We start from the raw sequence: 140,621 nt of genomic DNA on the forward strand, positions 1-140,621 counted from the left end.
CCGAAATTTTACCACGCCATTTCTAACATAATTCCGGCCATGCCATTAAGAAATCTCCCAAAAATAATCTTTATAACATCATTTCTTAAGTTATTCCTGATTCGAGCTCAACGATAAAATGTTTATTTCTTTTTATTTATTGTGTGTTTGTTTGTGTGCGCCGTAGATCACAGAGTGATCGAGGAAGAACATGTCAACGAACAGTACCGCGAGCAGGTGTGCGAGGACCAGTACCGCGACCCCGAACCCGAAGGACAGTATTTCGATCAGGACCTCCCGGAAGGCTTTCGAGACCGCATGTTCAATCTCATCCTTTGATTGCATATTTCGACCCAGTTTTATAAACACAACCTATTGGCCTGTTTTACAAAATCGCATATGTTTTTACTGCTGAAAACATGGTTGGATAGCCACCTCTTGATTTGTTATAACCATTTCTTGACCACCTAGATTAATGTCTAAATATGATTTATTCTATTTGGATGTTGATCGCTGCTCGAGCGCCGCTTAGGACCCGGTACTCGTTTTATTATACTCTAAAATGGTTGCAACATGCTTTATTAAAAGGAAACTGTTTGAGTATTGAGAAAAGGGAAATTGGGTTATAAAGAATAAAATGTTAAGATGGGATGGATGAATGGCATTCCCTGGGTGGATTGTCATGCGTTGGAGGCTCGGACCATTGTGGTAGAGCAAGGAGGTTGGGAGATTTCATAATGGCATGGCCGGGGCAAAGTCAAAGGAGTTGGTACAATTCCTATCTCAAGTGATCATTCTTTTTCAAAAGTATTGTTGGTTGATTCTCTCAAGTTTAATCTCTTAGCGGTCACTCAACTTTGTGATTTTGGATATAAGTGTAGTTTCACTAAAGATGATGTTGTAGTGACTAGTTTGGATGGAAAAGATCACATCTTTACGGGATTTAGACATGAGGATGTATATCTTGTGGATTTTGCTACTAAAGAGGCAAACTTGTCCACTTGCTTATTCACTCAATCATCCTTGGGTTGGTTATGGCATAGAAGGCTTGGTCATGTTGGCATGAAGCAACTCAACCGACTTTTGAAGCATGAGTAGTTGGGTTGAAGAATGTGAAGTTTGAAAAAGATAAGTTATGTAGTGCATGTCAAGCCGGAAAGTAAGTTGCAAATACTCATCCCACTAAGAGTGTCATGTCAACCGAGAGACCATTGGAATTATTGCATATGGATTTATTTGGTCCTACAACATATAGAAGTATTGGTGGAAATTGCTATTGTCTTGTGGTAGTGGATGATTACTCAAGATATACATGGGTTTTCTTTCTTCATGACAAGGCCGATACATATGACACATTCAAGAAATTCTTTACAAGGGCCGAAAATGAATTTGAGCTCAAGGTGAAGAAAGTGAGGAGTGACAATGGAAGTGAGTTTAGAAACACAAGAGTTGAGGAATGGTGTGATGAGAAAGAAATCAAGCATGAATTCTCAACCAAGTACACTCCGGAACGAAATGGTCTTGTTGAGAGGAAAAATAGAACCTTGATTGATATGGCAAGATCAATGCTCTCCGAATACAATGTTTCGGATAGTTTTTGGGCCGAAGCAATCAACATGGCTTGTCATGCCTCTAATAGATTGTATTGCCATAGATTTCATAACAAGACTCCATATGAGTTGCTCATTGGAAGAAAGCCAAATATCTCATATTTTAGAGTGTTTGGTTGCAAATGCTATATTCTCGAGAAGGGAACTCGGTTATCAAGGTTTCAAAGCAAATGTGATGAGGGTTTTCTTCTTGATACTCATCTTGTAGCAAGGCTTATCGGGTCTACAACAAAACACATGGCATTGTTGAAGAAGCTTATGATGTTGAGTTTGATGAAATAAATGGTTCTCATAATGAACAAGAAAATCTTGATGATGTGAGAAGTGATGGGTTGAGAAATGCAATGAAGAATATGTCAATTGGTGATGTTAGACCAAGAGAAGAAGATGAAGATGAAGATGGTCCTTCTATCTCTATTAGAGTTAATCCTTCAACTTCTATCTCAAATGATCAAGCACAACAAATTGTACAAGATTCAAGTAATGATGATTCTCAAGTACAAGATCAAGTTGGTTCATCTAGTGCACCTTCTTCATCAACTCAAGAACCCATTGTTCCTTAAAGAATTCATCATATTCTTGCAAAGGATCACACGGTGGATCAAATCATGGGTGACATTAGTAAGGGTGTCCAGACTCGATCTCGTATTGCTTCATTTTGTGAACATTATTCTTTTGTATCTTTTCATGAACCTAACCGTGTAGATGAAGCTTTGAGAGATCTGGATTGGGTGAATGCTATGCATGAAGAATTAAATAATTTCACCCGGAATCAAGTTTGGGATCTAGTTGAGAGGCCCAAGACTTAAAATGTTATTGGCACTAAATGGGTCTTTAGAAGCAAGCAAAATGAAGATGGAATGGTTGTGAGAAACAAGGCAAGATTGGTAGCTCAAGGTTTCACTCAAGTCGAAGGTTTGGATTTCGGTGAAACTTTCGCTCCCGTTGCTAGATTAGAAGCTATTATAATTTTATTAGCTTATGCTTGCTCTCACAACATAAAACTTTTTTAAATGGATGTGAAAAGTGCTTTCTTGAACGGCAAGATTAGTGAACTTGTTTTTGTTGAGCAACCTCCCGGTTTTGAAGATCCCAAGAAGCCAAATCATATATACAAGCTCTCTAAAGCTCTTTATGGTCTTAAGCAAGCTCCACGAGCTTGGTATGAAAGATTGAGGGACTTTCTTATCTCTAAGGGCTTCAAAATTGGTAAGGTTGATACTACTTTGTTCACTAAAAAAATTGGTAAGGATTTGTTTGTTTGTCAAATTTATGTTGATGATATTATCTTTGGTTCAACTAACCCAAGTTTTTGTGAGGAATTTGGTGAAATAATGTCTAGGGAATTTGATATGTCCATGATTGGTGAATTGAGTTTCTTTCTTGGACTTCAAATCAAGCAACTCAAGGAAGGCACCTTTGTGTGTCAATCAAAATATGTGAAGGATATCTTGAAGAAATTTGGTATGGAAGATGCAAAACCAATCAAAACTCCTATGGCCACCAATGGGCATCTCGACCTAGATGAGGGAGGTAACCCGGTTGACCAAAAGCTTTATCGTTCTATGATTGGTAGTTTGCTTTATTTGACCGCATCTAGGCCCGACATCATGTTTAGTGTTTGCATGTGTGCACGATTTCAAGCCGCACCTAGAGAATGTCACTTGACCGCCGTCAAAAGGATCTTGAGATACTTGAAATATTCTCCTAATATTGGTTTATGGTATCCCAAGGGTGCTCATTTTGATTTGGTTGGATTCTCGAATTCGGATTATGCGGGGTGCAGGGTTGATAGGAAAAGCACCTCCGGTGGTTGTCAATTTCTTGGAAGATCTCTTGTATCTTGGTCATCAAAGAAGCAAAATTCCGTGGCTCTTTCAACCGCCGAAGCGGAATATATTTCAGCCGGAAGTTGTTGTGCACAATTGTTATGGATGAAGCAAACTCTTCTTGACTATGGTGTGAAATTTGATGAAATTCTCTTGTTGTGTGATAATGAAAGTGCCGTGAAGATTGCTACTAATCCGGTTCAACATTCAAGAACCAAGCATATTGATATCTACCATCATTTTCTTAGAGATCATGTGAACAAGGGTGATATCAAGATTGATGGTATTGGCACGGATGATCAATTAGCCGATATATTTACCAAGCCTTTGGATGGATCTCGGTTTTGCAAGTTAAGAAATGAGTTAAATATCATTGACTTCTCAAATGTGGCTTGAAAACTAGCACATGTGGCATATGGTTCTTTCATGCACTCTTTGTTTCATTTTTCTGATTTTTTGAGGTATTTTTGAGCTATTTATGAGTTTTCATGATTCTACTCGATTTATTTTTGAATTCTTGTTGTAACTTGCTAATATGAGTCTTTTGAAGGTTTTCATGCAAGATTTGAGATTTTTGGATTTTTATATGAGCAATGATCCCAAATTGAAGTTGGATTTGAGAAAGTTGGCAAAATTATGGGCTGTCTGAAATTTGGTGTTGCGGACAGTCCGCGGGTAAGAGGCGGACAGTCCGCCGTTCATGAGACTTGTTCACCAGAGGCTCTGCAGAGAAGTTCTCAACCAGAAAATTATACTGCGGACGGTCCGCCAAAGGACCGTGGACGATCCGCCTGTGTTGGGCAGAATTTGCCAGAGGCAGTCTCAGTAGGGTGTCAGTGAAAAAATTCACTGGCGGACGGTCCGCCAGGATATCGCGGACAGTCCGCGAATGGACAGAAAGGTGGGGGTCGGCCAGACTTGACTTATCAGGGGTGTCCCTCTCACAACCCCCCACCAAACCGCACACGTCATCCAAAAAGCTCTCTCTCTTTCTCTCTCAAGCACGTGGGGGAGACGACAATGTTAAGGGTTTTTGGCGTGGTTCCCGGACGGTCCGAGAACATCCCCGGACTCTTCTCAAGTTTGTGCATCATGACCTCCCGGTATTTTGACGAATCCCTAACTCTTGTTCTTGGATTTCTTATTGGAAAGAATTAGGGTTAGATGCTCCGATCTGTTTTTGGACCATGGATTCTTGAAAATACTTGGGGATCTTGTTCCTAGTGATGAGGAGATGCTATGGTTAAAATTTGGTTGGTGGATTTAAATCGAAACTCAAAATATGGATGAATCAAAGTTAAGGGTGATTTTGTGTTCCTGCGCAGAACAGATGGGTCGCGGACAGTCCACCTGCTGGACGCGGACGGTCCGCCGTGGTAGTTCATGAACCGCGGACGGTCCGCGTTCAGAAGTGCGGACGGTCCGCCAGTGTCAGATTTTTCAGATGAATGCTGAACTGACTTATATCATTATGGATTGGTTCTATTGCTTTAGTAATTATTCTTATGGTTAAATCTTGATCTCAGGCCACCCCGGAAGATCATCAAGGTCACTGCTTCTAAAATCAAGAAGTTTATGACTTCCAAAAGACAAAGAGACAGTGATGACTCCGATGATGTGGACTATGCTCCAAATCTCAGTGAGATGGCTGCAGCATCTTCAGTAGGAGATGCAGGTGATGAATCTTCAGAGGAAGAGACTGAGGGGGTTGAGGATGATGTTACAGATTTGATGGGGCTAGATCTACCTAGCCGACAGTGGACTGCAGAGAGCTATGTCAATGCAAGCGCAGTGGATCAGTTCAGTTTGCCTCGTGACACCAACATCCTCTTCTTCAAAACTGAGGTACAAAAAGATGCTTACTTTGGTCATCTAGTCAAGAAAAATGTATTCAAACATCAGACCATTGACCTAGGCTATATGAGACAACAACAAGTCATGTCTGATCTAGTAGATAGATTTCAGCAAATGGGGTTAGCAAATTTTCTGCAGCATAGGTGTGATTGGAATGAAACTGAGATACGTCAGTTCTATGCCACTCTAGAGATCAACATAGTTGAGGAAACATTTAGGTGGACAACTGGCAAGAGAAACTATTATGCTACATTTGCACAGTTTGCTGAGGCAAATCAGTTGGATTATAATTTCATCACCAGTGAGCAAAGTATGAATGTTGCGTTAGAAAACCCTCTAGATGAGAATGACTACCCCATGTTCTATGAGCCTGCACATCTTGGTATTCCTAGAAGCTTTGGGGGCACTCAGGGTCTGAGGCATCATCCTGCAGTGATTAATAAGATTGTCAGAGTCACATTCATGCCTAAGAGTGGCAACAAGAACAAGATTAGAGGGCACTATTGGAATGTGATATCTCATGTCATGAATGGAAATAGAATCAATGTCATAGCTCTTATCATGGATCAGCTTGCAGATTTAAGGCTTAACATGGAGATGAACCTATATTTTGCTCCATACATTATGTCTATCATCAAGGTCAAGTCTAGCTTCAGAGGGATATGTGAAAGCAAGCACACACCTTTCAGGTCATTCAAGAATGACAATGCTTTTCTTTTGAGGCCTCTAACTCCTTTCCCTGGAGATGATATGGATGCTGAAGCACAGGGGCAAGATGGTGCTGATGATAGTGATGATGATGCTCACATGGGAGCAGCTGCAGCTCAGCATGCCATGCCACCACCGCATCCTTCAGTACAGCAGCAGTGGGTTCCACCAGCTGGCTACTTTGACCCGTACTTTGCATCCATGCAGGAGAGCATGTCCTCTCAGATTGCGGGGTTGGCTAGTCAGATGCAGAATCAGATGAACCTCAACTTCCAGAACATGCAGCAGCAGATGTTCCAGCCCATGATGGCTCAGATGCAGGGGGTTCAAGAGAGCTTACACTCAGACATAGCAGCTCTTGACTCACGCTTTGAGGATTTGCCCTCTTCTGAGCAGCTTGAGCAGAGGCAGGAGCAGCTAGAGTAGCGCTTTGATACTTTCAGCACAGCCTTCACCGGTTTTTCTGACCACTTCTACTCAGTATTTCCGGCTCCAGTGCCGCCTCCAGAGTTCTACCCGCACCAGCCATTCTACCCACCACCACCTCCTCCACCGCCGATGGATTGACTTTCTTGGAAATTGATGCCAAAGGGGGAGAAGGAGCTTTGGAGTGCTTGGATCTAGGGGGAGCTCATGGATTTCTCATGGAGATCATTCGCTTTCGGCTTCCGCTTGCTACTCATGTTTATTTGTGCTGAACTATTGCTTTACATGTTTATGAGTTGTGTCTTGCATGAACTATGTTTGAGACTTGTGTTTGGATTTGAACATTTGGTTTGTAATGTGTGATGAACTATGTTGGTTTGTGTTACTCTTATCTATTTATGTTCATCTTTTGGTTGTGAGGTTGTGCTAACCAAGCTAAAATTCATATCATATATATCTTGTATCTTGTATGCCTCGATTTCCACTTGTAGGGAAAACTCCGTCAAAAGTTTCAAATATATAAATGTGTACTTGGTATTCATGCAAATTTATATGCACATATTAAGGGGGAGTTCTCTCTACTCATCGAACTTGGTGAATTTATTCATACCATATTCTGAAATTTTCAAGAAAATGAGTAAGTTTTTCCAAAGTTCAATTCCAAGTCCACCTTATGCCTAGTGTATAAAGTTGACTTGAACACTTTTATCACTCCAAAATTTAGTGTTGTCATCAATTACCAAAAAGGGGGAGATTGAAAGCATCTAGGCCCCTAATTTTAGTTTTGGTAATTAATGACAACGGTTTGTGGATTAACAATTTCATTTGAGATAATGAGTATAGGTTGATCCATGGATGAAAGAGATTTGGTTGTGAACGTATGGAGTTTTGGAGATGATGAGCAAAGCTCGGGCTCAAGGCAAAGGTATAAAATAGAGTTTTTGCATTTTACCGGTCACAAGGCGTTTAGTGGATGAAAAGTGACCAGATTTGTTAGATAGATAGCCGTACTATCAAGAGGGGTTGAGTACTCGTGCTTGACGGGTCCTTAGTGCCATTTTGCTCAAAATGTCTAGTTGCATGCATGAGGGCTAACGGCGTTTTGAAAAGATTTGAAAAAGACTAAGTTTGAGAGCTGACTGAGTAACGACGGACAGTCCGCACCCGAGGGGCAGACAGTCCGCGCCCATTCCAGAGAGCTTGCAGAGGCTCTGGTGGGCTGGCGGACAGTCCGGCCCAGGTGGGCAGACGGTCCGCCACTATATTTCAAAAATGTATCAGAAAGGGTGTCTCTCTGGTGGGCTTCAAAGTTGTACGGCGGACAGACCACCCATGGGCGCGGACGGTCCGCCGGGGTTTAACGGCTAGTTCTGACACGCATTAAATGCACTCTGACTCACTGGTTTATAACGGCGGACGGTCCGGTTTTTGAAATGCGGACGGTCCGCGACTTCGCAGAAAAGAGTGTAACGGCTAGTTTTTGGAGAGATGTCTATATATACCCATTGCCCGGCCTTTGGGTGCTCCTCTTGGCCATTTGGACTGCATACTTGACATCATAGAGCTAATGCATCCCTCTCTCACACACACTTGCTTAGAGATTACATTCTTGAGAGTGTGAGGGCATCCTAGTGCATTGCATCAAGAGTTTGAGCTTTGTGGCACTAGGGAAACTTCAAGCAAGCGTCATCGACTTGTTACTCTTGGAGGTTGCCGCTCCCTAGACGGCTTGGAGAAGAGGATTTCGTGGAGCTCCTCCAAGGAGATTGTTGAGGAGCCCCGATTTCGATTGTGAGAGGTCTTGTGCTCACCTCACCGGAGTGGTGAAGAGCAACTCTAGTGGAATCGAGGTGTGGAGCGGTTCCTTGATTCAAGCCGGCTCAAGATCAAGAGGTTCTTGATAGAGGAGCGGTTGATTCTTGGAATCCACCTCAACGTGGATTAGGGGTGACCGGCAAGTCATCGACACCACGGGATAAATTCTTGTGTCAAGCTTGGTTACTTCTCTTGCTCACTTTAATTCTTGTTTTTACTTTGAGCAATTTATTTTACTAGAGCTTGTTTTGTATCTTGTCACCCTAGGTTGCAAACCCATCTAGAGATAGCAAATAGCATGACATAGGGCTTTCCTTTATTACTAATTAAATTTCTCTAGTGTTGTTGGCTTTAGATTTTAAACCGCCTATTCACCCCCCTCTAGTCGGTGTTCTTGATCCTACAGCATGCAAGTCAAGATGCACCCTAATTAAACCATGCACTGGAACGATGCATGTTTCTAACTTGATCTAAATGCATGCGGGTCTATATAAGCCAATGCCCACCCCCCTTAAAAGAACCCAACACATCGCATTACCAAGTTCTCATTTGGATTTTTTCTTACATTCCCAAGCGCTACTCCACCTTTCTGCGGGTAAGCATTCTTGTATGTGGAACACCAATCCTAAATTGCTGAATATTTTGTATGTGTTTATGTGTCATAATAAGTTCCTAGTGTAACTAAATTATCTATTCCACATGCGTGTTCTCCTGATTAGCAATCATGGTTTTAATTTGTTTTATTTTATTTCATGTAGACTACAATGAGAGCGCTCCGTATGTCTGGTGACTCTTAATTAATTTACCATTTTCTTAATCATTATATTAAGTTGTTTCTTTTTTTCCACTTTTGAATTTCATTCACCACAAAATTCCTGCTTAATTTTTGTCAAGTTCTTCCATGCTATAGATTTGATTAAGTCTAACCATGCAAGATTAAGTCTAAGTGAATGCATGTGTTCTTATATAACAGCCGGCACTCCACTTCATTAGCAATATAAATTTATCAAACCTAACTCAACATCTGAATTAGTCCGCATGCATGCAAGATTAAGTCCAAGCGAATGGATGTGTTCTCGGATGACAGCTTACACTCCACTTTTTCAACAAAATAAATTTCATCAAGTCCAACTCACCACCTAAATTAGGCAAGATGCATGCAAGTTAAGATCCACCCTAATTAATCCATGCACTGGAACGATACATGTATGTAAGTTGATCTAAATGCATTCGGGTCTATATAAGGAATGCTTGCCCCCCCCCCCCCCCCCTCAAAAGAAAACAACACATCGCATTACCAAGTTATCATTTGGATTTTTCTTTTTTACATTCCCAAGAGCTACTCCACCTTTCTGCAGGTAAGCATTCTTGCATGTGGCACACCAATTATAAATTGCTCGATTGTTTGTATGTGTTTATGTGTCATAATAAGTTCCTAGTTTAACTGAGTTGTTGTTTATTCTACAGTATGACACCATGTCTATCTCAACAGCTACTTTGATATCATTGGATGATGCCTTGTGCCATCCAAATTATTCTTATGTTGACGTGATTGTTGTCGTTGCTAAAGTTCGGGCCATAGGCCATCACACATTCTTTCCAAATGGGATTAGGGAGCTCACATTGAAAGATGATATGTGTGCTTATTCTTTATTAATTATGTAGCAATGTTTAATTTGTTGCTATTTATTTAACTTTATATTTTTTTTCCAATTCAGGCGAATTGCATTCCTACATGTTTTTATGGAAAATTGATGATGTCAGGGATAAGCTAGTGATATCTGCCGTTATACAAAATGATTTTTTTATAGCCACAAACATATCGGTAGTCTTGAATGCATGTAAGTTTATTTTTATATATAATTTAGTAAGTATTTCTTGTAGACAGTACAACTTATTGACACTGATTGGCATTTCAGGTTGTTTGATAGCGAACAAGCACACCTCCATGTGTCGGTACTTTGAAACGACCTGAAATTGAAATGTTAGTCAGTGTCAATAAGTTGTACCGACAATAAAAAATTCTTACCAAATTATGTATAAAAATAACCTTACATGCATTCCAGTCTACTAATACATTGGTGGCGATGAGAAAATTGTTTTGTATACCGGCAGATATCAGTAGATCATCGTTGACATCATCATTTTCTGTGATAACACGTAGAAATGCAATACGACTAAATTGCAAAAAAATATTATAAATTGAAATAAATAGCAACTTATTAAACCTTGTTACATAATTAATAAAAAATTATGACACCTATAGGGCTGGACGAAAAACTCGTAACTCGCTAGCTCGCTCGACTCGCTCGTTAATGGCTCGGCTCGAGCTCGACTCGTTTTATAATGAGCCAGCTCGTTTTATAACAAGCCAGCTCGTTTTATAACGAGCCAGCTCGAGCTGGCTCGCGAGCCGCTCGCGAGCCATAACGAGCCAGTTAATTATGAAGCCAGCAAATTTAAATGGGTGCATTGTTAAAGACAAAAAATTCTAATGACTCATATTTGAAGAAAATGAGTGCTGCAATGTTAAACAAATTTGATAAATATTTGGAAGAGAAGAACAATGTCATGGTTATTGCTACAATCCTTGACCCTAAGTTCAAAATGATATATATTCAGTTCTATTTTAGTCAGCTTTATGACTCCTCAAGGTATGAACAAGAGGTTGCTTATATAAAAAATGAGTTAGAATAGTTGTATAAGAAGCAAGAATTGGAACAATGTTGGAAAATGGGTAAGAAGAGCAGCATAAGAAGCAAGAATTGGAACGAGCCAAAAGAGCTATAACGAGCCAAACGAGCCATACTCTGTGATGATGTGTGTTCATATTGTCTCTCTACATTGGCTCGCGAGCCAAACGAGCTAGCTCGAGCTCGCTAACGAGCCGAGCCGAGCTAGCCTGCTGGCTCGTTAGTATAACGAGCCGAGCCGAGCCAATATGTTAACGAGCCGAGCTATAACGAGCCGAGCCATAACGAGCCGAGCTGGCTTGATATCCAGCCCTAGACACCTATCATCTTTCAAAGTGAGCTCACTAATCCCATTAGGAAAGGTGTATGACTGTGTATGGCCCCAACTTCGGCAACGACGGCAATCACATCAACATAAGAATAATTTAGAGGGCTTAAGGCATCATCTATTGATATGAAAGTAGCTGTTGAGATAGGCGCACGCGAGCAGCAGTGGCGGGCGTGGCGGTAGAAAGCCGGCGGCGATGTAGCCCCGCATTGGGTGGCGGCGGGGGTAGGGAGGGAGCGCGTGAATGAGAGAGGTGTGAGGGTTAGGATTTGAGTGTGCTGACCTAACGGTGGTAGATGATTCTATGAATCTCAAACACTAGTAGGTGGGAAAAAAAATCTTTCAAAATATATATAGAATTAGCGGCGTTGATGCCTCTAAGCAACCTGGGCCGAATCGGCCACTCCCCTTGTTTCCGAGGGGGGGAAGTCATTTTTGCCTCCTCAACTTTGAGCCGAATCTGTTTTACCTCCCTAGATCACAAAACCGTCCGTCCAGCCTCCTCAAACTCACAAAACCGTTCGCATAACCTCCATGAGCGGTTTGAGAACTCACAAAACCGTTCGCATAACCTCCATGAGCGGTTTGAGAGTGAGGTGGCAGCGATTTTTCTATTTTTATTTTATTTTTTATTTTGACTAAATCTTTGAAAAATCACAAAAAATTATAAAATGGAAGATCCAATTTTTTTGAACTCCACGTAAGTAGATCTACGCATTGAACATATTATATGATATATTTTAGTACAAATTTTTTTCTGTAGTTTTAGATATATGCTTTTCTGCAATTAATTTATAGTTATAGTTTCCATTATCCAATTACGATGAAAATTTTATGATGGTATAATCATTATATGATTGAGATGTAGTAAAAATTTTATAATTATCGAATCTTGTATGACTGAGTTATTGATTTATCTAGGTTTATTTATAGATTGGTCTAGATTTATCTAGGTTTATATAGATAAATCTATAGCTCAGTCAAACATGATCCAATAATTATAAAATTTTTACTATAGATCAATCATATAATGATTAGCCCACCATAAAAACTTTACCATAATTGGACATCAGAAACTATAGATATAAATTAATTGCAGAAAAACATATATCTAAAACTACATAAAAAATTGTACTAAAGTATATCATATAATATATTCAATGTGTAGATCTACTTACGTGGAGTTCAACAAAATTAGATTTTCTATTTTCTGATTTTTTTGTGATTTACTATAATTTTTTAAAAATTCAGTCAAAATAAAAAATAAAAAAATAGAAAAACTGCTGACATCTTACCCTCAAACCGCTCAGGGAGGTTATGTGAACGGTTTTGTGAGTCTGAGGAGGCTGGACGGACGATTTTGTAGTACAGGAAGGAAAAGCAGATTCGGCTTAAAATTGAGGAGGCAAAAAAAATACTTTTTCCCTTAAAAAAACACGTGCTCCTCCTTCCGGTTCTATAACTATTTTTTTGAGAGGCCCAACTATTACCAAAACTGCGAACCCAGTATCACCTCGGTGGCTCGGCCCACTTACCATTGGATTCCCTACTGGGCCAACGCGTCATTAACGCAGGCGAAACCACGATTATTCTCCGATCGATCCCCGAAACCCCTTCCTTGCTCAGCTTGTTCTGTCGTCTCGGCCTTCGCCTCGCTCTCCATCCATCCCCTGCCCTGCCATCACCTCCGTCCCAAACTCCCAAATCCGCGGCGACCTCAACAGAAAAATAAAAGCCGCCTCCTTTACCAAACGGAGAAGCAAAATTCGCGGATTGCCCCACCCGATCGCCGGCGAATCGACCCGACGCGGCCCGACCGAACGGCCCATGGCCGGAACCGGGCGGCTCGACCGCCCGAGCGACTCGCCGGCGAGGTGGGACGACGACGGCGACCGCGTCGAAGGCCTGGCGGTGAGCTCCCCCCGCCTTCCCTCCCTCACCCGGTTTCGTCTCTGTGAAGTCTGGTTGCGTGTACGGTTCGTTTAGGTGAGATGAGATGAGTTGGTCCTGCTGAGGAGCTCGTAGGTTGTCCCGTGCTAAAGATAGGGGTATTTCGGGTGCATTGCTTGGCGCCAACTTAGGATGCTCCAATTGGTTATTAGGGTTATGCGAGAAGCGGAAAATTTCAAGTTTTTATGGCCGCGTGTGGCTTGTGATGTGGGGGAAAAGAAAAATCCAAAATTGCTTTGCTAGGTTTTTGTTTTTTAGCATGTCCTTCGCACGCTAGAGAGCCTTGCTCAGATGGAGTGGACTTGTTATGGTCTTTTTCTGGCTCAAGTTCATGTCTAAGTACGATCAATCAATCAGCTTTCCCAGGCTGAGTTTCTGTTATGGCTCAATTTTGCTTTCTTAATATAGGGATTCAACATATTTGACCAAGAGGAAGAAGAGTCACCAGCCAAAAATGGCACAGCCAACAGCCATGATACAACCGAAAATGTCATAGAGACAGAACCAGGAAAGTGTTTCTACGATGAACCGCTTCACGAGCATACAGGCATCTGGGTGCCTGTTTCCGTCCCTCCGATGACGGCACAGGACCGTGAGGAATGGCACAGGGGGTTTGGTTGCAATGGCGGTTACTTCCCGGAAGAAGAATTTAGCTGGGAGCTGGATGAGGAGAATAAAGAGATGACAATGTGGGATGTGTTTGCCGATATGGTTGTTGCAGCAAAAGATAAAGTGATATCTGCTGCAACATATGATTTTGGGAGGTGCGGGATGTCAGTGGTATCCAACTTCTTTCTCCAAGAAGCCTGGAAGGATATGGCGCAAACACTTGCCGATGCCAATGCTGGTATTGCAAACGAGCTACTTGAGACAGAGCCAACAAAGTGGTTGCCTGACAGTGCTGCTACCTCTTGCATGCTCTGTGGCGTGCGGTTTCATCCTATAATGTGCTCTCGCCATCATTGTCGTTTCTGTGGTGGAGTATTTTGCAATGGTTGTACAAAGGGTAGAAGCTTAATGCCTCCAAAATTTAGGACTTCAGAACCTCAGAGGGTTTGTGATGTCTGTGGAGTGCGGCTTGAGAGTATACAACCACAATTGATGAATCAGATCAGTCGTGCGTCTCAACTTCCAACTCAGGATGTGACAGACCTGAGTACCCTGAGGTCATGGCTGAACTTCCCTTGGGCACACACAATGGAATACGAGATATACAAAGCTGCGAATTCTTTACGCAGCTACTACAAGGTATGCCTTTTTCTTTTTCTTTTGGCTTAGTTTTGACTAATCAGTTCAATACGTTTTCTTGTGCTCCTCTTTGCCACTTGATTTATCATCTTTTCTTCTTATGAAATGTTAAACTTAAGTGTCTATGTTTCACACCCAATGCTGATATGATTTGTAATGCTACATCAATCTTTGTATTAGTATGTTGTTTTTGATAAACTGACATCAGGAAACCTTGTTGGATAGGATAGTGTCCATCACAAGTAATCAAATATGGTTATTTTCATTTCCTATAGTTACTAGTTGGATGAATGATTTGAATAATGCAGTTATTATGTGTACAAGTTGACATGTAATATCATGGTAATTTATTTGCCTTTAAGGTTTATACAATAATACACTCTGAATACGTAATCAAATAAGTGTGCTTAATATGCAGAACAACAAAAAAGCAAAGACATAGGTAGTAGTATCAATCTATTGGCTAAGTAAATAACTGCTTTTTCATATAATATGTTATTATCTCCTATTCTCCTACTCTCTAGTAGGAAATACTTAAGCTTTTTATATTTTATCCCCCCTGTATTTTAGTACCTATGCACTGTTTAAACTCCACTAACAGAGCAATTCGATTATTTGGAATGAACTAGCCATAGTATTTCTGTGAAGTGCTCGAAAAGTGGATTCGCATATTGCTCTGTTTGCAGAACTGCTGATTGTCCATTGCTCTGAACCTGTCATGGGTATTATCATCAAAATTATTTTCTTTCATGTACTTCAGGTGGGAAGACTGAAGCCAGAGAAGGCTATCCCTGATGCTATTCTTAGACAAGCAAAAGGTTTTGCTATAGTTACTGTGGTAAAGGTCGGAATGATGGTTACATATAAGCTTGGTACTGGGCTGGTGGTTGCTCGAAGGGCCGATGGCTCCTGGTCACCTCCTTCAGCAATCTCCACCTGTGGTGTTGGATATGGAGCTCAGGTGACAGCTTTTCAAGTGTTCCTTACTTCCTTTACATGGAAGGACTTATTGTATCAAACTAGCACTTTCTAACAAATCAGATGTTTCCTTAACTCTCCCAACAGGCTGGAGGTGAGATAGCTGACTTCATCATTGTTCTAAGGAATACGGATGCCATCAGAACATTCAGTGGGAAGGCACATCTATCTGTTGGTGCTGGTGTTAGTGCTTCTGCTGGTCATGTTGGACGAGTAGCTGAGGCTGACTTCCGTGCTGGTGATGGTGGTTATGCTGCATGTTACACATACAGTTGTAGCAAAGGTATGTTTCAAATTACTATTAGCTGTAAGCCTGTGACTACAATGCATGTAGTTAATATGGGAAACAGTTAACACATTCAATTTTGAAGGCATTGTCTACTGTTAGAGGTGAAGGGCGGGCCTAGTGCAGCGGTAGAGCCTACCGTCTGTAACCGGAAGGTCCCGGGTTCGAGCCCTAGCCTCTGCACATTTGTGTGGGTAAGGCTTGGGGCTTAAAAACAACCCTTCCCCAGACCCCGCACAGTGCGGGAAGCCTACGGCACTGGGTACGCCCTTTTTTTTTTGTCTACTGTTAGAGGCAGTATGGGATACTTAGTTTGCTGATGGTAATGATAGTTTAAGTTCATAGTTTCTTAATTGAAAGTTGAAAAGATGCAAGTTTTTTTCCATGCAAATTAGAGAAGTGCATGACATCTACAAAGTTTTAAGCCTGCTAATTCATAAAATAAAAGGTGCATTACACCCTGTTGGCTTCAAGGAAGATCCTATCTTTTTTTTATCTCTAAAACTTAGTCTTTTTATATATAATTCTGACTCTCAAATTCCACCGGAGAGGTGATCAAGTTTTGAGCTACTATGGACTTGTTCTTTGTGGACATTAGCAATGCTAAAGGCGTTATGATAAGCTTATGGAAGCTGGGAGCACTGTGCAATTTTCATTTACACGGCCAAGGCAGACAACTTGATGCTGGTGGTGTGTGAAATCAACCAAATAATTGGATAAAAATACTACCTCAAAACCAAATATATAGGCCCTGTTCGGCTGGAATTAAGAGGTTGGGCTGGTCCAGCCAGCCAAGAATCTGGAGTGGCGCCGCACGTCCAGTCACGCCGTGACGCTGCACGTCGCCAGCCAAGCAATAGCATACAACCAGCCCAGCCACGGCTTAAGCCAGCAAGCCGAACGGGCTGATACATTGACCACCGTTTGCTAGATATTTTTTTGGCGCTACTCGCTAGAAGTAATAAATATGCCATGTTGCATAGCAACTTTTTTTAAAAAAAAAATCATTTAGATATTGATTGTAGCTTGTTAGCCCCATTGTAGATGACAATGAGTTCATCATATGGATTTGGTGGTGCTTACAGTCGATGATAGAAATGAGTATTACTTTAAAAAAAGATAGAAATGGGTGACAAGTTACCTCATTGGTTCATTCATGCAATCTGCTTAGTGACATCTTTATTTTGATAACAATAATGCATTACTTAATTCATTACAAGTGCCTGTGGGTTAATAAGTTTGATCAAATAGACCTATTACAGATTTTTTTCTGAAACCACTTATTATGTATATCATGTCTTCTTTGTCAGGTGCCTTTGTGGGCTGTGCATTCAATGGCAGCATAGTATCAACTCGAGACACTGAGAATGCTCGATTTTACGGTGGCCCTGTCAAGGCCACTGACATCCTTCTGGGATCCATGGCCAGGCCACCTGCAGCCTCCCCTCTGTACAAAGCTATGTCGGAATTGATGGACAGGGTTGGGAAGTAACCCTCTCCTGCTTTAGGCATCTGGCATGCCATGGCCGACTGCTTGTAAATACATTCAGGGCTTCAGATTTGTGCTCATCAGACATTCATTGGAAGCAATTTCGCAACTGTACAGTACGCCATTCTTCAACACATCAAAGGCTCTCTGTTTTCATCAGTGTTTAGTGGGTTCCAACAACAAACCCACTCTGTAAATACTTGTACATTGGATTGACAATTGCAACATAACATTGATATGAAAGAGAAAAAAAAAAGCTTATTATCCTTGTTCATCTTGCCCTTGTTAGATAGAGCCTGTTTCTGATCAGTTGTGTGAAACTGCTGCCCGGATGACTTTTCCTCTAAGACTGGTTTTCGGTTGGCTGCTCAGCTTTTATTTATTCTCATCAGTGTGCATGTGAATGTCCTCCATCCCATTGTGCAGGTGCAGCTGCTCCTTGGGAACTAGAGCTATTCACCTCTTGAGTCCCTCTGACTTCCAGGGGCACTACCGTAATTATGTGATGATTCCCTGTTGACTGTTGTGCTCTGTGTAGTTGTAGTAGTATGCTATGGGCAACTTATCTTGCCCGTGTGTACAGCAATTGAACAAACATAAGAAGTTGCAGGGAAAATAACAGTTTGAGAAGCAAGATTCTGTCAGCACCAAGGTTTGAAGAACATAATCGTTCTGAAAACCCCACTATGAGTACACAATACTACGTACTGAACTTATGGTCGTCAGGCAGTGGGGTCAGGCGACGTGTCTGAATGTCTGACGCTGACACCACGGCGACGAAAATGGAGTGTGCCATTATCTCAGCGGCTTAGCGCTAATAACACATGATGTTAAGCATGTGCAGGGTAACTTGCCTACCACAGTCCACAGCCATGATCTACATGGCACATTGCAATCTTAGGAGGAAGGAACCTGACATGGCAAAGATGAGCCCAAATATTCCTCGTCTCCAGGCTCAGTCCTCTCCAGGGAATAGTAAGTTCTCTGCCAGTGTCTGGTATCTTTGCCACCTTAGCCACAGCGCCATCGAATGATTGGCACGAAATGGATGCCAACAATATAGCTAGTAAGAGCATCTTCAGTAGTCTCTAATAATCTTCTCCCAATAAAGTACTAACAATACATGTATTTTTTTCTGCATTTTCTATTGATTATATCCCACAAGTTTTATTGGACGAAGTGTGTGCCTTTTGAATTACAATGCAAAACTATGAAGATCTTTGATTTTGACTGATTTAGGATGTTTTAGTTGGCAGCAACAACGACATTTATGTCTTTTTCTTGGCAGGTGCTCGATTTGTCAGTACTCTTCTCAATGATATGAAATGTTCTGGTAAGGATTGTCGCTTCCGAGTGATTTCTATGTGCATAGGTACATAATTAATTAATTACTTATTTTGAACGAACAACTTATTTCATTTACCTGCATCAAATGGATGGTCTTCAGTGGAGATTATAACAGACCTTCATATGTTATGATGATGGATGTATGTGCAGGTTCTGGGATGGGTGCTGCTGCTGTATTCGAGTGGGGAGATGGTGTGGATGAGCTCACCAATGCCCGGGGAATCCCATCCCATAACCGGCTTTCTAGAGACGCCATGTAACTGTACCATCAAGTTTGCGGAAGGGAATGGTAGTATTATTTCCAAATCGCAACATAAGGCGAATTGGGGAATAAAGTGAATGTCATATTTTTAGTGTACTCAAGATAATGTGTTCTGTTTATCGTAAAAAATATTTTAATCTATTACCAAGTGATTTACATGTGGCTATATGAAAAAAAATTCAAAATGATCAAGAAGTCCATGATCATTAGATGTGCCGTTATAATATTATATATACCGTCTATGGTGTTATGAATGCTTTTATTATATATTTTTTATATTTAAAATATCACTTTAAATATGTAGTTTCTTTAAAATGCTTGTTGCAGCTAAAATTTAATGTGAGTATTTTTTTCACAACATTGTGTACCCTACTAGTCAACTTAAAAAAAAAAGAGAGATTTTTTTTGCCAAACCTAGAACAACATAAGAAATCATTATTAACCAAATTAAAGCACATACAGCACACCACATTAACTTAACATAAATGAAATTTCAAATTAGATAACCCAACAGTCTGACACAAGCTCCATGGTTACATGAAGACATCACTCTCCTTACCATGTCGGCTTACTTTTAACCGGAATGTAAATTTTGTTTTGAAATAAAAAAGGATAACTTTTTTGTTTTGGAAATAAAAGGATAACTGATGACGGTGAGGTAGGCTAAGCTATCAAGTTAACGCCGCCAGTCTTCCAAGACTAAACTACGCTGAGTCGTCCCTATAAAGGTAGCTTCCCTCAGCTCACGCGCATCATCTTGTTGCATACTGCAGCAGGTTGGCGAGCTCAGGCGCGGTCGGCGCGGGTCTTCGAGTTCCCCAGGGTCAGCTCCAGGGCGTCCTCGTCGTCGGCGTAGTCCTCGGTCACTGACTCCCCCTCCCACGCGAACGAGAACTCACGCGGCGTCATCTCCACGTCGCCTCCGCCGCCGGCACGGGCTGTCGGCGACGGCGCTGGCGCCGGCGCCGCCCACGGGCCGCCGCTGCCCTGCAGCACCGGCCCCGGTGCCCGCAGCATGAAGGAGGGTGCCCCGGGGCCGAACAAAGACGGGAGTGCCGGCGGCGTCCCGAGGGGGCTGTAGGCCCGCACCCTGTTGTTGTTGGCGGCGGCTGCGGCGGCGGTGGATATCTGGATCCCGGCCAGCAGCCTCACCGGGTCGACCGGGGCCCCGCCGCCGACGGGGCTCGGCGGCATGGTGATGGGCTGCTGCGGGAAAGCGCCGTAGCGGCTGAGGCCGGCGGCCCCGCGCGGCTGTAGGCTGAAGGCGCCGGCGGCGGCGTTGTTGTTTTCCGCGGCCCAGCGCTCGAACATGGTCTGCGGCGGGGAGCCGTTCTGCGGCGTCACCGGCGCGCTGGACGAGCTCGCGCCAGTGTCCGGCGCGCCGGGCAGCCTCCTGAACCAGTCGGCCAGGCCGTTGCTGCCGGCCGCGCCCCTGGCGGCGGCGCCGTAGAAGAGGCCGCCCCCGCGGCCGAGCGTGAGGTGGGAGGACCCCGAGCCCAGGCCGTAGGGGGCTGTCGGGGTGACGGGGTAGGACGAGCCGGGGCTCACCGGAGCAGACCCGCCAAAGCCACCATGCATATGAGGCGGCGGAGGCCTGCATCCCTGAAACACGTGCAAAATGAACACCTTCACAAATCTTGGCTTTGATTGGCTTTCGCACACCATAGATGAACAATCACGAACAAAAAAAATGCAAAATTATAGAGCATGCATGAATCAAAACTCGCCCACAATCTAAATGCAAGTTCAGTAAATTCTAAGTTTCTAACACTACTCGTCAGCCTTAAACGTGCATGGAACAAAGATGAATGATCTCGTCTAGAACAATAAATGCAAAGCCTTGGCTTTCTTTGATGGCCATAGATCGATCTGCCTATGAACACACCACTACCTTTTTGTCTGATGAATCTGCCCTTTTTTCTGCACATGAACAGATAAACTATACTACCCAATCATATATAGTAGGAAAAATCAGGAACCAGAAACTTAACAATACAGATACAGGAGATCGACACTGCAGAACTGTACTAGCAAATATGCAATTCCAGGATATTGCAAATGGATAGGGCGTCTAGGTGGCAAGCATTTGAAAAGATGACACTTTTGCATTCGTTTTGTCAGGGCAAACAAAATAAATCCAAAATGGAAAGAAAGTTTTGGAACTTTGTGGTGGCAAGACCACGCTATTTTCTCAGCCTTCATTCTACCAATAAGAAAAAAAATTGGCATAGCACCACCCGTTCACACTACAACTAATAACTGAAGCAGCGACAACGACACGAGAACACGCATGGACACACACAGATCGAGAGAGATCAAGAAGAACGATAACAAAGCTAGAGCTAGCCATTGTGGACTTGTGGTGTGCAGTAACGGGCATGTTGGCTTTTGCTAGAGCTGTGACCGACGTGATGCTAGCCAGCTCTGGCCGCCGCCATGTCGCACAGCCACACAAGAGGAGAGCCGAAGCTCCTCCATTCTCGGAAGAAAGGAGCACGCATCACAACACAACAAGCTCACAATAAAAACCCACTGGAATACAGCAGGCAGATGACGAGGAACGAACTGCAAGGGAAAAGAAATCTTGGATCTTCGCGGAAACAAAAAGGACGTTCGTACGTGGAAATGAATGCTGGCTTGCAACCGTTCACAGGTGCAAACAACAGTTCGATCTACAAAGGCGAAGCAATGCAGGACGAAAATGAAACGCAAAATCTCTCTACTAAAAGCGATCGCAAGCAAAGAAGGGAGGTAGAGCAGGGCGAGCGGCCGGAGCCGAGTGAGTGTACCCTGCGGTAGGTGGTGCCGTCGGGCTCGACGACCCAGCCGGCCTCGTCGCAGAGCGCCCTGAGCACCTCGTTGTTGTCGCACTGCCTGGGGAGGATGTAGTTGCCGTGGGCGCGCAGCCCGGAGAAGATCCTCGACGTCACCAGCCGGCGGCGGCGCTCCCGGCGCCGGTTGTTCTCCCGCTCCGTCGACGAGGGCACCCTCAACGGCGCCATCGCTCCCCTAGCCCCGCTCCCGTTCCCAGACCTCCCGCCCCCTTTCCCCTTATCGCCGCCTCCGCCTCTACTCCCTCCCGCTCCAGCACCCGCACCCGCTCCCACCATTCCTCCTCCGTGCATCGTCGCTCTTGCTAGCTAGCTCAGAGCTCGAGAAGCTTATGAGCAAGCTGCTGGTGGTGGTGGAGGTGATGAGAAGCTCGCCGGCTGCCCCTTCCGCTTTATAGCGCCGCACCTGTAACTGTCATCGACTCGGTTTTACCATCATGCCCTCGGGTGGGGTACCCACGCAAGCCCAGATGGGCGCCAGGGGCGGGAATGTAATTAAGTGGCCTGCTAGTCCATCACAGCCAATTTTTAGCAGTGCTGTATTACGCTCTTAATTACCTGCCAAGGATGGACCGCGAAGTAGTGATCTGGCTCTTGACTGCCAGTTTTAGAAGAGCTGCGCAATCATTAGGGGTTTAGCTTACCGTGGTGGCCGGCCGGCGGCACCTGGTGACGTTGGAACCGGTGGTCAGGCCGGTTCAATATCAGAATTGAACAAGCAATGGTTACAGTGTGAGGGGCTGAGGGCGTCGAGGGTTTAGTCCGAGCTATGGTTGCGCAACCGTGCGGAGTAACCGTAAGATAAGCGGAGTAACCGTAAGATACGTGCGGGTTTGATTCGATAAGAAGATGTTATCTTTTGCACGGTTGGATTATTCCTCGGTGGCGGTAGTAGCGCACATCTCGCCGAAATGCCAATAGTAACGGAGACCTAGGGGCAAATGCATCACAAACTTTACGCCGTGTGGCATATTTGGAAAGCATGTATTGGGAATAACCACCTGATCCGTGCGGGTTTGATTCACTAAAAAGATATTATCTTTTGCACGGTTGGATTCCTCGGCGGCGGTAGTAACGCACATCTCACCAAAATGGCAATAGTAACGGAGATATCGGGGCAAATGCGTCACAAACTTTACGTCGTGTGGCATATTTGGAAAGCATGTATTTGGAGTAACCTCCAGATACGTGCGGATTTGATTCAATAAGAAACTGAATCTTTTGCATGGTTGGATTCCTCAAAAGCGATAATAACGCACCTCTCGCAAATTTGCCAGTAGTAACGGAGACTTAGGGGCAAAAGTGTCAAAAAAAATTACATCATATGGTATTATTGGAAAGAATGCATTTGGATCGGAGTAATTGCCGGGGCGGGTTTGATCGAAAACTATATCTTTTGCATGTTGACATTCCTCAAAAGCGATAATAATGCACCTCTCGCCGATATGCCAGTAGTATCGGAGACTCGGGGGCAAAAGTGTCACAAACTTTACGTCGTATGGTATTGGAAAGAATGTACCTGGAGTGATTGCCAGAATGGGTTTGATCGGATAAAACACTGTATCTTTTGCATGGTTGGATTCCATGAGGCGACATTAACGTTCCTTCCACCGAAATCATGCATGTAGGACACGCGTGATTGTTTCTTTTACATTTTTGCGGCAGAGAATTATTGCAGGATGCGTATATATGCACGTGCGTGATACTACAAAAAGATCGCTTACTTGAATTAGACATTGGTCTAAACCACTTTTGGAAAATCGCATCGTTTGCGGCACATGGTCCTCAATATAATGGATATGCTGTAACAAAATGATATCCTCATGATCACAATGAAAATGAATATTAATGCAACCTGGAGCTACCACCGCACGTGCATAACGATAAGCTAGTACTAGTCGTGTATTGTCAAATATTTGTTCAGAATATTATGGTTACTTTAATCCATGTGAATCGACACGTTGACAAAAATACTGGTACCATTACCTCAAATGAGTCAGTGATGCATGGGCAACGCCCAAGGATTAAGCATCCACCATAATTCCTGTTTACATGGTAACTATAGCCACACCATCCTTGTGACATTAGCGTAACGATGAAAAAACCATATTGGTGTGCAAGACGATGCAGTTATAACCGTATCCGTGATTACATTATTCATGAAAAAATAGTGTATGTGTGTGATTATGTTATTTATGCACATATTGTCAAAATCATTTAGCTTATTACTTGCATAGTCCACAAATTCAAAAGATTTGTTACACTTTTTTTCACAAAGCATGTACAATAGCCCTCGTGATCAAAGCATAAATAAACATTGATACAACCATGAATCTACAACCACAAGTGTATTGCAATAGTGTACATGTAGATGCACACATGTTCATAGCAAATGCAACTACTCCCATCTTTGTAGTGGAGTAGATGTACGCTATAATACAATTACCATCATCTTTGTTGTGGAACAAATGTGTGCAACAATGCAATTACTACTATATGTATGTGAAGTTCGGAAGATGATGAACATTGTTATCTCTATATAATCTAATTCATTACTTGCATATCAGTGCATAATCCTAATAAGAAGGTAACTATAATTGTAATATCTTTGAGACACACCATGTAATGGAACATCAATAGAAGCAGGTAAAAGAGTCATAGCATTTGCATGAAAAAACACAACTACTACACATACGTAAACATGACTTTATTCAAGTAAACTACACACGTGTAATCCTATTTTTTCCAGGAGAACAATGTTGATTCTATGTACTTTATATATATATAACTATGGAGTCTCGGTCACACGTGTGCATGCCAAGGTGTGCAAATAAAAAGTCTCTCATTAGATGTTGACCACTTGATCTAACTATTTTGCAAAACTCAAATGGTTTAGAGCCAATGTTCTTCTATGGCTGTCCTTACAATTACAACAAAATAGTTCCTAGGATAACAATGTTATAATGGACACATGTTGTAACCATGTATACTTTCCGCTTGTGCACAATAGCATATTTAGTTGCTGGCGTATGCACAATTGAGATGTTGATATTATAATCTAGATTACTGGTCTCTTGTGGCAAATAACCAAAATGCATTGTAATTCATATTTACAATATCACTCCAAACAACCTCACGTCGCCTTATGTAACAAAGCACAGACGAAATTTTAGATTAACTATAATGTGTTCACAATAATGTAAATACTTGTCAAAATGTGAAAACAATGGTAGAAGTCTCAAATTTACATAATCAAATGGTTGTAACATATGCTTCTCGACTAGCTGTGTTTGGAGTTTGTAACATAACAAACTCTTGTTATCACACTGTAAATGGACAGCTAATGGTCCTTGTGTACAGTAACATTATGATGTCACACAACTTGACACTGTAACCTACTTAAATTGCAACGGAACCCATACAAAATTCAACATTTTGTCGATGGACCAAGAACACAAAAACTCAGAGAAAAAAAACTGGTGCCTGAATTCTTGACTTGAGCGTTAGATTGTGGGAGGCTGAGCTGACGTAGGGCGTGCAACGCATGCAACCAGCCCCACACAGTGTGCACGGCCGGTTTCCTTGGTTTTGAACCGATTTTCCTTGGTTCTAGCCAAACTGAACCCGGTTCCCTTGCTTTAGCCGTGGCCTTTTGCTTGTAGAGCAGTGCTAATTCTAGTGCATGCATGTGGTTCACTCCACTGGCCACTTCTTCTAGCACATAATTAATTCCTTCCTCTGATTTAGTAGATCACTACTACTCACATTCGATTAGTGCTACCGCTACCTCACTGCGACATTTAGCAGCCTTTCAATTCGAGAGAGAGAGAGAGAGAGAGAGAGAGAGAGCATCAGTTAATTAAAAGTCGCCAGAAATATACAGTAACGCAGTAACTGAGTACATTTAATATTAGTGGTTAGCCACTGAGGATGGATCTAGCCAGGAAATTAATTAAGCAAGGGTGCACTACACTATTAAGTATAGATTTCCCTTTGATTTTACTAAAGATGAGAATAATAAAAATTCAAACAAGCGAGTGGCAGGGCATGCGGCACGCATATACCACGTACGCTACTAGAATTTTTTTTCTTGGAACTGGAGAACACGACTAGGTATACATTGCACTACTTAAAATTAAGCACACTACTAGAATTATGTGTGGTGCTGCCAAGTATATGCTCACTTTGAATTCACTAGAGATACTAACCAAACATTCCTAACAAAAGATGGAGTTGCATTAATATTTGTGATTTTTAGCCATGGGGCGGTTCGATCAATTTTTGAAAACGAGCAAGGGCTCTGCATTGTTGGACCTGGGAATTCACTTCAGATTATTACAAAGGATAGAAAAAATAAAAAAAATACACGCATTTGTGGACTAGTTACACACCGTGCATCACTAGAGCACTGTTAACAGAGAGCTCTACTTCCAAGTGTACAGTCACGTTCGGTTACTGCTACTACCACCCAGTGCCATGTTTGGCAGTCCTTCAATTCAGTAGAGAAAGTGCAATCAAACGCTGCTAAAAAATAGAGAGGGATATTAATAGAGTGGAATATGGGTGATTAACCTTTAGCCAGCTGGCCGGAAGATTCGTTTCTCACTGAGTTACTGAGTGATGAGGGCGCCGCAATATTAAATATAGATTGTTCTTCTCTCTCTTCAATAAGAAAAGGAAAATCTACAAAGATGAAAATATAAAAATTTCAAGAAAGCGAGTGGCACACATACCATGTATGTACTCCTTGAAACGCTAATAGAATTCTTTTGGGACTGGAAAATGCAATTGGATATACAGTACGCTGCTTAAAATTAAACACTACTAGCTAAGCTAGTGTTATGTGTGGTACTGGCAGTTATATGTTCACGTTTGATTACTGCTACTATAGTACCCAACGCAATGTAGAGCATTCATTCAATTCACTAGAGAGCGAGTCGACTAACCAAACACATGGCCCCTAAAAAAATATAGTACAATTAAGTATTTGTGCTTACCCAGGGGGCCCGGGGCGGTTTCTATGTGGAAAAAACGATTAAGCTGCTAGGGCTCTGGTGTTTTTGAACGTGTAATTATTCACTTCAAATTTACAAAGGATAGAAACAAAATTTTAGGAGAAGAAAAAAATCCACGTACGCGTCTTTGCTATGCACACCGTGCATGCTTGGCACCCAGTGCCACCAGCGCCATGTTTAGCAGTTGTTTAATTCAGTGAAAGTTAAAGTGCAATCAAACGCTGCTAAAAGGTTATAGAGAGGGATCGGAGTAGCATATCATACTGGCGGTGATTAGCCAGCTGGTGTTTCTTACTGAGTTAATGAGCGCGGTATTAAATATATATTGTTTTTTGTCTTCAAGCAAGAATAGTATAGAGAAGATAAGGAAGAAAAAAAATGGGAAAAGCATGCGGCATGTTGCATCGGCCGATGGGTTTGCATTTCGCAACGCGCGGCTGCGTGGGGTGCATGCATGGGAGCCGTTCTACAGCTCCGACCGGCGGCCTGCGTGTATAGTGCTCGCAGCCAACGGCGGAACCAGGGGGGGCTAGCAGGGGCCACGGCCCCCCCTAAGGCTGAAAAAAAAATTGAACCTCCCTCTTTTTTCAGTATATAACAAATAATTAGATAAGTGATTCTACAACAAATTCAATATCTAGTAGCTCACGTTGTATTTTCAATTAAAATCAAGTACATAGTCTAAGAGGCAATAACTACAAGCAAAAAGTAGTCTGTTTTGCATAGCTTCCTCACCGACTTTTGATGAAAGCTCTATCAAAGTATCATTTTCAAAATGATTTTATCATGGGAGCCGTGAATAAAGCCATAAAACGGCTTTGCCTGCGAGCAAAAAATTGTGGCTTCTCGCGGCTACCATGATCCTAGGCGACTGAAGCCGTTTTAGGAAACAATTTTTTAACACAACTTCAGTTTCTACTTCATCAAAAAACTGTACCAGAGCTATTTTAGGAGGAGCCGCAGCGGCGCAGCCAGGGTTAACGCTACGTACAGTTTGCCTGGTACCGATGCACCAGGGTAATGAAAAATTTAGCACTAGCTAGACTTGCATTTACCATGTATTGTTAATTTTTTTATGGTCTTTAACGGTTGCACCATGATAATTTTAGAGGTAGCTTTGCCCCTAGCCGCAGACATGGCACATAGACTCTGAATCGTTTTTGCAATGGTATAACAAACTAACGGACACCTCAGCCGAACTGAAGACGTACATACATCGCAGTAACGCCGCCGGCCGCCGCCATGGCCATATGTTGGCTTAGCCTCTTGGCCCCCCTTCAAAAATTTTCTGGTTCCGCCGCTGCTCGCAGCATCGGCGAACACACGTTACACACCCGGCCCGTCGCGCGGTTGCATATCACGCACGTCGTGCGACGCCAAGGAAGCAGCCGCGTAGTACTGTGGATGGCTAGCTCGTTCGAACATTTGTATTTCGTGCATGCATGAGAGCATGACCCAGGGACCATACACACACACACACATTTGTCGCCCGCCAGCGGTTGGGTTCGCCAGGCCCTCGTCAGTGCTGCCACGCGCGCCCCTTGCAGCGTCGCAACATGGCTAGTATATATAGGAGCATAATCCCATGTCGTCGCATGCACGTTGAGCTGGCGTTCATTTTTCTTCTTCCTTTCTTTTTTTTTTTAAATAATTTTACATAACAACGCAGCGACTTGGCAAATAAGTTATTTTTACATACAAATAGAATATGAACATGAGGCGAACATGTTAGTATATAAGCGCATCTCCAACAACCTAGCTAAATTTTCCTCTTTATATTCTCATCTAGCTAGTCATTTAGCTACCATCACCTCTCTATATTGCGGCGAACTTGTAACGAACATGGGCCCAATTAGGCCATTTTGAGCGATTTTGGTGATCGAGTGACAACACAATCAATGAGACTAACGGGTTTGCGAGATCATATTTGTTGGATTTTTTTAGGTCCTTTGGATGGAGTCCAAACCATATCCGAGACGTCCAACTCACCGTCGAGACGTCCAAACCATCGTCGGGACACTCAAGTCGCAGTGAAAAAACAGATATAGAATATATTTGAAGTGACCAAATGACTGCTGCGACAAGTTGGACAGGTGCAAGGAGAAAACAAGATTTTCAGTACCACCGGAAGTTCCAGTGGGGCCATCGGATGATCCGATGACCCCCTGACCGGAAGGTCCGACGTCTAAGGACCGGACGAATGTACTGTGCACTTTGGATTTAGTTGGAAATCACAGTACCACCGAAAAATCTGACGCCCCCAATAATAGCCATCGGACTAAGCATCGGACTTTCGCACAGAGAGCATGTCAAGGGCGTAGCAGCAGAGCCTTCATCACCGGAAGGTCCGACGGCCATTGGAGCATGGCATCGGAGTAATGATGTCACCGCTGCCAGGAAGCTGAGTTGGAAGTCTTCAGCACCAGAAGATCTGACGCCCCATCGGAGCAATGCATCAGAAGATCCGATGGCCTCCACGTTAGCTGTTAGACCGCCAACGGCTGCTATTCAGGCGCAGTGTGACCGGAAGGTCCGACGTCCCTCCCCCCCATCAGAAGATCTGATGGCTACGCAGAAAAAGGGATAACTGCTCCAAACGGCTAGTTTGACTTGGTGGGCTATTTAAGCGCCTCATCCCGGCCATTTTGGAGTTGCTGGAGTTCAGATAAGTCTCACACACATCTAAGAACACCTCCAAGTCAACCCAAGTGCTTAGTGATCAAATTTTTAGGTTTAGCACAAGCTTTGTAAGTGTTAGTGCTAGATTAGCTCTTGAGTGAGTGAGTGAGTGAGTGAGTGAGCAAGGTGTTCTGCCTTGTGCTGTGGTTATAGAGTGAACCAACTTTTGTACTCGGTGTGTCGGCCCCTTGGAGCTTTGGTGGCTCGCTGGCAACGTCTTCGACCCTCCGGCTTGGTGTGGAGCGGCGAAGACATCTTTGTGCGGGGGACGTGGAGACACCCATCCTTTGTGGAGAAGCTCCTTAGTGGAACCTGGGGCCAAGGTGACCGTGGTGACTTGCATGTCTTGGTGGCAAAGCAAGAAGAGTCCCGGAAGAGACTTGGTGACCGAGAAGCAGTACTCTCGATAGAGTGCTTCAACAACGTGGAGTAGGAGCGCCTTTGTGCCTAACTGAACTACGGGATCAACCTTCGTGTCGAGAGTTTGCCTCTTCTCATCCCCTTTTACATTTCCGCATTTCATATTGCAACTTGTGTGCCTCTACTTTTCTAGAGTAGTTTCTTGACAGAATTGGCTATAGGTTGCATAACTTGTTTTGGGACGAGGGTTTCACACAAGATGAACCGTAGTTGCACATTTAGATAATATATTTTAGTTTAAATATTGTCCAAACTAGTTGAAGTCCTAGATTAAGGTTTTAAATTGCCTAATTCACCTCCTCCCCCCTCTTATACTACGAGCACCCAATTTCTTTCAGAACTCCAACAGCCTAGGTAACAGACTAGCGAATCTGACCCGGGCCCACTACTTTCCCTGCCATGAGCTTGCTTCTCGTGAGCAGCCATGGCAGTTGCCCCACAGGATCTCGGCCCCGACCACCACAAGGCACCCTCCGACAATTTCAACGCCATGATAGCACCCCAGCCCCAACTCCCTCACCCCAGCCCCTTCTTTCCTCCTCCTGGGCCTCCCACCAAGCCACCCGGAGCATGGTGCCGCCGCCATGGTCGCCGCCATCCGCAGCCCTGCCACCTTCTGGCCCAACCAACCGTAAAAATAGGTTTTGTGCACCTAGTAGAAGCTTCCCCAGTGCATCAATTCCGATCGAAATTGGCTCACATGGAAACCCCAAAATCTGGTTGTTGCTCTTCTTCCCCGTGGCCGACCACCTCCGGCTGGTTTTCACCGCCACTACAGCCACCGACCGACGACGTCATGCCCACCTCCAGCATAGGGTTCCTCCACCTCTGCCCCAACTGCACGCATCTGCGGCCGTTGTGGAAGCCGGCGACGGCACGGGAGGAGGACGAGCAGCGCGCGCGAGGGTGGGAGAGTGCGTGGTAGAGTGGGAGGGCAGACCGCGAGCGCGGGATTTGGAGATCGTGAATCGGGAGCCACTGCAAAGATAGCTAGCGAGCACCTTGGGATGCCGAACGAGATAGCCAGTCGACGTAGATGGAGAGGCTGTTGGATCCCAGTTTTTGAGCTTTTGCTAACATTTTTATCTGTCCAAAGCCATTTACAAAGTCTCTTGGAGATGCTCAGTTTACACCCTTGAACTATCACAAAAGACCAATTTTCAACCTTCAATTGCGAAACAGGAAAACATAGGCCATCCAATGGTTGAAACTGGACAAATTTGGCTCCTTAGATGGTTTCGAAGGTGGTTCTCCATTTTGTGAGAATTAAAATATTCAAATTTAAACTAAAAAATTATAAGTAATTCATTTTAAATCAAAAAATATTAAATTGGTATAAAACATTATCTAAAAATGAAACTTTTTATTCAGATCTAATATTTTTATGTTTATAATACTAGGTTGCTTGTAGTTATGCCTATTTTTTAACAGTTGAGATTCAAATAGAGCAATAATATATAGGCTATATTTTTTAAGAAAATTTTTTGATACTTGTTTCATATTTTTATGATTTTAAATGAATTAGTTTAGTTTTTTAGGTCTAATTAGAATTTTTATTATTTTGAAAAATATAAAACCACCCGAGGGCCAAAATTACCCGATTTCCACAGTTGGTGGCGATGTAAATGGTACGAATATTTTCCGACCGTATTCGAATATGATCCGGTTCAGAAGGGATTTTATTCGTTCGTATCTAATTCCGGATATTCAATATTCGTAATCGATCCGTATATGGATACTAAAAGTTACATATTTTTATGATGTGTAGATATCCATTACTATCTTATTCGGCAAAACTAACACTGATGATCCATATTCGAACAAAAAAATATAAAAATAAATATGATATCAGTAATATCCGTCCATATTCAATCCGTTTACATCCCTAGCTATGTTATCCATTTTGTACTTGAACGTTGAAAATCAGATTTTCGCTATAGTTTGAGAATGTAAATCAGACGTTTTCCTATAACTAAATTATTTTACAAATCAATTGGTGAGCCTAGAATGCAAATTAATTGGTATATATTAAGCATAAGGTATTTTTAAGTATGGACAAATAGGTAGGAATAAAAGAAAACTAACTTAAATAAAGATAAAAAAAATATCAGTAAAAAGAAACACCAAGTATTAATGTATTGATATAACTCTCACACTTTACACTATTGAAAATAAAAAATAAAAAAAATAAAAAGTACAAATTATAAAAATATAAAGAAATAATACAAATACTAATATTCTTAAAGTAGAAAAATTATAAAAATAAAAATAGAAACCAATTGAAAAGTAGAGAAGAAATTATCATTGAAGAATTGAAAGTAGGGATTAAATCGCGGTTTGTGACGCATGCCATGTATAGCCCTGCCGACGAGCGATGGATCCTTGCAGGTCGAGAATTTGCCAAAAGTAAATGTCGGGGCGCTCGACTCAACTACATGCCAAGCACATTCTGATGCGACATTGAATTTAATACTCATAATGTTTTAAAAAAACTTCTATTAAAATTGGCCTCAAGATCGAATGAAATTCCCTAGGGTCGATCGGAACCCTCCCCACTTCATGAGGTCAATTCTCTTAACGCACGTACTTCCAGCTAGAGTTAACTAGCTTGGACTAGTTTGACCGTGCTGTCCATGAGCTCTCGTGCGGACGACTTCATCGACGAGTGATCTGTAAATATTCGGGGTCCCTATCCATTGAAGGAAAGATGGATAAGCTTGGTAACTTTCAACCCAACATTACCTCATTGTTCATCTTCTTCTCCACCTCCGACTGCCTCACCGCGTCCTCTACACCCCCCGGCTGTCCGCTCACCACCCACCGCTGGCTTCGACTCCTCACCCTCGTCACCGCTCATCGGGGATCCAACCCCGCCCAAACGGCAACTCTCCCACGCCGTCTCACCTTTGCTGCCGACCATTAAAAGCCCGATAACCCGAAAATCCTAACCCCACCAACCTCGACCACCATCAGGGCCACCGCCGGCCACTCCTCCTCACCGATAGCCACTCCTCCCCACCTCCTGTAGGCCGTAGCTCTCACTCTAGCCGACAGAGATGGCTAGTTGGTGGTGGTATGCGACGATGCACGTGGTGTAATGGAAGGAGGTGATTGGGATATGACGAACGTCATTGTTTGCACGAGTCTCAAACATTGGAAGTGAAGTTGAAAAAAATCTCCCAGAAGATATATAGGTTTTCTCTCAGTTCGGCGGATACTTTGCCTCCCTTGTTGGTCGTCTCCGGTGGATGCTTCGCCGCTATGGAGCTGCTTCTTCTGGTGGATGCTTGGCCACCCTCTGGTTGTTTTTGTGGTCTCAGTCAGTGGCCTCGGTGATGTTGTTCTTTATGTAGGTTCATCTGTATTAGGTCGCTTGGTGGGTCTTGGCGGGTTGGTGAGGTCTTCTCTTCTATTTTGTAGTTGTCGTTCTGCTAGTTCTGTGGCTGTTTGTTTTTATTGGCCTTTCTTCAGTTTTTTCTCTGTTGTCAGTCTTTTGTGTGCTTGTGCTGGTCAATTCATGTTTGGCCAGCATCAAGTTATGTCTATAATCCGCATCCCTCTTAATGAAATACGTGCTAATGCACGTTCGCGAAAAATATATATATAGGTTTTCTGTGAATATTGACGGGATCTCTGGGTTGTCATATAAACAGGCCTTGACCTTTTGGGCCATTAGAATTTATTTTGCCTGCCTAGCCCATATCCCCTTGCTCTGCACACGTTGGGCCAGCTGGTCTCGGCTCCGTTGTCTGTCCTATGGGCTGGCTGCGCAACAATGGGAGCCCATTTCGCTTGTCGCGACCGTGTAGTAGTACCCATCCGCAGTGTAAAAACATGACGGCTGTGCTGCTGCTTGTTAGAGCAAAAGATAATAATTTAGCCCGCTACTGGCGATAAAGATACTTGCAACCTATCATCAACCCGTTCGTATAATGATTAGTCTATTTATCATTAATATATGGTCCACATGTCTCTCACATAAATTTTCTTGGTTCCTGTGTGAAAGCCGGCTATAAGCTTACAACATGCTCTCTCTCCTCCACCTTATCATTCAGCCTATTTCCAGTCTGCTATAAGAGCAAGGGTAATAAGGGGGCTTTAAGCCCCTTCCATGTCATCTAGAGACACCATTTGAAAACATATACTACAATAATCTATCTTTTAGATTGTCTCTTGTGAGGTATATGAATATTAAATTTTTATATAAAAAAATAAATGAAAGCTCATAAAATGCGTGCATAAGAGACGGGTTGAGCTCTAAAATTGACTTTTGTGCTTTGTTTCTCGTGCTGGAGGCGTCTCTTAGATAAGAGCTAATGACACTCTCTCACCTCGTTTCTCTTTCATCTACATAGAATTGTTGCTGATATGAATTGACTAATAAACTCTTATTGCACCTGCTCTAATACCGGCTCTTAGGGCACACGATTACATCCGTACTGTGCAATCCTAGCTGGGAAAAAACCATACGGGGTAACTCTTGACTTGGACTTTGTTTAGATGTATAAAGTTTAGGCTGTAAAGCACTGTAGCACTTTCGTTTGTATTTAGTAATTATTATTCCGTCATGGATTAACTAGACTTAAAAGATTCGTCTCGCAAATTATAGATAAACTGTGTAATTAGTTATTTTATTTAGCTGCATTTTATATTTCATGTATGCGTTCAAATTCGATATGATGGAGAATTTTGTAAAATTTTAGAATTTTGAAGACATTTAAACAGGCTTGAGCCGCACCCGCACATGATCGTCACTGGGCCCGGGGCCCCTGCACATAAATCCGGCAGATGGGACCAGTGCCCGTGCCATGAACCCGTCGCTGCCTGCCGGCCATCAACCACTGACCACTGCATTAAAACCCTACGGGACGGACGAGGCGTCACTGACGTGTGGGTTCTGTGCCCACGCTGACCCCAAGCGGAACCCCACGTCGTCTCCACGACACTCCCTCTGCCTGCCTCGTACACCACCCAGGCAGGGCCGAAAGCGAAAAGCCCCTTTTGCTCTCGCTCTCTCTCCCAGTCTCCCACCAGAGACGAAACCCGGAGACCGGCGCGGCGCGGAGCGGAGCCGAATCGAATCCCTCCACTCCCCCGGAAGAGGCTCCATGGGACTGAGATCCCTGCTGCTGGTTCTCCTGCTCCACATTGCCGCCGCCGCCCTGCGGTCCGATGCGGCCGCCTTCGCCTCGCCCACCACAGGTGTGTGTCCTCCGGGTCCTCCGCTCTCGCGCCTCTCCCTCCTCCTCCTCCGCTGGCTTCTTCTGACCCGCCGCTTGGCCCCGCTCCCCGGGGGGCGTGGGCGTTGGTTGGTTGCAGGCAGCATCGTGAAGCAGCTCTCGTCGGTGGTCAACTGGCCGCGGGGCGCCGCCGCCCCGCACGGGGGGCCCAAGCCGCCCGCCCACGCCCCGTACGCCGGTGAGTTGCCCGCGCCCGGCCGCGGGGGTTTCGCTTCCCTGGGGATTGGTTAGCGGGGGGTTTTGTGCCAGGATACCAATGTTGCCATGCCAACCGTGCGACGCGATGCTGTTGCTTGCTTGCTCTGCTGCTGTTGCCTGTTCAACGGCGCCGCTCGCGTAGCTGCAACTCGTAGCAAGTGCTTGCCTGCGAAAGCGGAAGACCAAAGGGGAACGAATTGGCAGTATAAGAGACGGGATGGGAGAAACTTTTTTTCTGAAATAAAAAGAGTAAATCAGAACCTCGTCGATTGGTTAAAAAGCTTATTATGCTGTTCAGGAGAAATGAGCAGTGTACTTGCACAGTGACGCGACCTGGGCTCGCCTACATGTTCTAAACAGGCCTTTCGCAGTTCCTAAAATCAAGGGGGTTCCAAGTAGTTCTCATTGTTTTAGTGACTAAGCTCTGCTTAGCTTCAGTTTAACTAGCAGTCTATTTCTTACCTGACCGCTATGCACAAACATACCTCCCACTCCCACACAAGTTCAAATGGATGCTGAAGTTCAGTCCTCCCATTTCTGGAATGATGCTAGCCGGTTCTAGATCCCAGCCGGTCGAATTGATTTCGTTTGCGGCCTAAGGCACTGAATATGGGTTACGACAATCGGTGATATTTATGTCCTTGTTTTTATCTCTTTGTCATGCTGTTTGGGCTGTTTTCCGCAGATGGGCATGTGGGTGTGGCGCTGCAGTTTGAGAGCGGCTACTTTGTTGAGACGCTTGTCGAGGGTGACAAGCTTGGTGTCACGCCGCACACCATCAGGGTGTCTCCTGTTGAGGGTGGGGAGCTACTTGCGGTAGACTCTGCTCACAGCAACATTGTGCGAATAACTCCTCCGCTGTCTGAGTGTATGTTTCACTTCCCACCACCTCTGATTGGTGTTTGCTTCATTCTTTTGTACATTTTTTTTATTTATCACACTGTAGTTTATATGGGGCTCATGTGGTATGTTTCCACTTTTTGGTGGATAGTGGCCATAATGGCACAATGCACACTTGACATGATTATATGTTAGGGAAGTTTTAAATAACAAACTACCAAATACTGGTCTTCAGGCAGATTTACTAGACATACCAATTCTAATATCCATGCATGCTAATATTTTGCAAACTTTCTTTTTAATTACAAAGGGATACTCTTTCACTAGCAGTGCTTGAATAGCTGATATTTCTATATGTAATATTACGCTATTCTTATGGCTCAATGCACTTTATTAAAACTTGATTTTGGTCACATGTCTATTTTCATTCATACAGTAATAACTTTTTGGTGGATAGTGTCCATAATGCACAATGCACACTTGACATGATTATATGTTAGGGAAGTTTTAAATAACAAACTAACAAATACTGGTCTTCAGGTAGATTTGTTAGACATACCAATTCTATTATCCACGTGTGCTAATATTTTGCAATCTTTCTTTTTAATTAGTCTTTTAATAGCAGTGCTTGAATAACTGATATTTCTATATGTAATATTACGCTATTCTTAAGGCTCAACGCACCTTATTGAAACCTGATTTGGGTCACATGACTATTTTCATACAGTAATAATTGGAATTCTTGTATTGAGTTAATTAAGATTATGCATGTGTGGAGAAATGCTGTGGAGAGAGAGAAAGGAAAATAGAGAGAACTGTGCTTAAAAAAGTATCATTAAACATAAGTCCATCAGTGTGGACTGATAATAGGATATCTGCAGATAGCAGGGGAAGACTTGTTGCTGGTTCTTTCCAGGGCCATTCTGGTCACATAGATGGTAAACCAAGTGATGCCCGATTCAAGCGCCCCACAGGCGTTGCTGTTGATGATATGGGAAATGTCTATGTTGCTGACACTTCAAATTTGGCGATTCGAAAGATTGGGGAATCAGGTGATCAGTAGTTAGTTAGATATGTGATTCATGCATTAGTTATGTCAACAATTAGTGAATGAAATTTCTGTGCAGGAGTGACCACCATTGCTGGTGGAAAATCAAATATCCCAGGTTATAGGGATGGCCCCAGTGAAGATGCAAAGTTCTCTACTGATTTTGATGTGGTGTATGTGAAGAAAATGTGCTCTCTTCTGGTTATTGACCGCGGAAATGCAGCCCTCAGGAAAATTGCCCTTCCGCAAGAAGATTGCACTTATCAGGATTCCTCGCTCCTATCTTCAGGTTCATTCTCTTTCACTGTTTGTTGTGAAGTACATGTCGATGTTTTAGATAAGAAAAAAGGTAACTATCCCACTTGTCTTGTTCTTGAGGTGACGAAGTCCTTTAAGAAAGGGCCATTCCAAGATGGTTAGTTGAAAAACAAGAGTAGTAAAAATATGCAGTTGTGTTGACACCTTTTGGTGGTTACGTGCAAAAAAATTTACATGTCACCATAATTTAAATGTTAAAAAACCACTTTGAACCATGTCATATTCTTTAAAGACAAAAGTAAAAAGAGATTTCTGGTAGTGCCTATGTGTCGTATAGCATGAGGGAGAAGAATGATATTTGCAATTTGGCATTATTGTCTTCTACTTTTCCCTTTGTTTCTTTAATTTGAAATCAGATGATGTAAAGCTATCTTTTCGTACCCTAACTTGATTACTAAACCTAGTCCTGGTGGATTAAGTTTAGGGAATCAGGGATAACATGTCTGGCATAGTCAAAATGCTGACTGAAAGATATTTGATGGCATATATGGAACTTTTTCTAAGAATGATTTGAAATGTTTTATGTGAAGTTCTTTTTAGAGATATAGTTATTCACCTTTTTAAATTCTCTGAACCACTTTAACTTGTTATGATGTAGATGCAATCTCACTTTCTCACCCTTTAAGAAGAACATAGATGAGATGATCACTTTCTCTCTCTTTCAGAGTAGCATTGATGACATGATTACTTTCTCATCCTTCTAGAAGAACGTGTGAAACCTTTCTTTCCATCCACATATGTTCTAAATAGTATCAAAGTGGCCATAGGCGCACATTTCTGATGAACTGATACAGGGGATAGAATATCGTGTATCCGTTAAGTATCACATACGGATACGTATGTGGATACTGGTTTTGCAGTACTTGATGCGTGTCGATGGTTGGCAGTGAGAGATTTCGGTGGTGGTTGCCCTTGCATTTGCATTCTGACATTCAGAGCTAGGACATGCTGTTTAGTGGGGCTAAGTGGGCCAGGAACGAAAGGACAGCCCAATAGCAAGTTGTATGATACAGTTTGTGGTATATTAGTCAATTATTAGCACTTTAGCAGTTTTGATATGTTATTTCATATATAATTACAACAACAACAACAACATAGCCTTTTTTCCCAAGCAAGTTGGGGTAGGCTAGAGATGAAACCCGAAAGAAATAAGTTCAAGGTTCAGTCACATTGATAGCTAGTCTCCAAGCGCTCCTATCCAAAGCTATCTCTTTAGAGATGTTCCAATCCTTAAGGTCTCTCTTAACCGACCCATCCCACGTGTCTGTTTCTTTAGGTATCCATGTGTCCGACACGTATCTTATCTGATACCTGTACCAATATCAACATGGGAACGTATCTAGTGAAAACCACAACCTTCGTGAAAACTTGGGCAAACCACGGCAAAAAAGTTTTCTAAATTCACCAAAAAAATCATACATGTAGATGATATGATGATACACAACTTTGTAAAATATCTTATTCAAACTCAATTTCGTTTGTGAGATATAAAAATAACAAATTTCTAACAAATCATTTGGACAGCTTTCTGGCTTGAAATTTGTTATTTTTATATCTCACAAACGAAGTCGGGTTTGGACAAGATATTTTACAAGATTGTGTATCATCATATCATCTACATGTGTGATTTTTTGTGTGAATTTAAATGACTTTTTTGCCGTGGTTTGTACGGGTTTTCACGAAGTTGTAGTTTCCACCAGATATGTTCCCTATCAACATAGGCTTATTTTGATTTTAACACTAAAAGTTATAGTGAGTTGTAACTTGGGATGATAGGAGATCCCCATATTCATGTATCTTACATGTTGAGATTTGCATGCAAAAATCCTTACTTCTTAGTCTGGGTCCTTAATAGGTCTTCTCAAGAATTAGTGTTGTTATTTCCGGATACTATACATGTAGCTAGCTGACTGAGTCTGACCTTTGGCACCACTCACCTACCTTAACTGTGATAATCCAAATTGTGATTTTTTATTAGTTTCATGATAATTATATCTGGCAAATGTATCAATATGTTGATGGCTAGTAATTTACTTGTTGATGTTCTTGATATACTGTTTGCAAACTTCAGTTCCGTACATGATCATTGGTACTGTTTGTTTACACAGATATCATATTGGTAATTGGTGCTGTTTTGGCCGGATATATCTTTTCTGGTTTCCAACATGGGTTTGGATTTTCAAGCTCCGAGAAGGTAGTAGTTTGTTTATGCTGTGGCTCTATATTGTCTGTTTAACATAGATTTTTCCACTCGAGATGCATATTTGTGATCTCATTGAAGTGTGGCTTCAAAGTGTTCGTGATCATGCTTAAATAGCATCCTGTTTTTTCTCAGTATGTAATTGACTGAAGTTGAAAATATCTGCCGCTCTGTTCTCTGCAATCTGAACTTTTGAATTGCTGCTTACGTGGTAGTTTGTCTGTTTATTCCAATCCAGGTGGAGGCACTGGAAACCGAGCAACACGAGAGCAGCACAATTGGGAAGCCACCTCTGGTTGTGGAGAGCCTGAAAGAGGAACCAGGAGCTGGGTGGCCATCCTTTGGGACGCTTATCTCTGATCTCTTGAAACTTGCTATTGAAGGAGTGGGGAAGCTACTTCTCAGCGTCGTCCCTCAACGGCTGCAGCATGGGAAGAGGAACCTCACTCCACTCAAAGACAGGCTCGTGATGCCCGAGGACAGACATGAGACTGCGATAGCGCAGAAGCTCAGCAGCACGCCAATGAGGCCCGAGACGCTCCACGCTCCTACCGCTGCAAGCGAGGTGGCACCAAAGGCTCAGAAGAGCATCAAGCCATCCAAGTTCAGGGACTCCACCCTGTCAAGCAAGCACAGGTCCTCCAAGAGGCAGGAGTACGCCGACTTCTACGGCGCCTCCGAGTCCGCCGCGGTGAGCGCCAAGGTCCCGAAGGACCGGCTCCGCCACCGCCACAGGGAGAAGAGCGGGGAGGTCGCCTACGGGACCGTGCACCCCGAGCTGAAGCCGGCGGAGGCGAAGCCCGCGGATTACAGCGACTCCAAGTACGATCACTACGTCAGGAGCAAGTACACCGCCGAGAGCGGGTACAGGTACTGATCACTGACGGTGGCCGGCCTCTTCGTCGTCCTTGCCGGCGCGATGGAATCTTTTTACCGGCGTGTACCTGGCAATGTTGTATTGTGAAACCTCCACAGGTGCAAAGCGAAGCACAAAGCTGCTGCTGCTTATGCTGGTTGGTGGCCCATGAGATTTGGCAACGGGCAAGTAGTCTCCTAGTAGTTAGGTGGGTGGGAACCTATGCCGACTGGCATCCGGTTTTGGGGTACCCAGATGTGATCTTGGCAGAGAGCGACATGTAACCTAGCAGTAGTTTTGATTTGATCTTGAGATCGTGAGTCAGTGACCTGGAGCTCGTGTCGGCGACGACTCGTGATAGCAGGTGGTAAGATAACCCCCTGCCGAATCAGTGAATCACAAGGTGCCGCGCTGCTGTCATCCCAGCCGTTGCTGTTGCGCTGTGCCCTTGCTGTACCTGAAAGCGAGGGTCTGGCCCAGTTCCGCTCGAGACCGTCCAGAACCCGACGCCGAGAGAGGAGGCGCCGCGTTGAACGTCGTGTCCTTGTGCCGTCTCTGTTCTGCATCCTTCCACGGCTGGCGTGCCAGCCGAACTTTGGTGTTTGGTCGCATCGGTCGCATGTGAGTTCGCGACGGGAGGAGAATACTAGGCGAGCAGGCGTGGCAAAGCGACGGAGCCGGAGCTCCTTTTGGGGAACTCCGATGTCGCGAGCGGTAGCAGTCAAAGGGTGTGCTCTTTTTTTGGAGGGGTCCAATGCGTAGGAGTAGGCTGGACCGATCGCCGACGGATGAGCATGAGCTGGTCGCGACCCGACCGATGTGCAGGTCGTTACGTAGACCGGCCTAGCCTATCACGACTCGTATAGCGACGGGAAACAGTGGATGGCATCATGCAGCTGGAAGCCTCTCTCGGGAGCTGGGACTGGAACCTTCCCAAAACCGGTGGTCCTCTCCTCTCTAAAGTTGTGCAAGGGAAAAGCTATCACTCACCTGAGTGATTTGAGCCATCTCTCGAATTTTTCTCTCTCCAAATCCTCCCTTTCTTCTCCAACTCTGGCGAGCAACTCCGGCGAGGTTAGGGTTCGGGTTAGGGTTCCGGGTTGCTGGGGGGCGCTGCTCACCACCGGCCTTAGAAGGAGGGACGGCGGCGGCAGGCCGGCCCGGCAGTGGTGGTGGGAGCGGGGGCGGCGAGGCCGGCGGCGGTGGCGCCGCCGGCCCGGGTGGCGGAGGACGGCAGTTGGGCGGTGTCGGGGCGGGGGCGCGGCTGTGGGAGGAGGCGGCGGCGGGAGGGGCTTGCGTGGCGGCCGGCGCGGGCGCGCTAGGGCCGCGCCGGGGGGTGGCGGCGGGGTTGAGCGGCGGGCTAGGCGGCATGGAAGGGAAGGAGAAGGGAGGTAGAAGATGAAGGAGAGCCCTTGAATTTTAATCCAATGGTCCAAAAAATTGAGTGAGGAGAGCCCCCAAATCACTCAAGTGAGGGATAGACACTCCCAAGTTGCAAAGGTGTTGGCGATGCATGCACGACCGACGTCCAGTGGTCTCCGACGGCCCATTCCTCTTTTAGAAGAGCGCGAGAAGTGTTGCTCGCATGCAATGTTCTAACAGCCTGAGCGCAGCCGAACGGCTGGTGAACCAGCTGCTTGAATCCCCTACCGCACACGCACGGACGGCTGATCAGATGGGGGCTGGCTGTCTGCGCTGGGGCTCTTGCTGGACCAGCCAGCCATCCAGCGCCAGCCACTTCAGGGCAGCCGAACAGGCTGTAAATAGCTGGCTAAACTATCACTATAGCCGGCTATAGCTGCTAGGAAAGAGCATCCGCTATGGCATTTATCCCGTTATATCCTGCTATAGCTCAGTTATAGTCCGGCTAAACGCCTTAGCCCGCTATTTAAAACATTGCTCGCATGTTGCAGGCCTCTAAGGTCTGTTTGGCAGGGTTCAGACTCCTCCAAAAACGGCTCCGGCTCCTCTGGTGGAGCAGCTTCTCTGGTGGAGCTGGAGCTGTTTTCTAAAATATTTGGCAAAACAGCTCACTTGTTGGAGTGGTGTTGTAAAATGTCTAAATTGTCCTTCTCTACATTTTTCTTCTACTCTTTTCTCTTTCTTTTCTTTTTTTTTCTCCTCTCCATTTCTTTTTCTTTCTTTTTTTCCCTCCTCTCTTATCCATTCGCCCACCGTCCCCATGGAGCTGGAGGGAGCTACGTTTTCGCGGCTCCTCCTCATCTGTGTAAGCCGCAAGGGGCTCCGGCGGGGGCTCCAGACCTGGAGTAGGTGCCAAAACGACTGTTTGGAAGGGCCCGGCCGGAGCCGGTCGGAGCCGCTCGTGGAGCCCTTCGAAACACGGCCTTAGTCTTTCGTCCGAGCTTCAGCATCGCTCGCACTGCTCGCGTGACCCATGTTAGGACTGGCAGCTCGGTGAAGCATTCCGTCCCCCTTCTCCTCCCTGCTGTGCGTTGCGCTCAAAGTCAAGAACACGGGTTGGTGCCCGGGCAGTGGCGCGCACAAAGGCGCGGCTGCATCCCGTGTCGTCTCGGCATGTGCCGGCGACGCTCGGGTCGCGGGGGTAGGCATGGTGCGTTGCATCTCCATGGTGGACCAGGCACGATTTGGAAAATGGGAGATCGCCGTGGCGGCGGCGCGTTTCACACCGCGCGCGCGCTCATGGCGCGCCGCCACCCCCCCCCCCCCCTCCCCGCCGTCAGTCGGCCGGAGCACAACACGACGAGGCTGTTGCGCTGGACAGGGCCAGCCAGCCGTGGTACGTATAGGGACAAAACTAAAGGGCTGATGAGTGATGCGTGTTATTTTGGTTGGCCTCGTAGTTGACAGCTCGTGGTTTTTTGGTTTCGTCCGCCGGATTGGAGGAACTTTGGAGGGTCACTCGGCCGGTCGGTCGGTCCGTCCTAGGTGTGCACATCGAACTGATTTTCATCAGTCACGTTTGTGTTTGTTAAAAGCGGAGAAGCACGCTAGCATATAAGACGGACAAACATCATCTATCATGCTACTAAATATCAGCAGTATTCAAACATCATCTATCATGCTACTAAATATCAGCAGTATTTTATATTGGAATTAGTCCCACATTAATTGTGGGGGAGAGTTGAACCAACTTTTTTTTGAAGAGTTGAACCAACTTTTTTTTTGAAGAGTTGAACCAATTTAAAAAGGGAAGTCTCTCACCTCTTGGGTCAGCTTTTGGGGTGTAGCAAGATTTATTCCGGGTATGCGCCCGGTGGGCCAACTCTCTTGGTTTTGGGCTGACACTTAGTCTGCGTGCTCGTGTGTTGAACCAACTTAAAAGTGGGGTAGGGGTGGTGGGGTGGGGGATGGGGGTTTGAACCAACTTAAAAATAGGGGGAGTCTGGTTTTGGACTGACATTTTAGGTTAACTTAGATCTATGACTGTTGGTAGCAAAGGTGCAGTAGACAACGCAAAAGAAAAACATCAAGTCAAATTATTTAACGCGGAAATCGTTTTCGTGTGAATTGTACAAATTTGCCGTGTGGATTAGGAAGTTGGATCTGCGTCGAATGAACAAACACCGAGGAAAGTGTTATCAAAAGAACAAGCTTATGATGAGGTGCGAGGAAAATGAGGAGGCAAGAAGATTACAAGCACAAGCAGCCACCCCCATTTCCACGACAAGACAAAACGCTAACAGCAGATAGACGCGCCAGACGAGCTAGTTAAAACCCAAAAGGACGGGGAGGGGCGGCCCGGCCATGATCCCGAGTCACACTCAGCTCACACCTACACTCATGACCCTCACTCTCGTAGTCCATGATTGACACGGCCCGGCCACTCGGCAACGGCAACGGCAACGGCAACCCAGAATCTGATGACACGGGCAGCTTGAGGAGCGCAAGGCTCGTGGCTGAACCCATTTAATCGGGTCATCATCCATTGATCCATCTAATTAAAAGAGAATAACTCCGGTAGTTTTTGAGATGTGTCTTGAATATGTCGAGGATGACACACCTCACTAAGCACAACTTGAGAACACCATCACATACAAGCATATCCATACATAGAAGTCTCTTACATAAATAGATTCAAACGACTACATTACAAGTTCAGAGTTTTGCAGCGAAAATATTTAATTATGTCTCTACGGATACAACCCAGAAGAGAACACTATATGGAGATAGTGCTCTACTTCAACCACCGGCCTTCAGCTCTCATCCGCTCCACCGTCCACGGGGTAGAAGTACCCAAAGACGGGCTCCTGCTAAGGCTCACCTGTATCAACTTAACGACAGCACCATCAGTACAAAGGGTACTCCGCAGGGCTTATCCAACAAAGGGTATAAAATCCGACTATCAAGGAGGATGCATTTGGCTAGTAGCAAGAAAATTGGCAAGGTAATTAATTTTGCATGGAAGCATTTGATAAAGTTATGATAAGCAAAAGACTTCTATCCTATTAGCAATACACCAATCAAATTGCATAAAGTAAAGATGATCATCATGTGAGCAAGTCCAATCTTTCATGAACTTCAGTCGGTAACTCTACACCCGAAGTCAAAGTACAAGAGCTTGCTCCTTAACCATAGAGCCCGGCTATCGCAATAGATGAAAAACCCTGCAGGGGTGTACAGCTTTTCCCACACGAGGCGCAAGCCTAACGCCCATACCCTTGGCCTAGGATAAGGGTTGAATCATGCCCTCAACCTTTCGCATACCCACACTCGACTATGAACGAACGGTCGGAATGGTTAGATGCACCGCACAACGGCCGATCACACCTCAACCAACCCGCACCGAATCCGGTCAAGGCAAAGTGTGACTTATGGTACTTGGCTTGCCATTCCCATAATTTGGTATGTGGTCCGTACACATAAGTGCTCAAGTATCAAAGCGATGGGGTCACGGCCCTTAATCAACCCAAGCAAACACTAAGCCAAGTGAGCTCCATCTCACTTGACACTACCATTCATGCTCAAGTCCGCATCATATTACAAGTGGTTCAACTTTTAAGAATTAAGCAAGCAATCTATTACTTGCGGGTGGTGGTGACCTTGCCACCTCCCGACTTCTACCGGAACTAAGCATGAATAAGCAATTAAATCGGGGCGCCTACACAAGCATACTAACCTAAAAGGATTTATTCTAAACCAAGGAAGCTAATGCATAAAATAGGAGTTAAGCGAACATTTATACTGTAGACTTATGCACAATAAAGACGCATATATTTTAATTGATCCAAAACAGGGTAAAAAGATGTTTAGGTGCCTGCCTTGGTTCACCAAAGAAGTGTTGTCGATGATGGACTCCGGCTCGGTCTCAACCTCCACTTGAGTTGACGCTTCGGTCTCTACACGAGTGCAATGGTACTTGATAAATAAATATGCCATGAATGAGTTGCAAATGACATGAGATGACAAATTAATTATTCAGATAATTAATTTAACTGTCTTGGGGTAAAAAAAATTTTAATTGATTCTTGACATCATAATGAAGCTAACAAAATTTATTTCACATTATTCTGAGCCATATACAATTTTATATAAATTATACAAGATGAGACATGCAAATGCATCAAAACAGAAAAGCTGATTGGGCTGTTACTGCATAGTGTTACAGTAACCACGGACAGTCCGCACTTGAGGCCTGGACGGTCCGCCGATGAAATTCGAGACGGGTTCCAGAAAAGGTTTGGTTCTGTGTAATTGTCAAAAAATATACTGCAGACCGTCCGGTACTATACGGTGGACCGTCCACCGTACAAAGGCAGATTGAGTTCCAGAAACACACTGTTTCTGAGTGGAATCTGGAAATGAACTACGGACCGTCTGCGGGTGAAGGGCAGACCGTCCGGCGTTCAACGGACTGGAAAACAACTTTCTGCGATGTTTCTGGTGGTTTCGATGTGCAAGTGGCGGACCGTCCGCCGGGTTCGAGCGGACCGTCCGCAAGAACCCAGGGATGCACCGGCGAGGCCGCTGGCGACAAGTCCGGCCACGACTTTGGTCGGGGTTTGTTCCTAAAGGCTTCTAGGAGTGTCTAGGACTCATTCCAAGGGATGGATTTGATAGGAATCGATATTTGGAAGCTCTAGACCAACAATGATGAAGAAATCCAAAATAAAACCCTAGAACTCAAACCCTAGAGAAGGGAGGATGATTCGGGAAGGAAGAGAGCTCACCGGAGATGGCTAGGGCTCCGGTGAGGTGCCACAAGCTGGAGTAAAGCGGCCTTGGGGAAGCTTGAGCTCGGGCTTGACCTTGTTCTTGAAGTAGAGGATGAAGAACTTGAGGACACTTGGGGGAAACTTCGATCCCGGGGGAAGAAGATGATGGCTAGGCGGTGGAGCTCGGCGACGGCGACCTTCGGCGAAGGTCCGGCAAGGGTGGAGGCTCCAAATGGGGGAGGAGCTATGGGGGCTCCCCCAGGGCGCCTAGGAAAGGAGAGGGGTCGGGTTGGGGAAGAAATGGATAAGGAGAGAGAAGAGAGGAGGCTCTGTTCGGGATAAAGATGAGTTGGACGAGCAGGGGCAGACTGACCGCCCATAACTCGCGGACAGTCCGCGAGAGCGGGCTGTTACAGATTCTCCCCCCTTGGGAAAATCTCATCCCGAGATTTTGGCTAGGTTTGGGATGACGCATTTTTCCAGCAGAAAGGATAATACATGAGCAATTAGAACATAGAACCTTAAAGAAATTCATTTACCCACAAAAAGATTTGGATAGGAATTTTTAAGCCGATCTTCTAACTCCCAAGTGGCTTCACGCTTGGAGAGGTGACTCCATTGAACCTTCACAAATTTGATGACTTTATTTCTAATTTTCCTCTCGTCCCAGTCGAGAATTGTAATAGGATGCTCCTTGTAAGAGAGATTGGGTTGGATATCCAATTCTTCAATATTAGCCATTTCAATTGGAATCCGAAGGTACTTTTTTAATTGAGACACATGAAACACATCATGGATGGATGATAAAGATGGAGGAGCTCCAGTTGATAAGCCATTGCCCCACGCTTTGCGAGGATCTGAAATAGACCAATATAGCGAGGAGCAAGCTTGCCCTTTTCTTGAAATCTTTGAGTGCCCTTAAATGGACTAACTTTGAGATAAACATGATCACCAACTTGAAATTCCAAAGGGCGTCTCCTTCGATAGGTGACATCCGAATACTTGCTTGATAGCTATTATTATAGGAAAACTCAGCAAAAGTCAAATAAGTTTCCCAATCCTTCCCATAAATAATGACACAAGCTCTCAACATATCTTCAAGAATTTGATTGACCCTTTCGGTTTGCCCACCAGTTTGAGGATGATAAGCAGTGCCAAAAGAGAGATTCGTGCCCATTGCATCATGAAGACTTTTCCAAAATTGAGCAGTGAATTGAGGACCTCTATCGGAGACAATGGATTTTGGAACTCTATGAAGACATACAATTTTGGTGAGATATAACTCTGCATATTTTTTCACTGCATAGTTGGCCTTAACCGGAAGAAAATGAGCAGATTTTGTGAGTCAATCAACAATAACCCAAATGGAGTTATAACCATGAGAAGTACGAGGCAAGCCAGTGATGAAATCCATAGAGATATCTTCCCACTTCCAAGAGGGTATAGGGAGGGGTTGAAGAGTTCCAACTGGTTTGAGATGTTCGACCTTCACTCTTTGGCAAACATCACATTTGGTCACATAGCGAGCCACTTCCCTTTTCATGCGAGTCCACCAAAAATTCTTCATCAAATCTTGATACATTTTGTTGCTTCCAGGATAGATGGAGAATTGAGATTCATGAGCTTCATCAAGAATTTTCTTTCTAAGCTCAAGATTTTTGGGAACCACAAGTCGTTTTCCAAACCATAAGATTCCTTCATCATCAAGCTTGAAACACTTCATCTTGTCCTCTAACATCCTAGCCCTTATCTTGATCATGCCTGGATCTTTCCCTTGAGCTTCTTTAATTTCCTTTATAAGATCAGAGGTGACAACCAGAGAAGCAAGCGAGCCATGCTCAACCATAGAAAGATTGAGCTTTCGAAAATCTTCACAAAGGGTGTTAACTCCGAGATGGGCACGAAAGCAATGGCATTGTGCCTTGCGGCTTAAGGCATCGGCGACCACATTAGCCTTGCCAGGATGGTAATGAACTTATAATTTGTAATCCTTGATTAGCTCGAGCCATCTTTTTTGCCTCATATTGAGCTCTGCTTGAGTGAAGATGTATTTGAGGCTTTTATGATCAGTATTTATATTACAAGTCTTTCCAAGGAGATAGTGACGCCAAATTTTGAAAGCATGCACAACAGCGGCAAGCTCAAAATCATGGGTAGGATAATTTTCTTCATGGCGCCTCAATTGTTGGGATGCATAGGCAATAACTCGGTCTTCTTGCAAAAGGACACACCCAAGTCCAATTCTTGATTCATCACAACAAACATCAAAATTCTTCGTAATATCCGGTTGAGCAAGAACAGAAGCAGTTGTAAGCTTGGTCTTAAGAGTTTGGAAAGCTCTTTCACATGCATCGGTCCACTTGAAGGGAACATCCTTCTTCAGTAATTCAGTCAGGGGCTTGGAAATCTTGAAGAAATTTTCAATAAACCTACGATAATAACCAGCAAGTCCAAGAAAACCTCTCACCTCCTTGACATTTTGAGGTTGCGCCCAATTGAGCACATCTTCCACTTTGCTAGGATCAACCTCAATACCATTCTCAGATAAAACATGTCCAAGAAAAGATATTTTTTTTGAGCCAGAATTCGCCTTACTAAACTTAGCATAGAGGCAATGATCACAAAGTCTTTGAAGAATGATGCGGAGATGCTCAGCATGCTCTTCCTCAGTTTTAGAGAAAATAAGAATATCATCAATGAAAATGATCACAAAGACATCAAGTTCCTTAAAGAAGATAGAATTCATTAGATACATAAAGTAAGCTGGGGCATTCATCAATCCAAAAGACATAATAGTATATTCATAAAGTCCATATCTAGTAGAGAAGGCAGTCTTTGGAATATCTTCTTCACGAATTTTGATTTGATGATAACCCAAGCGAAGATCAATCTTAGAAAAGAATTTAGCTCCAACTAATTGATAAAAAAGGATATCAATTCTAGGAAGAGGATTGTAACACCCTGTGTTAATCGTACTCGCTAACCACGTGTTTAATCGCTAATCGTGTTCCAACTGCGTCATTAGCGCTAATCGCGTTCGCATAGTAAACATCTGCTTAGCGATGTTCGATCTCGTTTTTGTCACTGATCCGAGCTTCAAATCAACTTTCGCCCAAAACAAAAGTTGTAGCTCTTATCATTCTCTACAACTTCTATTTTGGCCAAATTTCACATTCCAATGTAAAATTTGGAGTTTTGGATGGTCAAAGTTAGCTGAAAACCACTCAATCTCGGTCAACGGTGACTCCTCTGTTTTTGCTCAGTTCACCGTCGGCCATCGACGTTGGCGTCGCCACGCGTCGGACGTCGGCGAACCTCGCCCGCCGCGCTCGCGTGCCCGTCCTTATCCTCTCTCCCAAAGCCGTGTCCGTTTTCCCCTTTCTTTCTCCTTCCTCGCGCGTGGGTCGAGCTGAGCCGAGCACTGACCTGAGCCGCCGCCGGCGACCGCCCCGGCCGTTCCTCGCCGCTCCGCTCGATTTCCTCGCGCCCCAAGCTGAGTAACCTCGCCCTCCACCTTCTCCATCCATCCACAAGTTTGATTTCGCCGTTCCCCGGCCGAATCGACCTCCGGAACCCCGGCCGCCATCACCGAGCCCGCCGAACTTCGCCCTCGCCGTCGAACTCCCCTCTCCGGCCTCCTTCCGCTCAAATCGAGTCGCCGGTGAGCTTCTCCGCGCTCTCCTCTCTCTTCCCAACCCCATCCCCGCTTGAATCCCGCACCGCCGGAGCCGGAGCGCCGTCGCGCCGCCGCGGAAGCCCTGCTGCGCCACCGGCGCACGCCGCGCGCCGCCCTCACGCGAGCCTGCTCGCCACCGCCGCGCGCCCCGAGGCCTCCGAGCCTCCCTTGCCGTCGCGCCGCCCCATCCCGCGGCCCTCCTGCCCCGCCACGGCCGGAACAGCGCCGCCACCGCGCGCCGCCGCAAGCCGCCGCCCCTGCCTTTGCGCGCCGCCATTGCCCTACTCCGCCTCGTGCCTGCGCGGGCCGCAGCTGCGCTGGCCCCTGCGCGTGGCCCGCCCGCGCCGCCCGGGCTGGCCACCCGGCCCCTCCCCGGCCGCCGAACGCGCGCCAAGCACGCCGCCGGTGCGCGGCCGGAGCAGAGCAGGGGAGCTTTTCCCTTTTCTTTCCCCTCTGTGCCACCGCCAAGTGGGGCCCGCGGTTCAGTGTGAGAGAGGGGGGGGGATTAAGGGTAGTTTTGGTGTTTCTTTATTGTGTATTTTGGCTGTTATTTCATAAAGGCATAATAAATCACAGGAAAATCCTAAAAATGCAAACCAAATTTTGTTAGGTTTCTAAAATCAAGATCTTCAATATAAAAATACTCTTGCAAGGGAATTGTCACTTTTGCCCCTGCTAAATTTAGGGTTTGCGTTTAAGCTAGATTATTTTGTATCGGTTGTTCTGTTTGTCTAAAAATCCTAAAAATTTTGTGGTAACCTACTCTTTGCATGTGTAATCCACTGTAAAAATTTCAGGTGCTGGTGTTGTGCACTTTTGTGTAGATCTATTTAGGTTTCGTTTCCTTGCTAGGGTTAATTAAGTACTTCCGTTTAGCCGTAAAGGTTGGGAAAAATTTGTATGGCATGCTTTATCAAAATCATGTTGTTTTGGATAAATTTTTATTGCTAGATCACCCTGTAATTCAAATCTTTGCTTTTATTTGGCTTCTAGCAGCACCCTTCTTTTAATTATGGTTGTTAACTATTGTTTCATGTATGTGTAACCCTAGCAAGGCAAGCCTCTGTTTTAATTCATGCTGCTCTAGGCAAGTCTAGTAGTCGTGTTTTAGAAGAAAACACTTCAGGCTAAATGTTTGAGCTTTGGTTTCGCATCATAAACACTCATGCATTGCACTGTGTTCTAATTGTTGCATGGCATATCTTTATTCGTGTAGACGCCACGAACGAAGCTGCCTACGAGCCGATCGCCGAGCCAATCCAGGAGCCGCAGGCGGGAGAGCAGCAGGAAGACGCAGTCGAGCACGCTCCTGAAGAAATCGCTAACCCCGCTGACCTGCAAGGCAAGCCCCGGAGCATAACCCTTAACTTCAGTATTCAATGTTTATTTATATAATTATTGTACATTTACGTTCTAGGAGTTGATTGGAACCGTAGATGCATGATCCCTAGGTTTCCTCAGTTACTCCACTAGTGTGCAGGTCGTTAGTATTGCAATGCTTAATTAGGGCTCGGTAGAAGTCGAGTGATTCCTGTCACTCGCGAGCTATAGGTCCTGGTTACTTATGGAAAAGTGGTTTGAGAATGAATCTGTGAGGAAAGAAAAATGGAGACCGGGCGGAGAGGAATTGGATTATGGATATGGAATGTTTGGAAAGTGGACCTCCGCCTGTGTCGATTGAGGACCGTTCCGTTGTTGGCAGTGCTGATCGAGGATTGAACAGTACTAACCACATACCGGAAGTAGGAGGTAGTCGAAACCGGTAAGCTGTGTACCACATTACAGCGGTGATTTGAATTCCGCCATGCTACGCTGGGCGTGGGAGTTGGCGGGTGTTGGATAGGATGCCGCCTCCGGGTTCTCCGGGAGTTCACTGCGAGGGGCCCATCACCTGGGTTTTAGCAGGCGTAGTTCAGATGCCGTGGTAATGTGGAAACAGTTGACGCGCGTGGCCCGACAGGGCTTACATGTGTCGTGTGAGTTAGGTCCACCTTGCAAGGTTAAATCGGATCGATTCGCCGTGACTCGCGGTTATGAGAGCCTTGATCTCTTTGTCACATCGTAGTAAGAAAGTGGAATGAAAACGGATTGGAAAAGACTGGTCTGGAAGTTACTAAAAGATAATCTGTTCCACCATGTGTGTCTTAGATGAATAGGCGAACTTAGTAATACTTGGTATACTAAATGGAGCTAAATTATTGAAAGTAAGGATTCACTTCTAGCAGCTTTTCAGCAAAAGAACTCCAGAACCAAAAAGCCTTGCATGTCTAGGTAATGGGCTAAGTATACCCAGAGTCGGGTAAGCCTTGCTGAGTATTAGCATACTCAGGATTTGGTTGTAACCCTTCTGAGCAGGTGGTATTCCGGAAGTCTTCAAGGAAATTAGTGCGTCCTGGAGTGGTCAGCCTCTTCCTCCAGGTTGGACGGTCGAGTGGGTTCCGTCTTCTCCGTGAAGTGAAGGCAGGTGAGCCTCACATCAGTGGGCAAGGTGTGAAGTTCATCTTTTGGTCATTGACGTTGTTTACCGTGCGTTATTTTGAAGCTTGTTTCAAACTTTTTGTATTTTTTTTTTCCGCTGCGTGTGAACTCTGTTTAAGAAAGGTAACTCTGGCTTGTAAAATTATTGTAAATTAATTTGGCTACTTTTGTTTAACTCTGGTTGTAAGTTAAGTTTGAAAACTTTTGTTGCTTGTAATCCCTTGTGCTCGTCTTTTGGCGAGAGTTCCTGTGCAATCGATCCTGGTTAAAGCAGGCAGTCTGAGAGTACTGGTAAAGTGCAGTATCGGAGGAGTAAGTTTAATGGTTATTTAGTGCACTTGATCGGTATTATTTGGACTGTCCTGTGACAAGGATATTTATTCTTCACTGTCACTGCATTCAAAGGTCGATAATCCACCACCATACGTAAGGTCTTATCCTTCTTCTCAACAAATAAGGCCGGGCATCCCTATGGTGAGGTGCTTAGGCGAATGAAATCTTTCTTAAGTAATATATCCAATTGCTTCTTCAATTCCACCAATTCATACGAAGACATTCTATATGAAAGGGCCGTGATGTCGCCTAGAGGGGGGTGAATAGGCGCACCTACAAATTTTCACTCAAATGCAGCGGATAAAATTATCTGTCTGCCAAACCGGAAACTTCCGGGTTTCAAATACGGAACTTCCGGATTTGGGCTGGACAGTAGGTGAACTCGGAACTTCCGGGTTTGTCAATCCGGAACTTCCGAGTTCACTCAGAACAGAGTGAACACAATAAGAGTAGTACTCATAAATGAATGTAAATTCAAACCCCAATTATAGAGTCTGCTCAAAGAAGTTCCTTGAGCAGGTTCACGCAGATCCTGCACATACGAAACAACACTATCTCCAAGACACAAGTGTCTAATGGAGAGCTCCTCAAATCCACAAAACAAATGTAAATGCAATGAACACAAGGATTTGTTTTACCGAAGTTCAGATTCACCCCGTGCACCCACGTGTGAATTCTAGTCTCCGTTGAGGAAGCTTATATCGACCCCAAGGTCAAGCTATTTCCTCCTTCCACTATATGACCATGCGCCCTTGTGACACAAGATCGGTGCTGCAACAAACTTGCCGCTGCTCATCACAATCCTTGGGAGCTAGCCGGCGACGCCTAGCCGTCTAGGAGGCTTCACCTCCAAGAGTAACAAATGCGAATCACACAAATCACGGCTAATCTCAAGTGCTCAAGGTTTGTTGTGCTCTCTAGTGCTCTCAAACATTCACTCTCTCAACCCAACTCAAGGATATATACTAAACACACAATCTCACAAAGAGAGGTGGGAAGAGCTCAACTATGGCTACCAAGCTTCTTGGGACGACCAGCAATCAACATAATAGAGCCTTGAACAGCAGCCCACCAAGGAGGGGGCTAAGGGGTATAAATAGCCGGTCCCAACAAAATTAGCCGTTATGTGACAGTTAGAACACGGAACTTCCAGATTCTACAACCCGGAACCTCCGGGTTTTCAAACCAACTAGCCGTCAGTACCACGTGTGCCAAATTCGGAACTTCCAGATTCCAAATCCAGAACTTCCGGATTTGCCCTGGCAGCAATGTTAAAATGTGTACGTGAGGCTTTTGTGTCTCTCTCAACTCACATGGGTTACTTGAGCACTGAGACTAAACCAAAGGCCATTGTAATGCATCCCTCTTGATAGTATGGCATACCTAAACTCAAGATCAAAGATAAATTACATTTCAACTTCTTGAGCTTCTCTTTTTCATCCTATGCCGTGTGTTGATCAATCACAATCTGAGGTGTGCATCCAACTTGGCTTCTTTTCTTTGAGCACATCTTCCTTGAGCTAGTGACCTTGAACCTTTATTCTTGAATGAAATCCACTTCTAGTTCAAGTCACCGTCTTCACAACAAGATTCTAGAAAGATTGATACTTGCCAACATGAATACCACACATGACAAAGATTCTTCAAGTGGAACCCAAGGAACGTTTCGTCACCCTAGCATTGGTTTCTCGGCACAACCACAATTGCCCTTCTCCAAGCTTAGTACCTAGAAACCCATTCCCGAATTCCAACTCTTCATCCTTACATCACATATAGCTTCATGTAGGCTTGTATCACATTTAACTTACAATGAAATCCATTTTGATCATGCCGTAATTTCTTCAGTACTTTGTGGGCATCAACATCTTCATTCTTTGAGCATACCCGCTTTGAGCTAGTGACTTTGAATCTTTGATTTGCATAGGAGTGAAATCCAACTTGATTCACAAGTCACTTTCTTTACTTGAATAATGACACTCTTCAACATAGAGCTCTCCATGACTCTAGGATCTCTGGCCTTTGACTCGTATCGGTTTCTTTGCTCCCCCCCAAGCCGTCGCTTGCGTAGCCTCTTGAAACACGCCTCTCGATCATCTACCTTTATCCTAGCCGTCCATCTTGAACTCATATTGATTTGTGTCATGCATGAAATCTTCATTGTCAGTTTGAATTCTCAATTCAATCTTATATGCAAGATTTCCAATTTTAGACATCATATATGCATCAACTCATGTCTCATTCTCTTTTGTCTTGCTTGCTTCTTTAGTTAATAACCATTTATTACATGTGACAAGATCTTCCATATTTGAGATTATGCATAAGCATATCACATCTCATTCACAAAACCTTTACTTGTCACTTTAAATCCCATTTTAAACTGAAACAAACCTTCTCATATTAGAGCTTTTATATCAACCATGAATACCTTGCTCTATTTTTCTTTTCTTGTTTTGCTTGTCACATACACATTTTACCAATGGGATAAACACACTTGCTTGCAACACATGAGCCATCTCATTGAGTACCCATTACTTAATTAAATACCTACTCATGATCTCATGCAAATAAGTTAGTCCTTTAATCGTGTTGTCAATCAATACTCCAAAACCCACTAGGGGCCTAGATGTTCTTTTAATCTCCCCCTTTTTGGTGATTGATGACAACACCGATTAAAGCTTACAAAAAGATATAATCAATTGAAGTTTTGAATTTTCAGATTTAGTAGTAGCTCTCCCTTACAATATGCATTGAATGGAATTCAATCAATTTGGCCTCAAATGCCCTTTTGCACATATTTACAAGAAAAACAAAGAGCTCCCCTTAAATCTTAGCATCCGTGGAGTGCAGAACAAATGTGTGATCAAATAATACGTGATGCATATGACAGATATCTCACACAAAAGTAAGATAAAAGAAGCAGGTCAGTTCTGTCAGCCCAAACCCGGAACCTCCGGGTTCCAAATCCGGAACTTCCGGATTTTCCAGGCAAAACTGGCCTAAAAACAACAAAACATCATTTCATCACCTTTTATCACACTAACAAGCATCACATATTAGTTTAAAGCATCTAAACATGGTTCACCACACAATATCACACAATACAATTTGTTCTCAAGTCCTCATGAGCTAAAACGAATTTATTACATGGCATGTGGCATCCCACACCCAAATCCGGAACTTCCGGATTTGGAAACCCGGAACCTCCGGGTTTGCCTGACCAGAAACACTGTAATCTGAGTAGAAGCTTTAATCTTTAATAATCTCTCCCCCTTTGTCATCTATCACCAAGAAGGGCCTGAGGGGAGTCTTTCTAGGGCTTCTACTACTGATCTTCATCCTCGCCGTCTTGTCTTCCATCTTGCCCACTCGAACCTTGGCCGGCATCACCAACATGTTGGTCAAACATCCAAGCACCAAAAGCATCGAACCCTTAAGATGGAGGTGGTGGTGGAAACTGAGGAGCCTGAGGCATGAAAGGAGCGGTCGAGGGGTCAACAACAGTAGGGTTAACATAGGACGTGGTGCCGCTACCATAGAGCTGCCCCCAATAATCTTCTTGCTGATAGCTAGCATTCATTTGCTCCATAGTTTCAGGCTCACTTTGCTGTCCTTCTGAGCCAATGGGTGAGGGAGGATCATTGGGCAACATGGCTTCTTGCAATTTCTTTAGCCTCAAAGTGTCTTTCTTCCTCCTTTCCCTCTCCTTGTGCACCACATTATTTGTGGACTTGCACATCCCAAAAATCATGTTGAACATCTTTCTAATTGGAGAGGGAGGCTTTTCCCAATTTTGAGATCTAGAGCCACCACGCCTAGAATAGGAGCGAGTAGGGGCATGTGGTGCACTAGGAGCATGTGTAGGAGCATGTGGGGCTGTATCACCATCACCAGGAGCTGTAGCTTGCTCTCTAGATGCAATAATTTCAGCAAGAGTGGGTCCGGGGTGTGAGTCTATCTTGACATCAACAGGAGGATGTTTGTAATCACACTCAAATCTTTTGTTGGTCTTTTGATCAATCATGAACATGAGATAAGAGCCCGTGCGTGCACGTTGAGAACTACCACCATAGGAAGATGGGGCAGCCCTCTTGCGGTTGTCTTCCTCAAGTGCATTCATATCATGCTCGGACTTAATTGCCTTGTTTACCATGTGATTGAAATCATTAAAATCATGAGCAAAGAGATGTCTCTTTAGCTTCAAGGATAATCCATTCATAAATTGGTACTACTTCTTCTCATCAGTGGAGACACCATCCTTAGCATATTGAGCAAGATAGTTGAAGGCATTGGCATACTCTTGCACGGATCTATTCCCTTGAGTCAATTTGAGAAATTCTTCCCTCTTGATAGCAACAATACTAGCAGGAATATGATGAGCTCTAAAAACTCGGCAGAATTCATCCCAAGTGATTTGTTGACCTTGAGCAATTTGAGCCTTGTAACTCTTCCACCATACTCCCGCTGCATCACGGAGTTGATGAGCCGCGAAAGCAACTTTCTCTTGATCATCACATGGAAATAGTCCAAGTTTTTCCTCAATGGCACTAAGCCAAAAATCAGCATTCAATGGCTCCTTTGACCCTTGAAAGATGGGAGGTTCAGTAGCAAGAAAAGCGGGATAGCCACGGCGTGGATTACCACTTCCACCACCGCCACCTTGGTTGGCCATGTTTTGCACTAGAGTCTGCAGGATTTGATTTTGAGTTTGGCGACCATCCTCCGACTTTCTAAGAAGCTCCACAATAGCTGGGTGCAAGGGAGGAGGTTGAGGCAACTGCTCATTACCGGCGCCCAACCCCACTGGCGCATTAGGATCATCCATCCTACCACCAACCACAAATGAGATTAGCAACAAGTGGGAAAGAAAATTGATAGGACATAGTCGTACAAAAATTACACAATAATGTAATATCAACCACAATTGTGTGAGAAGATGATGTTGGATTGGAAGTTGATAAAGATCTTAGATAGATGGCATCTAGGGAGATTAAACAACAAGAATTGACATAGATGAATATAGAGACACATAATGCTTGAAATGCATGCATGTAAGAATAAAATATGATGACATGACACCACCTACAAGAACCGCCATAATTTAATTCATCTTATATGCAGCCCACAAGACAAGACAAGCTCTATCCATCCTTAGAAAATTTAAAATTTTAATAGTACTAATTTTTAGTGAACCCAACATATGTCTAATGTACCTCACAACAAGTTTTAGTGAGAAAAACATTTATAGAATGCTAAACCTGCTCTGATGCCACGCTGTGAGGAACCACCCAAGTTAAACCCATTTAATCGGGTCATCATCCATTGATCCACCCAATTAAAGGAGAATAACCCCGGTAGTCCTTGAGATGCGTCTTGAACATGCCCAGGATGACACACCTCACTAAGCACAACTTGAGAACACCATCACATACAAGCATATCCATACATAGAAGTCTCTTACATAAATAGATTCAAGCGACTACATTACAAGTTCAGAGTTTTGCAGCAAAAATATTTAATTATGTCTCTACGGATACAATCCAGAAGAGAACACTATATGGAGATAGTGCTCTACTTCAACCACCGGCCTTTAGCTCTCATCCGCTCCACCGTCCACAGGGTAGAAGTACCCAAAGACTGGCTCCTGCTGAGGCTCACCTGCATCAACTTAATGGCAGCACCGTGAGTACAAAGGGTTCTCCGCAGGGCTTATCCAACAAGGGTATAAAACCCGACTCTCAAGGAAGATGCATTTGGCTAGTAGCAAGAAAATTGGCACGGTAATTAATTTTGCATGAAAGCATTTGATAAAGTTATGATAAGCAAAAGACTTCTATCCTATTAGCAATATACCAATTAAATTGCATAAAGTAAAGATGATCATCATGTGAGCAAGTCCAATCTTCCATGAACTTCAGTCGGTAACTCTACACCCGAAGTCAAAGTACAAGAGCTTGCTCCTTAACCATGGAGCCCGGCTATCGCAATAGATGAAAAACCCTGCAGGGGTGTACAACTTTTCCCACACGAGGTGCAAGCCCAACGCCCATACCCTTGGCCTAGGATAAGGGTTGAATCATGCCCTCAACCTTTCGCATACCCACACTCGACTATGAATGAACGGTCGAAATGGTTAGATGCACCGCACAACAGCCGATCACACCTCAACCAACCCGCACCGAATCCGGTCAAGGCAAAGTGTGACTTATGGTACTTCGCTTGCCATTCCCATAATTTGGTATGTGGTCCGTACGCATAAGTGCTCAAGTATCAATGTGATGGGGTCACGGGCCTTAATCAACCCAAGCAAACACTAAGCCAAGTGAGCTCCATCTCACTTGACCCTACCATTCATGCTCAAGTCCGCATCATATTACAAGTGGTTCAACTTTTAAGAATTAAGCAAGCAACCTATTACTTGCAGGTGGTGGTGACCTTGCCACCTCCCGACTTCTACTGGAACTAAGCATACTCACCTAAAAGGATTTATTCTAAACCAAGGAAGGTAATGCATAAAATAGTAGCTAAGCGAACATTTATTCTAAACCAAGGAAGGTAATGCATAAAATAGCAAGCAACTCATATATTTTAATTGATCCAAAATAGGGTAAAAAGATGCTTAGGTGCCTGCCTTGGTTCACCAAAGAAGTGTTGACGATGACAGACTCCGGCTCGGTCTCAACCTCCACTTGAGTTGGTGCTTCAGTCTCTACACGAGTGCAATGATACTTGATAAATAAATATACCATGAATGAGTTGCAAATGACATGAGATGAAAAATTTATTATTCAGATAATTAATTTAATTGTCTTGGGGTAAAACAAAATTTTAATTGATTGTTGACATCATAATGAACCTAACAAAATTTATTTCACATTATTCTGAGCCATATACAATTTTATATGAATTATACAAGATGAGACATGCAAATGCATCAAAACAGAAAAACTGATTGGGCTGTTACTGCACAGTGCTACAGTAACCACGGACAGTCTGCACTTGAGGCCCGGACGGTCCGCCGATGAAATTCGAGATGGGTTCCAAAAAATGTTTGTTTATGTGTAATTGTCAAAAAAATGTACCGCGGACCGTCTGGTTCTGTACCGCGGACCATCCGCCGTACAAAGGCAGATTGGGTTCCAGAAACACACCGTTTCTGAGTGGGATTTGGAAATGAACTGCAGACCATCTGCGGGTGAAGGGCGGACCGTCCGCCATTCAACAGACTGGAAAACAACTATCTGCGATGTTTCTGGTGGTTTCGATGTGCAAGTGGCGGACCGCCCGCCGGGTTCGAGCGGACCGTCCGTAAGAACTCAGGGATGCACCGGCGAGGCCGCTGGCGACAAGTCCGGCCATGACTTTGGTCGGGGTTTGTTCCTAAAGGCTTCTAGGAGTGTCTAGGACTTATTCCAAGGGATGGATTTGATAGGAATCGATATTTGGAAGCTCTGGACCAACAATGGTGAAGAAATCCAAAATAAAACCCTATAGAAGAAAGGATGATTCGGGAAGGAAGAGAGCTCACCGGCGATGGCTAGGGCTCCGGTGAGGTGCCACAAGCTGGAGTAGAGCGGCCTTGGGGAAGCTTGAGCTCGGGCTTGACCTTGTTCTTGAAGTAGAGGATGAAGAACTTGAGGACACTTGGGGGAAACTTCGATCCCGGGGGAAGAAGATGATGGCTAGGCGGTGGAGCTCGGCGACGGCGACCTTCGGCGAAGGTCCGGCAAGGGTGGAGGCTCCAAATGGGGGAGGAGCTATGGGGGCTCCCCCAGGGCGCCTAGGAAAGGAGAGGGGTCGGGTTGGGGAAGAAATGGATAAGGAGAGAGAAGAGAGGAGGCTCTGTTCGGGATAAAGATGAGTTGGACGAGCAGGGGCATACTGTCCGCCCATAACTCGCAGACAGTCCACGAGAGCGGGCTGTTACACTCCCCTTGTCGCGTGCCGTCATCGTCGCTGCTCCGGCGTCCTGCGGCAGCTCAGCCATGCTATGCTTACGCGCACACGGCATTTGCTCGCCGTGCGTTGTATGAATTGTATCCATCCCGGATGCAGAAGCATGCAGAGTTTGTTGGCGTTTCCTTCTATTGGACGGCGACAGAAGCTTATGAATAATAAAGGATTGCAGTAGGAGCCTTTTTTTGCGCCTAAGGAACCATTGCGGTAGGAACATAAGGGCCCTGTTTACGGAGGGGAAAAAATTTTCTTCCTCTTTGATCTCACCGAGACCTGGTTTGTTCCTTCTGAATTTACCGAACTTGGAAGGCCTAATACTTGTTTCCTCCTTTTCGACTGCGATAGAAACTTATAAAGGTGCAGTACCAAACTTACTCTTTTTTTTGGCGAGGAACCATTGCGGTAGGAACTTAAGACTGTCCACACCGGGTACTGGAAGAGGAACGCTAAAGCCTCTTCCAGTACCGGTTTGGCGGCAAAAACCCGCAGTGGGTACTGGACCGGGGTCCAGTATCCTTGCAGACGAGAGCAGGTACGCCATTCCCAGGGGAAAAGGAGAACGCTATCCGTCGGCGGCACAACTACCCGAGCCTCCCGCCCATGCTCGGAACCACCCCGCGCCGCACCGCAGCTAGGCTGCGCCTCCGCCCCGCCATGGCCCGCCGCCGCCTCTGCCTCCACTGCGGCCCGTCCGTGCCTCCGCCACCCCCACGGCTCGCCGGCTCTTGGAGAGGGAAAAGGGGAGGGACCAGAGGAGAGGCGGCGCCAGTGGGACGAGCTCGAAAAGAAGGGGCCGCTGCCGCCATGAACCAGGAAGAGGGAGAGAGAGGGATGGCCGCAGCGGAGCTCGAGCAGGGAGCAGCAGCAGCCAACGGAGCTCGTCCATGCTGCCGCGAGCCGAATCGAGCCGGCCCGCCGCGCAGGCGAGGCTGTGGCCCCGCAGGCAGTCGACGGTGGCGAGGCTGCGGCTCGCCGGCGGGGAGGATGCCGAATAGGGATAGAGCGGGGAGGCCGCCCGTGCGGGCGCCCCCCCCCCCCCCCGCGCCCGCCTGCCCGCCCGCGCCGCGCGCGCTCGCCCGCCCGCGCTCCACCTCCGCGGTCATGTCGTGCCGCCGGAGCTCCATCCACCCTGCGCCTCCACCTCGCCTCCCCCACGAGGCTCGCCGCCGGTCACCTGCGCCCCGCAGCGCCTCGCCGCTCGAGCTCCGAGGGGAGGATGGGGTCCTCCTCGTCGTCTTCTGCAGCTGCGCTGCCCTCCTCCTCCCTTCCTCCGCCTGTTCACCAAGAGAAGCCGTCATCACACACCGCAGCAGCAGCGCTCGCGCTGCGCTCCGCCGCCGCCCGAGCCCCGCCGTGCGCACTGCTGCTGCCCCGCCGCGGCTCGGCCTCCGCGTGCCGCTGCACCGCCCTGCCGCACGCCACGGAAGGGAGCACGGGCACGCCGCGCGAGGGAGCATGGGCACCGCGGGGGCTCGCCGTCGGCGAGGAGGCCCAGCCGCCGGATCTAGGCCTTCAATCGAGAGAGGGAAGGGAGCGGGGAGAGGAGACGGGAGGAGAGAGGGAGGGGGGAGGGCCATGGGTGTAGGGGAGAAGGGTGGGTGGGGATAAAAAAAATAAACAGTGTATGACATGTGGGTCATGTGTGATGGTAGTTGATATAGAGGATGTAAATAGAGTATGAACGGGTGTGAAGAAACTGGGTATAGAGAAAAAAAATTTAATGACCAGACAGGAATATTCTTTTTAGAGGATAGATTTAGAGGACGACGAGTGCAGACAGCCTAAGGGACTAGCCCTGAATGATTAGTTCCTTTTCCTCTTTGATCCCACCGAGCCCGGAATGATTAGCTCTCTTCCCTCTTTGATCTCACTTGAAACTGGTTTCACTACTACGAAAATTATTTAGGGGCAGTTAAAAACTTACTTTTATAAGCAGATGTCATACCCGTCTCTACTTCTCACAGCTAAAAACATCGTTTTCAAGGACGGGTCACCCGGCCCCTCACCCACCCCGAAAACCGATTTGTAGGACGGGTCATCCCCTCACCCACTCCTAAAAAAACATTTCCATGAGCGGGTCAAATGCTACAGTAAGCCCGTTCCCTTTATAGAAATGAGTGATATTTTAGTCTGCTCCTAAAAAATGATGTGTTGCTATAAATTATTTTTGTAGTAGTGTTTATTTCTTCTCAACTTACTGACATTGGAGGCCTAATGCCCTGCCAACAAATGCTTTGTTTAGCTTGCTCCCTCTGAGCTTACATAGATAACTATGGAGGCCAAGATATAAGTTTGCACTGCTACATACATTCTCGTGATTTTTTTTTTTGAACGAACATGCACGTGAATGTGCTTATTTCATTGATATAGCATAAGAGTACACCCAACTAGTTGGTGCAAATAAAAATGAATCTCGTAAAATTAGACCCGCAAGATCTTTGGCCCCAACCGCCACCCAGGCTAGTGCTTCCTATAAACTCCCAGCAATACAGCTTCGCCCTGCTACAACAGCCTAAGTCCCGTTGGGCAAAAGAAAACGGTACGTCTTCCACGTGTACCACATGGTAGGTACGGTGTTCAAATTATCAGAATGGTATGGGCAGAAGATCTCAAAAATCCGACTGAAAATCGTCAAAGTCCAAGTCATCCTGGTGCCGGTCCGTAAATCCTGACTGCCAATTTATTTTCAGGCGCAGACCATTAGAAAATATACTGACGCCGTGTTTAGATAGAGCGCAAAATTTTTTTGCGATGAAATCTTGCTAATTTGAAGTACTAAATAAAGTCTATTTATAAAACTTTTTGCACAGATGGGTTGTAAATCGCGAGACGAATCTAATGATGCTAATTAATCCATGATTAATTCATAATTGGCGGATGGTTACTGTAGCATCACTGTTGCAAATTATGGATTAAATATGCTTATTAGATTCGTCTCGTAATTTACAGCCCATTCATATAAAAAATTTTATAAATAAACTTCATTTAGTATTCCATATATATATCAAAATATTTGATATGATGTTTTTTTATTTAAGAGGGATTTATAGGTAAAAATCTAAACAGGGCCTGAATTTGAGAGCACGCACACTTGGAGATGATGCTCTCATGTGCCCATGGAAAACCGGAACTGTTCAATGGCACGTCACTGTCAAAACATCAACTCTCACATCACTGGTGGCTTCCTATTGGCCTTGGCTTTATTTGGTTACGCGAGTCATTCTAGAACACGTTTTTTTAAAAAAAATTCGCATGTATGGAGGGCTAAATGAAATTTATTTGTAAAATTTTTTTAGGATGAAATAACTTTTCGCGACAAATTTAATGACGGTAATTAATCGATGATTGGATACAGTGATGCTACAGTAACCATCCCCTAATCACGCTGTCGGTACCCTGTAGCGGGGGTACCCACTTCTACTGCAACAAGTTAAGGCTTATATTGTTATCCATAACTACGTGGTAAGAGACGGAGCAGCCGGGCCCCACGGGTCCGGCTCTTACCTCAACGGGCCAATGACCCCGGACCCGCTTCCAGCTTAGGGAAGGGTCCGGAGACGCCACGTGTCCCTGAGGAAGGGAGGCTCCGAGCCAGCCACCGAGATCTCAGACCCCCCATAGGGGTCCGGGACCTTCCCGCACCCGTCCGGACCTCCCTCGCGCTTGGATATAACTTACCGCCGGGGGGGTCCAGAGCCGCCACGTGTTCCGTGGCGCAGGCGCGAGCGCGAGTCCTCCACTAGAAGACTCGCCCACCCACCGCATTCAATATTGTGGATGAGGCGTGCTCTGCCGCCACGGCACGCGGGGCAGCCTTTGTCAGGCCTCACTGTAGACCGCATGTTACCAAGGTACACAGTGAGCCGCATGCGCCGCTCCCACGCAGAGCCCGTCTACCGCATTAATTGGATACGACGGCACGACACTTTTCCATCATGCCGCCTACGCCGCAAGCTACACGGCCCCTTCAGCTACGCGGCAGGCGACGCCGCTAGCTACGCCTGGCGCCGTTTCGACAAGACAGCGCCTGGTCATGCTGAACGGGGGATTCAAGGAGCAGGCAAGGAAATCCAGGGCGAGATCTTCTCCGCCTGTAACGCCATAATGTATGAACAGTTCGTTACTTTATACTACATCGTTGGGCCCACCTGTCGGGGACCCAACGGCCATGTACGCGCCCCCTTTGAGATATAAAAGGGAGGCGCTCGCGGTACACGGCAAACAGACTCGAGGAGACGCACGCTGGACTCAGCTCCAAACTCTTCAGTCTTGAGCAATACAGCACACAGTGGACGTAGGGTATTACACTCCGGCGGCCCGAACCACTCTAAACCCGGTGTGTGTGTTCATCGTGTTCTTGGGCTCCTGAGCGAGATCGAACTAGTCGCTAGCTAATCCCCGAGTACTCACCCTCTGGTCTTAGGTGGGTGCATTCCGCCACCCGGCTGTGGTTTGCCACACCACGACACACGCGGTCAAAGGTCTCATTAGATTCTTCAGAGTTCCTAGCGCAGGAGTTCTGGAATTAGTTTTGTAAACTGGCTTTATTTGACACCGTAATTAGTGGTCAAAATTTCCTAGCACTTTCTTGGGAAACCAAACAAGACCATTATTGACAATGCGTTGAACGGTTAAATCACGCACATCTATATATCTATCGTATCTATATTTATATATCTATTTCTAATAAACATTTAAAGTTTTCACCTTAGTCTTTTAGTTTGATTCGGCCTGTGTTATTAATATATGGGTCTTAGTCCATCCCCTATATAAATCGGACTACCTCTCCGTCCACGACTTGAAGATCTTTAAAAATTAACGCACCGATACATATACGTATCCGATATTTATATCAACTTTATTCATAATAAGGTACAAATCTAATTGGCTAGTATTATCTGTTTCCAGATATACATGTATGCAAGTGTACTGTACACGCAGCGCGCTTCAGATGATAATGATCAATTCGTCCGAGAAATCAAGGGTAGCTAGGTACAAATAAATAATCGCTCGGAAGGTATTGATGGATGCAGCTGGTACCCGACGTTTGGACTTTTGACGACGGCTCCACCGCGCGCGTACACGGATCTGAGTACGATCGTTTTGGAGAACATCCTGACGTGGCTGTGTTTAGTTGCGAAAAAGATGTGAAAAATATTTGTGAAAAACACTATAATGGCCGTGTTTGGTAAACTATCACATCACCTTTACACAAAAAGACAAACTTCCACATGGAATACTAAATGTAGTCTATTTGCAAAACCTTTTTCAGGGACGGATGTAATTTTTTGAGATGAATCTAATGACGGTATTTAATTGATTTTTTGCTACAGTGATGTTACAGTAACCATCCTCTAATCGCGCGGTCAAATGCCTCATTAGATTCGTCTCGCGATTTACACGGGGGTTGTGGAGATGATTTTGTAATTATACTTCATTTAATACTTTAAATTAGTGGTCAAATGGCAAAAAAGTTTTTGCGAAATTTTTTACAGCCTCAACCAAACACGGCCAATACTTTTCGTTTGTATGTGGTAAATATTGTCTTATCATATACTAACTAGGCTCAAAAGATTCGTCTCGCAAAGTACATCAAAACTATACAATTAGTTTTTTTATTTTCCTATATTTAGTACTCAATGCATGAGTCATTTGCTATATTTAATATTTCGATGTGATTTCGATATGATAGAAAATTTGAAATGTTAAGAGGAGTTGGAGGGAACTAAACACAGCCACGAATGAACTTGTAGCTTGAATGCGTACAGCAGGGCATTGCCGTACCCGCGCCTGACTAGTCACGGTCTCACGGAACTGCAATTGATTAAGCCACGTAACTGAGTAAGCAACCTCAGCATAACGTATGCATTCTCATGACTCGTCAACGAAAACGACGGTGATTTATCGAAACATATTTTTTTCCTAATCGTTTTTGGTTGATTCAAGGAAATGCTACCTGTGAAAGGGGCGGTTTCCCTTGGAATTTGAAAGGGTACAATCCAATAGTGTATTATTTTTTATGGGAAAAATCCAATTTTCATTCTCGAACTATCGCATAAGTCTGATTTTCAAACTTCAACTACAAAACCGGACAATATAGACCATCCAACTATCAAAATCGGGCAAATTTGGCCCTTGGAGTGGTTTTAAAAGTTGTTTTGTATTTTCTAAAAAAATTAAATACATCTAATTAGATTTAAAAAATCAAAACTAATTCACTTTAAATCAGAAAAATATGAAACTAGTACCAATTTTTTTCTAAAAATGTAACCTATCTATTATTGCTCCATTTGAATCTTAGTTATTAAAAATAATAAGCATAACTGCAAGTACCCAAATATTATGAATATAAAAAAAGTAGATCTAAATAGCTCACAAGTGATGTGACAGTAGATAGGTTACATTTTTAGAAAACTTTTGATACCCATTTCATAATTTTTTGACTTAAAATGAATTACTTATAAATTTTTAGTGTAAAATTGAATATTTTTAATTCTCACAAAATGGAAAACCACATTCAAAACCACCCCAAGGGCCAAATTTGCCCGCTTTTGACAGTTAGATGACTTATGTTGTCCGGTTTCATAGTAGAAGATTGAAAATCGGAGTTTTGCGATAGTTGGAGAGTGTAAATTTCCCTTGACTTTTTTTTCCAGAAAACAACAAAAAATTACTAAAAAAAATATAGTCGAAAAATCGACCGTAGGACTCTTAATTTACGGTCGCCTGTAAAGTAGAATGACCCCTCCTAGATAATCACATTTTAGCGTGAAATCATGTATTAGTCAATGACAGACAGCGTGGCCTGGAAACGCGCTCGTGGCGTTTTGCGTCCCGTGAGGTGGCCGACCGAGCCGCCACTCAGCATCCGATGGTGCCGGGGACAAAGGGTTCTGCCACAGCTAGACAACGCACACGCCACACGCCGTAGCGCAAAGCCTGAAACGAAATGGGATCCGACATCCGAGCCCTACCTTCCCTTTTGCTGAGTGCCTTGAAACCCTTCCACCCCTCCTTTTGCAGAAAGGGTTTGAGATTTTTACAACACGGAGGCAGCTGAGAGCTGGGCATGGGCCACGCCATGGCCATGGGGTGGGGGGCTGCACCGCACCGCACCGCACCGCACCGCACCACTGCGCAGCAGTGGGTACGGCAGGCATTTGGCATGATGCCGTGTCCACCGGGAACTGCACAGTGCCATTCGGCTCGATCGTTTGCTCTTTGTGTGTTTCTTGCTACTCCACCATGTATGGCTATTTTTTGCTTTCTGCATTTTTCACATCTGTGTGTTTGCGTTGTCAACCGTGCCTAACTTACAAAGACCGGCCAGTGATGCTTTGTTCGTGACCAAATAACGCCGCGGCGGTTTATAGGTGTGCCATTGTTCCTTAAGCCACAGTTTGGTACGGTTCTCGCGGCAAATGTAGTTGTAGCTTCTTTTGCCCAATCATCATTTACACATTCCTTTTACTAAACTACTAGACCATACATAATGCGCGGCGAACAAATTAACAGTCACACTTAGAACTACGGTAAAAAAGTGTGCCGTTTGGCCGTTATCCAAACACGCTCTTAAGTTTGTCCTGCCCTGGCTGCTTGAAACAAATTGGGGTCGTCGCAGAAGCAAGTTTTTGGTATGAACAATGAACAAGCGGTGCATGTCGCGTTTTGAATGAAAATAAAAGGTGTGATGCAAACCCCTGACATTAATGGGCGGTGTACCGAATCAAACCTGCTTTGAAGCAAATTCAAAACTCAAAATATACCAGTTCACTGTTGAGGTCAGGCCAGACCCACAAGATCCAAGGCGCGAAGCTAAGGTCTCCCCAAAAGGAAACTCCTTTTTCAAGAAATAACATGAGGCAGCACTCCACACCAGAAAAAAAAAAGAAGAGTCGGGAAATCACGAGGCGGCTTGAACAAGAACAAGAGCAACAAATTTAGACATTGCATTTTTTTCTCATCCAAGAAATGGAAGCTCTTTGTAGCCGTGCTATCCTAGGGGGTAGCGACCGCGTGGCAGGCACGGTGAGCAACCACCCAAAAAAATTCGCAGGGTTGGGATGTAAATAGTACGAATATTTTCCGGTCGTATTCGAATTTGATCTGTTTTGAAAGGGGTTTCATTCGTTCGTGTCTGATTTGGAATATTCAATATCAGTAAGCCATCTATATCCAGTTACTAGAAATTATATTTTTATGATGTTAATATCTATTACAATCTTATTCGGTAAAAACTAATATTATTCATATCTGATCTGTATTTCAATTCCGCTGGCTGTAATTGGCTGGCTTGTGATGATTTATTACGAGAGAATAAGAACAGTCCCAACCCATAGTTTCTAGAAGCCATGTCTACGCTGCCTCGACACCTAGACACCGGGTAAAGAAACAATCCTCTCCAACCCGTTGCTTCTTCATGTGGGCCCGTAATGAATATTTTTCTCTCTCACTTCTCTTTTCTCTCACCTCTATCCTGCTCTCCTTTCTTCCTCTCCGCAAGTCTGGATAGATCCAAGAAACTCTGGCCTTGTTTAGTTGCAAATTTTTTTGGAATTTTGGTACTGTAGTATTTTCGTTTGTATTTAGTAATTATTATCCGATCATGAGTTAACTAGGATCAAAAGATTTGTTTCGCAAATTACAGACAAACTGTGTAATTAGTTATTTTATTTAGCTACATTTAATACTTCATGCATGCGTTCAAAGATTCGATATGATGGAGAATTTTATAAAATTTTAGAATTTTAGATGCAACTAAACAAGGACCTGATGCAAGTCTGCACCAAGCTTTCCTCCATTCTCTTGCTTGCTTCACGACAGTACTTCCCAATCCTCACGCGCCTCGATCTAATGGTGGTCTCCTGCTCCCATCGCTGCTGCTAGTCCGACGCGCAACCATGGTATTGTGTTTTTGTCGAGCGAATGAAGACCATCTAGGGGCTGTTTGTCAGAGCTCTGGCTCGTTCAAAAACGGCTCTGGCTCCGGCTCCTCTAGTGGAGCGGTTTTTCTGATGAAGCTGGAGCCGTTTTGGAAAACGTTTAACAAAACAGCTTCATTTGTTAGATTGAGATTGTGAAATGTCCAAATTGCTCTTTCCTATATTTTTTTTCTTTTTCCCTATTTTTTTTATTTTCTTCCTATTTACCCCCTCCCCTTCTCTCTCTTCACCTTATCCTTCTTCACGGCTTCACCTCCCCTCCCGATTCCCCTCTTCTCAACCCGTCGCCGCCCGCCTCCATGCTCGTCACCGGCCACTTCCGAGCCCGGCGGCGGCGCTACTCTCCGCCTGCCGCGAGGTGCCTCCACGGCGGCTACCCTGCGCGCTTGCCCGCTCACCTCCGCACCGGCCAGCTCGTGCACCTGGCGCGCGGGTGCCTCAGATCCGCCCCGGCCGCTGGCCACGCCATCCTCTGCCCCCGCGTCGAGCTCCTGCCGCGGTCCACATGGAGGTCGAATGCGGCCGCCGGCGACGCGGGCCGCAGGGGAGCGACAAGCTTCTCTCCGCCGGTCGTTGCTCCAGCGCTCTGCTCTGCGTACGGTCGTTGACACTACTAGAATACCCCCCTATAGCTACGCTATATTTAGAGTTAGACATTCTTTATTTTATATCTATAGTCATGTAGGCACGCTTTCATAAAGCGTGTTAGAAGCATCTTGGTATGCACGTGTCAGGCTTCGTAGAGATGAATTCATTAAGCGTGTCAATGTAAGGAAAAGATGTTTCATAGACACGCTAGATGAATGTGTACACACAATGATATATTTTAATAGAGACATGTAAATCATGTCTATTGGTATTGTTACACAGTATAGTAACGCTTAACTACATGTTAAGAAATGTAGACACGATCATGTAGAAGGCTAGTAAGAAGAAAAAAAATCAAATAGAATGTAAAAAATAAATAGTTGGGTCTGGGAATCGAACTAGTGACCACTAGTTTCCAAACCAAGCATCCAAACCACTGCGCTAATAAAGTAATTTCAGTTGTGAGTTATATATAATATATTTTGTATCACCCCAAATAGCATATTTACGGGCCTATGAAATGTTTTTTGATACGCTTAAATCGTGTGTACCATGTACACACAGTTGAAAGCATGTCTACCAATGTATCAATTTGATATATTTTAAGTATCATGTCAAGTAACGTCTTTAGGTCCATATAGATAATTGCTTGTTGCACTTTACAATGTATCTAGATGATAGCAACGATTAAAAGCGTGTGTAACACCGTGTTAAATTGAGATGATTTTCAAAGTGTGTCAAAAAACATCTTTACATACTCCCTCCAGGTTGGTAAAAGAAGTCGTTTAGGACATTGACACGGTCTCCAAAAATAACTTTGACCACTATATTTTTGCTATAAAAAATTTATAAAATATAGTCAATATATATTTTTACGAAACTACATTTCAAGATGAATCTATTTACTTTGCTTTCATATTTTCAAACTCAACCCAAATAAATTTATTTATAGTCAAAGTTTAAAATGTTTGACTTCAGACAAACTCAAAACGATTTTCTTTACCAACACGGAGGGAGTACCTTGTGACATTGAAAGTGTAATAAATATCGTCTCATATTGCCGCGTTTCTAAAACTGTATCAATATGCATGTGTACAACCCAGTGTAGAAACACTTTTAAGTGCGTTACAAACAAAACGTACCTAAAGGGCGGGGGGTTCTAGTAGTGCGAGGGCAAAGGAGGCAAGCAATATAGTGGAGCCGCGCGGAGCCACGTTTTGGTGGCTCCTCCTCCAGCAAATCGCTCCAGAGAGCAGAATTTTCGGCGGCTTCACCTGTGGAGCCAGTTGCGGACACCCGTTCGGGAGGGCTCCAGCAGAAGCCGGTCTTGGAGCCGGAGCTGAAGCCCTCCCAGACAAGGCCCTAATCGTCGCGGTAACTAGAAGCTCGCAATTTTTCGCCATACCTTGCATGAAAATACAACAACGCCCAATCACTGGGGGCTAGTTGCAAGCTAACAAAAATACGAGTACGTGCAGCTGATGCAAGTTTTTGGTATGAACAATGAACAAGCGGTGCATGTTGCGTTTTGAATGAAAATAAAAGGTGCGATGCAAACCCCTGACATTAATGGGCAAAGTAACGAATCAAACCTGCATTGAAGCAAATTCAAAACTCAAAATGTTCCAGTTCACTGTTGAGGTCAGGCCAGACTAGGGGTGGTAAAGGGCCCAACATTTTGAACTAGAAAATCTAAGGATCGGGCCCTAAAAGGGCCGGGCTCTAAACATATGTATTTTTGAACTAAAAAATTTAAGGGCTTTATTGGGCTGTGAAGAGGCCATTAGGGCCATGGCCCATTACCACCCCTAGGCCAGACCCACAAGATCCAAGGCGCCAAGCTAAGGCTTTGTTTAGATCTCAAAACGCAAAATGTAATTTTTTTTAAATCACTTGTATGGTGTACTAAATATAGTCAAAAAATAAATCACATTACACAAATTGACTGTAAATCGCGAGACGAATCTAATGAGCCTAATTATGATGTGATCAGACACTAAATTGCTATAGTAATGCTACAGTAAATATACTCTAATAATGGATTAATTAGGCTCATTAGATTCGTCTCGTAGTTTACAGACGAGATCTGTAATTAGTTTTATGATTAGTCTACATTTAGCACTTTAAATATTGAAGATTCCCTTTCAAAAATGCAAAAATGTAAAATACAAAGTGATCTAAACACACCCTAATATCTCCCCAAAAGAAAACTCCTTTTTCAAGAAATAACATGAGGCAGCACTCCACACCAGAAAAAAAAAAGAAGAGGCGGGAAATCACGAGGTGGCTTGAAGAAGAACAAGAGCAACAAATTTACCCATTGCATTTTTTTCATCCAGGAAATGGAAGCTCTTTGTGGCAGTGCTATCTCAGGGTAGGGATGTAAATCGTACGGAATTTGATCTCTTTTGAAAGACGTTTTATTCATTCGTATCTGATTTCGGATATTCAATATCAGTAAGCGATCCATATCCAGATACTAGAAGTTATATTTTTATGATGTCAATATCCATTATAATTTTATTCGTTAAAACTACTATTTATATCTGATCTGTATCCGAATAAAAATACAAACACAAATACAATCGCTCTGTTCGACTGGCTGTGGCTGGCTGGTTGGTGCTGATTTGTCATGAGAGAATAATACTACTCGCTGGTGATGGATAGCCAGTGCTGATTCATTAATCATTATGAGAGAAAAATACTGTTAAATATTCACTCGTATTCGATCTGTTTATATACATCCCGGGTGACGCTGGGCCGATATAGCTGGCCAACTGGGCCGAGCCTGTTGGGCCTGCACGGGCCCGGCCCAAGAAAGCACGGCACTGACCCGGTCCGGCCCGGGAGCTTGCGGGATAGTGCTGGGCCTGTGCCAGGAGCCGGGCCGTGCCTGGACCGCGATCACGGCCCGCGGCACTAGCATGGGCCCGGCCCGACAGAGGCGGCAGCACGGGGAGGCACGGCCTCGGCCCGTTAGGCACGGAGGCGCCCCAATGGGGCACGGCCGCAGCCTCCCCCGCGCCCCCGGTCGACCGTTGGATCGGCCCATTGGGGGGGGCGATCCGCCCGTTGGGGGCAGGGCTATATAAGCCCCGGCGCCGGCCGCCCCCCTCCGAGCCCTAATCATTTGTTCCTCTCCCCGGCAGCCGCTCGCATCGCCTCTCTTCTCCAGACTCTCCTCTCGTCTCTCACCCTCTCGCCTCTCGGCCTCTCCTCGATCTCTCTCTCCTCTCGTCTTCCCGAGCTCCGGTGAGAGGCCGGGGCCTGGTGCCGGCGCTAGCAGATGGCACGGCCTTGGAGACCCATCATCTCAATCTTGCACAGATGATGTAGCGTCCTCATCTCCTTGTCGTCCTCCTCGTCATCTCCGTCGCCATCACCACCGCCGGACTCTGGTGCTCCGGATTCGGATCTAGCGTAAGTGAAACGAATCCTCTCCCTCTCGTTCGCTCTCTCTGTCTCTCTCAGTCTCAGACTCTCACTGTCTCACTTCTTCTGTAGATGTAGAAGGGATCCGTTGAGGAACCAGGGCCGGAGGCGAAGGGCTGGATCCGTGCTTCATCCACGTCGCCGGTGCACCTGGTGCTCCAGCTACAAAGGTAGGTCCCAAACCCTAACCCTAATCATAGATCCAGTCATCCAGTGTCGTTTCTTGTCCAAGATTTAACCCTAACCCCTGTTCTTTTCTGTGTTGCATTGTAGCTATTGAGGAACTAGGTCACTGACGAAGAGACGGTGGAGGTGGGCATGAACGAGGAGCGGCGGTTGTGCGGCTTGGCCGGAGATGACGATGAGGACAACATGGACGAGGACCGTGCGGCCCTATTCGGCGCAACCGCTGATGATGCTATTTCTGTCGACGGCGGACACGTTGAGGAACCACCTGCACCTGATGGTAACAGCGCCAAGCGCCCACGCTCCTCTACCTCTCCTGTCTGGGTTGACTATGAGAAACTATTCAAGGAAATCGATGGTAAGACGGTCAAGTATGGAGCTCGATGCCTTCACTGCTCTAAGGTCTACTCTGCTTTCTCTAGTGGTGGCACTGGTCACTTATCCCGACACATTTTAGTTTGCGTTAAGAAGCGTGAAAAGGATCGCATGTCTCAGTCTCAAATCTCTTTTAATACTGATGGTAGTATGCGTACTTGGGACTACTATCCAATGCGCGCTCGTACTGAACTTGTTCGATTGATTGCTAGACTTGATGTTCCTATCTCTCTTGGTGAATCTGAGGCTTTTATCGAGTACATTAAAAATGCTCACAATCCTAAATATGCTAAAGTGTCTAGGCAAACCACCTCTAGAGACATATTGAAGTACTTCACTGATTGCAAGGCTAAACTTGTTGAGATTTTTAGTACTTCTGTTAATTGTGTGTCTAACCTCTGACATTTGGTCCGGTAATGCCAACGAGGATTACATTAGTGTTGTTGCTCACTACGTAAACTCTGACTGGCAACTAGAGAAGAGAGTGCTTGGTCTAGTTCTTAATGATGTGTCCCACAATGGACAAAATATTACTGACCGTGTAGCATCTGTTCTTGCTGATTATGGTTTGTCTGAAAAGATATTTGCTGTTACTTTAGACAATGCATCGTATAATGCATCAGCCATGCATAAACTGAAACCTATTCTGTCTAAATACCTTGGCCTTGAAGTAATTGATGAATCAGAGTATGCATCATCTAGTTTAAACAATGCATCATCTTGTGCAGTCAATTCTATGTTCTTGCATCAGCGTTGTGCATGTCATATTCTGATCTGATTGTCAAGGAGGCACTAACTACTCTTAAGCCTTTGATAGAAACATTTAGAACTGCAATATCATTCTTAAATTCATCTAATCAGAGGATTGCTGCATATAAAAGCTACTGCATTGCAACTGGTGTTAGGCCTAGAAAGTTTCAACTAGACATGGAGGTTAGGTGGAATTCTATCTACCTAATGCTTAAACATCTGTTTCCTCATAAGTCCCCTTTCCCTACTTTCATCCAAGCTCAGTATCCTAGGGATGAAGGTGAGTCTTTGCTGTTAACTGAGGACCATTGGATGATGGCACAAAAAGTGCTATCCTTTCTTGAGTTGTTTTATGATGCTACTGTCATATTGTCTGGTGTGTACTATCCTACATCTTCACTTATGATTCATTATCTTGTTAAGATTTCTATGCACCTAAAAAACTATGCTAATGATGTGCACATCAGATCTGTGGTGCAACCTATGATAGACAAATATAATAAGTATTGGAGGGACATACCTTTGCTTTACTCTTTTGCATTCATCTTGGACCCCAGAGCTAAAATGAAAGGTTTTACTAGGGTGCTAAGAAGGCTAGGTAATCTCACCAGTACTGATTATTCTGTTTATTTGGTTGGCACTAGAGCTAGACTTGCTGATGTTTACAATAAATATGATGAGAAATATGGTGCTGTTAGCTTGAGGAGGACTGACCCTAATGTCATGTCTGGTAAGTTAAGATCTACTTGGGATGAAATATATGATGATAATGGTCCTGTTTTGGGTGGTGGTATCTTGCTTGGTAATCCTAACATGTCTAGAGATACATCTGCAACTTCTCTACTGAATGCAGTAAGGTCATCAGCTTCTAATTCTTCTGAACTTGTGTCCTACTTGGACTGTGATACTGTAAACCACCTAACTGATGACTTTAACATTTTGGACTGGTGGCATCAACACAAACTTATATATCCAGTACTGTCAATCATGGCTAAAGATATCTTAACTGTTCCTGTGTCTACCATATCTTCAGAATCCACTTTCAGTATGACTGGCAGGATTATCGAGGAGCGTCGAAGGAGTCTGAAGCCTGAAATGGTGGAGATGCTGACCTGCATCAAAGACTGGGAGGCTGCAAAAGCAAGACTGCAACAGAATGTGGAGGACAAGGAGCTTGAGGAAGCTTTTGAACAATTTTATCTTGATTCATGATCATTTATGTAATGGCCTGTAATATTTAGGACTTGGACTCTAGAACTTTAAGTATTGAACTGTGATGTAATGAACTATTTAATTGGAGCTTGGTTGTACTCTTTTTCCCTCTCTAGGGTTTCTCACAAGGATGAGTTTTACCTAGAGAGATTTTTAATGAGGCAGTCATTGCACAAGCTCCTAAAAAAATTGATCTTTTGTTAACTGTCTGAGTCTGGTTTGTGTCTGAATTTGATTCTCAGTTCAATTTCTTATCTGTTTCTTGCTTCTATATGTTTGAAACTTGAAAGTGCTTGAAATTTAGAGTTGAAAAAGGTGTTTTGGCAGTTTGGCACTATAGTGCTAGTGCCGGCACTGGCACTACCGTGCTCCTTGGCACGGCACAGCACGGCAAAGTGTTAGCCGTGTCGTGCTAATGCCTGGACTCCAGCACGGCGGCACTACTGGACACGGCACGACGAGTTTGCTGTGCCGTATAGTGCCGTGCCTGGTCGTGCCGTGCCGTGTAGTGTCGTGCCGGCCCGTTTGGCCAGCTATATGGGCCGGTACAACGGCAGGGCCACAGGCCCCACGCATGAGGTGGGCGACGCGACGCCTGCCTGCCACCATGCATGCCCAGGTCGTTTTCTTCTCTAGGTTTGGCTACTGTAGTACATTTCGTTGTTATTTGACTATTAATATCTAATCATAGATTAATTAGCATCATTATATTCATCTCGTAGGAATCAGTTAGACTATATAATTAATTATTTTTTCAACTGCATTTAATATTCTATACATATGTCCGAAAATTCAATGTGACGGGTACTGCCCAACCTATTTTGGAAACTAAGGCCGTGTTTAGTTGTGCTCCGTAAAGGTTTTGAAAAGACATTTTTTTCTACATTTGAAGTACTAAATATAGACTAATCACAAAAATAATTACAGAACTCGTCTGTAAATCGCGAGACGAATCTAATGAGCCTAATTAATCCGTCATTAGAGGTTATTTACTGTTGCATTACTGTAGCAATTTAGCATCTGATTACAGCCTAATTAGGTACATTAGATTCGTCTCGCGATTTACAGGCAGCAGTCGCAATGCGTTTTTTATTTGGTCTAGATTTTAGTCTCCATGCAGGTGCCGGAAAAAAAAATTGGAATTTTGATTTTTTATCTAAACACGGGCTAAACGCAGCCGCTCTCTGCGTGGCAGACTGCGGACGTTGACTTTGTTCGTGGCCCGAGCCCGTCCCGAGTCCCGAACCAGAGGCACGCGCCCCTAGGCTTCCAACCCCGCTTTTGAATGCCTACGCCGCCGCAGAGGCTACCGCAGCCCTACGCCTGGTTGTTTCAAACAGGCCTGTGCTTTGACCACGCTACCCTTTTGGGCGATTTTGTGATCCTTTTGGGCGATTTTGTGTCGTGGAAATGCACAACACAATTTGCATAGTAAATTACTAGAGGGAGAGGAGATTTGAATCGCGCTGAAGCACACCGACCGCATGAATGAATCCACAACGGACTTGGTAGGATGTTGAAATTCGGGTGCCGCTTTCGGCTTCTAGCCTCGGCCCATTGAAAACAATAGTCCGGCTGAAAGAGAAAAACCGTTGTCCTCTCAAATTTTGTGTGGTTTTAAGCAATATCCACGAACAGGGCTTCGCACCCAAAAAATTCTCTGGAAAAAAGTTTTATCCATGGATAAAAGATACAACATTCATTTCTACGGGCCATACGTAATACTCTTGGTTTACTTGTTGCAATGGCTCGTAGTCTCGGACCTTGTTTTTGATCGAATGTTTTTTTTTGTTTTGAACGGAAAAATTGATTGAATGGTCACATGAAAATTACTATACAGCCTGGGATTCTGGAATTTAAGCAAACAAAATGCTAGCAAAAGATTACCTGTACGGAGAAACAAGAGCTGCAGCGCGGCCCCACACGTCAGGGAGCAGACCTCCGACCCCACAAGTACGCGTAGCATTAGACCCGCACGACGGCACGAGTCACAGCGCTGGCGCTCAGCCAAATAAAAAAATTAGAGGGAAAAACCGAAGTAAATAAAATACACAAATGGAAATGAAAAGAAAAACCGTGGATCCCTATGCTATGAAAACCGAAGCGAAACGCCCGAAGCGAGGAAAGTTGACATGTCAGCTGCTGGCGCCGTGGGCCCCACCCGCTCACCTCTAGAAGACGAAAGCCGTGGTCGGGGCCGCCTTCTCCTCCCGCTCCTTCCCCCCCTCCCCGCCTCCGCCTCCGCCTCCGCCCCCTCACCCCGCCTCCTCGCCTTCTCCGCCCCGCGCGCCGCCGGCCGCTTCTTCCCAGCCCCAGCGGGCGGCGCCACCGCGCAACCCGACGCGAGCGGTGGTTGCGCCTGCGCGAGCGCGACCGTTTCCGCGTCGTCGCCGCCCGTCCCCGTCCCCTCACCTAACCTAACGCCCCACCCCCAATCGATCACCTCGCCTCGCCTCGTCACTCGTCAGGCGGGGGAGGGGCCGGTCAAAGGAAGTGAGGGGGGAGGGGATTCCTCCGAGCCGAGCTAGGAGTGGAGGCCTGAGCGGTCCCCGGCGCCCTTGCCCATGGCCGCCGCGCCGGCCTCGTCGCCGGTCGAGTTCCTGCTGCGCCGCCCGTCGCCGCGGCAGCGGCGGAGGCTGCTGCTGGCCGGCGCGTTCTTCGCGCCCACGGGGCTTTCGGGCGCGCCGCTGCTCCGCGCGCTGGCGTCGCTCGCGGCGGACCTGCTGGCGGGCCCGCGCCCGCCGTCGCAGCGCCGGAACCTCGACGCGCTCACGCGGCGGCTCGCGCTGCTCTCCGCGCTCCTCGACTCGCTCCTCCTCGCCCTCGGCGGGGAGGGCGAGGGGGCCTTCTCCGACGCCACCAACATCTGCTTCCGCGAGCTCTACGTCGTGCTCTTCCGCGCCGACCTGCTCGTCTCCTACGTCGCCTCCGCCGGCCGCGCGTGGGCGCTGCTCAGGGGGGCCCACCTCGCCGCCTCCTTCCGGGACCTCGACGCCGAGCTCGCCGTCGTCCTCGACGTTCTCCCAGCCGCCTCGCTCCGCCTGTCGTGGGACGCGGCCGAGCTCCTCGACCTGCTCCGCGCCCTCTGCCGCCGACGCGCGCCGGGTCAGTACCACGACCCCGCCGAGGCCGCTCTCCGGGACCGCCTCCTCGCCGCCCTGCGCCACTTCGAGCTCGGTCAGCCGCCCGACCACTCCAAGCTCGAATCCCTCTTCGCGCAAATCGGCATCTCGGACGCCGCTTCTTGCCGCGCTGAAATCGAGTACCTGGAGGAGCAAATCCTGAGCCAAGAGGAGGACACCGACCTCCCCCTTGTAGGCGGCGTCGTCGCCTTGCTCCGGTACTGCCTCTTCTCCTTCTTCGACCCTGGCAACACAAAGGCGTCGCGTGTTTGGCCATCGGCGGGCGATAGGCAGCGGCTGCTCTCGTGGAGCAGCAGCGACGACAGCTCCTTCTCGGTGCCCAAGGAGTTCTCTTGCCCGATTTCTTTGGATTTGATGCGCGACCCCGTGGTGGTCTCCACCGGGCAGACGTATGACCGGCCATCGATTATACAGTGGATCGAGGAGGGGCATTCCACCTGCCCCAACTCCGGCCAGGCCCTCGCCGACAACCGGCTTGTGCCAAACAGAGCGCTCCGCAGCTTGATTTTACAGTGGTGCGGAGTGCATGGCTTTCAGTATGATTCACCAGAGAGCAACGAGGGGATGATTGAGTGTGTTGCTGCATCGTGCAGCAGCAAGGCAGCGATTGAGGCGAACAAGGCCACAGCTAGGATTTTGGTCAGGATGCTGATGGAGGGTTCCGATAGTGAAAAGCCGGTTGCAGCTAGGGAAATCCGGTTGCTGGCAAAGACTGGGAAGAAGAACCGGGCATTCATTGCTGAGTTGGGTGCGATACCATTGCTGTGCAGGCTGCTGTTGTCGTCAGATTGGATGGCGCAGGAGAATGCGGTGACTGCGCTGCTCAATCTGTCAATCTATGAGCCGAACAAGATGCGGATTATGGAACAAGAGGGTTGCCTGCGGCTTATCGTCAGTGTGTTGAAGAATGGGTGGACTATGGAGGCCAAGGAGAATGCTGCAGCAACGCTCTTCAGTTTATCTGTTGTCCATGATTACAAGAAGAAGATCATGAATGAGCCAGGGGCTGTTGAGGAGCTTGCCTCTATGCTGACCAGAGGGACACCAAGGGGAAAGAAAGATGCAGTGATGGCACTTTTCAACCTCTCAACACATCCAGAAAGCTCAAGTCGGATGCTCGAGTCATCTGCAGTTGTTGCTTTAATTGAGTCACTGAGGAACGACACCGTGTCAGAGGAAGCTGCTGGCGCGCTGGCTCTGCTGATGAAACAGCCTACCATTGTGCATCTTGTTGGGAGTTCTGAAACTGTGATCACTAGCCTTGTTAGATTAATGAGGCGAGGAACTCCAAAGGGCAAGGAAAATGCAGTATCAGCTTTATACGAGATATGCCGTAGGGGTGGATCAACATTGGCGCAGCGAGTGGCAAAGATACCTGGATTGAACACAGTAATACAGAACATCACGCTCACAGGAACAAAGCGTGCCAAGAAGAAAGCAAGCTTGATTGTCAAGATGTGCCAGAGAAGCCAAATGCCGTCGGCATTGGCACTAGGAAGTACCTTGACAGTGGTTGATCATTCATTGGTAGGGAACAGCACATTGAGGCGTGCTGCAAGCTTTGGCAGTGGGGAGTTATCAAACCCTGTGTCAATTTCAGTGCCTGTGCCCTAGGTGGAAAAAGTTTCCATTCCAGCCCACATAATTGTCACATTTGGTGAATTTTGCCCCCAAAATTCTTTCATTTCATGCTCAAATGAAGGTATACAAATTTAATCCAAAGAATCAAATATATCAGATGTGATTGTCTGTATTTGGTTGTGAATAACTGTGCAGATATAGATTTACAAGTAGAATTCCAGCTTCATGTTTCCTTGGCAAGCTTGGAAATTATTTATTTTTGTTTCAGTTTCAGAAACGCCGTATGTATGCTACTTGCTGTAAACTGTTCGCATAATTAGTAGTTTACTTTGAGGCAACATTGGAAAGAAATGATATACCATTTCACCGATGGACGTGTAATAGAACAGAGGATGAATTACCACAAACAAATCTTGAACATATACTCGCCTTGCTTTTGAACGGGAAAAAAACTGGCGCTGGTCCTACTTCTAGCATAGGAGAGGGAATATGTGCCAATCTGGAGAATATCTCCTAAAAGGCAGAACGCCTTGATTCTTGAAGATAATCTTCAGCTGATGACAACCTTTTTGCCGAAGAATTGAGCTCTGACCAGAATCTGAATCTCCTCCAGAGATAATATTTGAAGATTCTGTAAGAGTTTAGAGTGTTGTGTATGGGTGTGCACGACAATCTCTTGCTGAACTATGGAAAAGACTCCAGCTTTAGAGACAAAAGATCTGTTGGAGAGTTGAGTACTAATACCGATGATCAAAGATTTCAACTTGCGGTGATGCTGATCTGGGTTGTTCACACAGAAGTTTGAATGGACAGTGCTTGCCAGGACCCGCAGAAGCTAGGCGCCTCCAGCAAGAACGGCTGCAGGTAAGCAGAATGAGAAGAGATCTGATGGTAAACCTTGGCGTTCACATATCACCATTGGTTTTGGACTGCTTATTTCAGGTGGCCCACAGCCTCCATTCTGCAGCTGTGGGTGTTGTTCATTAGAAACCGTGTGGAATATTTGCGCTCCCAGATGGAGATTTGCCTGCACCCATTTTGATACCTTGTCTGTTTGCATGTTTCAACAACCGGACAAGTGGATCATATCATGATGATAGGATCGCAGACAGACTTATTCTTGAGAAACATCAATGTAGGCTGAACCATCTATCATGCCCTTGAGTACTTGATTCTGGGCCCAACAACAGATTCTCTTAGTTCTGCACTTCTGCAGCAGCAAATTCTTTCCATCATGGCATTTCTGTTCATTGAAACTTTTTTTACATAATTAAATTCACTGAAACATTCTGTATGCAAGCGCAACCTTTTAGTAGCCGTTTAGAAAGTTTAGAGAACCTTTCCAGAATTCAGGGATGTATATGCATCATCAGCCAATCCTTTGTCAAAGACAAAGTTTTGCAACGATTCTCTTATTTGAGTAGAAGACTCCTGCCTTAGCATACTGATCACGTTTTCTTGACACCAACTAGCAGTTCATTAGAAATTTAGAATATTAAAGAAAGGAAAAAAAAAACTAGTAGTTTGTTCTGGTCTTCCCGGCAACCTCATTTCTAAACGTAACCGTGTGCCTTTCTGCCAGGAACTTGAGAAAAAAGGCCGGCCATTCTCTAGGCAGCAGCTGTCTCCAGTTCCACACCACACGAATCTTCGATGCGTCAGAGAGTTCAACCAGGCCAGGTCTACAAGGTTGCCAGACTTGTCCACACCTGGATCATTTCGAGGCCAGTCGCCATGTGGCGGAGGTTTTCCAGTTGATCATTATTGTTAGGTTCTGAGCTGGACTCACGCTTGACTGGAGGAAACTGGGTGTGTGGTTTCCTTCTGAAGCTGAGATGTGGATGTGCCGGAGCAGCCTGATCATGGAGCTGTAAAGATTGGGATCAGGAATTCAGGAGAACTGGAACTGCTCCAAAATTGGTAGTGTGGTTCTCACGAGTTCAGGTCACCAACATGTGGGGCCCACATCCACCTTTCACCGTCTTCAAACCGCCCTGGGCAACAAGCGAAGTTGAGAACTCTGGGACACTGAAATTTGACATGTCCATGCTTAGAATGGAGCAGAATTTAGCTCCTCGAAGATACTTCCATGTTTAAAGACTAGTAGATATAAAAGCACAAACACGTGAATGTATTCTCCAAGAATACATGTTCACACTTACATCCATACCGGAGAAACTAGTTTGGTCTATGTCTTGGTTCGTGGATCCCACGTTCATCTCACGACTTACTCCTACTTGACAGTGTGATTTTCGTAAACATTCAGAAGCAACTGCATAAACAAATATTATAGCTAAGAAAGTTGCATTTTTCGCTTGTTCCCATGGCCATGCACTGAATACAAGCTGCTAAATGCATTTCTTTCCAGCTGATTGAAGCAATCTAGTCATGACACTGGAAATATGAATTTTCAGGTCAAAATTTGCTAAGACTTCATTTTTTGATCACAAGTAATAAAATACTTCATTTTGCATGTCCAAGTATTTTGATCAGACTTGGCGCTTTGTTTCGCTTGAAATAAAGTGGGGAAACCTTGTTTATAAAAAAAATGCTTCATCAAGTTCGTCATGAAAAGTTTTGTTAGCATCCATTAACGAAATTCAAGAGTGAATATACTGAACCAGGGGCAGGATGACCAAATAAAATCGTTGTGGAAGATAATTGCTGAACCAGTTTCTTGTAAAAATATATATGTACTACATTAACATGATAGACCATAAAAGTACGTCAACTCTCCGTGGGTCCAAAATTGATCTGGCCACTTATGTCGGCGAGGAAGTTGAATTTGCATGAGTGCTCTACATGACTTCTTTTAGTTCATAGATAGGTAGTGGTCGACATGAGAACTTCCGATAACTGGGATAAATCTAAACTATCCAATCCATCTCACCTGATTCCTGAACCCCGGTTTTTTATCACTAATGATAGGCGTCAGTTGCATAACATATGCTCTGCTCAATGGACAGTTTGGTTTGCAGACAGCAAATTTCATGATTGACTGCTAAAACTTCAGTAACTGGATACCAAAACAAGGACCTAGGGTGTTGGAATTACTCCCTCCATCCACTTTTGATAGCTGTATTTCAAAACTTCAAATGTTCAAAAATGATAGCTATATTTGCTATTGGCATGAGTTGTGGCAATAAATAGCACTAGAAACGAGGAGTTCCCAGTTAAAACATTGGAGGACCAACAAAAAGTCTATGTTGCATTTATGAGATTGATAAGCACACTTGGTGCCCTTGGCCATTGTGCCACGTGCAAATATATCTATGGAAGGAGGGAGTAGCACATTGCCAAGAATGACGTCATCAGCACGCTAATGCTAACAATCATCAGTCTTGTTTCCAGTGTACTTTAGGTTTGCTTTTTCAGGACTTGAACACCACTAAGTCTCCACTCATCTCCTTGTCCAATTCTTTAATCTGATACACGGTCGCTTGTCTTTGCCGAATTTTCCCTCCAGACAAGCTCTAAACTCATGTCTCTCTCCCCTCGTTTCTCTCCGAGATCAGTCTCCATCTTTCAATTGTCCAGACCAAAAGATCACACAATCTGCAAAGATCTCTACATCCAGTCCAAGAACTCAGGAACCAGCCATGCTTGCGATTGAAAGCTTGCTACTTCTCTTCATGCTGTCCATTCCAATATCCAAAGCCTGGTCCATTGATTACCCTAGCCCCATTGCCAACCTTCCTTCCCTTTGGACCAACAATGAAGCTACTATCCCTTACAATACCACCTACGGCAACGGTTCCACAATCAGAGCCATTCTTGTCAGGCAGAAGCCTGCCGGGTCTGGTCCATCCTTCGGCTGCGGCTTCATCTGCGCTGCTCCCTGCAATGTCTTCCTCTTTGCAGTCTTCTTCTTGTCCATTGGTGATCCAAGCAACCCTGCCTTCAATGCCACAACCACGCCAAGGGTTGTGTGGACAGCTAACAGGTACCATCCTGTGAAGGAGAATGCATCAGTGCAGTTTACCAAGGACGGAAATCTCGTTCTCAGAGACTTCGATGGTTCATTAGTCTGGTCCACGAATACAACAGGAAGCCCTGTTGTTGGCATGAATCTTGCTGAGACGGGGAATCTGATTCTCTTCGACATGATGGGGAAGACGGTGTGGGAATCATTTGCACACCCAACTGACACACTCCTCATTGGGCAGTCACTGTGGCAAGGGAAGAGGCTTAGGTCCACTTCCTCGATAGCAAATAGTACTCAAGGTCAGTTCTATCTCACTGTGCTAGACAATGGCCTCTATGCTTTCATCGATGCAGATCCTCCACAGCTCTATTATCAGAAAAGCTTTAATATTACTGATGCATTAGTTCAATCAAAGACAAACATATCCTCTGATCAAGTGAAGAATAGCACGACTCACATTTCCTTCTTACAAGGGAGCTTCTCCGCATTTCTTAGATTCAACAGCACAGATATCAAGCTATTCGATATCTCTCTGCCTTTGTCATCATCAGCACAATTCATGAGCCTTGAGGATGATGGGCACCTGAGAGTTTATGGATGGAATGGTATTTCATGGAAAGCTCTTGCTGATGTTCTGCAGGTGTATCCTGATGAATGTGCATACCCTACAGTATGTGGAGAATACGGTATCTGTTCTCAAGGACAATGCAGTTGCCCTAGTGGAAATATTGATGATGACCTTTTCCATCAGTTGGATGACCGGCAACCTAACCTTGGCTGCTCCCTAGAAACCCCTCTGTCCTGTGACTTTATCCAATATCATAAGCTTATGGAACTCCCAAACGTCACATACTTCAATTTTGCATACAATTGGACTACCGATGAAGAAAGCTGCAAGGAGGCATGCTTGAAAACCTGTTCATGCAAGGCAGTCTTTTTTAGGCATCAAAATGTCTCTAATGGATCCTGCTTTCTGGTGCCAAAGATTTTCTCACTCATGAATTACCAGCCAGAAGTAGTTGGATACAACTTATCTGCATATGTCAAGGTGCAGATGGTGCCACCACCATCAAGTAAGAAAATAAATGCAACTGCTTACCATGTCGGTGTTCCTGTTCTGGTTGCAGTCATCTGCCTACTCATTCTCATGATCAGAAGAATAATAGTGAAGAGGATGGAAGAGGATGATCCATTTAAAGGAGTGGCTGGGATGCCTACACGATTCTCCTACAAACAGCTTAGAGAAGCAACCAATAACTTCAGCAAAAAGTTGGGACAAGGAGGATTCGGGCCAGTCTACGAGGGAAAACTTGGAAATGTCAAGATTGCTGTCAAATGTTTGCGTGACATCGGCCATGGGAAGGAAGAATTCATGGCAGAAGTCATCACCATTGGTAGCATCCATCATATTAATCTTGTCAGATTGATTGGGTACTGCTCCGACAAATTCCACAGACTCCTTGTTTATGAGCATATGAGCAACGGGTCTCTGGATAAATGGATCTTCAGAAAAAACCAAAGTGGCTCACTCAGTTGGGCAACTCGATATAAGATTATCCTAGACATCGCAAAAGGCTTGGCCTACCTTCATGAAGAATGCCGCCAGAAGATTGCTCACCTTGATATCAAGCCAGGAAATATCCTCCTTGATGACAAGTTCAATGCAAAGATCTCTGATTTCGGTCTAGCAAAGCTGATCGATAGGGACCAAAGCCATGTGATGACCAAAATCAGAGGAACAAGGGGTTACCTAGCACCGGAATGGTTGTCATCAACAATAACTGAGAAGGCTGATATTTACAGCTTTGGTGTAGTTGTGCTGGAAATAGTTAGTGGAAGGAAAAACCTGGAAAACAATCAGCCTGAAGGAAGCGCCAATCTAATTAATATACTGCAAGAGAAAATCAAGATTGGTCAAGTTCTGGATATAGTAAGCAATCAGGATGAAGATATCCAGTTACATGGATCAGAAATGACAGAAGTAATCAAGCTAGCTGTTTGGTGCTTGCAGCGTGACTGCAGTAAACGACCAGCCATGTCCCAGGTTGTGAAGGTCCTGGAAAGTAATATGGAAACAGAAAGCACTTCAGGCTATGATGCAACGACCAGAGATGATATTTTTTATGCTTCATCGCCTTTGTCCCCAGTGCTAGTGTCTGCAAGATGATATGCTATAGGGAAAGTAGGAAAACAATTGCAATTTAGTTGCAATTATCGTGTGCAGTGTTTTTGTAAATTTGTTTCCTAACTATTTTAATGTATGAATGAAGTATGAAGTTTTATGGAATCAGAATCTTCCAAAAGCATAAAAGAAGAACAGAGATAGTTCCAACTTTACTTTCTTCTTTTTTTTTTTGCTTCAATCGGCATAGCATATTTTGTCGCCTGGGGACACCCTATATGCCAATAAGTCACAAATTATTTTTCTACTTGTCGACAGGGTAGTGCCATTTTCTGCAAAACTTAATGCTGCACGGATAGCAACTGCAATTCAATAACATCACAAACTGTATACACTTCCAAAATCATGCGCTATCAATTTTTTAAAAAAGCTTTTTTAGCAGTGTTTGAGGTGAGATTGTATAGCACCTAAACAGGCATGAGACGAGAGTTCTGACTAATAAATGATAATGATGATGAAGTGATGACGATATTTCCCAGAACATTGGAGGCCTGGTGCGTTATGCAGAAGCATACCATTTGTCTATGTTCGGCTTGTTTGTGGAAAAAGCGAGAGCAGGTTATCGGTCGTGTGGCATGGCAACATATAATTTGGTCATTTCCTGTTGTCTTCAGACAATGCAGTCTTCAAGGAGATGATCTGTGCCAGTTGCTAGGAAAAACAAAGGCACGAATTAACCAACACCGCTAGCTAGGAAAGCATAAGCAACTTAGGTGGCCGCTGGCCTACGCCGCACGCCATGGCGAATTGGCGATGCTAACTCTTACCAAGACGAAGCCACCACTACATGGAAAAGGAAGCACGCGTGTGCGGAGAGCGTACCGCGCTCTCGTCGGACAAGAAGGTCGGGGTATTGTCCGCCGCGCATTTCGTCGAACAGCCCGCGGGCTGGTCTGCTGGAGTCTGGAGAAATGGAGAGTGAGATCCATCTGAAGCCAGAAGTGCAGGTGCCATGCGCATCAGCGCATCGCACCCGTCGCGCGGAGAGCCGCGGGCTGTGTGGCGCGGCGCGGCTGGTTGTGACTTGTGAGTTGTGAGAGCACAGCGCGGGCAGCGGGCGGCTGGCTGTGTGATTGTGTCTTGTGCGAACCGTCAGCGCTGCCTCAAGCGGCAAGATGGCTCGCACGGTAAGCACGGCTGGAATGGTCAATTTGAATAGTCAAGATGCAGCTGAAACACGCAAGTATAGTATTTTTACATTTTTATTATTAAAAACTAGTATAGTATTTGTTGAAAATTGGAGGTTCAGAGCATCGAAATTTCATCTGGCGGAAAAAAACGGCTCGTTTCGGCTGATTCAACAGTGTTTTATGAAAGAGAATAAATCGGATAAGGCGAAAGCAGACCAGCCCAACAAATTAGTGCTATCCAAATATGGGATTACTCCAGGGCTTCGACATTGGGTGTGTTTAGATCCCAAAAATTTACAAAAAAAAAAAGATCACCTCAAATATTTGAACACATGTATGAAGTACTGAATAAAATCTATTTACAAAACTTTTTGCACAAATGAATTGTAAATTGTGAGATGAATCTAATGAGACTACTTAACTCGTGATTTGTAACGTGATGCTACAGTAACCATCCGCTAATTATGAATTAATTAGGCTCATTAGATTCATCTTGCGATTTACTAACTCATCTTGAAAGAAGTTTTATAAATAAATTTTATTTAATACTTCAAAATAGCAAGATTCTCTTCTAAAAAAATTTACGCCAAAGAAATTAAATACTCCCTCCGTCCCACAAAAAGTGTAGTTTTAGTATTCAATTTTTGTCCCACAAAGAGTGTAGTTTTAGCTTGCAATGAGATCCATTTAATTAAAGTAATATCAAGTACCAAGAAAGCATTGCATAGAAAAACATATAGAGCCAATCAAATATTTAGTAGATATTACTTTTCTAGTTTTAATACATACGCATTAGCATTGCATAGAAAAATATATAGAACCAATCAAATATTTAGTAAATATTACCTTTCTAGTTTCAATACATACGCATTCATTGAGGATCCAGAAAACCAAATATATAACACGTTTTTCAATCATAATTGGTAGAAGTAATTAGGGGGCAACAAAGTCATTTCTTTGGATGAATAATATGTCGGAAACTTTCTAAAACTACACTATTTGCGGATATGTTTTAAGCTGCGTTTGGCTACTGATACCTTCGGATCTTTAACATGTGTACACCGGCTATCGAAGTTCTTTTTCTCCCTCCCCTCCGAATGAACTACTCCCTCCATCCCAAAATAAAAGCAATTCTAGAATCAAACACGTAAATCAATGCTAGATGCAAATTACCAAATTGCCCCTTATCTTTTGTAAGAAAAATCTCGACATTGGCTTGTCTTTTGTACAAGAAATTTCTAGAGACTCTTGTCTTTTGTGATTGCTAGGTCAAACTTGTATTGTTTGTGGGACAAATTTTAAACCATAGAATTGCATTTATTTTGGAACGGAGGGAGTAGGTGAAACTAGTTTTCTTTTATTTCACATGTTCCTATCCCTTATACGTTGCGGCAACAAATTGAAACACTATCTTACAAAGGAAAATTTATTGTGCAGCACTAGAAGATCTTATCTTAAAGAAACACTAGAAGATTACAGAGAATGAAAAAAAGCGTTATCTGCGGAACTTGTGATCCTTAAACCATTTTCCTCTAATTTTCTACTACGTCATTAGCAAAAATAATAATAATAAAACCTAGTACGTGTCTCGTACGGCCTCACGTTCATGACGCACGAATCTCGAGGTCCCGCTGGACGGCTGCCAGTGCCCGAGGCCGCTGGGACTGGGAGTTATCAGTCGTGGCCTCGTGGGCGCACCACCACGTGCACGCACCGGACCGCAGGAATTTGTGTGGTCCGCGCCTCCCTTCCACGACGCTCCGGTGGCGGCATCCCCTTCGTCGTCATCGTCGCGCGGCGCCCGATTGGCTGAGCACCAGCCTCAGTCCCGGCCTCCCAATGGCGTGGTGAGAGTGAGAGAACCCCCTCCCCTACCCTTGCTGTCGACTCGTCTCGTCCCCTCCAGGGGGGGAAGAAGATGAGCTGCTCCTCCTGCTGCGCCGCCGCCGCCGTTCCGTCTCCCCCGGTGGTTCTCTCCATGCCGCGGGTGAGCGACTCCCGCCCCCACCCTCTTCGCCCCCGTGCCAATTCAGCCCCCCTCCTCTTTGAAGCTCATTACTGCGTCGTCTCTCTCGACTCTCGGCGAGTGGTGCGCCGAGTTCGCGTGGAGTTTCGATGCTTCGTCGAAACTCGAGTCCCCATTCGATAAATATATATGCGACGAAATCTTAATATATTAGACGAGGTCGTTAGGGATTTGCCATCATCAGCGGGAGCAATTAGGTTAGGTTAGCTGAACCGGATGAATCCCAAGCCGAGAGTTTAGGATTTAACATTTTAGTAGGAGCTTGAGCCACCAAAGGTCCCATGGTCTAGCGGTTAGGACATTGGACTCTGAATCCAGTAACCCGAGTTCAAATCTCGGTGGGACCTAATTTTTTCATCTCTTTTTTTTTCAATCCTGATTTGATGGGATCAGGTTGACCAGCTCAGAGCTATTGCACCCAATTATTGAAACCAGCAATGTTTGCAGTCCTAATATTGCAATTTTTTCTGTCCTGAACTCCTGATAACATATGTAATGTGATATTGCTATTTTTGTCATCAGGTGAGGTTCACTGCTTCCTGCTCCACAAGAACAGGCCATAAGGTGCTTTTCTTCGGTTCCAGACAGTTTCCAAGCATCACATACAACCCATCAAGCCGTGCGTCGTCACGGTTGTCGCGGAGAGAGGTAATAGCTTTTGCCGGGCAACAGTCTTGGGACATCGGCAGATTTGTCAGGACTTTGTACTTCTTCAACGGCCCCCCAAACCCTCTGAAGGTTTTGTCACCAACTTTTGCTTGCTTCCATTTTGCATTGAGTTTGGGGGTATGAATGCTAGCTGTCTTGAGCTCTTGATGCTTTTGCTTTGTCTTGTAGATTGTAGAGTCCATCATTAGCAGTATCACTGGCTCTGCTTCTAGCGAAGCGCCGAAGAAAATGGAAACATCGGATGTGGTGCTGGTCACTGGAGCCACTGGTGGTGTTGGGCGCCGGGTGGTCGACATCTTGCGGAAGAAGGGCGTACCCGTTCGAGTATTGGTACTCTGCTGGCAACTAAGCTCATTTTGGCTTTTCACGTTTCCATCAGTTACATGAACATAACTGCTGCTTAATAATCGTCATGATATTTATTCAATTTTTTTTTTACTTCAGGCTAGAAATGAAGATAAGGCAAGGAGCATGTTGGGGCGTGACATAGATTTGGTAGGTTACTTATTTTACTTGAATTTCTACATGCTGTGCTGTGGGATTTAATTTCAGTCAACAGCACTTCTGCACCTACTTCAAAGCAACTGCTGGTTTCAGATCATAGGAGATGTTACAAAGGAAGATACACTCGATCCTAAGCTCTTCGAAGGGGTCAGGAAAGTAGTGAACGCTGTATCTGTCATAGTAGGACCAAAGGAAGGTGATACACCAGATAGACAGAAGTACAAACAAGTATGTCATATGCCCAATACTCTATGAGATGTAAAAAACTTATGAATTCTACCATCTGGCTACAATGGTGTGTCACTTACAATCTCTTATTCGTGCAGGGCATCAAGTTTTTTGAACCTGAGGTAGCGCATCGAGACATCTTCTCATGTATAAGAAGTAGCAACTGGTTCTCTCCTGATTAAAAACTGTAACTTTTGCTTTATGAGATCCCAAATTCACTACATTATATGTTTTTCCAATCAGATCAAGGGACCTTCACCTGAAATGGTAGAGTACATCGGAATGCAAAACTTGATTAATGCCATAAAGAACAGTGTTGGACTAAGTGAAGGGAAACTTCTATTTGGGCTTAAAGGTATACCTTTCATTGCTTGATCAAATTTAAAATATTCAACTTATTTTCATATATTTCATCTGGCACTACAGCGTTCACCAAAGACCTCTATAGTGCCACAAAAGTCGCATTTAGTACAAGAGATACCACTGGTAGTGTTACTGACATTTGGGCCCTGGGTCCATGTAATCATGTTCCCATAATTGGCTATTGTTGCATAGCATATTACTTTCGTTTGATATTAAAACTTTAAGTAAATCCACTTTGTTATTTGCTAACCATGATGGTTTTACTTCACGTCAACTTGTTTGTTTACTTTCTCAATGAGTCCATTAATCTTAAGGCAATATTCTCATTCTTATGTAGGCAACTTATCTGGAAAGATTGTGTGGGGAGCTCTTGATGATGTTGTAATGGGTGGTGTTAGTGAAAGTACTTTTCAAATCCTACCAACAGGAAGTGAAACTGGTGGGCCAACTGGGTTGTTCAAAGGTATTTGTTTTTATTCCTTGAACCTTGTGTATGAGATGTTGCATTTGCTTGAAATGTTGCTATTGTAAGCTTACCCGTGCATCACCTTTATCTAGGTACTGTATCTACTTCAAATAATGGTGGGTTTACTAGTATAAGGACAAAGGTAACTGACTACTTTCATGTATTTTGTGAAAAGAAAAATACTGCTAGGCATATCGTTACTATTTATGTGCTATGTTATTTGCAATAACCAATTATATCCTATGCTGTTTCATGTAAATAAAAGGACATTTTCTTTCTGGCGATGTAAGCAAATGTGAACCATGCAGGCACCAGTAATATATAACTTTATTTTTTATTTGCTAGTGAATCCTGTTTATGGTGATGTTTAATTGCTAACAGTATGTTATTTTACTCGAACTGCAGAATTTCACTGTGCCAGAGGACCTGTCAGCATACGATGGTATTGAATTACGAGTTAAAGGTGATGGGCGACGGTATAAACTCATTATTCGGACAAGCTATGAATGGGATACTGTTGGCTATACAGAAAGCTTTGACACAACCAAGGGAGAATGGCAAAGTGTATGTCATACTATGCTGTAAAATATCTTCATTGTTTGTTTCAGTGACGTAGAGCTATGTTCTTATTCCTGGATCAGGTTAAAATACCTTTCTCTTCTCTGAAACCTGTATTTCGTGCTCGTACTATGACTGATGCTCCACCCTTCGATGCAAGCAACATTACTTCACTGCAGGTATCTTTCTTTTTTTCTTTTGCAAACTCTGAACACTTGGTGAACATTCATCTAACATTAATGATAATTTTGTAGCTTATGTTCAGCAAGTTTGAATATGATGGAAAACTCAACCCAACATTTAATGAAGGTCCATTCGAGCTTCCTTTTTCAAGTATTAGAGCATACATCAATGAGCCGATCACTCCAAGGTTTGTCTATCTAGTAGTTTCCAGGAGATGACATCAGTTCAACAGAAGAAGTAAATCTCATTTTTCAATTTCTTTCTGGAACTATTCAGGACTAATTGAGCTTGTTTGTCTTTTATGCACAGGTTCGTTCATGTGAGTTCCGCAGGAGTTACAAGGCCTGAAAGACCGGGTCTAGATTTAAGCAAGCAACCGCCTGCTGTTCGCTTGAACAAAGAGCTTGGCTCCATCTTAACTTATAAGTTGAAGGTATGCGCACTGCCTTAAACTCATAATTACAAAAATAGAAGGCCTTCTTATTTCCCTGGTATAATTGTACATTTTGAAGAATGTCTGTCGTGTTGGTTACCTTGAAAGTTGAAACCCTTATACCTGAGGTGGCATTTCAGGGAGAGGATTTAATTAGGGAAAGTGGTGTTCCGTACACTATTGTGCGACCATGTGCATTAACTGAGGAACCAGCTGGAGCAGATCTCATATTTGACCAGGGGGACAATATCACAGTATGTACAGGAAGCACCATCATCATGACGTCCCAATGTGCTCTTCTTTTTCCTGCGATCCATTTTAATAAACTTGTTGCGCAATCTCAGGGGAAGATATCAAGGGAAGAAGTTGCCCGCATTTGTGTAGCGGCTCTGGCAAGCCCAAACGCTGTGGGGAAAACTTTCGAGGTTAAAACTCTGCAACTTGTTTCCAAGACTAATAGAACAGATATTGTTGTCAATTATCTTTGAGAGAAAGCTAATGGTAATAATTCTTTTGATCAGGTCAAGAGCACTGTCCCATTCAGCGAACCATATGTGATTGACCCTTCAAATCCCCCTCCTGAAAAGGACTATGAAGTGTACTTCAAAGAACTAAAAGAACGCATCACGGGTAAAGAGGCACTGGAAGCTACACCTGCTCAGGTCTGAAGAATCGCTGCATGAAGAATGCCATCTGCTTTTGGTGAAATTTGACGTGGTAACCCTCCACTCCGTAAGTCTTGAGCCATCCTAAAGCTGAACTGAAACCTGAAACTCATTATTTATACTGTGCCAGTAGCTGTAGCTTTTGGTGATGTGCTATGATCTTGATGTTGCATACTTTGCAGCCATGGTGATTTTAATACCAAAGGGGGGATCCTCTGTTAAAGAAGATGCTTTCGATATGGAATGTGAAATGAGAAGGCAATGGCTACCATGCATGTATATGAAGAGAAACGTGAGTCGCATAGAATTGTGGGTGACACTTGGATGGTAAATCTAGGATATGAATCTATAGGGCAGATCTATGTATCTGTATTTTTATTGTTTCACAAAAATTCTATGTGTCTGTATTTTGTCTCTTACTTGTAGAGTGCTGCACGTGTTGAACAGAAAGTAAATTTAATTCTATAGCATAACATATATCACGTGGTTTAAAAGAATTCATTAACCATCAAATTAGGATTCTCGCGGCGCAGGAGATGGTTCTGCAAGAAGAGAGTGGTAGACATTGTAGATTATTAGCTAATACTCTTTTTGAATTGTACAGCGGGGGAGACCCCCACTTATTAGCTAATACTCTTAGGTAGATGCAGTTCCTCTTTTGCCTGTGTTACCCTTACAGATTATGCCATGCCTGCAAGATCTTCCATTGTGCAAGTTGCAATAGCGAAATAATAACAAAGCTCAGTTTTCACAGCAGAGAAAAAATGGGGACATGAAAACAGGGTAGATTGATACGAGTCCCTCAAAATTACAGCGCTATTTTGATGTATTTTGCTTACTTATCAGGATTCTGATCAAACTAACTAGTGGACACACCAACATACATGTCCACAAACATCCTACTACTACCTTTTACATTTCCAAGTACAAAGCAAATCTGTTCAAATACAAGTGAAAACTATTTTCACCATTAAAGTATAAAAAATAGTTACATGAACAGATTGCACTAACAGAAGAATTCATGAGTCCCGCATGTCACCAACAGCAGAAAACCTGCATCGGAAAACAAGAACAACAGTCAGGGGAGCAGAACACCTGCAGCAACCATCGACATGCCTGTTCAGACTTCAGAGAGCTCACCGTTCCAACCTTCATCCTCCAGCTCCGGTGGCTGCGCCTCTCCCGTCCCCGCGGCGCGCTCGCGAGGACCTCGAGCCGCAGCACCAGCGGCGACCAGAGGCCGCTCCTGCCGTACTCGAAGCCGAACTCGCCGGCGTCCTCGAACTTGCCGAGGAGCTCGTCGGAGACGTCCCTGGGCACCACCTGCACCACGCTGCCGCAGCTTCCCTCGGAGGAGTCCGAGCCGTCGTGGGAAGGCGACAGGCTCATGAGGTCCAGGAGCGATGGTGACGACGCCATGGCTTGTCCTGATCAGGCGGACAGGAAGAATGCATGGGGGGCAAGAAGATGGACGGGTGGATGGATGGATAGGTGAGATAGGTGAGCTGTTGTGCTTGCTTGGTTGCCGGGCAAGATGCCTGTGGGGCTGGGAGGGATGCAGATTGGAGAGAACACAAAGAATCTCCCGTTGGCTTCCTGCTGTTGGTACCTAGTTCAGGATGGTGAAAGGACCAGATTTGTTGGTTCCAGTGTCGGCCTTCTGTGTTTAGAATGTGGAAATTTCAAAAAAAAAAAGAAAGAAAGAAAGGAAGTAGAAGATCCCGGGAATTATTTTAGACACTGCCATGGTGTGATGTGACGTGGCACGCATGGCTACATGATAAGGTTTTGGACTAGACCTGGGCATGGGCTACCCGACCCGACGGACCCGACCCAACCCGCCCGAAAATAGTCCGACCCGACCCGACCCGAAGAGTTTGATGGGCGGGCTCGGGTCAAAATTTTTGACCCGGTATGACTGACGGGCCGGGCACGGGCTAAAAATTTTGACCCGAAACCCGAAAAACCCGAAGGAACCCGACATTTTACATAGGCCCGGCCCGACCCGACCCGAACCCGACCCGACCCGACTGGCTGTCGGGTCGGGTGCGGGCTCAATTTTACGGCCCGGCCACCGGGTCGGGTCGGGTACGGGCCGCTAGAAAAAACACCGGGCTTTTTTTGGCCCGACCCGAACCCGACCCGGCCCGGAGGATGCCCAGGTCTATTTTGGACTATCTCTCCAGCAAAACTTTGTATAATAATATATAGGTACTGGTTATATTTATGTGTGCCTTTGTTCTCCCACCTTTAATTTCAGTTCGGCAGAGCAGCCATTGTTCATGAGTGACCAGCTAGCAGATCCATGGAACTTTCTTTAGGTCCTTCAATTAATGTGACGCATCGCTGTGAAGATCAGATAGACGCCATGCATAGGATGCAAAACAGCTACCTTTATATTTTTGTGTTTTTTTTATAGCAAGCCGTGAATGGTTGCAGCAAATTATATTCTGGTACACAGTTGGCACAAGGCATTAGATGCTCCCAAGTCGTGTCATGTACTTATGACATAGCACGTGTTTTGGATCCCTTGATCGGATCATGACTTTTTTTTATCGTCGTAGAGTTTTGATATGACCCTCTTCAAAAGAAATAAATGATGTGTTTGGATTGGGTGCACGCAAACTACTAAAGCTGTTGGGTTTTTGTCCACTGACTACCCTTTTATGGCAGCCTTGAAAGTTTGGAAATATTTGCCTCGGATAATTTAGTCAATTTTTTTATCCATGCATGACATGCATGTGTCCCTTGTTCAGCGGCAAGTTGACTGCAGTGAGGTTAAAGTTTGTTTATACAAGAAGGATTAGAAATTTAAGTACAATGGATAGGTTCTTAATATTCATACACAATCTGAACAACCTCATAAAAGGACTCGAATTTTAGAGCTCAGGCAGCGTCAATTGTGGAAGAGCATGTCCGATAGTCGCTTGGTCAGATAACCTCACAACAAACCATTTTCTTCATTTCACATCATTTGCTGAATACAGCAAAGTAATTTCTTTTGTGTTCTGAATGAGGCGTAGAGGTTTGAAGTACAAGTACTGAAATGACTACACTCATTTTCTCATCTGTGACGCCTCTTGAATAATAACACATCATTGTGAAACAAGAGTAGTAACAAATATGGAATTAGCTTTCTGATGAGAAAGCTCCAAATAATTTTATTAGGTACTCTATCTGTTCCAAATTGTAAGTCATTCCAACCTTCTTAAAGAGTTAAAATATTTCAAACTTGATCAAATATATACAATAAACTACTTATATTTATGATACCAAATAAGTATAATTAGATTCTTTGTTAAATATACTTTCATATTATATTTATTTGTAAATTTTCTAATATTTTCTATAATTTTGGTCCAACATAAAAATAGTTTGACTCTTTAAGAAAGTTGAAATGACCTATAATTTCAAACCGAGAGAGTATGAAGAAACCTCTTGATGTGATTTGTTAATTTGTTTTATCCTCATGGCACGAAAACAAGTGTTTTCTTTTGTATTCTCATGAACAAAAGAGTTGAAGTGTCGCTTCGTATGGCTGGAGGCTGGATTATTTGTGTGAAAATCTAAAGAGGAACAAACTGATGGAGTAGGATCCACCCAAACAGAGGGGGGAATATTAGGCACCTACCTTGCACATTCCTGCGCCTTTTTGCCGTCAAGATGGAAGCACCAACTTTGATGGTGACTCCTAAACCTTTTTTTTAACCTTTTTGTTCAAAAAAAAAGACTCCTAAACCTGATTGTGCTTCACTGCTTCCACCCTTACTCTGCTTCCACTGCCAGTTTAGCAAATCAATGCATGTTTATCAACATATTTTAAGTTACTCCAAAAGACTTCATCTAAAGCCATTGCATAGAGTTACGAGGGTCCTTCATTCCATAGCTCAACTAGCGCAACTTAATAAGAAATTTAATTAACTTAATCCTCTATTTTTTCAATAATGATCATAGTCTATGGGCTCAACGACTACCCCTGACATTTATATGGCATTTGGTTTGAGATGTACGTACTCCCTTCATCCTGAAATGTAGGGCATTCTAGAATTTTTAGGATAAATTATGACTGTGTAGAAAAAACTCTCTTACCCCTAAAAAATAAAAAATACAAGGAAGAAAACTGAGAATAAGAAAGATAAAAAAATAGAAGAGAAAATATGTGAAAAAAAGAGAAAACAAATAACGGAAGAAAAGATGAAAGCAAAATAATCTAGTTATATACTAACTCCGCATGCTGCATAGCTGCTACCGCTAAGGTTAAATATGAACGGGTCTAAAGTACAATCCAAATGGAGCAATGAAAATATTATTGGGCCTAAATTAATCACGGCAGCCCATAAACTACCTTCAGGCGATGAATGCCTGAAATGCAGCGCTCGATGCATAGCGTGCGGAGGAGGGGGACTGAGACTGTCCACAACGGGCCACTCCAACCGACCCGGACTCCAAATATAGAGGCTGGGATGACCCGGTACCCGCTCCAGCGGTACCCAGTACCCGAGCCTGGATATTTCGGGGTCCTCCGGTCGCCCTCCACATTCCCAGGTCCTCCATCGTCTCTCTCCCCGCCTCTCGTGTCTCTCTCCGTCTCTCTCCACCCCCGGCGGCTGTTGCCCGCGCTCGTGCTGAAGTTCCGGCCGAGAGGGCGAAGAGCAGGGCAGGGAAGGTGGCGGCCGACGGGGAAAGGGGAGGTGGAGGTGGATCCGGCCAGGAACGGCGCGGATCGGAGGAGGTGCCGCCCCGGGCGACAGATCTAGAGGAGGACCAGTGCAGCAGATTCCCGGACGCCGGCGGCAGGGGGCTAGAAGACCGGGCCTGTGGAGGAAGAGGAGAAGGAGAAGGCCGCCCAACCAAGTCAGGGAAGAGGCGTCGTTCATCTCGGCTGGTTCGTGGATCCCGATCCGGATCAGGAGATTCATTTTCATCGTTGAAGCGCCAGCGACTAAGGAGAAGGTAAAATCCCCGTGCTTGTCTATTTGGATGTGATGTTGGATGGGTGTCGGTTTGAATGGATTGTATGTTTTTACTTGTTGTACGCTTTAGGATTCTGTACTAAAGATGATTCAAAGATGGCCTATAGATTTATGGATTGTATGGTTTGAATAGATTAGTAGCAATGATAGGCTCCTTTTTTTTTCAGGACTACACACATGCATATGCACGCCTCACCGGCCCTAGCTTTGATTTCTTATTTGAAGTTATTAGGATACTCTCTTGCATGATGCAGCATGAAGGAATAAAATTATAGGATTGCTGAACTTTGTGGCTGAAGTCATAGGGAACTTGTTACATGGTAGATTGCATCTTCAGTTTGTAGTCTTAGCCAAGCTAATCCATTCGGCTTGTTCAGTCTCAGGCAATTGTAAATTTGATTCTTATCTTAATTAATTATTTTTCAAAAAATATATTTACACTCTAGACTATCATTGGTACTCCTGTTCATATTTTGATTAATAACAAGTTATTTTAGTTTTGAGGGGGAAGAGGTAGTTGGAGTTAGTTGGAGAGGGAAATATAAAATATTAGATGGCGGGGTATAGGGGGTGTGGTATGGAGTGTATTGTTGAAGAGGATTTTGATATAGAGTGCGGAATCTGTTTAGAGGGAGGAGAATATTCTTTTTAGGAGGTGGATTTTAGAGGGTACCCCTGGAGACAGTCTGAGGGAGCGGCGATGGGAGGGTCTGGCCGTGATTTCTATTTATCGCGTGCGATAAAGAGCCATCGCAGAAGGGGAGGAGCCCCTGGTCTTCTTCTTTCCCGAGTTAGGGGAGGGGGTGCACGGCCGCCATCAAGCTAGGGGAGGGCGAGGCGGGGTGGCTGGAGAGGGGTGGGAGGTGGGTGGGGCGGCTGCCGGCAAGGTGGCCGGCGGCCGGAGTGGTGGCGGGAGGCGGCGGAGTTTATGATTTCGGGTTGCTGGGGGTGGGGGCTCCATGACCACCAGACCTAGAGAAGGACCCGGCGGCACGTGAGCGCCGCCGGCCGGGCGGGACCGGACGACCGGTGGGCGGTGGCTAGCGGCAGGGGCGAGGAGAAAGTCGTTTGACGCGACAGCGAGCTCGATTAGCGTGGCGGCGGTGGAGGGCGGCGGTGGGGGCGCTGGGTGAAAGGCCCTTGTTTGGTTTTGGTAATTGAGTGACAACTTAGGTGGACTAATAAGTGTTTATGTTGAGATACACATGTGATTAGTCCACACAAAGACACTAGTATGAGCAACATGTGCCATGTAGGAGAAATGGCTAAGAGTTGATGCTATGCTCATATAGTGTGATGGAGGAACTCATTGCATATGACACATGCCATGGAGTCATGTGACCAAAGTGGAGAAGATCAAGACAAGGCTTGGCTTGATGTATCGGTTGCAATGGTGAAGGGCAAGTCAAGGATTTGAAGCGAGGGACCGCGTGGCGGTGAAGCTTGAGCAAGACTTGGTACCGATGGACCGAGATAACGGTGAAGAGCGAGCAAGGTCAAGATCGATGGACCAAAGAAGTCATGTGATGATATGGAGTGGATCATATCATTCAAGAAAGATCAAGCCAAGTGTTGACTCATGATGATGATCAAAAGGCTTGATGGAGTTTGGTGCTTGTGTGGCATAAATATTTGGGAAGTTGAAATGGAATGCGCAAGGCAAAAGTATGATTTGTATGGCATTTTATTTCACCGGTCAAAGGTTGTGTAGAGAAATGCATGACCGGATTTAGGATAGATGGTCGTACTATCAAGAGGGGCAAACTTGTTTGCATATCGGTCATCTAGTGCCACTTGAGCGATCTATCATTGCGATGTTGCTAGGATCGAGTGGCGTGGAGAGATCAAGTGAAAATCCTTTGAAAATGATTGTGAAATTCTAACACACATGCACATGGTGTTGTTCACGTGGTGGTGTTGGCACATTTACAAAGAATAAAGTGTTGGAGTTGATGTTGATCAACTTATGGGAAAAAGAAATGACGAGCGGACGGTCCGGCCCTGTTGGGTGGACGGTCCGCCAGTATATTTCATTTTTGTCCAGAGAGGTTGCAGCTCTGTTTGGGCTTGAAGGCCGTACTGCGGCCGGTCCGCCCCTGGGGTACGGATAGTCCGCATGTATTTTAAAGAAATCGTCCAGAGAGGTTGTTTCTCTGGCTTGGGCTGAAAGGTTGGACTGCGGACGGTCCGGCCAAGGGGCGCGGACGGTCCGCAGGTCACTTAACAATTTGACCAGAGACGTGTTGGGTCTCTAGTGGGATTTAAGAGTGAAGGGCGGACGGTCCGCCCCTGGGGTGAGGACGGTCCGCCGGTCAGTTGACAAAATGACCAGAGATGTTTTCGCTTCTGAAAGATTGCACAATGTGAAGGGTGGACGGTCCGCATAATGGGTGCGGACAGTCCGCCCCTCAAACTTTAAGTTTGTCCAGAGACGCTGTCTCTCTGAGTGTTCGGAGTGTCTGAACGGCGGACGGTCCGCCAATAGGGTGCGGACAGTCCGCGAAGGGCTCTAACGGTCGACTCTGATACATAATCATTGCAGATCTAGCCGTTGGGTTTGAATGGCGGATAGTCCGGTTTTTGTGAGGCGGACAGTCCGCGAAAACTCTGTTTTCACGGGATTTGAGTGTAACGGCTAGTTTGGGGCCTCCATCTATAAATAGAGGGTGTGGCCGGCCATTTGAGGTAGCTGAGCACCTTGGGAACTTGGTGTCCATGTGTGAGAGTGCTTGAGAGCCCTTCAACTCACTTGTGTTAGTGCTAATCATATTCGCTAAGTGAGATAGTGATTCTAGTGCATTGCATTGAGAGATTGCAAGAGTGTGGCACTAGGTGATCGTGTTGCAAGCTGGTGTGCTTGTTACTCTTGGAGGTTGCTACTTCCTAGACGGCTTGGTGGCAAGAGGCTCCGTTGAAACCCGCAAGAAGATTGTGCGGTGCTCCGGAGAAGAGATTGTGAGGGGTATTGTGCTCACCCCGCGGGAGTCGCGAAGAGCAATTCTAGTTGAGCGAAATGTGAAGAGCAACAAGTGGTCCGGCCGGATCATGTGCTAGAGCTCGGTGTGAGCACTCAACGTGGAAGAGTGTGACTTGAGAGTCACCACTAGCAAGAGGATCGGCGGTAACCTTAGAGCTTGTCTCAACGGGGATTAGTTTGGTGGCAACCAAGTGAACCTCGGGATAAAAATCACCGTGTCAACGTGTTCATCTCTTCTCGGTGGTTTGCATTCTCCGAATCACAAGTCTTGTATTTACATTCATATATACCTTGTGCTTGTATAGTTGCTCTCTAGTGATTAGTTAGCTTGTGTAGCTTGTTAATCATTTTCTTGCTTGTGTAGCTAGAAGTAGAGATCCTAGTGTAACTAATTAGCTTGTGTAGCTTAATTAGTTGCTCTTTCTTAGATTGTGTAGCTAAGCAAGTTGAGCTCTTGTGTTTGAATTGTGGCCTTGAGAATCTAGTGAGCTTAGATTTGGCTTTGTGCTTTTGCTCATTAGAATTGTGTAGGAGCTCCCACGGTTTGTGAAGTACTAGTACTTAGTCTTGTGTGACTTGGCATTAGAATTGTTAGGAGAGCTCTTACTAACTTGGCACTCCATTTGTTTTGTGTATGATCTTTTTTGAGGTGCATTAGAATCATAGTTAGAGGGGTGAATTCTTAGCTAAGCGAATAGTTTCAATTCCGCATAAGTTTCGGTTAGCCGGCGCAATTAGTTTTAGAAAGGACAATTCACCCCCCTCTAGTCCGCCATCTCGACCCTATACCGGGAGCGGCGCCGGAGCCGTGGGAGGTGGGGGCGGCGGGGGGAGCATATAGTGGAGCACAGTAAGAAAAAGGAGGCCGCTCTTCTGCGATGTGATGGCTCAAAATCGCAGAATGCGATGTATAGACAACCCCCTCCCCCCACCCCACCGGATCCGGCGGGGGTGGCTCTAGCGTCTGCCAAGGAGCCGCGATAGATGTTAGAATATTTTTTTATCGACGTTGTTTACACAAATCTCAAACACCGGATGGTGACGAAGAAAAACAGTTTCAGAAAATGTATGTAGGATTGGCGATACAAGCGGACTAAATTAGCCCATATAGTCACGGCCCAAAGAAAATAGATTGGCCCAAACAAAATGGCACATCCGCGGCCCCTCCCAGCCCGGCAACCCACCAAACCTTCCACTACCGATCCCCTCCCGATCCCTGTTTCCCCGACCCGGAGCCCGACGGTCGGCGCAGCCTCTGCTCGCCGTCCGGCAGTCGACCGCCGCTCCCCTCCCCAGGCCTGCGCCTCCCGGCTCCCGCCGTCCGTCGAGCTGCCAACGCCACCTTGGGAGCGGTCGAGCGGGCCAGCGGCACCGCCTCTCCTCCTCCCGCCTGCTCTCCCCTCCTCTCCGACCAGGTCCAGGTTTGATCCACCTATTCTAACTCGGAGGAACTGCTACGCCGCCGCTTGGCCGGCCAGATCTCCGGCAAAGCGTCGGATCCTCCTGGTTGGAGACCGGCAATATGGTACGCTCCTCTCTGTCTCGCCCTACCATGGCAAGATGCATGAAACCACCTTGGAATTCCTTCTTGACCCGATTCCTCGAGAAAACGTTCGATTCAGCTCCCCGTGCCTCCGTCACGGACATGATCGGTCGGATCCACCTCTTTGAGAGATTTTTATTTTCTTGTCTACTCTACCCGAAAGTAAAGTAGGTAGCGGATGCTGGTTGCTAGCTCCTTTCTCCATGTGAATGGATGTCTTTATTTGAGGTTGCTCTGTTGAGGTGTGTAATAGCAACTAAATAGCCTTGGTATTGGAATGTAACTGCTTTTAGAGATTTTGTGAACCTGTTGTATTTTCCAATGGATCAAATAATCAAATCTTGCCATCCAAACCTGTCGCGACATTGAATTCCTGATCCAAGGCTGGAAGATTAGCCATTTGAGGTTTGCTTATCGTGAAACCGATAATTAGAAGCTCATGGAATCATATAGATTCCAAGGGTAGCCTATCTTAAGGCGTGGGTAGCAAGCATGTTCCAGTCGTTGTTGGTGTTGTGAAATGTAGGTCAAGTGCACATTTGCTGTCATGGTAGCATCTGAAACTAGAATGTCAGACTGATTTACTCTAGTTTCAAGTTCAAATATGGTACTCTTGTCATAATCAATGTCTATTCGGGGTTTGAGATAATGATGTAACTAAATGTTTTGGGGGAAGGTGACTTTAGATTGGAACAGTGGCTGTGTCGTTAGTCATTAATGGTTTCCAAACAAAATGCAGAATTCCATTAAAAGAAATCTTTGGTATGTGTTACCACTAAAGCAGTACCACTTGGATAATAAAGAACAGTATTGTCTATAGTTAATTTAATATGTTGCAGCCCATATCTAAAGTGATAATCGGACAATTTGTTTCAATACCTGATTCTCAACTTGGAGCCACACTGCTAATTAAGCTTTTGTGTGGGTTTAATTGCTTTGGATGGATCATGGCAAACAAATGGACTCATCACCTTTGTCTCATGGTTTTTGCCATACTGTTTTGTTACTCCAATTGTAATTCTGATTAACTGGTGATATTTAATTAATATGTTGTTTTAAGAAAGCTTAATAAGCACTACATCAATCCATTGTGGGCAGGTTTATCACTCTAGTTTCGTTGATGATGATAGCATCACCAAAGCTTGTGGCTGTCCTTTGCTTCCACTAAAAACTCATATAAAGGGTCCAGCCCCCACCTCTGACCCAGGTATCCTGTCAACACTTAATACAATTGATGTTTTACTTCCACCGATACAAGAACACTAATTTTTTTGTTTCTACTACAGATAAAGCGGACATAGTTGATGAAGCCATAACTTTCTTTCGAGCAAATGTTTTCTTCAAAAACTTCCATGTGAAAAGCCCAGCAGACAAGTTACTTATCTATCTGACATTTTACATCAATATTGCCCTGAAAAGATTAGAAGGCTGCAGGACGATAGCTGTTGGGACCAAGGCCATCATTAATCTGGGCTTGGAGAAAGTTCCTGTGCCTGGGGAACCAGGGTTTCCTTTCCCTGGACTTTTCGCTCTTCCCGTGTCCCAGGAGGAAGCAGGTATTCAGTTTTATCTACTTCAATTGCATGGCCATATGTATATATTTGAATTAGATTGTCTTTTCTCCGGATAGATGTAATAAGCTGTTATTCAGTATCTCATCTATGTAGTATTTTGCTTATTTTGTAGACTAGTTAAGTATTTCACCTAAGTATTCATGTGCCCATGAATTGCAATGACAAATTGATGACTAGGCATTTCTCCGTCTGAATTCAGAACTGTTGAGGAATTATTTGAAGCAGATAAGGGAGGAAACAAGTGGAAGACTGCTCAACTGTGCATACAGAGCTAATGGCTTTCCAAACAAATGGTGGTTGGCATTTGCGAAGAGGAAGTTCATGAACATTGTCATCCTTTAGAAGGTTAGAGTTGTTTGTAGAAATCCTTGTATCTCTTATGATTATGTGAAGTATAACAAAGAGTCATCCAACATCTGGAGTGAGAAGCCAAAGTTCTTTATGAAGGATAGATAGGATGCCATAAATTAAATTATCTGCTGCAAATTTGCGATGGATGAAGTGAAAACATAAGCTTTCATGTTGTCTTGCCTATTTCCCCAAGCCCGAGCCCAAACCTGAAACTGGCCATATTCTCGAATGATGTGTTTAATCTAAAGATAAGATGACATTTCTTACAGATGTTCTTAATATTTTGCGTGCTGCAAATGTGGCAGTGGCATATATGCTGTAGTAGTAATTAGTTATTTATTGGGATCTCGCTAACTCCCGAATGTTCTAAGAGCTGTGGAACTGGCCGTTTTTTCATAGTTCACTTGTCAGAATTGGTCTCCAGAAATTACGTTGTTTCAGCTGTGAACTGCGTTCTCTTCCATACACGGGGTGGCACCGTGGGACATGTCTGAATACCATTCCATTTATGATGTTTTTTGTTAAAAAATCTCGTGTACGTCGACCTACAGCCTCGGCGAGCCATGCCACAGTTCCATAATCACATTGATGAATTTGTTTTCAGTGACGGCAATATGAATATGATACTTAGTACAGATACTGAATCTAGCGACTCAAATATTACATGAAAACCGATTTCATCATGGGGCTTTCAATTGGCAAAAAAAAAAAAAAAAACTACACATCAAAGAATGTGAAATCCTGGAACTGGACATGACCAAAAGGGTACAGAATATAAATTCATTCACAAAAATATAGTGCAAAACGGAGCACTTGGGGTTCAGAAAAGCTATAAATTCACAGCCCCGAAAAAGATGCAGCCCTTTTGACAAGGGCTGAGGCAGGGGTTCAAACAAGATACTACTATGAATAAATAACCTCCACATTAAATTGGGCTACACAAGTTGATCATTCAAACAAAACATTACTTAGGTTCTAGCACGCAGAATTAGATCTAGGCAAAAATCTCTGGAATTCCATTCAGCAGGATAAATATTAGTCTACGCGGACGCTTGAATGTTATCTGCAAGGAACGCCTTCCCAGGGGCACGCTTAGACAGTGGACCATGGACGCCAAGCAGCTGCACAAAGGCCAATAGATGAGCCAGAGTCAAAAAAGACATTGCAATGGCAGCACAAAGCAATAGAAAACTAGCCTGAGTTTTCATTATTCATGTGAAGCATAAGATGCAAAAACATAAACACATAAATAATTGAGTAACTGGAACAACTTTGCACCTTAGCATTGACACCATCAGGCGCGATTCTACCCTCACTCTTATACTTGAGGTACTCGGCACGGGTGAACTTGGTGAAACCCCTGAAAAAAGAATACAATTTACCAAACAAGTCAAATTCAAACCAACCATCAGTGTTATGACATGATATCGAGTCAACTTCATTCCCACATACCACTTCCTGCTGCGGATGATCTTTTGGCGGCCAGGGAACTTGAACTTGGCACGGCGGAGGGCTTCTTCAGCGTGATTAGCATTGCTTTCTTTGCAGCGCACAGAGAGGAGGACCTGACCAATGTCCACACGAGCACAGGTACCCTGGGGCTTGCCAAAAGCACCCCTCATTCCAGTCTGGAGCCTATCAGCCCCGGCACATGAAAGCATCTTGTTGATACGAAGGACATGGAATGGATGAACCCTGACCCTCAGGTGGAAGGCATCCTTTCCAGCACTCTTGGTCATGTACTTGTTGCAAGCAATGCGGGCAGCCTCAAGAGCCTCACTGGAAACATTCTCCTTCTCCCAGCTAACCAGGTGGACACAGAAGGGGAACTCATCCACACCCTTTTTCTTCATCCCAACATCATAGATCCTGATCTTGGGGTCAGGGACACCTCGACAGTACCTTGACTTTGGGTATGGCTTGTTCTTGATCTGGCGGTAGCATCTAGCGGGTCCTGGTAAGAAAACAACAATGCACCTAGTTATAACCAATGTGCAAAAAATGGCCTCAAATAACAGGGCAGAATTCTGAAATAGAACTGCAGAGATGACACCCACAGCCACCTTACCCTCCTACCACAATATTTTATTACTAAGGTGCAATCCCAGTTCTTCATAACACATCAGAACTAGAATGGCAAGCTCAAAACAGATCCAACTCTTTAAATAATTCAGTGTCAATATCACAGTCAATGTCATTAAACATGCAGACCGCATCGCATATCACTCAATCAAGCATTCATTTCTAGGGAGAGTAACGAAATTTGTCCAGAGTGCATAGAACAATATTGGGCAGAATTCATAACACTGTAAACAGAACCCACACATCACACATACATGAATGCCAATTAGATATCACTAGATTGCCAATACTCTTAACAGAACAGTTTCAGCCATAGGACACAAAGGTGACTACCCTTTATATAATAAGATGTAGCATCCATATAGCACATACAAAGCCATCAACCAAGACAGAATAGAAACAGAGCAGAGATCGCAAGCATTCTATGCTTTATACAAAACAACAAATACAGATCAGCAACTGTATAGACAAACAGACCAGCTTGCTAGAAACAAAATTCACATGAAACCAAGCTGAACATGATGCTTGTTCATACAGTCTGTGCACTACTGCAATGTCTACATGGCTAGCACCATAAGAAACATTCGACAAGGTCATCATATTTCGCCCTGTTCACCGGTTTAGCAAAACCGAATACCAGCCCGTGCCCAACCCAGATGGACCCGTCCACCCGGTTTCTAGCGTGGGTTGGAGCCGGACCAGTGTGACCATACGATGGAAGCGGCAGACTGGTTTGGTTTCCGGTCGGACCCGTCAAAACCACGACACGGCAATATATCCAAAGGAAAAACAAGGCGGCGGCGGCGGCTGCGCTTCGGCGGCCAACTGCGGGGGCGGACGGCGGCTGCGGCGGACCGCGGCGGCTGCTGCGTCTGCGTCGGACGGCGGCGACGCCCGGCGGCCGGGACGAAAATGCCGCGCGACGGTCTCGCTCGAGGCCTCGAGGTGGAGGCTGCGCTCGCGGTCGAGGCAGCGTGGGAATTGAAGGTAGCTGTTGCATCTATGGTTCTGGCTCCTTAGACATGGATGTGTGGATGTGGACTCGCCACCGCATCTTTCCATAGAGACCTCTGCTAACAAGGTCCATTACTCTTTTCATATATGTTCCTTGTGTCATGGATTGTTTTCAGCTATGAACCCTAGCTCAGATTGAGATTAGATTTAGTTTGCAAAGAAAGAAATGGGTGCAAGATTCAATCCATTCTTTATTTGTGATGATGAAATCCCACATCAGTCCATTTGTTGTTGTATCCAACAATTTCTCAGCTACGAGTCCTGAAATGCATGCTAAAATGGACTTGCGTCCTTACTGAACATATTGTATGTGTTGTCTGAAAAAGACAGGTCAGTATCCAATTGTTCAGATTGCAATGAAGTCTTGACAGCAAATAAGATATATGTGTTATCAGATTCATTTGTCAAGTAGTCGGGTATTGTACGGACAATAATTGCAGCTGGCAATAATGCTGGTAATAGTTATTTCAGGTTATACTGGATAGCAGCTTGGTAGCTTTGTTTGCCTTCAATTATGTTTAAAACAAACTTATGTAACTTGCCTTTTTTTGTTTCAGATTTCACTGAGTTTGAAGGATAGCAATTTCTAACAAGGTGCGTTCCTGCAGAGACATGGCACTCCAATGTTAGGATTCCAGCTTCTATTTTGTGCTTTAGAAATATGATGCTTCTGTTCGTGCCCCCATCAAGAAGATGCTTTTCTGCGGGGTGTAATTAACCTGTTACTTGTTGCATCCTTACCAGGAAAAATGGCTGCAATTTGTGTTTTGTTACAATGAGTAGCTTGTGTTCTATCTTGGTGCTTAATCGACGTGGTTTATTCATGATCTTGTCTGCTCAGTTTTGTTCCGGATGTCAATTTGGCAAGGCTAGTGCAATTAAGATAGGTCTACAGATCAGAGTTTGTGCATGAGTGTTGCAGGTCTCAACATGGAGACTGAAAAATTAATAAGTAAAAGTTCACATGACCGCGTTGGCTCCAGAACAATGAATTCTTCCTCCCTCATGAATGAATCTTGCTTTTGTGCTTGTGATGGCAGATTCATGGATGGGAATAGATCACCTGTAGGTTGCTTGATGCAAGCCAGCTTGTTTGGCTTCACATTTCCTTCGGTTGATCTCTATATCTTGGGCTAGTAGCTGCTAATGGACTAGCACTCTGATCACAATGCAGCTCCTTGTTGTAATGTATTGTTTCCAGGTATAGTCAGGTGTTTGTCTTTTGAATCCTGTGGCTGTGCACAGTTACATGCCCGGCACGTGTTGCTACTTGAAAGGCTACTATGTATTCCATTTGGGCAGGAAATGTTTCACTTTCTGAAACTTATGTAACTTGCATTCCTACAGAGACATGGCACTCCAATGTTATGCTTTCACATGGCAAGGATTATTTATGTAGAAATTATAATGTTTTTTGTCACTGGAAACCGATATGCTGATTTGTATGTTCAGAATTTTGAATCGTGACTCTTGTATCTGAATCGTCACTTTCTTACTCTACATTCCCTTGGGCTGGTTTGGAAAGAAACCAGAAACCTGGAAGACCGGACCATGAACAGGGCTAAGCCAATAGCAGATGCCGTGTATGGTGTAGGTGGGATCAGCATAAAGGGCGCCCGCAATTGTCAGAATAGGCTTGGAATTCGAATCCGAGCCACTGGACCCGTGAAACCCGTCAAACCAGACCAAGCCAACAAATGAATCAACCCGATGGCAGCCCATGCAAGCCAACCCACACCGGACCAGTATATTTTCCTTGGGCTGGTCCGGAAACAAACCAAAACCCGGGAAAACCAACCCATGAACAGGGCGAATCATATTACAGTGTGAACTAAATAGCTGCATCAGGGCATTGTCAGAAAAAAAACATATCACAAGCCCTGTTCTACCAAAAAAAAATGAATCGTCTGAATTCTACAGATCATGGTAGGTACACAAGTATAGCAAACGGTCGAGGCTACCGAGACCGAGTGATACCAGAATTCAAAAGCACCAGAATTAACTCTACATGCTCATCTGAATTCTGAAACATGATTGGAATTCGTCTGATTTTGCATCTAATTACAATGGGAAAAGCTGAATTCCGAAAAATCATTCAGGGAAAGCCTTTTGGATAGGCCGGAGCCAGTTGCCCATGCTCGGCGGAACTGATCACCGCAAAATCATCCGAAGATTTCTCAGAGCTCATCAGATTCGCGCATAGAGCCACGGCATCGCCGCATCGGCATCTAAGAAGTCCCCATCCTATAATGATGACACTACCGCACGGCAGCACGGATCCGAGCAACACTGAGAGGGAAAAACGAGTCGGGAGGAAGAGGGGACTAGGTGAGTGATCTTACTTCTCCCCATGGCGACGGCAGAGGCGAGACGACGTGTAGAACGAGGTGGCGGCGGCGGGAGAGCACCAGGTGGGAGCTAGGGTTGGTGAAAGCGTCTTATATAACCGGTGAAAGGAGTGGCGTATGCTCTTGCGTTTGCGTGGTGGAATGGGTACTGAATGCGCTTTTTTCTTTTTTATATTTAAAAAAAATGAAAATTTCAAAAATATATGTCTACTTTGAAAAATATCAAAAATACCCCAGGTGGCCCCTCCATAGGGCGACAGGCCCTAAGTGTAATTTTTTTTTCAAATTCGCAACGAGGTTCCTGGAAAAAAATACAAGGGGGCCTGTCGCCCCCCCAACGGGCGAAGGGGGGTGTCGCCCCCCCTCGGGCGACCACTGGGCCACGCCCACAAGCGTGGCAGGGGGCCTATCGCCCCCCCCCCCCGCGGGCGACAGGGGGGCCTGTCGCCCCCCCCTCGGGCTACCGGGGTACCCACCCCTATATATGCCTCCGACTCCCATTCCCTCCTCATTTGAGGCCGAAAATTCCACCAAAAATTCAGAAAAAAAGAGGGGTGAGGAGAAGGAAAGCGGCGAAGCCCTGCCGGATTCCGCACTGGTGATCTGCAGGTTAGTACATTTAGTTTATGTATTTTTCCATTGGTATTGTAGAGTAATTTAATTTAATTAGTGCTATAGTAGAACCATTTAAGTAGGAGTTTAATGATATTTTAGTTTATAGTTACGTAGTAGTAAATTAGTTTAGAAAATTAGTATTACGCATTTATTATTACAATTGCAGTACTATTAGAGACGTGTTTATAAATTAATTATGATTTAGAATAGAATTTGGCATATGCAGTATAGAATTTGAGTGTCATCACGTAGTTATGAATACTTATACGTTGTAGTTGAATTTCATACTTAGTTTTTACGGATTATTGAATAAGGTAGTGAAGTAAAGAGTATAACTCGATAAGTATTCTGTGATATACAGATATGTCGAGTAAGATGCAGTTTCAAGTATTTTATGGTGACTACAATGTTTTGTATGGGCCAAATGGAGTAGATCTTTCTGCATTTAAGTGCACATCTAGCGCCATAGATAAACCTCTGGAAAGGAGTTTTGGTTCCATATGTAAGTGGCTGCAGCGTGGGTTCGGTGTTGATCCGTTGACACATGTGATCACCGTCCAGTCTCTTGTTAATTGGGAGGTAGAAAGTGATTCATGGGAATTGATGATGATACACAGCACTGATGACTGGCAGAAGTACATGCAAGCAGCTCTAGAGCGTGGGTGGCCTCTGGCCATTCTTGTTCAAATCCGGGAGAAGACACAAAATGAAATCTAACATGGTGCAGATCAAGCAACTCCGAGTATTCGAAGAGAGACCAATTATGTTGAGCAAGATGAGTCAGAAGAGACAGAGAACCAAAACATGGGACCACAGGGCCTTGCTGATGAGGGAGAGAGGATACATAGCATTGTGGACGAGATGGAGGCAGAAGACCAAACCGCAATAGAGATGGAAGAATATGAGGGCTCATCTGATGACGAGCAGTACTCATTGCCAAAAGAGTGGAAGGAGCATGGTTTTGACAGTCATGTCGCAGAAGACGTACGAAATCAGGAGTGGGAGTACAGAGGGAATGAGGTAGTGCAAGGTGCAACATATCCAAACATTGAAGCCGTAAAAGATGCTGTGAGACTATGGGCAATATCATTGAAACGAGAATTCAGAGTCGTAAAGTCTGACAGTAAAGAATATGAGGTGAAGTGTGTGAATGATGGACGTCCATGGCAAGTACATGCATTCAAGGGAAAATGGAAGTCGAACTGGAAATGTTCCATTGTGACAGAGCACACTTGTTTGCTGTCAGAAGTTCTTCCCTCGCATCGCAATATATCATGTGACTTTGTTGCAAAGCAAATATATGGGTTGATTATGGACAACCTAAATTATGAGGCAAAAATGATTGTTTGACACATTGAGCAGATTTACCAGTACACCATTAGTTATTTGAAGGCATGGCGGGCTAAACAAAGGGTGTTCGAGATGCGGTTCGGCACATACGAGGCATCATATGATAACCTACCTCGTATGTTATCCCAGGTGAAAGGCCCTTGTTTGGTTTTGTTAATTGAGCGACAACTTAGGTGGACTAATAAGTGTTTATGTTGAGATACACAAGAGATTAGTCCACACAAAGACACTAGTATGAGCAACATGTGCCATGGAGGAGAAATGGCTAAGGTGATGCTATGCTCATATAGTGTGATCGAGGAGCTCATTGCATATTAGACATGACATGGAGTTATGTGACCAAAGTGGAGAAGATCAAGGCAAGGATTGGCTTGATGGACCGGTTGCAATGGAGAAGGGCAAGTCAAGGCTTTGAAGCGAGGGACCGCGAGGCGGTGAAGCTTGGGCAAGATTTGGCGCCGATGGACCGAGGCAACGGTGAAGAGCGAGCAAGGTCAAGATCGATGAACCAAAGAGGTCATGTGATAATATGGAGTGGATCATATCATTCAAGAAAGATCAAGGCAAGTGTTGACTCATGATGATGATCAAAAGTCTTGATGGAGTTTGGTGCTTGTGTGGCATCAATATTTGGGAAGATGAAATGGAATGCGTAAGGCAAAGGTATGACTTGTAGGGCATTTCATTTCACCGGTCAAAGGTTGTGTAGAGAAGTGTATGACCGGATTTAGGATAGATAGTCGTACTATCAAGAGGGGTAAACTTGTTTGCATATCGGTCATCTAGTGCCACTTGAGCGATCTAACATTGCGATGTTGCTAGGATCGAGTGGCGTGGTGAGATCAAGTGAAAGTTCTTTGAAAATGATTGTGAAATGCTAACACACATGCACATGGTGGTTCACGTGGTGGTGTTGGCACATTTGCAAAGGAGAAAGAGTTGGAGTTGATGTTTATCAACTTGGGGAAGCAAGAAAGGCTTTTCGGTGTTCTTCGAAGAATAGGTTGACTCTTGGAGTGAAATACTACTTTGATCCATTGTGTTTTGGATCAAATATTCAGTTGGGTTGTGTAGCCCTCTGAATAAGCTTTCCATAGAGTCCAAGATCACCAAATTTGGACATTGGAGCTAAGAGTTATGGCCGTTTTATCGAGGTACATTTCTGCTGGAAATAGACCTGTGGACGGTCCGCTCCTTAGGGGTGGACGGTCCGCCGTTATCTCGGATGAGCTCGAACAGAACCGTTTTTGGCTCTGTTGGTGGCACAAAATGAACTGCGGACCGTCCGGTCCAAGAGGGCGGACGGTCTGCCTTTAAAAGCTGAAACGGGCGCAGAAACTTGGTAGTTCTGTCTTGGGTGTCCAAATTATACTGCGGACGGTCCGGCCCTTGGGGGCGGACGGTCCGCCTCCTACTGAAAATTCTGGGACAGAAACACTGCGGTTTCTGTGTGTGCTGACCTTTTGAACGGCGGACGGTCCGCCCCTGGGGAGCGGACAGTCCGCCAGTCACTTCCAGTTTTAGTCAGAGACGTTTGTAAATCGGTTAGTTCGAAGTTTTGAACCGCGGACGGTCCGCCCCAGGGGTGCGGACAGTCCGCCCGGGGCTCTAACGGTCGACTCTGATACATAATTATTGCAATTCTAGCCGTTGGTTTTGAATGGCGGACGGTCCGGTCTATGTGAGGCGGACAGTCCGCGAAAACTCTGTTTTCACGGGATTTGAGTGTAACGGCTAGTTTGGGGCCTCCCTCTATAAATAGAGGGTGTGGCCAGCCTTTTGAGGTTGCTGAGCACCTTGGGGACTTGGTGTCCATATGTGAGAGTGATTGAGAACCCTCTACTTACTCTAACTTGATAGTAATCATCCGATCGAGTGAGAGAGCGATTCTAGTGCGATTGCTTTGAGAGATTGCATCGAGTGGCACTAGGTGATCGTGTTGCAAGCCGGTGCACTTGTTACTCTTGGAGGTTGCCACCTCCTAGACGGCTCGGTGGCAAGAGGCTCCGTTGAATCCCGCAAGAAGATTGTGCGGTGCTCCGGAGAAGAGATTGTGAGGGGTATTGTTCTCACCCCACGGGAACCGCAAAGAGCAACTCTAGTTGAGCGAGACGTGAAGAGCAACAAGTGGTTCGTCCGGATCATGTGCTAGAGCTCGGTGTGAGCACTCCACGTGGGAGAGTGTGACTTGAGAGTCACCACTAGCAAGAGGATCGGCGGCAACCTTGGAGCTTGTCTCAACGGGGATTAGCTTGGTGGCAACCAAGTGAACCTCGGAATAAAAATCAACGTGTCAATTTTGTCTACTCTTCTCGGTGGTTTGCATTCTCCAAATCGCAAGCCTTGAATTACATTCATCTATATCTTGTGCTTGTGTAGTTGCTCTCTAGTGTAACTAGTTAGCTTGTGTAGCTTAATTAGTTGCTCTTGCTTAGATTGTGTAGCTAAGCAAGTTGAGCTCTTGGATTTGGATTGTGTATCCTTGTCCTTGAGCATCTAGTGAGCTTAGATTTGGCTTTGTGCTTTTGCTCATTAGAATTGTGTAGGAGCTCCCCCGATTTGTGAAGTACTAGTGCTTAGAATTGTGTGGCTTGTCATTAGAATTGTTAGGATAGCTCTTGCTAGCTTGGCACTCCATTTGCTTTGTGTAGGATCTTTTTGGAGGTGGCTTAGAGTCATAGTTAGAGGGGTGAAGTCTTGGCTAAGCGAATAGTTTCAATTCTGCATAACTTTCGGTTAGCCGGCGCAATTAGTTTTAGAAAAGACTATTCACCCCCCTCTAGTTCGCCATCTCGACCCTACAAGTGGTATCAGAGCCGATGTCTCTCATTTGTGGTCCTTACCGACCCGAGAGGATGGCGACTTATGGGCTAGATGTTGAGTGTCCACACATTTTTGATGGCACACAATTTGCACGGTGGAGAAATTGGATGACATGCAATTTTAAGTTTATTTGCCCTCGAATGTGGTGGATGGTGGATGTAGGTTTTTCTCATGTGTTAGATGAAGGAAATCTAACTCCAACACAAGAGAAATGCCTAGATCTAGACATTCAAACTACTAACATCTTGTTTAGATCTTTGCATAATTGCATTTTTGGTGAGATCATGGACAAGGAAACCGCCCATGAGATTTGGAGTTATCTAAATGAGAAATATGGGGCGGCCTCCGATGATCATGATGATTATAAGACCAAGGAGGAAGTGCATGAGGATGATGAGCACATCCATGACATGGTGGTTGTGGAAGATTGCTCCACCTCATGGTCAAGTAATGACGATAATAATCAATCTACAACAAATTCACTTGACATGATTGATGATGATGATTTAAGTGTTGCAAATTATGATTCTACTCCAAGCATACTTGATGATCAAGTTGGCTCATGTACGGATGATATTGCTACATCAAACTCATCCTCATCTCCACATTGCTTCATGTCACAAGGTGACACAAAGGTATCAAATTGCAATGTGATTGATCTTAATTCATATGATGAGCTCTTGAGTAGATATGCTAGCTTGACCAAATTATTTGAGGAAGTGTTAGCCAAAACAATCAAATTTGAAAAAGAAAACTCTTTTCTCAAAGACACATGTGAACAACAAAAGCATCTACTTTATGTCATAAGTTGTTCACATGAGGAGCTAAAATTGACTCATGAGGAGCTTAGTGTTGCTCATGAGAATTTGGTAATAGACCATGCTTTACTCACTAACAAGCTTTCTAGTAAAGAAGTTAAAACTAGTGAGAGCTCATCACATGGGTCAAAGGATCAATTGCAAAATATTGCTAACCCTTGTGATGTAGGCAAGAAACATGTATCCACCTCATGTGATGATTTATTATCTATGCCATGTACTTCACATATAGATGCTTGTTCTTCTTCTACTATACAATATGAGACTAACCTTGTAGAAGAAAACAAAGAGCTCCAAAGTCAAGTGAAGTATTTGAGCAACAAGATAGAGAGATGGACAAAATCAAAAGTCACACTTGAAAGCATAATCAAAAACCAAAGAAGCTTCGGTGACATGAGTGGCATTGGTTCCAACAAGAGCAAAGTCAAAGGCAAGAAATGGGGCAAGAATAAATATAATAGGAAGATGAAGAAGCAAGAAGAAATAAAGCTATCTCATTTCATGTGTTTTCAATGCCATGAGATGGGACACTTTGCAAATGGTTGCCCCAACAAAGAAAAGCTCAAGTTGAAGAAGGAAGAAGAGAAGCTTAAACATGTCAAATGCTTCAAGTGCCATGCTTGGGGTCACCTCACCTCAATGTGCCCAACCAAGCAATTGGGGAAGCAACAAGAACCTCAACCAAAGTCACAAGTTGAGCAAGAGAAGGTACCCCAACCTCAAGTCAAGATCAACCATGATGATCAAGTTGATGACTTGAAGATGATGAAAAAGAGAACAAGAAGGGGTGGCAAGGCAAGAGCTAGGCATCCAACTCACAATCAAGATGTCAAGATGTTGAGCAAGAACAAGATTCAAGAGAAGAATCCACATGCTCACATCAAGTGCTATAGTTGTGCAATATTGGGTCACCTAGCTTCGGGTTGCCCAAACAAGCTTGAGAAGAAGGCTCAAGCAAACTATGAGAAGCAAGGCAATGAGAAGCATCAAATGAGTAAGGAAGAAAAGGCTCAACAAAAGAGAAGATGCTACTTATGCCGGGAAAGGGGACACATGGCTTATTCATGTCCCTTAGGTAACAATTCTAAGTCTATTTCAATTGATGCAAATATTATACTTAGAAAGGAAGGTAATGGTACCTCATTTGTTACTATTGCAAAACATCCCGCTATTCATACTAAGGCATTGCCAAAGTATGTTGCTCCTAACTTGAGAGGACCCAACCTAGTTTGGGTACCATCAAAATGTGGATGAATGTGTGTAGGTACCAAAGGCATTGGAGGCTTGATTCAAATTAAATTCATATTTTTATCTTATGATTGAATCAAGGAATTGAAGTTTTCTTTGCATATATATACAACCCAATGCCAAGTCAAAATAATGAAGTCCAAGTGCTACAACATACAAGTATCTTATTCAGGTTGTGAGAAATTCATTGGAAATATTTGATGGCTTGCAAACTTATTTGTGTTAAACCTTGATTTTGGATGAAAAATCATTTTGCAAATTGAAAAATGAGCTAAATGTCATTTACTTCTCAAATGTGACTTGAAAACTAGTACATATGACTTTTGGTTCTTATGTGCACTCTTTGCTTCAAATTTCTGTTTTTTCAAACCTTTTATGGGCTATTTATGAGTTTCCTTGATTTTACTTGATTTATTTTTGATTTCTCGTTCTGACTCACTCATATGAGTCTTTGGATGGTGTTTATGCTAGTTTTGAGATTTTTGGAATTTTATTTGAGTAATGATCCCAATTCAAAGTTGAAATTGTGAAAGTTGGCAAAATTCTGGACTGTCTGAAATTTGGTAGCGCGGACGGTCCGCGTGTAAGAGGCGGACGGTCCGCCATTCATGAGTTTTTCACCAGAGGCTCTAATCAGCAGAAAATTGCAGCGCGGACAGTCCGCCCATGGACCGCGGACGGTACGCCAGATGCACCGGTAAGCTTCGGTTACACCGATGATGTGTCCACTAGGCAAGTGCGGACGGTCCGCCAAGTATCCGCGGACGGTCCGGTAGGCTTCGGTCAGTCTGACGCCTGTGCATCGGAGTAATTGGATGACAAGTGATGCAGGTGCGGACGGTCCGCCAGTATACCGCGGACGGTCCGCTTGAGATAAGTTGAATCTGCTCAGAAAAGTGACAAATATTGGATTGATCTTGAGTCACTTAAATTTAAAGGTCCTCAAGTTGGAATCATCTTTACAAGTGGTTGAGGAATCTAGGTTTGGTTTTGAAATAATCAAGAAGCATGACGAGTATTGGGTACAAGGCCATTTGATTGAGAAGTATTTTTGGCACACTTTTGGTACTCAAGTTGAGAATCAAGATATCAAATGGGTTGATCAAGAAAAGCAAGCAACACCCAAAGTAGAGAGATTCATGAAAATTCAAGTAATATTCAAATGGTATTCTCTCATGCAAGCAAGGATCAAAGAGATGAAGCAAGCCAACCACAATAAGAAAGTGCATTTGATGATCAGTGGTATTCATTTCATATGGGTGAAGAATGGTTTTCATATTGGTATTCTTTGTCTTCACCAAGCTATTATAATTGGACTTCATGATGTTAGTTGGAGAGCTAAATTGGAATCTAATGACTATCCTCTACTCCAACATAGCAAGGTGAAATTGCTTGACATATGTATTCATACTACGCTAAGGACATGATTAGTGCATATAGTCATATATAGTGATCATTCATGAAAAATAAAATAATTTTAAATGTTTTATGATGCCACTATTGCTTCTATGCTTGATATGATCTAGTGGTAACATATGACATGTTCATAAGCTAGTAAACCCAAGTAGTTGATCTAGAAAATGAGTTTTCAAGTGTTTAACTCAACATTGTCAAGATAACCCTTAGAATGAGGTGTGAAGAAGGTTGTCATTGGTTTAAACCGAGTTGAATTATTTAGGCAAGTAGTCTAGATCAAGTCAAAGAGAAAGAAGCTCATGGAAACAATCTAGTTCAAGAATTGATTATCAATGTCAAATTCAACAAAGTGGTCTATCATGATTTTACAAGTGATACTAGATTCAACAAAAGGTATATCATTGTATCTCTACAAGTGATATACATGGTCATACAAGTGGTATTCAATCAAGTAGATCTAGTGCAATAATGGTGGTTCCACAAGTGATCCTCAACTTTAAGTGATCAATTCAAATCAAGAAAGCTACCCTCATCAAGAAGAGCTCAAGATTCAAGTAGATTGACAAACACTTTGACATAGGGGGAGGAGCCCCACTACAAGGTATCAAGGTCAAAAATCCTACTAGTATCCTACATGTGGCATTTCAAGGTGGTCTTCATGCTTCCACATGTTGTTGTTACAAGTTGTGTCAATTCCAATCAACTTGAAAGTATCCATCAAAAATGAAAATTCAAGACTCAACCATCTACCCAAGTCCAACTCTTTGTATCAAACCACAAGCGCTTCATATGATTACCTACAAGGGGTATTCAAGTGGTAACCCTACAAGTACAAGAGGTACAACTTCAAGTGGTAGCCATTGATCTTCACATTGACAATTTCATGTGGTTTCGGCCCTTTTTATGGTCATTGATGACAAAGGGGGAGAGGAATGAACAAAGATATGAATTATCCTTGGATGACAAAGGAGGAGATGAGATGAGAGTGCGATCATGGACATGGATCAAGAGGAACAATATTGAGGAGGATCAATATTCTTGGACAAGAGGAGCACACAAGTAGGGGGAGCAAACTCATGAACTTGGTTGTTTTGCATTTGATATGTGCATATTCATGTGCTTGCTTGCATTTGCATAAGTTTTAGAATTTATATATGCATTGCTTGTGTGTGATGTATGCTAGTCATAGAACTTGATTGATGATTTGATAACTAGCATGCATAGATTGTAGCTAGACATTTTTTTTACAAGTGAATTAAGAGCCTTGCTAATTTTGTTGATCACATGAGGTATCTTGAGTTTTTGATGAATGTCTAGTTACTCATTGATGCTAAGGAATGAACTTCAAGGATGCAACTCAAATTGATATCACGCTTCAAAGGTTTATCCTATATACCTTAGCATCACTTAATAGTGATAACAATCCCACAAATTTCATATTTATGCATGTGTGTGTGTTTAAAACTAAATCTCTTGAGCACACATGTAGGGGGAGTTATCACTACCAAGTCGGATTTTCATGGTGCTTATCCAATCTTTTACAAGTGGTCTTAATGGTGGATAAGAAACATAAAATCCAAACCAAGTTAGCTATTTACACGTGTGTGAAGTGCTAGCTTGGAATATGCTTAATTTCCATATCTTTGTAGAGTTGTCATCAATTACCAAAAAGGGGGAGATTGAAAGACCCTTGTTTGGTTTTGGTAATTGAGCGACAACTTAGGTGGACTAATAAGTGTTTATGTTGAGATACACAGGAGATTAGTCCACACAAAGACACTAGTATGAGCAACATGTGCCATGGAGGAGAAATGACTAAGGTGATGCTATGCTCATATAGTGTGATCGAGGAGCTCATTGCATATGAGACATGACATGGAGTTATGTGACCAAAGTGGAGAAGATCAAGGCAAGGCTTGGCTTGATGGACCGGTTGCAATGGAGAAGGGCAAGTCAAGGCTTTGAAACGAGGGACCGCGATGCGGTGAAGCTTGGGCAAGATTTGGCGCCGATGGACCGAGGCAACGGTGAAGAGCGAGCAAGGTCAAGATCGATGAACCAAAGAGGTCATGTGATAATATGGAGTGGATCATATCATTCAAGAAAGATCAAGGCAAGTGTTGACTCATGATGATGATCAAAATGCTTGATGGAGTTTGGTGCTTGTGTGGCATCAATATTTGGGAAGATGAAATGGAATGCGCAAGGCAAAGGTATGACTTGTAGGGCATTTCATTTCACCGGTCAAAGGTTGTGTAGAGAAGTGTATGACTGGATTTAGGATAGATGGCCGTACTATTAAGAGGGGTAAACTTGTTTGCATATCGGTCATCTAGTGCCACTTGAGCGATCTAACATTGCGATGTTGCTAGGATCTAGTGGCGTGGTGAGATCAAGTGAAAGTTCTTTGAAAATGATTGTGAAATGCTAACACACATGCACATGGTGGTTCACGTGGTGGTGTTGGCACATTTGCAAAGGAGAAAGAGTTGGAGTTGATGTTTATCAACTTGGGGAAGCAAGAAAGGCTTTTCGGTGTTCTTCGAAGAATAGGTTGGCTCTTGGAGTGAAATACTGCTTTGATCCATTGTGTTTTGGATCAAATATTCAGTTGGGTTGTGTAGCCCTCTAAATAATCTTTCCATAGAGTCCAAGATCACCAAATTTGGACATTGGAGCTAAGAGTTTGGCCGTTTTATGGAGGTACATTTCTGCTGGAAATAGACATGCGGACGGTCCGCTCCTTAGGGGCGGACGGTCCGCCGTTATTTCGGATGAGCTCGAACAGAACTGTTTTTGGCTCTGTTGGTGGTCCAAAATGAACTGCGGACCGTCCGATCCAAGGGGTGCGGACAGTCCGCCCGGGGCTCTAACGGTCGACTCTGACACATAATCATTGCAGTTCTAGCCGTTGGTTTTGAATGGCGGACGGTTCGGTCTGTGTGAGGCGGACAGTCCGCGAAAACTCTATTTTCACGGGATTTGAGTGTAACGGCTAGTTTGGGGCCTCCCTCTATAAATAGAGGGTGTGGCCGGCCTTTTGAGGTTGCTGAGCACCTTGGGGACTTGGTGTCCATATGTGAGAGTGCTTGAGAGCCCTCTGCTCACTCTAACTTGATAGTAATCATCCGATCGAGTGAGAGAGCGATTCTAGTGCGATTGCTTTGAGAGATTGCGTCGAGTGGCACTAGGTGATCGTGTTGCAAGCCGGTGCGCTTGTTACTCTTGGAGGTTGCCACCTCCTAGACGGCTTGGTGGCAAGAGGCTCCGTTGAAGCCCGCAAGAAGATTGTGCGGTGCTCCGGAGAAGAGATTGTGAGGCGTATTGTGCTCACCCCGCGGGAGCCGCAAAGAGCAACTCTAGTTGAGCGAGACGTGAAGAGCAACAAGTGGTTCGGCCGGATCATGTGCTAGAGCTCGGTGTGAGCACTCCACGTGGGAGAGTGTGACTTGAGAATCACCACTAGCAAGAGGATCGGCGGCAATCTTGGAGCTTGTCTCAACGGGGATTAGCTTGGTGGCAACCAAGTGAACCTCGGAATAAAAATCAACGTGTCAATTTTGTCTACTCTTCTCGGTGGTTTGCATTCTCCAAATCGCAAGCCTTGTATTTACATTCATCTATATCTTGTGCTTGTGTAGTTGCTCTCTAGTGTAACTAGTTAGCTTGTGTAGCTTAATTAGTTGCTCTTGCTTAGATTGTGTAGCTAAGCAAGTTGAGCTCTTGGATTTGTATTGTGTATCCTTGTCCTTGAGCATCTAGTGAGCTTAGGTTTGGCTTTGTGCTTTTGCTCATTAGAATTGTGTAGGAGCTCCCCCGATTTGTGAAGTACTAGTGCTTAGACTTGTGTGGCTTGGCATTAGAATTGTTAGGATAGCTCTTGCTAGCTTGGCACTCCATTTGCTTTGTGTAGGATCTTTTTGGAGGTACCTTAGAGTCATAGTTAGAGGGGTGAAGTCTTGGCTAAGCGAATAGTTTCAATTCCGCATAAGTTTCGGTTAGCCGGCGCAATTAGTTTTAGAAAAGACTATTCACCCCCCTCTAGTCCGCCATCTCGACCCTACACCAGGTTGCTGCTAGAAATCTTGGAAGCTTTTATGATACATACCTCGTACCAGCCGTGACTAGGGGGCAAAGAATTATGCAACGAGCCTTCTTGGTGGTTGAGGTCATCCATGTCGTCATCCCAGTTAACACAAGTTGGTGGTTGAGGTGCCGAAGCATGACTCGACGAACCTCCGGGCATCTATTCTTGCGCAGCCCAAGTACTATCACCCGAATATCTTATCCACCTCCTTCGTCTAGTTTGCGGCATAAGTCCACCGAAGATACATACCAATTTACGAAAATTTGGTATCGTTTTGTTAATCAACTCCGTGTCCTCGGGGTAATCCTAGCATATGATTAAAAAACAATGTTACTGTTTCATAAATATGGATTCGAAATGACGGAAGGGATTACAACTGAATGAGAGTTACCTTAATGTGCATCTCATACACCTCTGGCCGCATCCATATCTTACAAGAACTTTGTAAGAATCCAATGATATTAGGATGATTCGCTAGTTCACATACTCTCATGTATATCTTCCGACGTTCTAGCAGGTGTCCCTTTACATCTTGCGTCGTAATACCTCGAAATAATGTGAAATCTTTAGACTCTACTACTTTGGACAACACCATCTCTATCGTACCATCCGCTAACGGATCCAACTTCTTACTGATAACAAGATGGGTCATGATATCAAGTATTATACTAGATTTTTCTTCGGTCCATAAAAATCCTCCACAATTGGAGGCAGCCATTGCCTTATGCTGCAATATCAATAAGGTACTTTCATAATTCTATTCTAATTCATAATTAATTTAAAAACAAGTATGTAATAGTACTGAAATTGTAATACTAAATGAGTGTTCTAAAGCACCAAATCTAATTCAGCTAATCCGCTAATTAAATTAAATTGTTATACAATATCAATGGATTCATACGGAAGTTACCAGTAGATCACAAGTACGCAATTCGGCAAAGCTTTGCCGCTTTTCTTCTCCTCACCCCTATCTTTTTTCTTGAATTTTTAGGCTCAAATGACAAAGGGAATGGCGGCGAATGGCGGCCAGGGCTTATATAGGGGGGAGGGACCCTGTCGCCCCCCCAACGGGCGACAGGTGGGCGACAGGCCCCTGTCGCCCGTTGGGGGGGGGGGCGACAGGCCCCCTTGCATTTTTTTTGCCCAGGTACCTCGTTGCGAATTTGAAAAAAAAATTACACTCAGAGCCTGTTGCCCTATGGGAGGGCGACCGGGGGGTATTTTTGATATTTTTCAAAACGGACATATATTTTTAAAATTTTGATTTTTTTAATATATAAAAAAAAACGTATCCTGAATCGCCGTGCGGCTGATCATGAGGCCCATTTGGGAACTGGAAGCCAGCTTCCCATTTTTCACCTCAGGGCCCAGCCTCCCAGGCTTCTTTACTCCATTTCAAAAAAAAACTCTATTTCATTCCCGCTCAAAAAATATTGCATTATTTATTCATTATTAAAACACCTAATATTTTTTAGTAACTGCACAAAATAAGTTTTCCCTTTTTGGTTGTTTCTTATCCGATTTTTTTATTTTTTTAAAACAATATGCCATAAACTCTATCATCCAGTCAAATTTGAAGAAAAATGAAATATCAGTAGACATCCCTGAGAGAGTTCCTAGAGAGAGATTGGATGCTACCACAAAGAAGTGATACACCCAGAAAAAAGAAAAGTGGACACATTAGATGACCACCACATTCATTCAAAAAAGGGACACAAATTATAGGCCATTTTAGCATTTCTAGGGACACAAAGTTTGCTATACACCGATATATCCATTGTGTCTATATATGCACAATAAAAATCACGTATCTGAAAAGCCAAACGACCTATAGCTTGAATATGATGAAGTACACAAGAAGGAATCGGTGAATCTTTTTTTGTGTGTGTTGGCAAATTGTTTCAGATAATATACAATGCATGGCAGCAGGTGCAACGAGAAGGGCTTACAAAATGCAATGCAACCAGCCTAACCTATAGCTCCAGCACTCTTTTCATACTTTTCTGACCACAACCCCTATCTCTCTCATCCCCTCCCCATCCTCCCCTTGTCGTGCCACCGCCGGAGCTTGCTACCGGAAGCCCACATGGCCGCGATGAAAGTGGCGGCGGGTCCATCTGTTCTCATGTTTACAAGGATGTCGGCAGCTGGCAACTAATGGCGGCGTTCCTCCGATCTGGCTAACCCCACTGCCACCCCCTCCCAGCGGGCAGCCACGCGACTGCTAGGAGGTTGCGGTGTGCCTGCAGGCGCCTAGCCGCCCAGTTGAGGGGCGAGGGCTCGGCACCAGATCCGAGGCCGGTGAGGCCGAATCCGGCCTTGCTGGTGAGCCTGTGTGGTGGTGGGATGGGGCTGCAACAACTATCATGGCCGCTGACCCCTCCCACCCTCGTCGCGCTATCTACCGCCAGCTTATCCCCGCCGTGCTTCGATAGGGCGACCGCAGCCGTGGCGTGCTTGCACCTGCGATTCTATGCGACCCCACCCAACGGGAGGCGTTGCCAAAAGGACAGCCGAATCCGGCCTTGCTTGGTGGGGGACGGTGGATGCCCGCCGTTGGGTCACTAAGCTTTGACCCTAGGGCGACCCACCGGTGTGGGGCTCCTGTGGGCGCCCTGCTTTGAGTCTAGCCGGCGACATGCAGGGCGACAGCTTCCCTGCGCTGGTGTGCAGATGTGGCTCCGGAGCATAGGGAGAAATCCCAATCCAGCTTCTTGCCGACTGGCAATGGTGACGCTTTTTGCACCGCTTTCCTCCTTGGAGGTTTTGTCAATGTGTTATTCTACCTGCAGGTCCATGGATGTTGGGTGATACGGGAAATCGTTTGAGGAAATCCTTGCTTGGCATATGCTGCCGTCTGCATTGGTGACACTTCTTGATGCCACTCGCTCCCTAGAGGCAATGTCGATATCTCCTCACACCGATGCACCATATGGAGGTTTATGTGAAAATAAAAAGGGTAAGCAACAGACGATCCAAAGATCAAGTTTCTAAGCAGGCGAGATGTGATGGATTGAGGCTATGTGAAGACATTGCAAGATTGAAGCGGGAACGAAGAAGATTGAAGCTGGCAGATCCTGCTGGACCCACCAGCCTCCATGCCATAGGAGAATTGTGTTGTTATTCTCTTCCTGAATACCCCAGTTTGACTACTACTTATTGTTCGCCTACACGGCCTAAACAACCTTCTAAATAGAAATTAAATGGTAAACATAGCGTATCTATTTTGTTTAGGCCCTAAACGGTCAGGGCTAAACGGTGAACGGTCAAAAATGGGAAAATGGTATAAATGGGTTACGCGGAACGATTTGAAACGGGTCTGGACAGCCTAAACAGGCTGTTTAGGTATTAGAACTTGCATAAACTTGATTTTTTTTACATATATACATATATACCTGCATAAATATGTATATTTTATATACATTAATATGTATACTTTAACTTTTACATGCATAAATATATATATTTGTTTACTTAAATGCATAAATATATGTTATATTAGAATATTTTACTATTTTACCTACACAAATATGTCATCTTGTTTGAATATTGGATTTTTTAATGCTTAAATATGTATAATTTAGTGATATAGTACAAAACCATTTAGATCGTTTAACTCCATTCAAGCGCAACTAAATTGTTTAAACGGTAAGTAAAGGGTGCCTGGCTATTTACCGTTTAGCGTGTAGAATAACCATGCTACTATTATAGCCAAAGGATGCTAAACCAGCTAGTCGAAACACTCCGGCGTCACAAACATAGGTCTGGGATTCGAACCCCGCGTGGGGTGAATTTCCGCCGGCCAAAAAATCCCTCTCGCTGGCATAGCTAGGGTTCAGGGGATTTTCTCGATCCGGAAGCCAGATGCTTTCTCCTAATGAAAAGCGGTTGGGGGTAGTCATACCCCACCCGGTCGAGTTTTTTTTACTACTGCAACAACAACAAAGCCTTTTTTAGTCCCAAGCAAGTTGCTATTGGCACCTTAGTGTTTGGCTGATCACCCTTATTCTGTTGTTAATTGTCCTATCTTCAAATTTTTGTCTGCCCTTTTTTCTCGTCTTGTGTTGTCTTCTGCCAAGTATATGTATATATACAAAGAAAACAGAAACTAGGAAGAAGGGTATGGATATATATACTTCCAGGATCTTACTATTACTAATTGGAGGCTCTTTTGGAGGCTCCACGTGAGGCCACCTAGGATCCTAGATGGACACTCTAAAAAAATAGAGAAATCTTATAAATTCCCACAAAAATCAGAAGCATCCGGCCATCAATTCAACAACTCTAATTATAATAATCATCCCATCTTTTATCTCTTCTAATAAATTACCTACTTCTGCCATTATGAAAATACACTAAAGTAACCCCCCTAAACATATATCTAAATTACCCACCTTTGCTATTATAAAAAATTTAAAGTAACCCACCTAATCTTTATGTAAATTACCCACCTATACCATTATAAAAATAATACAAATACCCCCCTAATTTTGCACATAAATTATCCAATTATGTCATTATTATTAATGTTAAATTACTCCTAAATCTGAATATAAATTATAAATTATATCATTATAGGTGCATCAATATAAAATTCTAAATTACTATTTCTATCATTATTAATTTATTATTTATATTATTGTCATATAAAAATACTACCCATGATATATGTCACCATATATCAGTGTTATCCTAAACGCTAAACGGTAAACAGTCGGTCACCTTCCGTTTAGCCCATTATTCGGGCAAAATGGCTGATTAAACAGTCAAAATAACAGATTAAACGGAAATGGCGTGCCCCTGTTTAGCGTTTAAATGGTGTGTAAACGGACTAAACGACTGTTTAGGCGAACAGTGCCATATATTCATGTATGATGGAAAAGATAAGAATACCAATTCACAAACAAATATTTTAACTAAATATATATTGAATATATATGGATGTGTGATGCAAAATCAAATCTATTGTAATTAGATAATGATAATAAATATATATTTTAGAGTATGTGTTAGAATATTTAATTGATGAAAAAGGGTTTGAGATAGATAACTATAATTATTGATCTCATTCTTATATTAATTTTAATTAGCCCAGGCGGGAGCACGGCTTCATAATTAGGAATGGCTTCAAGTTGCGCATGAACACTAGAATGGTCCCTATTCTCATCATCTGATCCAAAAAGGCAACCTTTTTTCCACATTCCCTTCAGTATCATTGCTAGTACAACAAGTAAACATTAACCTAAGACATAATGTTTTTTTTATAAATATTTTTCATGGACATGCAGCAATTGGTTGACCATACGAATGTTCCTTTTTCATGTCAAGGATCCATTGATATTATGCTTCAAGGAACATCCTCATGGATCTTCTTTCTCATTCCATGCCCTTTCAAGCTGTGAATAGCCTGATAAGCATCTAGTGCTTTAAAAAAGAAAACCTAGTGTGCTGGTTGAGCTGTTGTTCGGTGCCAAAAAGCCGCATAAACTTGAGGCATCCAAATATTTCATGCAATTGACTAAATCAAACTTACCAACAAACTTACTCACATTTTACCCCTTTATTTTTCTACCAAATAACCTTCCATGGCTTCTTCACACTTTCTAAGTTGAACAGCAGTTTAATTAATAGTTATTTTGTTAATTTATATACTCTTGCCATACCTGTAAACTTCTGGGGGGGGGGGGGGGGAAGAGTATCGATAGATGCTACAGTTGAGAGGCCGACCACTGGGGCTAGAACCCAGCTGCTCACAAATTGCGAGGACCTCCCTTATTAGAATTGGTTTTAGCGAGTTTCCAAAAGATTTAGGGCTCGGTTCTCCCTGCCTTTAAGATAAAGCCAAAGGATTGTCTTCTCCATGTGGAATTTATAACTTTCTTGTGGTGTATAAACATTTACAGAAAATATTACTCAACTTTAGCTTGTTCACTCTAGGAAATCTCTACCAGTCATCCCTCTTATAATCTCACTATTGCCACCAATAATAGAAGTAACCCCACAGTGCCCCATGTGATCATTCCAAACACAGTTTGTGCACAAGTGACGATTGAGAGGTTTATATACGATTGTATACAAGTATTTATCCATATGAATGTTAAAATTTTGAGATGCACATATTTCAGTTTTACATTATACATGTAGGGAAAATGTTGTGAATGAAAGTGGCAGTATGCATTTTTGCATTTTTTTTTCTTGCACAGTATGCATTGCTTTTTGCAAAAAGGATTGACAAGCTAGTGTACAGATCTTAGGATTTGTGGACCACCACAATCCTATTTGTTGATCTAGTTTAACATTAATACTGTACTTTGCAGTTTTATTGCATCGCTATGCGCCATCAATATGACTGACTAACTTAGACAGGCTATCGCAGGCAAAAGAACATCAAAGAATGCAAAGTTGGCCCTTTCAAGCAAAGGAAGAGTACGGCATAGTCATCTCATGGACTAAAGAAATGGCATCCTTATTTTCTTTTGGTGAAAATACAGGACTGCCTACCAGTGCCGAACCAAAACTAAATAGGTTCAAATCATATTATTCCGCAAGTGGCAATAAAAAAAGGAAAGTTCATCATCCCAAAACTGATGCGCTAGTTGGTTTGCGCAAGAAAAATGAAATAAAATGCAAAGCATGAGAACCCAAACAGAAACATTTGATTTTTTTCTGGCAACAGACTTACTGCATGCCAAATGTGGTCACAATTGCCAATTTTTTTCAGGAACCAACATTCGGCAGACATGGACTTCAAAAAAAATTCACTAGTGAACTGGCCTGATCAATAACATAACTAAAATTATAGCACACTGTAAAATCATAGAAAGCATGCATGCATTATTCCTTCTTGGGACTAATTAAATATTTTGTAACATATGTAGTTTTACCTGTAATTAATCAGAAGTAAACTAAGGTCCCTTCAATTGCCTTTGTTTTATGCTAGGAGTACTGATAAATCCTTGAATAAAGCCGCGAGCTCCCTGATCACGATCTGACATATTTCAACAGCCACTGCCAACTAGCACTTCTTCTGCATTTGACTTGGGGAATATCTTATGGTAAAAAAATTGCACGGTACAAAGAAACAATGTGCTACATTCAGATGCTTGTCTTCACACAATTAGGGCTTCTGCATAACAATGACTTGCTGAGTGATGATCTTTATTTTGGTTGGTTAATGAGCAACAGATTGTTCTAGATGAGATGAGCAATCACTTAACCTGAATAAATGCCTTTGCTCAGGGCCGGCTCAGGCACCATGCGACGGAGGCGACCGCCGGGGGCCCAGCACGGAAAGGGGCCCAATGTCTGAGAATCCCCAGGTAGCCAAATGTGCTAATAGCTAATCAGCGGATAGCGATACGTCGCGCTGCTCCGAACCTCTAATTGGCGATTGAGCATACGAGCGATGAGGAGGAGGAAGCTCTCGCCGTCGCCGGCATGCCCTGGTCTCTACATGCCTGTCACTCCGGCTGCCGTAGGGCAGACACTGTCCGTCTCCATCACGACTTCACAAGCTAAGCAAACTCTGCAGTCTGCACCCTTGCAGGAATCAGGATTCAATGGGCTTGGCGAGCCTGTCCGCGTGCTAGTGCTGTACTGTTGCAGCTGCCTGCACTTTTTATTTTGTACTAGGCAATTATACATGTGCGTTTCTACGGACAAAATTGGTATAAGTATCGGATACGTGTTAGTGCCCGTGTGTTAATTTGTAGGGATCTACGTGATCGAGTCGTAGATAGAGAGGGTTGGTTCGACTCATACGAAATGGACTAAGACCAACATACTAAACTAAAAATTTAGGTGAAAATCTTACTCGCTTTAGTAATAGATATAGAGTAGATTATATACATTATTTTTTAAGAATTATATATATGCCAATATTTAGCCTAAAGGCCCATAAAGTCTGTTTCGCTCGGGGGCACTCAAAATTATAGAGCCGGCGCTGCCTTTGCTCCATGCCTCCATGTGACCCTGCAAACAAAAGTTATATGCATATCTTTTCTTAAAGGAATCAGATCCATCCTCTAGATTTATGAAGAGAATATCCATAAGAATGTCCCACGACAAAGCATAGCATCAATAGGATCTGGAAAAGGACGCATTGCAGGCTTGGTCCACTGGATGCATGCTCATGTTAAAACTGGTCTCCTTTAGCGACGGGGGAAAAAAGCTATAAGCAAGTAATCTGTGATCACATGGCAATGATGGCAAATCTACATGGAGCAAATTCAAAAGTGACAGTTAGCTTCTTGAGCATTGTCCTGATTTGGGCATATTCGGAGGCATATCCAGATTTTGATCATAGAGCTTTGCAGTATATATACCGGCCATGGAGACCTTAAACTACAAGCAAGGAAACATAGGAGCATTCAAGGAAAACGATATGAACATGCAGTAACAGCAGACTGAAGAAGATCAAGTGAAGTAGTCCAGGGTGAGAATCACAGTGCAGCTCTCCTCTGGCATGGAGGCTGTGGAAACAATAGATATTCGATGTAAATTCCAGCCTTTCCATGCCAAAGGAGAGCTGCCCTGCCATTCAGTAACCCTGCAACAGGAATGCATAATCCCCATATAGTGGAGCTGTTCAATTTTCAGTAGAACATTGTCAAGTGTACTGCATGAAGGTACTCTGTAGTCTGTACATGGATCTGCATTTTATATTTCTTTATCCATGTAACTTCTTGTTCTTATTGTTTATCATTCATGAAAAATATATCTTCTTTTTGCTATTGTTTATGAAATATAGTTAAGTACACCATTCCTAGCCCACCAAGTAAAGACGACGATCTTGGTCACAACCTAGCTAAAGCAAAAGTTTGGAAACACAATTGTGAGCACATTGGCAGTTGTCAATTGACTAATTATCCACAAAGGGATCGACATATCTATTATTATATGAACCCACTAACAAGAACTTAGAGCAGCATATGGCTTGTGGCCTTGTGGGAGTACCTATAAATCTGAATTTAGTGAGAGCAAGCTGGTAAGTTGTAGCTTCAAAAATAGTTGTCTTTGTTAAAGCGAGAATAAGGAATCGATCACATCCTCTTTGAGCATGCAGAGGGTGGTGACTACACGTCTATTTCTTCCACACCAAATTCACCACAGATGATCACCACAACCACCACCATCTGCTAGCCTGCCAAAATCTGTGCCTTTGTGTATCCAAAATATGCGCAAAAGATAACTGACAATTTCCAATTAGTTCTCGTATTCAAAGAGGAGTCTGTCCTTAAAAAACGAGTAATCGTAGTACAAAAATGGCAAGAGTTAAGTGTAGACACACCCATAATTCCTTACTAGTCCTGACTTAATCAGACTACACTCATGGTTCCTTACTACCTAACTTAATTTACATAAGTGCCTCACTTATTTGCATCACAATTTAACGAATTTACTAATCTCAAATTATTGCAGGAGGTTAGAAGTCTAAAAGTAAATTTCAATCTCATAAAACTCTATGAGGTCCTTTGACTGAAGTTATCATTACAAAACTCTACCATAGGCTAGCATTAGCCAAATCACAAGCTAGATCTAAGAAAACATTTTTATTTTATTTTTAAAAGAAAAGAAAACATTTTTAAATGAGCTGTTTCCTTCATGATGTTCCAATACCTCGCTACATAGAAACAAGCGCATGTTTTGAAAAGTTTGCCGCAAATGTGAACAGGTACGGTGGAGAGATTATTGCTAGCAGATCTGGAGTGATTGAAAGCCAGAGGCCCCTGACAAGAGTTGAAGCTATGATAAGATGCATGGGCTAACTGCAGAAGAAGAAAAGACAAGTGTTGAAGGCAGAAATCAGAATCACCAAGCAGAAAAGAAACCCAAACCATTATGTAGAAATGACCTTTAAATCTTCTCTTGAGGGACTGTCTTGTGTGTGGCGACCATTTCTTGATCCTATTGTCCAACACTATAACTTCGTATGCATAGAGAATGCAAAAACTGCCATCCTTATTAGACTCCCCAGCCTTATAATTGACACACTCCATTGAAAAGAAGCCAGTGAATGGAACCATCTGACGATGGCCCTGCCGCCCGGGTTGCAGAGGAGGAGGAGGCCGTCGCGGCAGTCGGTGATGCGTCCCCAAATCGAGGAAGGGCCCGCCGCCACCGTTCCAGAGAGAGGCGACCCAGAACTCCCTGTCGCTGCGGAGCACAGTGGCGAGATCGAGGGCGGAGTGGATGGCGGCGTCGAAGGATGGGACTGCGGACCCGTCGGCATCAAGGAAAGCCCATAGAATCGGCGGTAGATTGAGGTCGCGGAAGCGGCGGCGGAAGGCCGGCAAGGAGCGGACGGCGCGGAGCCACGGGCGGCAGGCGAACGCAATGCTGACGGCTGACGAGGGCCAGGAGGGACGGAAGGCGGAGGAACATCTGCAGGAGGATGTGTGAGACTGCGGCACAGAGGCAGGATATCGTGGTAGCGGGCGGCGGCACCGCTTCACCTGCCAATGCTCAAATTTGAACTTTGAATGGTCTGACTGTTGACGCTAAAACGTGCGAGCACGTCGCGTGCATATGGCAGAGGGCTGTTGCAGCGCCTCCACGAGATCCGGTGAGACCTGTTTGGTAGACCGTTCAGAACGGTTTCACCGGGAGCCCGATAAAAATCCAATGAACATTCACTCGGGAGGGATTCTGTCAGATTGTCCTAGATTGCCCTAGACTCGACAGACCAGCTAGGGCGCCCCTTCACGCCATGATGACGAGAGACAAACATCACATATGATTGGAAAAATAAGGTAACAAAAAATTAAAGAAAGATAAATCGATAAAAATAGATTGATTTGATATATTTAATAGGGTTGGATCTCCTCAATTGGCCGTGGTCCTTTATATTTATAGAATGGAAAGGTCTGTATCCGTGGGAGGTTGAAAATATGTTAAAAACCGACCTAGAATCGAATCACAACTCTAATTCGAACTAATCTGCTAAAAATCGGTCAGACCGGTCACCAAATCCGATCAGACCAGATTTACTATGGCGCATAGTAGCTAAAGAACCGATCACTAAATCCAGTCAGATTGGATTTACCCGGATAGGGAAACTTCTAGTTGGCACATCTTCTATGTCTAGACTCCGAATTAGTCAATCCATATATCCGTTTCAATCATCTCAACGAGGGCTTCATCTTGGTGCACTCAAACTCATGATTTGTCCTCATCTTTAAGCTGTTTTGAATCCTCCTTTGTCTTATTGATGGAATCATGTCCAGAATATCTCAAAATGATCTCCATATGCTGCACAATGGTCATACATGCCAAACTTGCAAAATAATAGAAGTTAATATTGAATTGGCTATTTTGACCTTTATCTTGCTTGCTTTAGGTCATGCCAATTTTAATTGTCAACATGAACAAGTGTACAAAAACTCGACCCCTAGGATAAAACCTTCCCGAGGCATTGACGGGAAGATAGAAGGTTTTTCTCTTTCCCCCATGGTTGAGAAAGGCTATGAATCCCCGCTATCTAAGACATGCCACTAATGGTGATCGAGGATACACCTGTGGTTGCATATCACGCTGCAACCGTAAGTAGGCTACGTATTTCTCTAGCTCTTTTTGTAAGAACGGGAAGTCCAAGTACTAACCTGCAGGTTGCAAAGCTGCTACCCTACCACTGCACTGCGCACATGTTATCTGAACGAGTGTACAAGATTACATCCAAGTTCTTTTGAGGATATGTGAAAGAGTTTTAGGATATCCATGCAGATTCAGGTTATCTAAATTTAATTGTGAGTAGAATTACCAAAATCTGATGGACACAGTTTATAAATGTTCAAGCATCATAACTGGAAAAGGAAAAAACAGTTTTACGTGTTTCATGAAATAAAATGGAGTGACAAATACACAAACAACCTTTAGAACTTGTCATTCGGTATCATCTAGATCCCTACAATCTAAAAATACAGATGTAACTCCTTAAACTTGATAAGTGTATATTTGAGTCCAAAATTCAGTTTGATTAGTAAGTACACAAAATAGATGGCACCCTAGCATGAATCCTAAAATGTCTTTATGGTCTACAACATGTTCGTTGATGCCATCCCAAAAAAATCGGTACTCGTATCCTAAGAAGAAGAGTGGATGAATTATGTAAGCTTAAAATCTTAACTTATGGTTCAACCTAATTATGCACAGATTATAAACTAGATCATGCTATCTAGATGTGCATCTATGGTTCAACTAGTGTGAAACTCTCATCCAAAAATAAATTTTATAATGTATAGCCAATCCTAGCAAAAAACTACACTAAAAAAGTAAAGACACACAAGTTGCAATTAATAGTAGCGGAAACGTACATAGGAGATGAGAGGAAACAAACTCTTAACGCGAGGATTTATTCCGTGCTATCGGTAGGCACTAAGCCACCCATAGTCTACTTTGTTGAAGCACTCACTAAGAGTATTGCTTCTTAACCACCAAGTCTCCTTCCGGAATAACCTTGACTTACCACAATGGCTCATGTCAAGTCCTCCGATCACCTTGATCCCACTTAAGGTTCTCCACGGAGGATGTGGTTATGCCTAAGAGCATATGGCACATACCAAATTGGGACCAATCGGGTCATCTCAAGGAAGTTCTCTCTTTCAGCTGGTTGCGCTGTCTATGTTCTCTCACATTGCATAGTACTCTGATCCTTTTGTTTCAAAATATAAGTCGTTTTAGTCTTTGCTATGTATCTAGATGCAATGTATGCCTAGATGCATAATAAAATTTATGAATATGAAAAATTAAAATAACCTATATTTTAAAATAGAACTAGTATCTGTCATTCATGCGCTGCCCGTGGCCCTTCGCCGTAGAAAGTGCATGCATGGTGCGTGGTCGTCCTCCATTGTCAGTTTCCACGCCATGTTTCACCATTGCATCGGCTGGTGGTGCCATCCAGACGCCACGCGGCACTTCCCGGCATTCAATTCCTCTCCAAGCTAAGGGCAGTTCCAATGGTGTATTTCTATGTCTATTAATTAGCATGACAACTCATCTTTTTACTGATGTGGCAAGAGAAATTATGGAGAGAGAGAGAGAGAGTCCAAAACATAGAAACGGTTTCCTCATCACGAAATCGAGTCTAGGAAAGGATCGAGGCATGAAGAAACCAGCGAAACGCCATTGGGGAGACTCGACTGGTTTGCGGCCTCAATCCGGATCGATTGCGCCTGCTGCTACGGTGAGGCGGTGCCGCACAACTCCACCCCGAAGCCAGGCGGCGGCAGGAGCTCGTGCAGCCGGCGGTATGTCATGCAGCCGAAGGCGGAGATGGGCTCACGGCCGGAGGCGGAGTAGGGCGCGCTGCAGGGGGCGGAGCAGGACCACAAGCTCGCCGGTTCGCCGCACGTCGAGCTCGCATGCAGTTGCAAAGGGCGCCGCGCCTGCCTTCTCCGGGAACTTGCGAGGCGGGCTCGTGACCGGTGTGCCTAGGAAGGGATCACTGGTGCCTGGAGAGAGCTCGTTGCCGCTGAGGCGAGCTCGAGCACCGGGAGCTCGGGGTGGGAGAGGGAGAGGGAGAGGGGTGCGGGGTGGGAGATGAGGCGGAAAGGAAGCGAGTACATTTTTGGAGGTGTTCTCTCCATGCGGTTTCTGCAGAGAGGATCCAAGGATGGGAGAGGGGAACATGCTCAATGATTGTTCTATTTTTTACCAGGACACTAGAAGCAAATTTTCCACTGGGTTCAATAGTTTCTTGGTACAGTATCCTATGCACTAGAAACTACACCTAGTGGAAGTAGTTTCTTCCACTGGAACTGCCCTAAGCTAGCTTGTTAATTTGTTGCTGGACTTCTGTTTGGGAGTTACAGCTGCTTAGATTAGGATATGGCAACTGCAAGTCAACATAGTCTATTCTCCGGCGTAGTGATCCTTGCATCAGAATAATACAATGGTTTTTTTAAGGAATTAATACAATGTTCAGGTCAACGTTAAGGTTATCTTGGGCCAATCTCAATAGATGTGTCATAAGAGTATTATGAGTATTATATTTACTGATATGAAAGAGTAATTATGAAGAGAGTAGGGGAAGTATCATGGGATGTGAGTGGCTCAGTTAGGGCAAGTACAACAATTTAGACAGTTGTTGTCTTTTTGTTCCATACAGACAACTAAATAGACAACTTGTACAACAGTTTAGATAACTGCTATATATTTAACTGTCTGCAAGATATTTAGTTCATCATTTGACAAGTAAATCATAGTGATCTGGTATAATTTGATCTTTGTAGCCATTTTGATGCTTACATGATAAGAGTGCACAACATATTCAAATAATTTGCAGATGGGAAGTAGTTTTATATTTCAAAGATAAACCATTCAAAAAGGCTGGTTCTTTCATAGTTCAGAAGGCACATCCTTCCCTTTTAAAGGATCATAAAAAAAGACTTACATAACGTGCCTTACATAATCAACAAGTTACTAGCAATTCTGCACCAAGCAGCACATGATCATCATTAGGCAGACATGCTCATCACCATCGCCAAGACCAGAATCATCACTAGGCGACATATTCATCACCAAGCAGCCAAAACAACACTTCAGTTCACGAGGCATCAAATAGATAATTGATCTGAATGCAAAGATAACAATATGGCATTAGTTCACACAGCCATCAGTTCAACTTCAAGTGGTCACTGAAAAAAATTAAGCAAAACTAGAGCCATGTTCAGAGCATATTGTTCAAACACTCACCTCAATTTTCAGGAAATAATTTCTTCTTCAAACATTGATGCAGGAGGAGTGGATATGTCTTTCTTCCGATGGTGTATCTTCCATAGACTGCGGTGGATTGAATGGTGCAAAATGAGAAGGTCCCCTGACTAAATGATAATTTTGAGACAAATGAGGCTGCATAAAGTTTGTGAAGCCACGACGAGGTATTGGGTTTTTATCCCTGCAAAAGAATGACATGAGATAAGAGTGTTCCTTTCTAACGCTATGCAAATGCATACAAAAGGCAAATCTAACAACTAGGTACTGCGAAGAGATACTGAAAGTAATATGAAATTTTGAAGGTTAAACAGAAAGGAAAAGGAACATTTTGTTATCTACATATATAAGTTTCAGAGAAGCAATTTCAGGAAGAACTGATTCTCTATTTCTTCTCTGAAACTCAGAGTTTGATGGTACTGATTTTAGGCTTTACATAATAGCATAGAGACAAAGGAAGCAAATTTAGCAAAAGCTGATTCTCTATTTCTACTCTATATCTGAATGAAATATATCTGAATTAGCTTTGTAGCCATTTTGTCATACATGAAAGAATGGACAATACACGGTGATCAAGAGAATGTGTTAAGAAAATGCAAAAGCTTGCTGTAATCTGACACGAACTTGCACTTTCTTCAGAAGTGCAGATATAAGTCTATATTGCCCATGTTACCTAATCATTATTCTGTTTCTTTTTGCAATAAATTCTTTTTCAACATAGTACAATTTGACTAGAGATTTATGCACGTTTCTCATCCTGATGAACATGCCCATTGGCCATTGGTAGAAACTTTACTATGTTAACGACGCTTAGATATTACCTGGGAAGCCATTGAAGCCTGGGCGCTCGTGAAGGCGGCCGTTTCCGGCGGCGGCCAGACCCACACCATGGCCGGAGCTGGGGAGCCGTTGAGGCCTGGGCGCAGGACGCTCGTCCACTTCGCGCTCGTGATGGGGGCGACAGTCTCCGGCGGCGGGGGGCGTGCTGTGCGGGTTAGCGGCGGCCAGATCCGCCCTGGCCGGAGCTGTGGGAGGGGGAGGGTCTCCGGCGGCGGGGGCACGCTGTGCAGGTCGGCCGCAGCCAGATCCGCCCTGGCCGGAGCTGGGGAGAGGGGGAGCCGAAAGCGCGTGCACATTGCGGCCTACTGCCTCCGTTGGAAGCCCGTGGGAGAAGCGACACAGTAGCGGACGATGGCGGCGCGGCGAGGACGGGGCAGCGCGGGATAGGGACGGGGATGGAGTGGTGCACAGCGAGGATTTTTCAGGGGAAGATGGCGCACACCTTTAGCGCCAAACGATACCCCGCGCGCGAACCGGATCCTCGCTGCCGTCGCCGAGCCGCAGCGCTTTGTTCAGCGCTCGCGCTCCTTGTCGATTCGTCTCAGACCACGCGCGCAAGCTGGCGACGAACAGCCGACGATGCTGCTCCCTCTCCTCAAAATTGCCAGCCACGAGGGGGTTTTCGCAAAAAAAAATATGCATGTTGACGGGTCGACTGTCCGTTGTACGGTGGTAAAGAGCCCAACATTTTGTACTAGAAAATCTAAGGATCGAACCCTAAAAGAGCCGGGTTCTAAACATATGTATTTTTGAACTAAAAATTTTAAAGGCCTTATTGGGCTGTGAAGAGGCCATTAGGGTCATGGCCCATTACCACCCCTAGTTGTACCTGCTCTTACGTAGTTCATAGTGTTTTGATAGTTGCGGTGATACTTCCACTGAGTACTTATTTTTAAAATTTTTTTATGGATGCTCATATTGAGACCCCGAAATAATATGATTTAGCAATGGGCCAATGGAGACAAGTATTGTACGGTCTCAGCATTTTGATTTTTTTTTTGCGAGGAAGTCTCAGCATTTTGATTTGAAGTAGCTAAAAATTTAAATCCCGTTCTTTGAAAAGAAATCCAAACCGAGGCAGATTTCAGTCAGCAGCTCCTACGGATCTCTCTCCCTTTTATATCAAGTCAATAATGTTAATGGTAAGGACTCCAAAAAAGGAAGGAAGGAAGAAAAAGCTAGTGCCAAAGCTTCCAACTAGATTGAAGCAACGCCTTTGAACATCTACTAGAGGGCTATGAATAGCAGGGCAATTCTCCTTTGGCAAGGAAGGGCCGCCGGCGGCGGC

At 44.4% G+C, this 140,621-nt stretch overlaps 10 protein-coding genes, 4 long non-coding RNA genes and 1 other non-coding gene across 21 annotated transcripts in view; 9 read left to right on the forward strand and 6 right to left on the reverse strand.

The window, feature by feature from the left end:
* Positions 1-12,842: 12,842 nt before the first annotated feature.
* Positions 12,843-17,467, forward strand: LOC120655196. 2 transcript variants are annotated; one of them, XM_039932945.1, is made up of 5 exons: positions 12,843-13,153; positions 13,601-14,440; positions 15,201-15,401; positions 15,506-15,701; positions 17,015-17,467. In XM_039932945.1, the coding sequence occupies exons 1-5, from the start codon at positions 13,070-13,072 to the stop codon at positions 17,194-17,196; spliced, it is 1,503 nt and encodes a 500-aa protein (XP_039788879.1). In that variant the 5' UTR covers positions 12,843-13,069; the 3' UTR covers positions 17,197-17,467. The 2 variants fall into 2 exon arrangements, with proteins under 2 accessions (XP_039788879.1, XP_039788880.1); XM_039932946.1 differs by lacking the exon at positions 17,015-17,467 and adding an exon at positions 15,790-17,005 and having other exon boundaries at positions 12,850-13,153.
* A 2,121-nt stretch (positions 17,468-19,588) lies between these two features.
* LOC120653315 (protein BZR1 homolog 4-like) lies at positions 19,589-21,927 on the reverse strand. Its single transcript, XM_039931079.1, has 3 exons — positions 21,592-21,927; positions 19,799-20,404; positions 19,589-19,678 (listed from the first exon to the last, which is right to left on the reverse strand). The coding sequence occupies exons 1-3, from the start codon at positions 21,925-21,927 to the stop codon at positions 19,589-19,591; spliced, it is 1,032 nt and encodes a 343-aa protein (XP_039787013.1).
* A 12,800-nt stretch (positions 21,928-34,727) lies between these two features.
* Positions 34,728-40,781, forward strand: LOC120655198. 2 transcript variants are annotated; one of them, XM_039932947.1, is made up of 7 exons: positions 34,728-34,949; positions 35,067-35,165; positions 35,871-36,053; positions 36,907-37,077; positions 37,153-37,362; positions 39,500-39,585; positions 39,830-40,781. In XM_039932947.1, the coding sequence occupies exons 1-7, from the start codon at positions 34,856-34,858 to the stop codon at positions 40,466-40,468; spliced, it is 1,482 nt and encodes a 493-aa protein (XP_039788881.1). In that variant the 5' UTR covers positions 34,728-34,855; the 3' UTR covers positions 40,469-40,781. The 2 variants fall into 2 exon arrangements, with proteins under 2 accessions (XP_039788881.1, XP_039788882.1); XM_039932948.1 differs by lacking the exon at positions 35,067-35,165 and having other exon boundaries at positions 34,729-34,949.
* Positions 40,782-44,475: 3,694 nt separating this feature from the next.
* LOC120655199 lies at positions 44,476-60,766 on the reverse strand. Its single transcript, XR_005667368.1, has 2 exons — positions 60,594-60,766; positions 44,476-44,690 (listed from the first exon to the last, which is right to left on the reverse strand). It is a non-coding gene; the product is annotated as an uncharacterized LOC120655199 (long non-coding RNA).
* A 13,535-nt stretch (positions 60,767-74,301) lies between these two features.
* On the forward strand, positions 74,302-76,506 carry LOC120653316 (zinc finger BED domain-containing protein RICESLEEPER 2-like). The gene is made up of 3 exons (XM_039931080.1): positions 74,302-74,527; positions 75,021-75,231; positions 75,273-76,506. The coding sequence occupies exons 1-3, from the start codon at positions 74,302-74,304 to the stop codon at positions 76,504-76,506; spliced, it is 1,671 nt and encodes a 556-aa protein (XP_039787014.1).
* A 2,247-nt stretch (positions 76,507-78,753) lies between these two features.
* LOC120655200 (U-box domain-containing protein 4-like) lies at positions 78,754-81,637 on the forward strand. The gene has a single exon (XM_039932949.1). It carries the CDS (start codon positions 79,071-79,073, stop codon positions 81,261-81,263), a length of 2,193 nt encoding a protein of 730 aa, XP_039788883.1. The 5' UTR covers positions 78,754-79,070; the 3' UTR covers positions 81,264-81,637.
* Positions 81,638-82,487: 850 nt separating this feature from the next.
* On the reverse strand, positions 82,488-88,464 carry LOC120655201. Of its 2 annotated transcripts, none has more exons than XM_039932951.1 (4): positions 88,160-88,464; positions 83,393-83,502; positions 83,167-83,258; positions 82,488-83,086 (listed from the first exon to the last, which is right to left on the reverse strand). In XM_039932951.1, exons 1-4 carry the CDS (start codon positions 88,203-88,205, stop codon positions 82,945-82,947), a joined length of 390 nt encoding a protein of 129 aa, XP_039788885.1. In that variant the 5' UTR covers positions 88,206-88,464; the 3' UTR covers positions 82,488-82,944. The 2 variants fall into 2 exon arrangements, with proteins under 2 accessions (XP_039788885.1, XP_039788884.1); XM_039932950.1 differs by having other exon boundaries at positions 82,488-83,098.
* Positions 88,465-90,172: 1,708 nt separating this feature from the next.
* On the forward strand, positions 90,173-95,075 carry LOC120655202 (protein HIGH CHLOROPHYLL FLUORESCENCE PHENOTYPE 173, chloroplastic-like). 3 transcript variants are annotated; one of them, XM_039932952.1, is made up of 17 exons: positions 90,173-90,454; positions 91,016-91,231; positions 91,331-91,492; positions 91,607-91,657; positions 91,760-91,894; positions 91,993-92,016; positions 92,138-92,249; positions 92,595-92,720; positions 92,816-92,865; positions 93,129-93,287; positions 93,365-93,460; positions 93,536-93,651; positions 93,774-93,897; positions 94,038-94,151; positions 94,242-94,322; positions 94,419-94,614; positions 94,745-95,075. In XM_039932952.1, exons 1-16 carry the CDS (start codon positions 90,386-90,388, stop codon positions 94,563-94,565), a joined length of 1,782 nt encoding a protein of 593 aa, XP_039788886.1. In that variant the 5' UTR covers positions 90,173-90,385; the 3' UTR covers positions 94,566-94,614; positions 94,745-95,075. The 3 variants fall into 3 exon arrangements, 1 of the variants encoding a protein (XP_039788886.1); XR_005667369.1 differs by having other exon boundaries at positions 90,175-90,454; positions 94,419-94,629; XR_005667370.1 differs by having other exon boundaries at positions 90,243-90,454; positions 91,993-92,041; positions 93,129-93,460; positions 94,419-94,629.
* Positions 90,769-90,840, forward strand: TRNAQ-CUG. The gene has a single exon. It is a non-coding gene; the product is annotated as a tRNA-Gln (tRNA).
* Positions 95,076-95,326: 251 nt separating the features above from the next.
* LOC120655204 lies at positions 95,327-96,297 on the reverse strand. Its single transcript, XM_039932953.1, has 2 exons — positions 95,703-96,297; positions 95,327-95,615 (listed from the first exon to the last, which is right to left on the reverse strand). Exons 1-2 carry the CDS (start codon positions 95,979-95,981, stop codon positions 95,598-95,600), a joined length of 297 nt encoding a protein of 98 aa, XP_039788887.1. The 5' UTR covers positions 95,982-96,297; the 3' UTR covers positions 95,327-95,597.
* A 7,392-nt stretch (positions 96,298-103,689) lies between these two features.
* Positions 103,690-106,259, forward strand: LOC120655206 (actin-related protein 2/3 complex subunit 3-like). 2 transcript variants are annotated; one of them, XM_039932957.1, is made up of 4 exons: positions 103,690-104,037; positions 105,154-105,262; positions 105,342-105,611; positions 105,855-106,259. In XM_039932957.1, exons 1-4 carry the CDS (start codon positions 104,035-104,037, stop codon positions 105,902-105,904), a joined length of 432 nt encoding a protein of 143 aa, XP_039788891.1. In that variant the 5' UTR covers positions 103,690-104,034; the 3' UTR covers positions 105,905-106,259. The 2 variants fall into 2 exon arrangements, with proteins under 2 accessions (XP_039788891.1, XP_039788889.1); XM_039932955.1 differs by having other exon boundaries at positions 103,693-104,037; positions 105,829-106,259.
* A 475-nt stretch (positions 106,260-106,734) lies between these two features.
* Positions 106,735-111,572, reverse strand: LOC120655205 (60S ribosomal protein L10-1). The gene is made up of 4 exons (XM_039932954.1): positions 111,419-111,572; positions 107,433-107,934; positions 107,259-107,340; positions 106,735-107,101 (listed from the first exon to the last, which is right to left on the reverse strand). The coding sequence occupies exons 1-4, from the start codon at positions 111,426-111,428 to the stop codon at positions 107,021-107,023; spliced, it is 675 nt and encodes a 224-aa protein (XP_039788888.1). The 5' UTR covers positions 111,429-111,572; the 3' UTR covers positions 106,735-107,020.
* On the forward strand, positions 107,933-110,041 carry LOC120655207. Its single transcript, XR_005667371.1, has 2 exons — positions 107,933-109,049; positions 109,634-110,041. It is a non-coding gene; the product is annotated as an uncharacterized LOC120655207 (long non-coding RNA).
* A 20,544-nt stretch (positions 111,573-132,116) lies between the features above and the next one.
* On the forward strand, positions 132,117-133,756 carry LOC120655208. The gene is made up of 2 exons (XR_005667372.1): positions 132,117-132,408; positions 133,455-133,756. It is a non-coding gene; the product is annotated as an uncharacterized LOC120655208 (long non-coding RNA).
* A 4,293-nt stretch (positions 133,757-138,049) lies between these two features.
* The window catches only part of LOC120655209, a 2,717-nt gene continuing 145 nt past the window's right edge, over positions 138,050-140,621 (reverse strand). Inside the window, exons 1-3 of the long non-coding RNA XR_005667373.1 lie at positions 139,315-140,621; positions 138,476-138,677; positions 138,050-138,353 (exon numbers count right to left, since the gene is read on the reverse strand). The exon at positions 139,315-140,621 is cut by the window's right edge and continues 145 nt beyond it. This is a non-coding gene — a long non-coding RNA (uncharacterized LOC120655209). The remainder of the gene's footprint in view (positions 138,354-138,475; positions 138,678-139,314) is intronic.

Source organism: Panicum virgatum, chromosome 1N (genome assembly GCF_016808335.1).
Source record: "Panicum virgatum strain AP13 chromosome 1N, P.virgatum_v5, whole genome shotgun sequence".
Taxonomy (NCBI): Eukaryota; Viridiplantae; Streptophyta; class Magnoliopsida; order Poales; family Poaceae; genus Panicum; species Panicum virgatum.

What these genes read in the sequence shown, in the direction of transcription:
- LOC120655196 (XM_039932945.1), top strand. Translation starts at nt 13,070, where the DNA reads ATGGCCGGAACCGGGCGGCTCGACCGCCCGAGCGACTCGCCGGCGAGG. An exon ending in ACCGCGTCGAAGGCCTGGCG is followed by an intron (nt 13,154 to 13,600) that starts GTGAGCTCCCCC and finishes TTCTTAATATAG; the next exon opens with GGATTCAACATATTTGACCA. An exon ending in CACATACAGTTGTAGCAAAG is followed by an intron (nt 15,702 to 17,014) that starts GTATGTTTCAAA and finishes CTTCTTTGTCAG; the next exon opens with GTGCCTTTGTGGGCTGTGCA.
- LOC120653315 (XM_039931079.1), bottom strand. Translation starts at nt 21,927, where the DNA reads ATGCACGGAGGAGGAATGGTGGGAGCGGGTGCGGGTGCTGGAGCGGGA. An exon ending in ACGGCACCACCTACCGCAGG is followed by an intron (nt 20,405 to 21,591) that starts GTACACTCACTC and finishes CACGTGTTTCAG; the next exon opens with GGATGCAGGCCTCCGCCGCC. An exon ending in TGCTGCGGGCACCGGGGCCG is followed by an intron (nt 19,679 to 19,798) that starts GTGCTGCAGGGC and finishes TTCGCGTGGGAG; the next exon opens with GGGGAGTCAGTGACCGAGGA.
- LOC120655198 (XM_039932947.1), top strand. Translation starts at nt 34,856, where the DNA reads ATGGGACTGAGATCCCTGCTGCTGGTTCTCCTGCTCCACATTGCCGCC. An exon ending in CTTCGCCTCGCCCACCACAG is followed by an intron (nt 34,950 to 35,066) that starts GTGTGTGTCCTC and finishes GGTTGGTTGCAG; the next exon opens with GCAGCATCGTGAAGCAGCTC. An exon ending in CGCCCACGCCCCGTACGCCG is followed by an intron (nt 35,166 to 35,870) that starts GTGAGTTGCCCG and finishes TGTTTTCCGCAG; the next exon opens with ATGGGCATGTGGGTGTGGCG.
- LOC120653316 (XM_039931080.1), top strand. Translation starts at nt 74,302, where the DNA reads ATGAACGAGGAGCGGCGGTTGTGCGGCTTGGCCGGAGATGACGATGAG. An exon ending in ACTATTCAAGGAAATCGATG is followed by an intron (nt 74,528 to 75,020) that starts GTAAGACGGTCA and finishes ACTGGCAACTAG; the next exon opens with AGAAGAGAGTGCTTGGTCTA. An exon ending in GAAGTAATTGATGAATCAGA is followed by an intron (nt 75,232 to 75,272) that starts GTATGCATCATC and finishes CATCTTGTGCAG; the next exon opens with TCAATTCTATGTTCTTGCAT.
- LOC120655200 (XM_039932949.1), top strand. Translation starts at nt 79,071, where the DNA reads ATGGCCGCCGCGCCGGCCTCGTCGCCGGTCGAGTTCCTGCTGCGCCGC.
- LOC120655201 (XM_039932950.1), bottom strand. Translation starts at nt 88,205, where the DNA reads ATGCGCGGCGGACAATACCCCGACCTTCTTGTCCGACGAGAGCGCG. An exon ending in TCTTGTCCGACGAGAGCGCG is followed by an intron (nt 83,503 to 88,159) that starts GTACGCTCTCCG and finishes TTGTTTATGCAG; the next exon opens with TTGCTTCTGAATGTTTACGA. An exon ending in CTAGTTTCTCCGGTATGGAT is followed by an intron (nt 83,259 to 83,392) that starts GTAAGTGTGAAC and finishes GTCAAATTTCAG; the next exon opens with TGTCCCAGAGTTCTCAACTT.
- LOC120655202 (XM_039932952.1), top strand. Translation starts at nt 90,386, where the DNA reads ATGAGCTGCTCCTCCTGCTGCGCCGCCGCCGCCGTTCCGTCTCCCCCG. An exon ending in TGGTTCTCTCCATGCCGCGG is followed by an intron (nt 90,455 to 91,015) that starts GTGAGCGACTCC and finishes TTTTGTCATCAG; the next exon opens with GTGAGGTTCACTGCTTCCTG. An exon ending in TTACTAGTATAAGGACAAAG is followed by an intron (nt 92,866 to 93,128) that starts GTAACTGACTAC and finishes CTCGAACTGCAG; the next exon opens with AATTTCACTGTGCCAGAGGA.
- LOC120655204 (XM_039932953.1), bottom strand. Translation starts at nt 95,981, where the DNA reads ATGGCGTCGTCACCATCGCTCCTGGACCTCATGAGCCTGTCGCCTTCC.
- LOC120655206 (XM_039932955.1), top strand. An exon ending in AGCCCCCACCTCTGACCCAG is followed by an intron (nt 105,263 to 105,341) that starts GTATCCTGTCAA and finishes TTTCTACTACAG; the next exon opens with ATAAAGCGGACATAGTTGAT. An exon ending in CGTGTCCCAGGAGGAAGCAG is followed by an intron (nt 105,612 to 105,828) that starts GTATTCAGTTTT and finishes GTCTGAATTCAG; the next exon opens with AACTGTTGAGGAATTATTTG.
- LOC120655205 (XM_039932954.1), bottom strand. An exon ending in ATCATCCGCAGCAGGAAGTG is followed by an intron (nt 107,341 to 107,432) that starts GTATGTGGGAAT and finishes TTCTTTTTTCAG; the next exon opens with GGGTTTCACCAAGTTCACCC. An exon ending in CTGATGGTGTCAATGCTAAG is followed by an intron (nt 107,102 to 107,258) that starts GTGCAAAGTTGT and finishes GCCTTTGTGCAG; the next exon opens with CTGCTTGGCGTCCATGGTCC.